Consider the following 144,179-nt stretch of genomic DNA (forward strand, 5'->3'; position numbering starts at 1 on the left):
CACTGGGCTCTAATATCAACTTTAATACATACCCACATAATTTTGTTTCATAAAATCAGTCTAAAGTCTGCACATTATTCACCAGGCCCCAGTAATGTTACATGTACAGTACAAGATACAGTGTACATGTATTGTACATCCAGTAATAAGATAAAAATTAATATGTGGGAAAATCTCCACATAGCCTTATGATCGTAATATAAATCATTATTAAGTATTTGCAAAAATCTTGAAATTGCTCCTCTGAATAGTGACAATTATCCAGGCAATGGATAAAGTTACTTTTCAGATCCACTTCTTTAAATAACTGGAAAGAGATCAACAATCATACACTTCTCTGTTGCTTTAATTATAAAGATTGACAAGTGGTCTCTTTCACTTATAGACCTTTGTCACTCGGCAGCCATGTTGACTCTCAGGAGAATAAAAAGCTTTTTTGGGCATGGCAAGCCTCGCATTGAATTCATGTCTGGGCGAGGCTCGTTGTGCAAAAACAAAGCAATTTTAAATTCCTCTAAGACTCGACATGGCCCTGTGTGGCATTAAAGGTATATTGCTATACATTTTAAAAGTACTCACAGAAAATTTCACAGATGCAACCTTATCTTCTCGTTTGGATGAAAATCCTGTAAAAATGCAAATAATAAAAATTCAAACATGTACTGTATATTGGGGCAACCATATCATTTGACAATTACATGTACCCTAACAATCTTGAAATCCCAAGAGAGAAAAGGATTTAATAAATGAAGGATTTGGCGCTTAACTGGTTACAAACAAGAAGTGATTTGGCCAAGTACATGAAGAATCCAAATTTATCCAAAAATCATCTGCTCTGTAATTTTGACCACAGCCTCAGGGAGTCGGCGTCTGACTGAAACCAACTTTCCCTTGATATTTCATTCGTGATTTCAAGGCTCAGTTTGGTGAATTACATGTAGCTTGCGACCTCCGACCTGAAAGAACTTTACTGAAGCTTAACACATGAACGACTAATTCTTCTCTTCTCTCTTCAAAGCCGAGCAAAAGAAACACTTGTCTCTTGTGCCTTTTTCCACCAAACAACTTCAGTAGAGTCCTACATATATGAAGTGATAAATGTGACAAAGACTATTAAGTGACCAAGAGTACTGTATGATAGAAAATGCCTGCTTGCCAAAAATCAGCATCTTTAATATATGCAATTTGGGGAAGGGATATCAAATAAATAAAAAGGTTATGCTCCTATTCCTCCATATCATATAAATCCTTCTATGTATAATTTTGCCCCAGTTCTAGACGTTAAGTTATCATGGACATCACACAGGACTTTATTAAATATACATGTTAAAACACCAATGAAATACCAGGTGAGCTTTCGCGCAAAAACATGATACATGTATCTTTGCACGTGAAAAAAAACATGTTATTTTCACACGTGAAATATCATCGTTGTTATGGTTACATAATAAATCGCTCCAGCCTTTTGCAATGATTTGGTATTTCATTGGTGTTTAATATATAATAAACAGAACATTACATGGCCGCTTGGACATACAAAATGTCCGTTCTCGTGTTGAAAAATATTTCACTCGTTGGCTGCACTCACTCGTGAAATATTTTTCAACACTCGAAGAGAAATTTTGTATCTCCCTGCAGTCATGTAATATCCTCTATTTGAAAACTTACATGTACATGTACTTGTAAGCTTTGAGGATTGATCAGAACTGCAGTAACCTTACCAACTGTCGGCGTTTTCAATGGTATGTTCCCTAATTCAGTCAATGGAGCTCTACAAAAACAAGTCCACAACCATTAGTCTTTTTAGAGCTTGAAACTGATTTAATTAACTAAATAATTAATCAATTAATTAATTAATATACTAGAAGAAGGACGTTTTCCCTCAGAAGACACTGTCTCTGAAATGGCACTTCCTAGTCTGTTACCGTTATGAAACAAAAAATTCTAAAAAAAAATTTCTTTGACCAAAATAAAGTTTAATTAGGCTAATAGTACATGTATATATCTGAAAAAAAAAAAGAAAAGAAAACTAAAATACCTACTGACAATATAAATCAGTACATAAAAGTTTAAATTTTCAGCTATTTTCTCGTACGTAGTGACCCTTCACACAACACAATGGGATTCTATTACTATCATGATTGCATTCAATAATACAATAATTTACTATACTGACAACAGTCATGATTATAATCATTTTGATACAGTAACTTACCACTTGCCCGGGGTTGCCTATTAATAGGGGTCTGACTTTACATGTAATTATAATAATAATTATAATTTATTATAATTTAATTAAATTTAATAATTATTAACATGACTGTGTATTAAGTACCTGGCAGCCAATTCTGATACAGGATTTAAAGCAGATCTTGTGATGTCAGTGACAAAGTCAGATGCCTAAAAAAATGTTATTAATAAATAACTGAAAATAAGTCACAGAGTATCTTAATGTAAGGTAGGTATTAATTAAACTCTGACCATGGGGTACGTGTACAGTATGTAGATGTACTCCGGGCCAACAGATGGCCACAACTTAATAAAAATTAATTAACATTCACAGCTGTAACGCCGGTATTAAATCCTTTCCTACCTCAGTAAAGGCACTGTCATTTACTTCACCACCTTGAGCTAAAACCAACACAAAATCACAGAAACGTATCATTCACATAAGATTGTACAAATTACATTGTACATGGCCTTGAGAACTGGCAAGCTTACAGTCAACCCAGGTCACGCGTGAACGATATTTTTGAAATTTGAACAGAGTTTTGAAATAATTTCAAAACTGACATGTAAATTATTTACATGTCAGTTTTGAAAATCGCTATAAATTTTGCTAGCTTATTGACGGTATAAAGCTATGAATTTTTCTTTACATTGCAAAATTGAATATTTCAAGAATAACAAATGTTTTCCAAGTATTTTGAATCTTTTTTTCAGTTAATGCGTCTTTTTCGGAACGATTTCCAGAGAAATGTCCAATATTCCATTCACACGTCGGACATTACTAAGAGAAATTCGAATGTTAATTTCATTTTTGGAAATACTGTTCACGCGTGACCTGGATTGACTGTAATTAAAGAATCAACAAAAGTACAAGTTACTAAAAAGGTATGTGTGCTGGACCCATTTTTCAGAGTTTCTGGTTTGAAAAATCTGGCGAATACTTTTCATAGAGGGAATTTCCCATTTCAAATTACTTGGTTATGAAACTCAAACATAAACGTAAACAGCTTAATACAGTGAGTGCATGCTCCCTTGAGTATTACACAAGCCACTTGGTGAAATCATGCCGAATTCATAGTTTATTGCACGTCCCTTTATATTATTAATAATTACTATTTGAGACAATCTGTACTGTAACAATACTATTATTAGTTAATAATGTTAATACAGTCAAGCGTCTTGTAAACGGACACCCTTGGGACCAGAAAAAGTGTCCACTTAGAGAGGTGTCGGCTTATAATAGGTTCAGGTTTAGGTACAGTAAATGTGTTTGTATATAGCTGAGAACATGACGAAGTGTCCACTTCAAAAGGTGTCCACCTACGGGAGGTGTCAATTAGCTCAGTGGTCTGACTGTAACAATAACAATTATACTACAGTTGTATTAAGTGTATGATACTTACTAAGCTTTAAAATGATCCACTTACCAAAATAATCACTCAGTTTTGTCTTTCTTATATGCTGTTGAGATAAAAATGTACATTGTATAATATTTAGTATCTACTTTCTTTCCCCTAGGTTCATTAAGGGGTGCTTCTAAAGAATTAAATAGGATGAAAGAAAATGCAATTCCGAAAGGCACTAAAGATTGTAACAGGGGCTTTTAGGGCAAATAAACAAATAAACAAATGAATTTAAAGGAGTGTGCTTAATAATATTAGGAAGGGACCACTAATTGGAAGGATCGAGGATACAATGTTGACAGGGTTCACGTTCTCCACAAAACCTTGAATTTGGTCATTTCACATTGTTTAGCAGAGGATGGCAAAGAAATGTAACAAAATTTCAAACACACGAGCAGGGCGATTGTTTTTACTCCTTAAGCTTTTGTTTTGTGGCATTGTCATTGCCACCTCCATTGTTTTTTTTTTTTTTAAGGTGCCCAAAAAATTATAACACTAAACAAACAATTAGCAGAATGACAGCCAGTACAGGTTACTACAAAATTACTGACCATGGGTAGTTTAAGGATTTCCAGTGCAAATGCTCCCTTAACTTTACACATCATTTCATGTCCTCTGGCCTTGATCTTTTTTATCCGCTCTTCCACTAAGTAAAAGAAGACATGGGTGGAGACAGTGACTTTGTACAGGATGCACAATATGGCACATGCATACTTGCCTATTCAGGTATTAACAATGCCAATGATTTTTGCAGCTAATTTTAGCAGTAACCAAGGTAAGTTTGCAAGTGAGCAAAGCAAGATCTAGCCTCACTAAACTTGTAAGATTTTAAGCTTACCAAACATTCTTGAATAAGTGCCAAAGGCGATTGTTTCAAATTTGCAATTCTCTTCAAGATTTGAGACAAAGATGACTTCTTGACTCTCCTTCAGTATTCCCAAGCACTAGAAATTACCGTATGGGGTTTCAAAGTACAGGGAAGATTTCCGGGACATTAATATTAATTTTTAAGGAGCATCTTATTGAGAGGCGAGGAAAGGGGGTTACTCATTCAAAAATTTATGGCCCCTGCCCAAACAATTTTCAGCAGACTACAGAAACCTATTCATTCTACAACTGTAGGACAATAATAAATAATAGTATAATCATTTTAATGACTAATGCTTGTTCAGTTAACTGCATGTAATTATCGGTTTTGTATCACTTTACATTAAATTTATTTTTGCTCTGTTCATTGTGTCTCTTTAACAACAAGCCTAACATGTACATGTAGCAATCAATACCTTGAGTAAAATCAAATCAATTTGACAAACAGAGACTTGAGCTAAATTCACAGATGTATGTTACACTACATACATGTACATCACGTGAATATCAGACTACAGCTAGTGTAGCTGCAACTTTTAAGAAGTAACAAACTTAAATTATGATTGAGTCAATAAAAGCTAAAAGCAGAGAGCTGACTACCATACCAGCAGAGGTTTCTTTCAGGCAAAGCTTTTAGCGTGTGCGAAGTAGTTCGCGTCTCTAGTATTTCACGTAGAAGTTAATACAAGCTGACTACGCGAAATACAACTGGAGTTCGTACATGCTGAAATTGAAAGACTTGCCAGAAAGAAATCTCTGCTAGCTAGCAGGGACTATTAAGCTGACAAAAATCAAAGCAATGCAAAAGTCACTTTAAGTTGCCACGACCCAAAAGTTAAAGTGCAAGCCATTTTAAGCTGAACCTTAAAGGTTGGCTGATGCATTCATGACGATTGAAAGTGGATTGACTGATAATTTTGAATTGCGATTATCGTGCATTTTCAACGTTCAAATTCTTAGCTTTTGTAAGCTTTAGTTTTAAAAGCTCACCTGCAGATGTATTCTCTAGATGCAAGTGCATCACATTATTATGTTCCAAAATACGACGAAAAACTATCTAAATAAATCAGTAGTTGAAAATAGAACGATGCGAAATCGAAGTTACGTGTATTTTAAAACAAACCTTGCGTGTTGAAATCTTTGATATAAACTTCCAATTTTGCTCTCCGTTCATCAATGTTCATTGACGTGTCAAGATCGCCTTCAGGAAGCATAGGCCGCATCCGACTTGTCTGATTCTTTCTAGTCTTTTTTCTTCGGGGCATTTTCCTTCTCTTAACGCCAAAAAAGGTATAAAAAGGATCGAAAACAACGATTTAGAAAGCCCTTTGAAGCCCGCCAATTATTCGATTTTTGAAAAACAGCGCCGACGATTTGCGAGCCCGCGGTACAGGACACATTTTGTGAGGCTACATAGTCTGCCAGGTTACAAAGCTTTCTTAGAAGAAGCATGTTTCTTTTGATGTCAAAAAGAATATCATCTTAGGCGATTTTCTCTCTTAAAATGACTTTATTTCATTTTGGAAACTGTGTAGCCTTGGCCTACTTTCCTTATCTTATTGTCTACAAATGTTCTGGACTGTAAGTATTGAGTATTTTGTGTATGATTTCGGTGGAAGCTCAGCTTGTATTTTCGTGAGGATCACGAGTCGATCAAGCTTTCTGCCTTTCTTTTTCTTTATCGCAGTTCTGAATACAGTGCGTTTTGGAGATGTGTCAAAGCAGGAGCTGCCTATTTAGTGACCCAGCTTTGTAAGGTTAGTGGAAAGTTAACACAATTTTGGTTTTAATTTGTCTCTAAGATTCCTCTTTTTACAACAGTGTATTCATTTTCAACAAACTTCATTGGGCCATTCCATTTGAGTGTTGTCCAATACGCACAAACGGAATCCAATGAAATGGATTGGCATTCCATTGGTACACCATTGGTGAATTGCATCTCATTAAGGGGACTTAGACTATTTTCACTACGGTTCGGTTTGAGTACAGCTGGATTCCGTTCGTCCATTGGTACCAATGGTACGATTGGTACCAATAGAATGACTTGGCATTCCATTGGTACACCATTGGTGAATTGCATCTCATTAAGGGGACTTACGACTATTTTCGCTACGGTTCGGTTTGAGTACAGCTGGGCTCCGTTCGTCCATTGGTACCAATGGTACGATTGGTACCAGTAGAGTGACTTGGCATTCCATTGGAACACCATTGGTGAATTGCATCTCATTAAGGGGACTTAAACTATTTTTGCTACGGTTCGGTTTGAGTACAGCTGGATTCCGTTCGTCCATTGGTACCAATGGTGCGATTGGTACCAATAGAATGAGTTGGCATTCTATTGGTACACCATTGATGAATTGCATCTCATTAAGGGGACTTAGACTATTTTCGCTACGGTTCGGTTCGAGTTCAGCTGGATTCCGTTCGTCCATTGGTACCAATGGTGCGATTGGTACCAATAGAGTGAGTTGGCATTCTATTGGTACACCATTGGTGAATTGCATCTCATTAAGGGGACTTAGACTATTTTTGCTACAGTTAGGTTTGAGTACAGCCGGATTCCGTTCGTCCATTGGTACCAATGGTACGATTGGTACCAATAGAGTGACTTGGCATTCCATTGGTACACCATTGGTGAATTGCATCTCATTAATGGGACTTGGACTATTTTCGCTACGGTTCGGTTCGAGTTCAGCTGGATTCCGTTCGTCCATTGGTACACCATTGGTGAATTGCATCTCATTAAAGGGACTTAGACTATTTTCGCTACGGTTCGGTTTGAGTACAGCTGGATTCCGTTCATCCATTGGTACCAATGGTGCGATTGGTACCATTAGAGTGACTTAGCATTCTATTGGTACACCATTGGTGAATTGCATCTCATTAAGGGGACTTAGACTATTTTCGCTACGGTTCGGTTCGAGTTCAGCTGGATTCCGTTCGTCCATTGGTACACCATTGGTGAATTGCATCTCATTAAGGGGACTTAGACTTTTTTCACTACGGTTCGGTTTGAGTACAGCAGGATTCTGTTCGTCCATTGGTACCAATGGTACGATTGGTACCAATGGAATGACTTGGATTCCATTGGAACACCATTGCTGAATTGCATCTCATTAGGGGGACTTAGACTATTTTCACTACGGTTCGGTTTGAGTACAGCTGGACTCCGTTCGTCTATTGGTACCAATGGTACGATTGGTACCAATAGAGTGACTTGGCATTCCATTGGAACACCATTGGTGAATTGCATGTCATTAAGGGCACTTAAACTATTTTTGCTACAGTTCGGTTTGAGTACAGCTGGATTCCGTTCGTCCATTGGTACCAATGGTACGATTGGTACCAATAGAATGACTTGGCATTCCATTGGAACACCATTGGTGAATTGCATCTCATTAACGGGACTTAGACTATTTTCACTAAATCGCGCTCCACATAAATATAATTCGTTCTTTAATCCATGGACCGAGACAAGCGCGTACGCATGAATATAACTCGTTCTTTAATCCATGAACCGAAACAAGTGCGTTACGCATGAATATAACTCGTTCTTTAATCCATGAACCGAAACAAGCGTGCTACGCATGAATATAACTCGTTTTTTAATCCATAAACCGAAACAAGCGCGATACGCATGAATACAACTCGTTATTTATTCCGAAACAAGCGTGCTACGCATTAATATTACCGGTAGTCGTTCTTTAATCCATGAATCGAAACAAGCGCGCTACACGTGAATATACCTCGTTCTTTAGTCCATGAACCGAAACTAGTGCGTTACCCATAAATATAACCCGTTCTTTAATCCATGAATAGAAAAAAGCGCGCTACACAGAAATCAAAATCGTTCTTTAATCCATGAACCGAAACAAGCGCGCTACACGTGAATATACCTTGTTTTTTAGTCCATGAACCGAATCAAGTGCGTTACACATAAATATAACTCGTTCTTTAATCCATGATCCGAAACAAGCACGCTACACATAAATCAAAATCGTTCTTTAATCCATGAACCGAAACAAGCGCGCTACACATCAATATACCTTGTTCTTTAATCGCAGAGCCGAAACAAACGAAGAATACATGAATATAATTCACCCTTTAATCCATGAACCCAAACAAGCGCGCTACGTATAAATTTAACTCGTTCTTTAATCTATGAACCGAAACAAGCGCGCTACACATGAATATGACTCGTATATTCATGTGTAGCATTCTTGTTTCAGTTCATGGATAAAGAACGATCGAGGTATATTCACGTATAGCGCGCTTGTTTTGGTTTATGGATTAAAGGACGAGTACCAGTAATATTCATGCGTAGCACGCTTGTTTCGGTTCATTGATTAAAGAACGAGTTGTATTCATGTGTGTCGCGCTTGTTTCGGTTTATGGATTAAAAAACGAGTTTTATTCATGCGTAGCGCGCTTCTTTCGGTTCCTGGATTAAAGAACGAGTTATATTCATGCGAAGTGCGCTCGGTTTTGGTACATGGATTAAGGAACGAGTTATATTCTGTGTGTAGCGCGTTAATGTTTTGGTTCATGGATTAAAGAACGAGTTATATTCATGCGTAGCGCGCTTTTTTCGGGTCATGGATTAAACAACAAGTTATATTTATGTGTAGCGCGCTAGTTTCGGTTCATGGATTAAAGAACGAGGTGTATTCATGTGTAGTGCGCTTGTTTCGGTTTATAGATTAATGAACGAGTACCGGTAATATTCATGCGTAGCACGCTTGTTTCGGTTCATTGATTAAAGAACAAGTTGTATTCATGCGTATCGCGCTTGTTTCGGTTCATGGATTAAAGAACGAGTTATATTCATGCGTAGCGCGCTCGGTTTTCGGTTAATGGATTAAGGAACGAGTTATATTCTGTGTAGAGCGCTTGTTTCAATTCATGGATTAAAGAATGAGATATATTCATGCGTAGCGCGCTTGTTTCGGTTAATGGATTAAAGAACGAGGTATATTCATGTGTAGCGCGCTTGTTTTGGCTTATGGATTAAAGAACGAGGTATATTCATGTGCAGCGCGCTTATTTTGGCTCATCGATTAAAGAACGAGGAATCTTCTTGTGTAACGCGCTTGTTTTGGCCCATCGGGCATGAAAGAAGGAGATATATTGATGTGTAGCATGCTAATGTTTCAGCTCGTGGATTTAGGAACGAGATAGATTCATGTGTAGTGCGCTTGTTTCGGTTAATGGATTAAAGAACAAGGTATATTCATGTGTAGCGCGCTTGTTTTGGCTTATGGATTAAAGAACGAGGTATATTCATGTGCAGCGCGCTTGTTTTGGCTCATCGATCAAAGAACGAGGAATCTTCTTGTGTAGCGCGCTTGTTTTGGCCCATCGTGCATTAAAGAAGGAGATATATTGATGTGTAGCATGCTTGTTTCGGCTCGTGGATTTAGGAACGAGATAGATTCATGTGTAGTGCGCTCGTTTCATGTTGTTTCGGCTCATGCATTAAAGAACAAGGTATTTCGCTTAATATCAAGGAAGAATCAAGTCATGACGTTTGTCTTGAGATCCAGATTCCAATGGTGAACCAATCGACTGACTACTTTTCCATTTGTACCAATGGTACCAATGGTACCAATCGACCATTCGTTCTCGCATGGCTTACAAGTCAGTTAATGAGATGCAGTTTACAAATGGTATACCGATCGACTGAGGAGCTTACCATTTGTTCCAATGGTACGAATCAAAACCAATCGACTGACTACTTTTCCGTTTGTACCAATGGTACCAATGGTACCAATCGACCATTCGTTTTCGCATGGCTCACAAGCCAGTTAATGTGATGCAGTTTACAAATGGTATACCGATCGACTGAGGAGCTTTCCATTCGTTCCAATGGTACGAATCGTAACCAATCGACTGACTACTTTTCCATTTGTACCAATGGTACCAATGGTACCAATCGACCATTCGTTTTTGCACGGCTTACAAGTGTTAATGAGATGCATTTCACCAATGGAATTCCGATCGAATGAGGAGCTTACCATTCGTTCCAATGGTACGAATCGTAAGGCGTCTTTGACAAATCGTAATCTTTTACCAATGGTACGATTGGTGAGGGCGTTTTGACGATTCGTATCCGTTTGTGTATACTGGACATGAGTGTTCCATTTAATATCCGCACCCCCCCCCCTCCCCTATTGAGGTATTACTTGAAACCCCCCTCGGATATGGACCAATATATGGGTGCCCAGGGACCAATGTTGGCCAATATGGATACTCAAGGACCAATATTGGCCAATATTGGTGCCTGGGTACCCATATTGGAAAATATTGGTCCATATCCGAGGGGGGGGGGGGGTTTCAAGTAATACCTCAATATGGGGGTGCGGATATTAAATGGAATGGCCCATTTCACATCCCCTTGACATATCAGCCTGCTGGATATCGCACTAGAATGTAAGCTGTTTCTCTTGCGATAGAAATGAAACTTTGTTAGTTTTATTTTCAATGTTTTAAATTTTCCTCCATCTTGATATTATTATAGATGCTGGTACTTGCAACATTCTTTCCTACGTCAGATGTTTCTCCAGGGTACATGGACTTCATGGGGGTAGGTTGCTTGAAATTACATGTATGGAAGACAGTATGCAGTATTCTTTTATTTGAAGATGACTTTTCAGCAAAAGGAAAACAAATGCTTTACATTAACATTTTGAAGTTTATTTTTGTCAATTACACTGTACTGGGAGCATTGCTTGTCACCAGAAATTTCCTTGACATTAAAATTTTGGGGCTTTCACTTGAAGTGCATTTTTCAGGCAGTCTGTGAACATTAAAATGAAAATGTTCCTTTTATTGTGCAGTTCCAGAAAAAATCCAAACTCTCTCCACAGAAGGTTTTATCTTCATAGTTTGCTTCTTGAATTTTGACTTTTATAGTATAAGACCCCCCTCCCCCTAGGAATTTCCAATGACCTCTCATGGGGCAGGTATGGATTCTTTCTGGAACCACACATTTCAAAGCACGAGTTTTCACCAAAGGATTCTATTAAAACTGAAGTCTTGGTCTTTGGGACTTTGGTACAGAAGCACTGCAAGAATAATGTGGTACTGCAATGTACATATGCAGTTAGTGCAATCCATTGGGCTACAGTGTACTAGAAGTAAATCAATGCCCTAGGAATATGTTAATCAAATCAATTTGATAACAATGGTACAGTAAGTTTAAGCACACCTCTACATAGAGTTGAGATATAAGGCCTACTGCATTCATTTGATGACAGAACATGTGCATTTCATGTTAATAAACGTATACATGTACATGTACATTGTAAGTTGTAAACGAAAAGATGTCCAGTTCTTTGCTCATTTTTTTATCATTAATTTTTAGGAGTTCCTCAGATCCACGGTAGATGTAGCAGATCTTGTTGGCCTTCATCTTGTGATGACCAAAATTGCTGGAAAGGGAGAACTGAAAGTGTTGGTGGCTGGAGTGGGTATGTTATATGAATGTTTTGCCAAGTTACTGTCTTACATGTAGCTTTAGAGACCAGTTAGAGGCATGGGTAATGGGGCAGGTCTTACAGTACCGCCTAGAACTATAGACCCATTTGCCGCGTCGTTGCCGCGGGACCTACTCGCGGGTTTCCCTCGATATTCCCGCAGTAGGACGTTTTTTTTCCTCGGTTCAGTTGCGGTATGGCTCTAAAGTTGCCGCGGGAAAGTTCACCTAGGTAAAACCTCGGTAAAGAAAAGACGCGGTAGAGTTTGAATACGCTTTTGTCTCCTTTGCTTTGTGTTTTGGTTCGTCAACTTCTAATGGCAAAATCGCACCAAAGAACATTAACTAGGGATGACGATCATGTGCGATACACATACAATTCTCGGCCCTTGAAGGCTTGAACCATTTGAAGAAAATGAGAATCCGTTTTCGAGTATCTGACCACATTTGAAAAATCCTTTGAGGAAGATTCTGATTTAATATCTCAAAACTCGGTATACCCAAAATATTTGAAGACTTCTTGTGGACAATGCGCAATATTCAATATCGAAGCTTCGAAGCGTGCAGATTTGCTCAAGAAAAAACAAGGAAACTTGAATTTTCGACACAGTCTGTGGAGTTCCGTTTGCCGGACCTTTTAAAATCATTTATAAATTGAAAAAAACAAATAATATTTCGGCATGTTTTGCGCCGCTCAGCGCCCGATTAATTGCAATTCCAACACATTGTCGGTCATTGTCACTCGGACCCCTGACGTGACAAGCTGTTTGATGCAACACGGCAGTGTTCCAGAAGGTTAGTCCGCTGTTTTAACTTTGTATTTTTTGCCAAGTTATTTCAATTTTAAGTTAGGAGAAGCAAAAGAAAAAAAAACTGATCCACGAAATTTACGGATTATAAAACATATGTTCGCGCGTGACGATGTTATTGTAACTTGAAACCCTTGTGTCGACTTCGCAAATTTTGTCGCTGGTGTCTACAGTCTATTTTAAACCTCTTTCTTTTAAAATGAACTTGGCACTGCAACAAGATAATATTCCCTCTCAATATCCGATTTTTTAGAACACAAGCTTGCTCTAAAATTCAGGAGATATTTTTAGCAGCTGTTTGGTCGGACACGTACAACAAAAAGCTGACGAATCAGAAGCAGCCGTTCCCACGAGTGCAAAATTGCTCCTATGCAAATTACGGTTAATTTAAAAGACGTTTGCCCCGTCGCTTGTATCGAAATGAACGAATTAAGAAAACTAACTTTTAAAAAAGGGATTTTTTATGACAGTTCAGCGAACTCTCTTTCGTAAACTTACACTGAGTGTTTTGAAAAGTAGGTAAATCAACGTACACGTATTTCACTGCGTATTTAACATACCCTCGGAGATACATGTAACAAGCTTCTTTCAAGTGTTGGATTGTTAGTTACTTTTATTATCTCTGAAAAGACGGAATACAAACATTTGCCGAGGCAAAGATTCAGGATTTCAATATTTGAATTATTACGCGAACTACCCAACGCCATTTTGACTTCAAATTACTCCTTCGATTAAGCACCGATTCTTCGCACCTCGAACACTTGCAGTATAAATGTCTTCGCTCACGCTAACGCTTATTTTAGAAATGCAACCAGTCCCCATTGTTCTTTCCCGCGGCACGCCTCGTCTTTTCGCCCGCGGCAAATTTACCGCGGCACACTGTACCTCGTCTTCACCGCGGAACGACCGTGTTTTCACCTAGGTGGACGCGCGGCCACTACCCGCGGTAAAGACGAGGTATGCCCTAGTCCCGATGGGTCAATAGTTCCAGGCGGTACTGTAGATTGGAGGGCAGAAACTCCATTAAAGTAGGCATCTGATGGGATATTGTCTATGAGCTTTGCATGCAATTTTTTGGTCTCTTCTAGAAGAGAATGAACAGATTAGAAATGATAACTTAAAATTGTTGCTTAAACCATAGTCGTGCATCAGTATGCCAAGAGAATTGGAAACCCATGCCAAACTGATTGTTTGCATAAACTACATAAAATGCAGTGTTGTTGGAGTATAACCCAATGATAATTATTAAAAAAAACAATCCTTTTTGTTAAATAAGAATGAAAGCTTGTTGGCTCTGTTCAGTCAGTGCCAAATGGCAAGAAAAACTGGATCCTGGACTGAGAATGTCATGATTGTAAGTGTTCACAGTTCAGAGCGGTTCTCAAAAAGGTTGGCCTTTGTCTTTGACCATTTTTTCCTGTTCAGGATGGGCCACTGCCGAGCTGGTCATGACCCGCCTTGTACCTCTGTGGGTTGGAGCTAGAGGAGTGGAGTTTGACTGGAAATACATACAAATGAGTTTTGATGCTAATGTCAGCCTTGTGAGTAGACCAGATTAATCTTTATTTCCTTTGTTTCTTAGAGTTGCTTTTCATGTTTTCACTCAAATGTTATTTCTTTGAACATTTTTGAACATTGTATTTTGGATAAAACTGTATTAATGTAATACATAACATTACACTTTTAAATAGATTTTCAAACCTCACAGTTAAAGGTCGTTCATTGGTAATTTGCTTTCCCTCTCTCCTTAATCAATGTCAATCTGCCACCTGATAGAAACCTCCACTTATTTCCAAAAATTCACCTAACTCTGAATTTGGTTACTTCATACATGTATAAGACAGAGCTTTTTATCATTTTCATATGACTTCATGTTTAATAGAATTGTTTGGGATTTAGCAAGAATTACGGTTAGAGGACATTTTGTGATGCCTATTATATAGTTTGTGCATCTCATTGGTGTGCATTTCTGGGCATATCCCAAAACCTCCATCACCAGACCTTGGAATCAACATTGCATGAAGGAGAGGGAGCAATCAAACTCAGAGTTTTTAATTTTTTTTTTTTTTATATTATACTGTATTTACCTATGACTTTCTAAAAAGGCAAGCAACTAAAAACATAAAATTTTATGTATTTGGTAAGTAGATCTGATGCTTGGTCCCAAGGCTTCTTTTTTTTTCAGTTCAAAAGATAGCTAAACAAATAATTATGTACATGTACAGTGTACATGTAATCTTCAGTCTCCTTGCAGCAGTCTTGCCTTGACACTATCCATACTATCTTGGGACTACTGGCCATCTAGCTTTTATGTGATAACAAGTTTGTGTACCAAATTACAGTACATGTACATGCACATGACTTGTAAATGAAGCTTGCCTCAGCAATTCAAATTTCATGGCCTATTCTCAAATTTGTGAGATTTTTACCAAGCCTGTCAATTTTGACAACTGAATGAGAGTTACCAAAATTTGCTTTGAATGTCTCTGTCAGTGACTGATGTTTGTTGTTATCTAGAAATGTTTTTTGTACACTTTATCTCAGGTTCAGCACATTTCTACGGCAGCCTTAGTTTGGTTGTGGAGCAGAACTGACCTTCAGAAATCCTTCCTACCGATAGTAATGGTCTTCATGGCAGTAACATGTTACAGGCCTCTGCTTATTGAGTAAGTACACTACTATACATTTCAGGCCTGAATTTTTTTCAGGATTTTTTGCAATAGTCTTGTTGCATAGATAACTGCAAGAACTTTTCTTTTCGTTTTTTTTTTTTATTGAAGCTAAAGTATTATGGCATGGTTACCCCAAAATTTCTTTTTGGATTTTAATAGCCCTTGCTAAGATCGTCTTTTCCCTCACAGTCATACATGTAAATCTCGCATTCAAAACTACCTTTTGATTAGTAGGAAATTAGAGGTTTTCAGACTATCTGGAGGTATGCAGAACATACAGAGTGTAATAACATCATAATGATTAGCAAAAAAGTGGCAAAGGATTTTTAAAACCATTTTACAGATGGAAATCTTGTAGTTGAAGCTGACTGTATATTAAATAAATCAATTTTAAAATCAATCAGTCAATCAATCAATCAATGTAAATCTAAGTATCAATATATTTAGTATGGCAGCGCTAACTCAGGACACAATAAAAGAGAGGAAGGAACACTGATTAAAATTAAAAATGTTGTCAAAATCCCAACTGGTTGGAAGAAGATCAGCTCAGTAGAATTCAATGCAGTTCAAATTCTTTCATTTAAATTAAATATAGACTGCAATGCATGAAGCTATTACAGTAGTATAGTTTTGTAATCATTAATTTTAATTTTCTCTCTTTCAATTGCAGAGTCTTGAGCCATGTGTTTGGAATTCAGTCCTGGAGCTTGCTGTTGTTGAAGACAATGTTCACAGCCAGTATTGGTCTTGTAGCTCTTCAGCTTTACCTGACACTAACTGCTGGCAAGCAAACCAGGACTTGAAGATCAGACAAGCCCTGTTAGCCTTGCTTATTTATTGAACCTGGATTTCTCAGCTTTGTTGTTAAAACAGACTTCACCCTCAGTGTTTTCTGATTAATTTGATTGCTGCGTGCAGATGCCATAACTAATGGAAATGATTCAACTAAAAGCAGCAATCAAATTCACTGCACGTTTGCTGCTATATATTATCATACTGAACCTTTATGGAAATAAGTTAGTAAGGTTGCTTCTTTTGAAGTGATGACAATCTGTGGCCGGAGGAACTATAACAACAAAACCACAAACATGGTCATTAATTAAATGGGTCGGGGTATAGCTAGATCGCTTTTTGTTGCATTAGGTCAGATTCAGAGGATCTTTTTTTCTGTGGCCTTCAAATCCTTCGAGAAACATTGCCTTGATGTTTTACACCTTCTCCTTTACACATCGTTTTATGATAAAACAGGAATCTTGCAGATAGACATGGGTTTTTCTCCAAACAAACTGAAAAAAAAAAGAAAAGTTGGAAACATTCCCTTAATTGAGGGCATACATGTGCAAAAAAAAATCCAGCAAATCTCAGCTTTTAAGCAACAATAATCATTTTAAAGCAATATAAAATGCACTATAGGTCGATTATGGCCTGAACCCTTTGATTGAAAGGGGTTCATTAAACCTGAGTGTTAAATTCTAGGTGAATAGATCAATGGCTGAAAGAAAAAGCAACTTGAGAGAACACTGTAAATGAAGGTTTTACAACAACAACGTTTAGCCCATGAACTAGTAACATTTTGTAAATTTGAACTCTTTGAGCCCCACACGCAACTACCATCTTCTGCTTAAAAATATTAATGATATTAAATGAAATTAAAATCCAGTTTGTTTGTTGATTTGTTTTTGTTGTTCATGTGGAGTGCATCACAGAAACTGATTTTTCAAGTTCAGTTCTCTTCAGCTAGATGGTGCATTTCAAGGATGACATCATTGATGGTAATAGTCAATGATATTAATTTATTTTGTTACCATTTTGCCCTGACAACTAGTCAAATTTTTGGTCCCAAAATTATCCACAACACTCCGACAGTATTGAAATGCAATGTAATTCATGAAATGCAGTAAGTATATGCACTCTATTGCAAAAACGTTGACACCTAAAAAGCATAGACTATGAACAATGAGACCCAACGGATTTGTGGGTAGTGTTTAAAAATTGGCCCTTGTTGGCCAACTTGGATACTTTAAGGAAAGCTTGGACTAATTTTGGTTATCAACTGTCGCACATGAATAGAATATTATGCAAATAAATTTAGCAACTTATACCCATAAAGCCATTGCATCTCATCGTTCAAGGTTTATGCTTCTTAGGTATCACTGTTTTTGCAATCGAGTGTATTTTACAATAACTGCCAATACTCTAGCCTCCCACGCAGATGTTCTTAGGGGTTCATCACGCGTTCCTGCCCCACGAACGTCTGCTGAAACGAACAGCCACTTCCGTTCGTCGACTGCGGACCAATCAGGAGCCGTTTCCCAACTTTGGGTAAACTCGTGTTTGATATTAAAAATATTACCCGAGACAGGATGGCGGACTTAAATGTGGTTTTTGGCCCAGGTTTTTCGGTCATGTGTGCCAAACGTTTGGTATAAGGGAGTTGAATGCGTATGAAAGAGAAGTCATAGTGCAATTTGCGCAGAAGAAAACTGATGTGTTCATAAACCTTCCAACTGGTTATGGAAAGTCACTTATTTATCAAGCTCTATCGTTTGTTTACAATTCAATATTCTTGAAGCTGCTGGTCACTGATTGTTGTTGTGGTTTTGCCGCTTGTAAATCTTATGAAAGACCAGGTAGACAAACTGGCAAATCTTGGAATTCATGCCGCTTCTCTCAGTGAAATCACTGTAGAAAATGCAGGGTGTTGTGGAAGGAAAAATTTCATTCGTATATGCATGTCCGGAAGCAAAAATATCTCCACGGGTGATGATTTCCGTTGTTTAGCAGTATGTGATTGGCTTTACTTGTCATAATGAGTCAATGCTGATTGGTCTGTTCAGACAAATGCAATTTGCCGACGAACGGAAGTGGCTGTTCGTTTCAGCAGACGTTTGTGGGGCAGGAACGCGTGACGAACCCCTAAGAACCTCTGCGTGGGAGGCTACCAATACTCCTGCTTGCTGGTTGACTCGTAGCTATAGTCCATAAGAGTACAGACAATAAAAATGACATCAGATGTACCACGCATGCTTTCTCAGTGGCAAACTTAAACTCTGCTCATAATTTTTCCATTTTATTGTAAAAGTAGATCAATGGCAGTTCTCTATGGTCTATACTCTAAAAATGACATCATAAAATGTTCAAACTTGGCAGTGAAACCACTCACCTGCGACTTGAGTTTTGAACATTTAATGACACCATTTTATGGTCCATTAGAGTATAGACCACAGAAAACTGCTCTTGATTAGTAAGTCTACCTCACTCACGACCAGTTTTTCCGAGAATTAAAATTAATGAAAATTCGAATTCCTTTTTACAATGTCCGGCATTTGAATAGAATTTTGAAAAATCTTTCCGAAAAGGTGCATGAAATCTCTGAAATCTCTCCCATGATGTTCAAAACTGACATGTAAATTTCATAACTCTGTTCAAATTTCAATACTGGTCACACATGATATGGATTGACTGTATAAAAATGACAATGCAAGCAATGATACATGTATTGAATGGCAAAGGAATATTCCAGATGCCCACCCCCAAAACAGGGAACAAGATCGCCATAGCCCATGTTCATCTTCTGGGCCGGGTTGTTCAAAAGCCAATAAACGCTAATCCAGGATTAAAAGTTAACCGAGGTTTTTTATCTCACACATAAATGATTAAAAGCTAATGTTAAAGAAAAGTTTGAGGCACAACTACGGGACTAAAATCTTTTGGACGAATCCTTATGGATTAGTAAATATACCCGAATCAAACTTCACGTTAACCCAGGATTAGCTTAATGGGCCCTGGGCATAAAATATATACTTGGCTGTTTATTCCTGGGTCACAAGCTTTCCAGTGGAACATACAGTCAAAAGAAGTTCTCTACCAAAGTTGTTTGAAAGGTAGATTTATTGCAGGAAAATAACAGAGAGATAAAAAGTCTCACAATTTTAAACAAACACACCAAGAGTGACAATCGTAATCTTCTTAAAGTTTTTAACACTGACATCCAGGGCCCCATAAATTCACCACATCCGTGAGAAGTCCATAGGTAAAATCCTGACTGGTCATCTCTAATTTCAAAGTCTTGGTTCTGTTATTATAAGATCATTAAATATTGGGCGCTTGACACGTGACTGGTCTTCATTTGCCTTGAAAGTCAAACTTGGGAAATTCCTCCAGATTCCCTTCACCGAATCGCTTCCGTATCTGCTGCATCTCTACTTCGATCTTGGCCTTCGTCTCTGGCGTAACATCAACTAAACCTCCACCAGCGGCACTGCTTTTCTTCTTGTATTCTCCCAACTTCTCCATAAACAATTTCTGTATGGGATCAGCGTTCTTCTCTGCCTTTGCCAGTAAAACCGCTGTCATTCCAATGTTCCGTCTACAAATGGCCTGAAATGATCCGAGAGACCGAGAAAGCAACTGCGAGAAGCGAAAAACTGCTGCCATCGTGTTTCAACACTTGTCGCAATATTCAAGATGGCGGACCTTGAACTTCACTGTGGTCTCATATTGAGGTCGAGGCCATTAGTGTCCAATCCACTTGCACGTGAAGTACTTCTCGGTCAACATGGCGGACGCAGGGAAAGTTGTGAAAGTCGGTTCACGAAAGAGTCAGGTATGTAACAAATTAAAACTGACATGGACAATGTCAGTCGAGTAGGTTAAAACCTTTTTTCGCTAAAGCTTTCGAGGGTTAGTAAGGAAATCGTGCCGAAATTTCGTGGTTTCCCTTGCCCTCGATTTGGAGACTAAGTGATCATGAGTAAGCTTATATTGGGCTAAGCGTAAGCGCGGAAATTATATACAGTATTGATTGCATTGTTTCAATTGAATTGTTCTTTGATCTAAATATTTTCGCTTCTTTTAATGGTTTCACTATCCTTTTAAATTGCCTTGGTGACGATAATGGTGGTATGCATGTCAATTACTGGTTAGGAGGTAAGGGGAGGTGGGGTGGGGGTTGGGACGGTGTTATGAGTAGGCAAAGGGAGGAGAAGGAGCAGATCTAGAGTGGTGATGGTGAGGACATTTTAGGGGAGAGAATGATTTGCTTTTCAATCCAAACACTTCATTTAAGAATGAAGCAGAAAATTACTGGCAAAGTACACTAGTTACATAATTAATGTTGGCTCAAAAACATATTCTTCCTCCCTTGTTTTCATTTATACCAGCTTTGAGCAGGGCCAGCATTTCGCAAAATCAACAAATAGCTATTTTGAAAAGACCACTTGCTGCTCAGAATCATGCAAAACACATCTAAGAGGGTCCAGTTTTCTCAAAAATTTTGTGGAAGAGTTTACCCCATGTTATTAGTTATTTATAAAGTTAACTGATTACTGCTTACTGATTATTGTCTTATTATTTATTCATTCAGTTAGCACTCATTCAAACTAATGTAATAATTGATGAACTAAAGAAGTTGTATCCAGACAGATCCTTTGAAATTGGTAAGACATTTTAGCTCCATTTTATAATCTTTCATTAAAAAAAACTTTCACATTCAACTCTCATTTTGATTGGTGTAGCGAAGATTGTGATTAGAGTTTGATTAGAGTACTGGGCCCAGTTGCTTGAAGCATCGTTAGCACTAACCTGGGTTAAATGCCATCACAAGCTATAGGTTTTAATACCTCTTAACCAATGGTTAGCGCTAACCATGCTTTGAGCAACTCAGCCCAGATGTACAAATGATGCCATCATCGTGGTGTGACTGGTGCACAGATGATTAGAGACTAGCGTCCAGCCAGAGTGACTGGTTTTAAAACAAAGTTTTGCAAACTGTTTTGGCAAGTAGCAGACAGACATTAAGACACAATTTTTCCAGGAAAGTAAAATTGCCTGATGATTAAAAAGCCGACAATGACCGAGGTGCAAGTGACCTACCCTTAGCCCGGCTAAAAAAGCTAAAACTCTGTTGTGTTGTCAAAAGGAAGGAATAGAAATCTGATAGTGGAGGGTAATCAATCACAAATTGAAGTGTAGGGACTGACATGCTGTAATATGTTGGGATCAGAAATTCCATCTGGGATTAATAAAGGTTAGTTTTGAAAATAATTTTAGTGAATTTCTTCCTTATTTAAAATACTCAAAGTTAGAGGATCACAATGATTGTATCTGTGGAGTCGTATAAAAGTTGCTGGAAAGTTTTTGATGCTAATGATGCTCGTTCACAAAATGTCTTGGTTATGGTAAAAACAAATAGATTTCATTTTGCTGTGGGTCTGCACTCTGATAACGCACAGAGGACATCAAAACACGGTAAGAACATTAGACATGCTACTCAGCTGCAGCTTGTGGTGTACTTTGTTGTTCTCACCATATTATTATTTTGACGTTGTCTGTGTGTTAGCAGAGTACAGTGCATGGCAAAATGGAATCTATTATTTGAAGGGGTGTGTGGAAAGAAGCCCTAAGTGACTTTTTTTCCATGCACCCCTTCATTTTGTTAACTGTATGTCATAATCTTTTGCTACTGACTTTATGATGAAATTTTCTTTGTTTTTCAGTTTCCATGTCAACTATAGGTGATGATATTTTGAACAGACCACTTCCTAAAGTAAGTAATTTTTTGTTTTCTTTCAAGATAAAAGTGAAAAAAAATCATAAGTAATGAAAAGAAATAAGTAAGTCAGAATATTTCAAGAGTTACAGTCAACCCAGGTCACGCGTGAACGATATTTTTGAAACTTGAACGGAGTTTTGAAATTTACATGTCAGTTTTGAAAATCGCCAACGAGATTTCAGAGTTCCCGTATAAATATCCCTAGCTTATTGACGGTATAAAGCTATGAATTTTTCTTTACATTGCAAAATTGAATATTTCAAGAATGACAAATGTTTCCCAAGTATTTTGAATCTTTTTTTCAGTTAATGCGTCTTTTTCGGAACGATTTCCAGAGAAATGTCTAACATTCCATTTACACGTCGGACATTACAAAGAGAAATTCGAATGCTCATTTCATTCTTGGAAATACTGTTCACACGTGACCTGGGTTGACTGTAAAAATACAAAAAACATCAAATATTCGTCAAATGAAAACACAACCTTTTGACCTCATTGAACATACATGTAACTAGTGCAAGTGAAACATTCAAATGGTTGTTTTCTGAGTCAATGGAGCTTTAATTTGTGGTGTTGTAAAAGGTACACAGTCAAGTAAAATATATTTTTTTTTATACCACAGATTGGTGAGAAAAGCGTCTTCACAAAAGAACTGGAAGTTGCTCTTGCTAACAGAAGGTAATATTCAGTTGTTACTGTTATGGATCTGAGGCCGCACTGTCATTTTGTGCACAAAGATGTAACAGTTGCTTTTACAGAATAATCAGATTATAAAAAAAGTCCTGCTAAGAATTGTTCCTCCATACAAATGTATTTCTGCACAAGAATTTTATTGAAACAAGAAATATGAGTGATAGGAACCGACGTTTCGGTGCATCCTGGCGCCATTATCAAGGTTACATAATTAATGATAAAAAGCGGTTTATAAAAAGGCTAAGTTGAAGTGAATTTGCATAACATAGCGGCAAGCTAATTACTTAAATACTTTAGCACGAAGAGAATCGGACTGCACATTCAATGTTGGTTTAAGCTCTTGAATATACAGCATTTCATTTACAAGGCAGGAATTTTATTTGTACTCTTAGAAACAACAGGAATTAATTTTCCCATGTTATGTACAACACTGTTTCTGTGAGCTTACATGTACCTTGATATTTTACCATGAAAGAAGTTAAACACTAGATTTTCATCTGCAGGGGTATTTTGCACAATGCTGAATGTCGAATGTCACATTTAACCCCCTCCCCACCCCCCTCCCCCATCCCCATCCTTCTCCTGTGTGGAAAGTGCATTCCAAATGGGGTAAATTTTTTAAGGGAAGGTATGAAGATACACTGGTGTTTGAGAGAGGAGGGAGGATACATTATCAAAATGTAGATATCTTTTTGAACTTACAGCACATTTAAGAAATCTCCTATAAAGTGCTCTCTCTTGCTATGAGGACTACTAAATAAAAAGATTCAACTGTAAAATGTGTCCTTTGATTTTCAGTGTGCAACTTGTTGTTCATTCCCTGAAGGACCTTCCCTCCACCCTGCCACCAGGAATGCTGATTGGAGCTGTCTTTAAGTAATCAACAAGAACTATTGTCATATATGTAACCTATATAGCAAATCTGACAGATTTAGAGAATATTACATCAGGGGCACCCAACGGATCGTTTCGGTAAATTATCTGTTCGGAAGGCCCTCAATCCCCTACAATTTTCTGAAGGGAATTTTCACCTCGAGCTTTCGTGATATGGGAAATTTAAGGCCTAGTGTTTTCGGATTGATCAAAATGTCTTTTCGGGTGCCGAAAAAAGGTCAGCTAAGATTTTCGGAAAGGAAATACGACCTAAGGTTTTCGGGAAATGGACAAAAATGCCCTAGTAATTTTGAAAAGACTCAGGTTGCCCTAGACTGACCGAACAGATAAAAATATTATAGCGCAGCCTAAAATGAACTTACAGAGCTTTAAAGGTACTCCAGACAGCCTAAAATAGCGTTTCAAAGGATCTGAGAGGAAACTGTCGTTGGGTGCCCCTGTTACATGGTGGCGCAGAGATATGAATTTTATTTTTGAGTGGTAAAGACAAATTTTTTGAACAAGTGCAGGGAGTGAGTAAAATTTTGTTTTTATATGAGTAAATATACTTCATATCTTCAAGCCACAGTGTAATTTTCTTTTTATTATATAGACAAATCTATCGCTCGCCATTTTTCACCAACTCAGTGTTTGCACAAACAACCATGAAAAAGTGAAAAATGATGTCATCAATATCCTTACTAGTGAGGATATGGAAAATACGCCACTGGGTCCCGGATGTAGTTTCGTATGAATTTTAAGGGTGATGCATTATCCAGTAAAACACTCTATTAGACTGCAATTTAAAAACAGTTCTATTTTTGTTTTTTTGTTTTTTGCACTGTAAGTTCACTGTGCCAATGGACAGTCTTTGAAGGCAAATTTGAGTCTGGATTGGGTGATGAAATGGAAAGAGAGTTTGAGGAGGGTCTCTAAAAAAATACCAACTGTCTCCTAATCTCCTAATTTGTCTGTTCTTGATTTTGTTTTGTTTTTTTCTCAATCAGGCGTGATGACCCTCATGATGTGGTTGTTTTTCATCCCAAACATAAAGGTTCTACCCTTGCTACATTGCCGAAAGGAAGGTAAGTCTCACTCATACCATTTGTGATTATCTTGACATATTCCAGGGCCCGCACAGCAAGTTTTCGAGTGGGGAGGGGGGCTTGTAAGGCAAACGAGTAAGATGGGCCAACTACGAGGGGGAGGGGGTGATCCGGGGACATGCCTCCCCGGAATAATTTCGATTTTAACTCGTCTCAAATGCCGAGAAATGCAAAATCAAAAAATTGCCCGTTTTCTTGAGAGGTCCACACGCCGAAAAAAGCCAGGTAAAAGACGTAAACCTAGCTTGAGGCTAGAACTAAAAAGTTATTTAATAATTATCGCTGGTTATATTACTTGTCAAAATGCGCGTCGACTTTGCTAATGATAATTGTAACTTTTGTCCGTTATGAACTAATGAGATTTCTTCTGAAGTTTTTTGCTACTTTAGTTTATTTTTATATTTTACAGCACAAACGTGGGGCAGCCCCTCCCCATGCGCGGTCCCTGTATTCTTTGGCATAATTTTTTTTTCATTATCTTTGTGTAAAATTCGTCATAATGTCATCGGTACAAGATTGTTCAAAAGCTGAATAGAGTCGCTGTTTCATCTGTATAGTTTTCGTTTATGCTGCCTGCTGATAAGATACCCAACAAGAGCATTTCTACAAAATACTTTAATTGTTCTTCCAAAGGCGAGCCCCTGTTAGCTTTTCGCAAAACCTAGCTGACATTAGTTTCACTCTATAAAGACTATTCAAAGACGGCATTTAATAAAAGTTTAAAAACACATTTTTGTTCCTCCATACAAAATGTTTTTGCAGTTCTGCAAACGTTTTAGGTGACGTTTTAGCAAAGAAAGTTCCAGATTTTCGTCGCAATGTTATCCTAATCTCCGAGGCGGCGAAGGCTTTCCGAACATATCTTTACACGGAAGCGGGCCGTTGAGTGCTTTTTTTATTAGATGAACAACATTGCTTCACTAGTAAGAAATTTTTTGCTCACATGAATTTAGTGTCCCTGATAACTTTCAAAGTATGGGGGTCAATGAAGATTTTTGAGAAGTAAATCGGTGTGGTTCTGTCCAAAACTTCTTAAGTCTATTATTAATTTTGTCGTTTTTTTGATCCGAGAACCCTCTTTTATCTAGGCTGTGAATTCCGCTTGGGTCTGTCGCGAAATCAGAATCCCCAAACATTTTGTTGTTGATGTTGATTTAATCTTTCTTTTTTCAGTGTTGTTGGAACAAGTTCTTTGAGGCGCAGTGCGCAACTCAAGAAAGCTTTCCCACATTTGGTTATTGAAGATGTGGTATCCTTTAGAACATAATAAATACCCCCCCCCCCCCCGCCCCTTTTCCAATATGTAATAAGCTTCTCCAAACCTTAAGATTTAAAACCCCCCTTCACCTTTTCTCAAAGAAGCCCACATATCTTGAGGCCTGCATTTTGATCAACCCCCTTCTCCTCGCTGAGGAAGAGGAATCGCGAAAATCGAGGTAAGCTGTGTCAGTTCTGTTCCTCCGTTTTCATAAAAGTTGTCCTTAACAGACTCGTTCTTTCTGGTGATCAGCGCGGTAACCTGAATACAAGACTGAAAAAACTTGATGCCGGTGATAAGTATGATGCTCTTATCCTTGCTGCCGCTGGAATGGAGCGTATGGGATGGACAGAGCGGATTGAACAGGTGAAGGCATGCAGTGATTATTCCTGGTTATTAGAGCGGCTTTTAATCGTGTTTGCTTTGGTTTTAGCTTTGCTACGTTCTGTGATTGATTCGCAAAATTCGCGCTACTTTCTCAACCAATGAGAAGCAAAACCAAAACCAGTCGTTACTTGCTGGTACGCGTTTTCCCGCGCTTGGCGCCGGTTTCAAGTATTTGTTACGAATTCTGATTGGTTCATTACGCAACAACAGATGTAAACAATGCAATGAACCAATCACAACTCGGAACAAATACGTGAAACCGGCGCCAAGCGCGGGAAAACGATTGGTTTGGTTGGCTTCTTATTGGTCGCGAAAGTGGCGCGAATTTTACTAACTAATCATAGAGCATTGTTATGCAACGTGCAATTACTTTCGATACTCAATTGGAAACCACTGTATTCGCGGAAATTTAGTAAAATATGTTTTTTTTTTTTTTTTTTTTTTTTTTTTTGCTTTTACAAATTCGGCTCACTAGGGTAAAGTTGGGTCGTTTTCCCTCTTTAAACAGAGGCGTGTTTTACCTTGGCAAAAAAAATTGCTCTTAGTATTGAAGAAAGCTGAGAATTCTAACAGACTCTGGTTTTTCAACCAAGAAGACGCATGGACGCGCGTAAACCTCTACCTTTAGCACCGTATTCGTGAAAGGATTTTTTTTATTCGAAAAAGCGGTTGTAACTGGATGTGAAACTTCGATAACTACAGTGTATCAGCCAAACTAAAACAAGGAGAAGAAAACTGGAAAAACAAAGAGAGATTACGTTTCCACTTGAGGACCGTGCTTCATACTGCTACTGCGCATACCTTCTGCGCATCTCGAGATGGTACGAGAAAGACGGGTTTCGTTGTCTGCTAAAAAGAGATGTTTAGAACCACGCGGAAAAGCAGGTCTTAGAGTCCAAAAACAAAATTTTTCAGAGACAATTTTTGAAAAAGCTTCAATTTGGGGAAAAATTCCATACATTGTTTTGTATTTTAGCCCTTCTAGAAGTATCGTTGCTTAATTATCCCTGAAAATGCGTGGTTACTCCTTACCCCCTAATCTTCTTTTTGGATTCAAATATTCCTTGCTAAGATCATCTTTTCTCGCATAGTCATAAACTGCGCAAAAATAATTCGGTATTATGAGGCACCGTCGTTAAGTATCAAACTAGAGCCAAGCATCTGTTGCTTAACAAAGTTTTTCCGTCGAAAATCATTCAGTTGCTAATAGATGTTACTTTGCCGTTTGCTTTAGATTCTTGGTCCTGATGAATGTTTGTATGCAGTTGGGCAGGTCAGTAAAATTTATTTTTTGTTCATGGTTTTCATTGTGTCATGTTGTACCTTTAAGATTACAGTCGAGTTCCTGTAAAATTGTCCCTCAAAGTTGTCTACCCTTTTCCTTTCAGACCTCAAACTCATGACTTTTGGGTATTTTTTCAACACATTTAGGACATCTTACGCCAGTTTTCGTCACGAAAAAACAAGATTTTGCTTTTTCTGAGTTTGCTTGTATCGCTGACTGAAAAAAAAAACGTCTTTTATTTATTCATTACGCTTAAAACACAACGTCACATTTCTTTCGCAAACATCAAACTAGTCATCATGCATCCGCAGTTTATATACAGTCGAGCCTGTATTAAGCGGTCACTCTTGGGGAATAGCTAAGCGACTTCTTATTATACAGGTTGACCACAGCTTGCACAAAATGCATGTGCAACGCAATAAGAACGCCATTTCATTTCACAATTTGATAAGTTAATGAATTGTTTATGCACAAAAGCGCTCACAAAATCACTTAAGCGGTCAACTGCAACTGCAACGATAAAATGTTATGGTATAGGGGAACATAGTATAAAAATGGACTAATAAACATTAACGTCAAGATCGTACTGTCAGCATTGCAAGTCGTTAGAAATTATTTTGACTGGCAAGCTATTTGTTATTAGTATAAATCTACTAGTGTTCTATCACGAATGCCTTTCCCTGATTGGCTACGCTACTCACTATCTATTCTGTGATAGATAGTAAGTAGCGGTTTTCAACAAAATGGCGGCCGCTTCGTCGAGTTTTCGAAGTGTCTGCGATGAGGAAATAGATAATTTACTTCTTCAGTTTTGAACGACTAGTAGATTTATACTAAAACAATTCGATTATTCGCTCTCGATTTCTATGCGTGATAGCTGATTCGGGCTTCGCCCTTATCAACTATCACGCATAAAAATCTCGAGCTCATAATCTAATTGTTAACTATATTTTAGTGGTTTCCTTTTACAAAGTGACTCTTTAAAACAGATCAAGACAGTAGAAAAAGCGCGTTGGGACCTAGTAAAGGGTGACCGCGACCGCTTAATAGTTGTGACCCCCCCCCCCCCCCCCCCCTCAGAAGTCCAAATTACAGTAATTAAGGGAAACAGATTTAAGGACTTTGACAACCGACTCCTTAATAGGGGTGACCACTGGATAAGGTGCCGCTTAATACAGGTTCAACTGTATATATATTTCACTTATTACTTCACCTCTACGGTCCTATTACGAACTCACAATATGACCAGCTCCCAGCTGGCTTGATGGCTCAGTTGGTAGAACGCTTCACTGGTAACGCAGAGGTCATGGGTTCGAAAACTGTTCAAGACTAAATATTTTCCAGGCTTTCTTTTGGCAACTGCCTAAGCTGCATACTTACCTGCGAGGGTCTGTCGTTTATTCATACGTTTAGAACACAAGCAACTGAGCCACGGCTCCTACGTCAACAAAACCGACGCATTCAACGCATTACAAAAATTTAGTCTTGAAGATTAGTCTCAAATAGTGTTATGAGTGACAAAGCAATACCGTGGAAGATGCGGTGTTGGAGTATTTAATTAAGTTACCTTATTATAGGAAATTAACGCAAATTTTAAAAATTCTCGTTAATTTAAGTCGCGTTAATTTTTGTTTACGTTAATTTTCGCGTCATTAATTAAGTGGCGCGTTAATTTCTGCGACCTTAATTTCCATAACTTTCGCCCCAAATTCTCGATACACTCCAGAAAGGAAAAAGCATTGTTTTATCAGGGTGGAATCTGCTGATATCATAGACACTGCATGTGAAGAACGCTCAAAGTGGCTAGATTCCTTTGCTTAACCCCTATGTTTAGTGACTGAATTCCACGGACATTGTCCGCATTTCTTATTTTTACACTTAGTGTTAAAATTTTTTTTTTTCCTCTTGTCTCAACAAAGTTCTTTTTCTTTGTGTAAGTCGCGTTAATTTCCCTCATTTTGAAATTTTAGCACCTCTTTCGCGTTAATTACCTTTATTGGGAAGTAATTTTTCCTTCAATTCGCGTTAATTTAAGTGGCGTTAATTTCAAATACCTTAATTAACACGAGCGTTAATTTCCTATAACAATGTACTAGTTTTCTCATGTAACACTCGATGTTTTACAAATTGTCAACTTGGTTATAATTCTGCTGTTCCTAAGGGCGCGCTTGCCGTGGAAGTTAACCTTGATGACAATCAGACCATTGAGCTGGTGTCCAAACTGATTGACAACGATACAAGTATTTGCTGTGCAGCTGAGAGAAACTTCTTGAAAACATTGGTGAGTACCAATAAGCTGGGAAATCATTTACAGTCCACGTTGGTGAATTGTGTCGATAGCGAGAGTCGCTAATTGCGAGATGCGCGATTTGAAAGATGAACTTGTTCATACAGATGTGAAGGCCATTTTGAGGTCTATATATGCGTTATTGACCAAGCGTGAGGTCAAGATGGCTGGATATTGGCCAAGTTCTTTTTTTGCGTTTTTATGGATCGAGACGAAGTCGAGGTCCATAAAAACGCAAAAAAAGAACGAGGCCAATATCCAGCCATCTTGACCGAGCAAGCTTGGTCAATAAAGGATTTATTGTATGGCTTTGCCTTCAAGTTAAAACTACAACAACAAAACAAAACAGGACATGAAACTGCTCTACTCGGAAAGAAATTCTTCATAGCCGGCCGGTGCAAGATTTATTTTCAGTGCATTTTTGGATTAGCATGTAATCGTGGGAAACAAGGAATCCTAAATTATCTTAGGGCTCTAACTTTATAATGGCTTAAAGGGAGTATACAATTATTGAGAACGAAAAAATTTAGATTTTCGCAAGAGCGGGAAGATTTGAATGGAATTCGGCAAACTTGCCATTTTCAGCCGATCGCGCGGTGGGTAAAATAAACATTTTTACACAGTTTTCGGCTTCCAATCATTAATTCTTGAATGAAACAATAGATTTTGAGATTAAACGCAAACGTAAGCCAAAAAAAAGAGCGGGTAAATCAGAAAACTGGGCGAAACTTTGATAAGATTTTGTTGTTTACAACAAGCAAGACGCGGCTAAATTAAAAAGGTGAGCTTCTTCGGCGAACTTGCAAAAAATACTTTTCTGAACTGCTCTAAACACTTAACGCAACTTCCACTACGCTATGATGTAAATACAGTCATTACAAACTCAGAGAACTTATCAATTTGGCACTCGACTTGAGACAATAAGTTTTACAAAATCAACTCTATCTAAAAAAAATACACGCAGAGCAACTCACCGATTCAACTCACATTCATTGTAGCTGAAACAAAATTTTCACTACACCAGGACGATTCCATTCTCTTTCCTTTCCTTTCCTTTAGGTAAATGTTGAGAGTTTACCGAACTTTTTAGTGAGCGTTTTCCCCCAAAACAACGAGAAAATCGAAGAAAAGACTGCATTGTTGTTGGGATTAAACTTTCGATGCCAAGCGGACGGGCAACGGGTAATCCCGAGCGGGCAAGATAGCTCCATCTTGCCCGCTCGGGTAGCCAATCACAGCGCAGGATTTGACTCATCTTGCCCGCTCGCGGAGCCAGCCATATAATAACATGTAATATAGACTGCCGGGTTGAGTTACGAATCTAGTGCTACAGATAAATCATTGTCTCATGTTAAGATTAGTAAATGTAATTTTTGCCAGGTTTCGTAATATGTATGTAGTTGAACAGTGTCAAAGTGAATGATGAGCTTTCAAAGTGTTGTCCAATACATCCCCCTAACACCCGCAGTTCAAATATATGTTTCATATATTCATATTCATCCAGCATTCACATATTCATCCTCCACGGGTATACTGTATTTCGAATTCACGATATGACCAGCTCCCAGTTGGCTTAATAGTTCAGTTAGTAGAGCACTGCACCGGCATCGCAGGCTTTCTTTTCGACCGGCTGCGGAGGGGCCTGGTTTCGATTCCCGTCGGAGACTTATATTTTTCTCTGTTTCTTAATATTTGTTGTTGTTGATCTTATATAGGAAGGAGGCTGCAGTGTTCCAATTGGAGTGACATCCAGTCTGGATGGGAATCAGGTATGATTAAGAGATTGACTTACATTGTGTTCTCTCTGTTTGATAAATGCCTTATCTTTGCCTAAGGAGCGCTCTTTCATACCAGATTGAACTTAGTTGTCGCTTCTTCATGATTGCACTTATTCCATAATAACTGACCGTCGTTGGTATGAGCCATGCTCTTTGCTAGCGTATTCTTTATCTAGGGAACAATCGTTTTTATGACGTGGGGTGGGCTGGTGCGATCCGTTGGTACAGAAACTGGCGTTAATGTTAACACACTGTAATTATGCGGACACAAAGGCAAAATGAGTGCGCATGCTCTGCAGATTTTTTTTCTAGCTATTCGAGCGAGAATCGATTACGAATGCTCCACTTCAATCGCCAAATTCACAACTGTTACCGCAATTTTTTGTTTGAATAAGATATGTGATGGAGGAAGTTCGAAGGAACCTTTCCTGAAAGCGTTAACCTTATCTATTTTGATTTGGGCTTATCCCCGCGAAACGAAAATAAACAATGGGAGTCTTAAAAATGCCGCCATTTCGCCGCGTAAGATTGCTCACGCGTGACGAGCAAGCGCACTCATTTTACCTCTGTGTCAATTATGTGCTAAGTGGAGGAGATAAATAAAATACCCAAAAATGCTCAAACTGGCGTCTCGTCCGTTAAATTCATTATTTTTAAACTGCAAAACAGTTCTGGTCTTCTGTGCTAATCCGCCTTGCAAACACGCGCGATATTTTAGCGATAATTCTGGAGTGGGCGACGCATTGGAAATGAGACGCTAGAGAGGCGCCAAAAAAATACGGCTGTTGTCTGTTTTCTCGCGCACAAGAATCCTTGCTTTAAGCACCTCGCAACACGTGTGTTCGCGCTTCCGGCGACTCACGTCTCCTTCCGCGAATTGCAAGAGAGGAAAACAACTGTTTTGCAGTGTAAATGTCATGGACGAGTCGATCTCATGCGATCCTTGGTTTTTCAGTTACGAATCACAGGTGCAGTGTTCAGCCTAGATGGAAGTGAATGTATCATGGAGTCAGTAGCCGGGTCTCTCCCAGACCCCACTGCTCAACCGGGTGCCTGCCCTCATGCCTTGCTTACTCAGTCGTGTATCTATGTTCCAGAGGAGACTCGCGACTGCCTTGTGGCAGCGGAGAAGCTGGGAGAACAATTAGCGCGAGCTCTGATCGCTCGAGGGGCTGAGCGAGTACTGCGTGAAGCTAGGGAAGAAAAAGACCATCTTGCTCATTAGGCTAAAGTAATGAAAATAATATGATTCCGTTTGCCCGACTAAGGTTAGGTTTTTGACCCAGCATTTTAATGAGTGTGAGAGAGTGATGTACTATATCAAACACTGAGAAGTAGGTTGAAAAAACGAGGCGCAGTCGAGTTTTTTAAACGACTTCGAGGTGTTTGGATATCTGATGAAACACACTTTCGAGTGTTTGATGTGGCTTCTTAAATGATCAATAATTCTTGGAGAAATTCAACGCTAAAATTGGAAAATTTTATGGTAATTAGGAACACATATCCAAACCACAGTCACAGTAATGATTTTCTTTGTTTTCTCTTTATGAATTCTATTAATGAGTTTGAGAAGGATGAAGATGAAATAGTTGACGTATCTTGTTCGTCTACCTTCGGTAGGCGAGCAAGATTTGATGAACCCTACTTTTAGCCTTTGTTGCGCCGGGATAAATTTCTGCAATGGTGACCAATGAAAAGGGTCGAGTCTTCAACAGAAGGGTTGAATTTTGATGAAACAATTAAAGCCGGTTTTTAATGAATAAGGTCCGCTTTTAATGAATAAGTATGTGTGACAATTTAGTGGACGGAGTGCTTTCATAATATATGGATGGATGAAATGGATTGAACCGACGAATCGTTAAATGGCAGGCCCAGCAATTATTGAGCTGGTAATAAAATGTATTTTTTCATCAACCTGTTTTGTTTTTTCTTGACCTTTGTCGTCTTGGATTGATAGACGGAACAGCACTGTAGTTGAGGACTGACCTGTTTAATGTGCGAGGTGGTCTGAGCAGTGTTGTATACTATGACAAGTGACGCAACATCCTTTGAAGCTCTTCTGAATCTTTATGCCTCGAAAACCAGCACAAAAACTGAATATCTCTGGGTTCGTTTGCTTGACAGAATCGCGGGAAGATTTTTCTCAAAGATCAGCGTCCACACGAGGGTTTTCACACCTCTTTCGGTGTCTAGACTAAGGAATGAAACACATTTCGAAAGATCCAATCTCGCACCCAGAGTCTTCAGGCTCTTTGGCCAGAGGTTGGTCGCCAGGAGAGACTCTGGGGTACTGGAATTTTATCACCGCCTGCCCAATCTCGTACCCAGAGACTTCAGGCTTTTTGGTCAGTGGGGCAACGCCGGGAAGACTCTGGGACATCGAATTTTATTACCGCAGGATTTCTGCGGTAAAACAATGGAAACCGTTACGGAACAGCCAATAAACAAAATTGAATTTTTTCGATGTCCCAAGAGTCTTCCCGGCGTTGCCCCACTGACCAAAAAGCCTGAAGTCTCTGGGTACGAGATTGCCGCCTGCCTGCAAATTACTTCCTACTGTGTTTCCTTTCTTGTTTTAGTGGGTGGCGGTTTTTTCCCCCACTTTTTGCTGAAGAGATATTTAGTTTATCATATATTGGCAGATCTTGAAAATAAAGTTCGTCACCTTTGGTAGCCAAATCTTCTCCAACCAAATCCGACTCTGTGTTTATCTCCTCAGCAAACAAGTGCGCCGCCACGCAGAGCTCTTGGTCACGCAATGCAAGATTTCAGCGTCCTTCTTACCGAAAAAATGGCTTGATATAAAAAGTATAAAACGGTTTTGTAAAATTTGCTTGTTGGAAGCGTGCAAGTAAAGAAAATTTTAAAATTTGCTTTAGGCTTCAATACAGAACAAATCATTATTTAAAAAAAAAAGACTCTGCTTAGTTGAGAAATTAATATTGTTTTTAGCAACGCAGATGTTGACGTTGGTGGCCAATCACTTGGTCCAGTATACAGAACCTTTTAGAATGGTCCATTTTAGTCATTGTTAAACTTGAGCCGTTTATGGTGAATATGCGGATGTAATTATCGCTTAAAGACAACCGTATTGTGAAACTCGTTTTTGATAAACGGAAAGGAGTGAGTAAGGCGTTGTGTTATTGCATTTGACATGAAAAGAACGAGTCGAGATTGTATGGGACAACGAATGCATGGATCTTGGGACGCGTATCTGGCATCCCCCGCACCAAAAAGCAAAGAGATCGAGATCAGCGAACGCACTTCCTAATTTTCGATTACAACTAATGACATATTTGCGTCCAAGTAATTCTCCTGCTAGGCTTACACTTTTGCGGTCTTTAGTTGCCGATCTTGTTAGCTGAACCATTATTATAACTCTTTCAAGAAAGAACTTTTCTTTGATATGAATACACTCAACCCTTTTTTTTTTTCTTTTTGCTGTAAACTGCGCGCTTGAATATTCCTCTGCCAGGCTCCGTGCAAGTTCAAGTAAATTCATAAATTGGTCACTTTTGGTAATTTTGAAAGGAAAAGAAACATTTAGCTTATCGTTGAATTTAGGCCAGAGATTGAGATCTGCGATTTATAGATGTATTATATTGCAGAAAATCTCTGGTCATCTCTGGTAAAAAAATACCGCAGAACACATGTTCATGCAATATGTACATTGTACTGATTTTGAAAATTTACATTTAAAAATGCATTGTGATTTTATTTATTTTTATTTGGGTTTTTGGAAAAAATCTAATTTGTTTTACTGATTGGAATTATTGGATGGATGGAACTTAAATTGGTGGCTTACGGGAAAAAAAAAGACACCGTATTCTACGAATTGCCGTTAAGGAAGGAAAATTTATTCTCTTTTCACTTATTACATTTTTGTCACATATACGACCATTTGTGGCCATCCCACATCAGTCTCACGCGCCACTTAAGTCTAAAGTGTGAATTTTGCCTCTCTTTTTCTCTCACCTAAAGATTATTTTTGTGCAATAAAAGAAGTCTGAGCATTTCCATGAAGATGTTTATCTTGATCGATCACCATCAGACTGATTTCGTTAACTAAGTTTAGAATAAAGTACTACTATTAACCACGCCGCAAAATTGTGCATTTGATTTTTAAATTTGTTCCCTTATTTTAATTGTGTAGTTGCTGCCAACTAAAAAAATGTATGGAATTGTTCTGTTAACAAGTCGCTTCTGTCGCTCATGACCTCATATATATACAACAGCCAAGCAGCATGGCAGATCAATGTTGCATCCGAACAGGTCTCAATGATCTGTGCATACGCAGTTACCTATAAAAATTCTGATAAATATAAACATTCAAATTTGTTCGCACGTCACTGGTGTAGTTTTGATCCGTCCAAGTTTAAATGCAAGCACCATTTGGATCCAAGCAAGTTCTCTACCACTTTAGTTGCGTTGATGTTTTATCAGAATTGTTGAAGTAAAAACAAGGAATTAAAATACGTTTTTTGGTGCGGACAAATGCTATCCGTCCAGATATTTTCATCCGATGGACATTATTCAAACAACGGAGAGTTTCAGTGCGTGTGGGATTATCGAGTGATATAAGTTACCCCGCAGACATTTTATTGATCACCACTAGCGGTTTATTCCGCAGGAAAGTCATTGAGACTGGCATTTTGAATGTACAACATCAATTTCACCTTTAAGGCGAAAAGTTGAACTAAGAAACCCGGATAAAGACAAAGATGAAAAGCAACTTCTTTGTTAATGAATTGGAAGACTAAATGGAAGCTAGAAATTTTTCGAGCGCGCACAAGTACTATTCATCTCGGCATTTTCGCCGGATGAAAACTAGCACCTTCACTTGATCAATCAACCAATCAAACTCGGAGAAAATTTAGAAGTGAACGGTAATACCTCATAGCTTCCCTTCATGGATAAACATTACCACTTCATGTTTCTACTGCAATTTAAAGAAATTTACCCATATACCTTACAACCATCCAATTTAAGTGACATGTTGCATATCTACAGATCGGCTCCATCCGCTCATTTTTCGACGATTAAAAATCGTTCTTAACTAAGTTATTTCGGCGGCAATGTTTGCCCTGGTTTAAGGACCGGTTGTTCAGTTTTGAAAACTATGTCTTCTGGTGTTTGTATGCCGTCGTAAATTAAGCAGCTCAGGCAAGGATGCTCTTCGTCCAGTCAAGTGTGAGTTTGTTTCTTTAACGTGCGTTCCCCTCACTTGCTTGACGGGGATTTGTTCGGGAGAGTTCTGAATTGCGCCTTGCGTGCTTTGGCCGCACAAGACAGCTTTCAATTCCTTAGCTTTTTCTTTGAAATCGCTGTTTCGCCATAAAAACAGTAACGGATCGGCCACGCTGGGGATCGCCATAAACATCACCACGGCAAAAGCGATCAACTGTGGAGGTTTTTCCAGTTGGTCAACAGTTATGACCTTTTGTGCCACTAGTATAATAATAGTCGGTAGATTACGAACGATATTTAGCCCTGTCACAATAATTAGGGTGTAAATGGCTTTACGCCGAAGTCTTGCAGTTGGCGAGTTTGGATTCTGGCCCAAGCCGACCATTTCACGTGAGCGTTGTTTCAATTTTCTCAAAGCCAAGAATGCCAGGACGATTATCAACACGAAGCAGCAAACAATACATAATCTGATAACATGTAAAACTTTCTCTCGAGTGTAAAGTACTCTGTATTGGGAAACTGGCTGATTACCGATGTCTATCATGTAGAGGGGAATATGAACGATTCCAGTAATAAGAATACTTAGAATCCACTTGACAAGGATAGCTACATACATCTTTGTTTTCGACTTTTTTGCCTTGTAGAAGTTAGGCCAACAAATCGCCAAATATCTATCAGTCATTTGCAGTGCCACGGTAGAGAGGCAAAGAACGGTAAACAAAGTGTTTATAAAAGACATAATCCAGGCAAACGCTTTCCCTTGCAAACTTTGCAGGTCGAGCACTGATGAGCAAACGAAAAGAGGAATTTTCGTGGTGCTGCTAAGCAAATGGATGATCGACAAATCGACGATAAGAATTGAATACAGCTGTTGTCGGAGAGATTTGTGACGGCAAAACAAGAAGATCAGGAAACCGTTGCTCGTGATAGCTGTTAGTACAACAAGGACAGCGATAGTTGCTTGGACTGCTACCGTGTAATCACCTGAATCAGCGCTACCTTCAGTGACGTCAGTGGAATTACCTCTTAGGACCTCCATACAATGACTGCTTGAATTCATGGTTTGACGCCGACTATATTGCTTCAGTTATCGTTTTGGATTTCTCAGAGCCATTGCCAAACGGGCGATTGTCTTTACACTATTCGAAATAAACAAGGATAGCAGATGTTTAAAGCAAAAATGTAGTCGTGGTAGGGGAGGGGAGAGCGGGTGTACGGGGCTCAAGAATACATATATTTCTTTTTGATCATGGGGCCGCGTCCAGAGTTTCTTACCCTTTTACATACCAATCGTAGAAAAACAACATCTGTTTTTGTTTGGTCTGTTCAAGATAGTTTGGCCTTAATTAAGGACCCCATGTCGTGCGGAGCTTACCCGTATCAGGTCCATGATAAAGACTCCCCACGGGAATATAGCACCTTTCGTAATAGGAAGGTTTACGGTCATTGTTAAAATGTTAGTCGATTACAACGTGTCAGTTGATTTCCTGTCAAGAAAAGAATAGAATCTGAACAGGTGGCTTCGTATAGACAGCTTACTACATCAATATGTATAATACTTGGGCGTAATGAACAGAACGTTTTATGTGACTTGATTTTTGATGTGAGAGCGAAGGTAGTTAAAGTTTATAGCTTATTTTTTTAATGTTGAAATTCTTTTACTGAATATCAAATTAAAATTGAAAGTAAAACGGTGTTGTAAAAATTTGCTTCGTGGTAAAAAAAAATTAAAATTCGCTTTCGACTTGAATACAGGAGGAATCATTGTTTTAAGAAAAAACCGCTTAGCAGATGAATTGTTTTTTAGCAACACAGATGATGACATAGGTAGCCAATCACTTAGTCCAGTACGCAGAACCTTTTACAATAGTCCACTTTAGTCATTGTTAAACTTGAGCCGTTTATGGTGAATATGCGGATGTCATTATCTACTAAAGGCAACCGTATTGTGAAATTATTTTTTCAGAAACAGAAAGGAGTGAGTAAAGCGAATGCAAACATAATTAAATCAACAGAAAATCAAATATTGTTATCGCGTTCGACCCAGAAAGAACGATTCGAGATTGTATGAGACAGCGAATGAATGGATCTTAGGACGCGTATCTGGCACTCCACGCAGATTTTGCAGAGGCGGATGATATCATCACCAACTTGGCAAAGAGATCGAGATCAGCGAACGCACAAGCCTGATTCTCAGACGGTCCAGGTCGTTTGCGGTGATTGTCACTGGCTACGAACGCACTTTCTAATCTTCGATTACAACTAAATATATATATTTGCCGCCAAGTAATTTTCCTGCTAGGCTTACACTTTTGCGGTCTAAAGTTGCCGATCTTGTTAGCTGCGGCCAGTATTATAACTCTTTCAAGAAAGAACTTTTCTTTGACATCAATACACTCAACCATTTTTTACTGTAAACCGGCGCACTGAACATTTCTATGCCAGCATCCTTGCAATTTTAAGTAAATTTACAAATTGGTCCCTCTTGGTATTTTAGAAAGGAAAGGAAACATTCAGGTTATCTTTAAATTTAAGTAGATTGTGATCTGCGATTTATAGATGTATTATTTGCAGAAAATCTCTGGTAAAAAAATACAGCAAAACACATGTCCTTGCAATACGTACATTGTACAGATTTTGAAAATTTACATTTGAAAATGCATTAATTGTGATTCCATTTATTTTGATTAGAGTTTTTGACCAGTGGATATATCTAATTTGTTTTTTATTAGAATTATTGGTTGGTTAGAAGTTTGATCAATGTATTGCAGAGAAAAAAAAAGCATACCGTATTCTACGAATTGCCGTTAAGGAAGGAAAATTTATTCTCTCTTCACTTATTACATTTTCGTCACATATACGACCATGTGTGGCCATGCCACATCACTTTGACGGCTACTTAAGTGTGAATTTTATCTCGGCTTTTTTTCCTACCGCCTAAAGATTATTTTTGGTGCAATAAACTTGATCACAAGAAGTCCGAGCATTTCCATAAAGATGTTTATCTCGATCGATCACCCTCAGACTGATTTCGTGAGCTACGTTTAGAATAAAGTACTACTATTAACCACGCCGCAAAATTGTGCATTTAGTTTATAAATTTGTTCCCTTATTTTAATTGTGTAGTTGCTGCCAACCAAAAAAATGTATTGCATTTTTCGGTTAACAAGTCTCTTCTGTCGCTCATGACCTCATATATTGCTAACAACAGTCAAGCAACATGGCAGATCCATGTTGCATCCGAACAGGTCTCGAATCTGTGCATACGCAGTTACCTATAAAAATTCTGATAAATATAAACATTCAAATTTGTTCGCACGTCACTGGCGTAGTTTTGATCCGTCCAAATTTAAATGCAAGCACTATTCGGATCCAAGCAAGTTCTCTACCACTTTAGTTGCTTTGATGTTTTATCAGAATTGTTGAAGTAAAAGCGAGGAATTAAAATACGTTTTTTGGTGCGGACAAATGCTATCCGTCCGGATATTTTCGTCAAAAGGACATTAAACAAACAACGGAGAGTTTGAGTGAAGGATTATCGAGTGATATGAGTTACCCCGTAGACACTTCATTGCTGACTACTAGCAGTGTCTTCCACAGGAAGGTCATTGAGATTGGCATTTCGAATGTACAACATCAATTTCACCTTTAATTTAAGGGGAAAGGTTGAACTAAAAAAACCGGATAAAGATAAAGATAACGATAAAAGCAACTTCTTTGTTTATGAATTGGAAGACTAAATGGCAGTAGAATTTTTCGAGCGCGCAAGAGTACTATTCATCTCGGCATTTTCGCCAGATGAAAACTAGCACCGTCACTTGATCAATCAACCAATCAAATTCGGAAAAAATTTAGTAGTGAACAGTAATACCTGATAGCTTCCCTTCATGGATAAACATTATCACTTCATGTTTCCACTGCAATTTAAAGAAATTTACTCATACACCCTACAACTATCCAATTTAAGTGACATATTGCAAATCTACAGATCGGCTCCATCCGCTCATTTTTCGACGATTAAAGATCGTTCTTAACTAAGTTATTTCGGCGGCAATGTTTGCCCTGGTTCAAGGACCGGTTGTTCAGTTTAGAAAACTGTGTCTTCTGGTGTTAACAGGCCGTCGTAAATTAAGCACCTCAGGCAAGGATGCCCTTCGTCCAGTCAAGTGTGAGTTTGTTTCTTTAACGTGCGTTTCCCTCGCTTGCTTGACGGGAATTTGTTCGGGAGGGTTCTGAATTGCGCCTTGCGTGCTTTGGCCGCACAAGACAGCTTTCAATTCCTTAGCTTTTTCTTTGAAATCACTGTTTCGCCATAAAAACAGCAACGGATCGGCCGCGCTGGGGATCGCCATAAACATCATCACGGCAAAACCAATCAACTGTGGTGGTTTTTCCAGTCGGTCAACAGTTATGACATTTCGTGCCACTAGTATAATTATAGTCGGTAGATTACAAAGGATATGTAGCCCTGTCACAATAATTAGGGTGTAAATGGCTTTTCGCCGAAGTCTTGCAGTTGGCGAGTTTGGATTCTGGCCCAAGCCGACCATTTCACGTGAGCGTTGTTTAAGTTTTCTCAAAGCCAAGAATGCCAGGACGATGATCAACACGAAGCAGCAAACAATATATAACCTGATAACATCAAAAGCTTTCTCTCGAGTGTAAAATACCCTGTATTGAAAAACTGGCTGATTACCGATGTCTATCATGTAGAGGGGAATATGAACGATTCCAGTAGTAAGAACACTCAGAATCCACTTGACAAGGATAGCTACATACATCTTTGTTTTCGACTTTTTTGCCTTGTAGAAGTTAGGCCAACAAACCGCCAAATATCTATCAGTCAATTGCAGTGCCACGGTAGAGAGGCAAAGAACAGTGAACAAACTGTTTATAAAAGATACACTCCCGGCAAACGTTTTGCCTCGCAAACTTTGCAGGTCAAGCGATGAATAGCAAACGAAAAGAGGAATTTTCGTGGTGCTGCTAAGCAAATAGATGATCGACAAATCGACGATAAGAATTGAATACAGCTGTTGTCGGAGAGATTTGTGACGGCAAAACAAGAAGATCAGGAAACCGTTGCTCGTGATAGCTGTTAGTACGACAAGGACAGCGATAGTTGTTTGGACTGCTACCGTGTAATCACCGCTACCTTCAGTGATATCAGTGAAATTACCTATAAGGACCCTCATGCTTTGAACTCTTCAGTTCTTGCTTTCACACGGAGTATAGTACTTCAGTGACTTTTTAGGTTTACTTTGGGATCGCCTAACGTGCGAATAACTTTATCACTCTTCGAATTTTTAAATGTGAAAGTAGATGTTTGAATTGAAGCCAAAATATTGTCCGGCGGTGGGGAGGGGTGGGGAGGATCGTACTCAAGAAATTCTTTTATCAAGAAGCTCCGCCACGAGAGCCGAACTAATGCCATCTTTGAAAAAAAAAGTTAGTCCTTTCATATAACATTCATAGAAAATGGTACCATGCATATGTCAGAAAAACTACCTCTCTTTCCGTTGCGTTTGTGCGAGACATTTTGACAAGCCCTTTTAAATATCTAAATGAACGTTTTCGCCACCTCTTTGTATACTTATCGCGTGAAATCCGTATATTTTTATATTTCTCCAGTCTGAAAAGTCATCCTTTTCGCGAAATCTCCCCGTATAATCTATTGTGGGGAGTACCCTCAGGAATATGGTAACTTTCATAATGCTATGGTTTAAGGTCATTGATAAATGTTAGTCCATTGTGACGTGTAGATGGATAAAATGACTTTGATGTCGAGTTTAATTCCTGAAAATGAAAGAAAAGAAACTGGACATATGGTTTCGTATAGACAGCACATTTGCATCAGCAGAAAGTTCGTTGGCGTAATGGACAGAACGTTATTAACTTCTCTTTTTATGTGAGCACGAATCTAGTTAGCATTTACAGCTAATTTTTTTTATATTAAAGTTGTTTTATCAAAATGGTAAGAAATTAAAACGGTACGTTAAAATTTACAGATGAATCATTATTTAAAGAAAAGGCGGATTAGTAGAGAAATTGCTTACAGCAATGCAGATGTTGAAATTCGTAGAGAACCGCTTGGTCCAGTACACGTTGACTTTTAAAGTGAACCATTTTAGTCATTGTTAAACTTGAGCCGTTTCTGGTGAATATGCGGAAGTAATTATCGTTTTCGAACAACCTTATTGTGAAACTCTTTTTTGAGAAACGGAAGGGGGTGAGAATAGCGCGGAATGTGAACATAATTCGCGAGTTACCATTGGCTGTCAACTGAAAATTACATTGATTTATTTTTATTTATTTATTTTTTTGTTATTATTTTTTCTCTCTGGCAACTTTGTTGTTAGAACTCTCGTTTATTTATTCCGCGGTCTTTACTTGCCGAACCACTTACCTGCGACCAGAATTACAACTCTTTCGGGGAAGAACTCTTCTTGTACATGAATACAAGCAACCATTTTTTATGTAAACCGAGCTTTTACAAAGTTCCATGCCATGTAGCTTCCTGGGCTTTTCGCAAGTACAAGTAAACATATACATTCGTCACTTTTACTAATTTTCAATGGAAAGAAAACATTCAGCTAAATTATTAAATTCCAATAGTTTATAATGTGCGGTTTATAAATGTATTATTTACAGAAAATCTCTGGCAAAAAAATGCAGTAAAACCCATTTTCATGCAATACGTGTATATGATTGATTTTGAAAATCAGATTTGAAAATGCAATGTGATTCCATTTATTTTAATTGGAGTTTGTGACCAGTGGATACACGAAGTTTTTTGTTAAATTATAATTACTGGTTGGATGCATATTAAATTAATGGCTTGTAGAAAAAACGTACCGTGTTCTACGACTTCCTTATTGCAAAGAAGAATTTATTCTCTTTTCGCTTGTTATATTTTAGTCGCTTGTTCCACCATTTGTTCCCAAACCACATCGCATTCACGCGCAACCCAAGTGCGAATTTTATCTCTCTCTTTTTTCCCACCTAAAGATTATTTTTTGCAATAAACCTGAACGGAAGAAGTTCAAGCCTTTTAAAGAAAGTGTTTAACTCACCCAACCTCTTGAATTTCGTCAGTCCTATTTTAGACTAAAGTACTAATGTTAACCACGCCGCAAAATTGTGCCGCACTTTGAGGTTTTGTTTCTTTCCATCGAATTAATTTTGAATATTTTACCCAAAGCAATTGGGGCTAAGCTCAAGGTAGGAGACGAGAGCGTGAACCCGTGCAGGCCTACAGAAGCGAAGAAGCGAAGAGTGGTTCCTTGCAATAATTACTTGTTGACGTCAAGGAAAGTCGGATAAGTAGAGAAATTGTTAACAGTAACGCAGATGTTGAAACTCGCAGAAAACCGCTTGGTCCAGTACACGTTGACTTTTAAAGTGAACAATTTTGGTCATTGTTAAACTTGAGCCGTTTCTGGTGAATATGCGGATGTAATTATCGTTTTCGGACAACCTTACTGTGAAACTCTTTTTTGAGAAACGGAAAGGGGTCAGAAAAGCGCGGAATGTGAACATAATTCGCGAGTTACCATTGGCTGTCAACTGAAAATTACATTGATTTATTTTTATTTATTTATTTTTTTGTTATTATTTTTTCTCTCTGGCAACTTTGTTGTTAGAACTCTCGTTTATTTATTCCGCGGTCTTTACTTGCCGTCGAACCACTTACCTGCGACCAGAATTACAACTCTTTCAGGGAAGAACTCTTCTTGTACATGAATACAAGCAACCATTTTTTATGTAAACCGAGCTTTTACAAAGTTCCATGCCATGTAGCTTCCTGGGCTTTTCGCAAGTACAAATAAACATATTCATTGTCACTCTTATATACTAATTTTCAAAGGAAAGAAAACATTCAGCTAAATTATTAAATTCAAGTAGTTTATAATGTGCGGTTTATGAATGTATTATTTACAGAAAATCTCTGGCAAAAAAAAATTACAGTAAAACCTATGTTCATGCAGCACGTATATTGCACTGATTTTGAAAATCAGATTTGAAAATGCATTGTGATTCCATTTATTTTTATTGGAGTTTGTGACCAGTGGATACACGATGTTTTTTTTAAAATTATAATCATTAGTTGGATGCAAGTTAAATTAATGGATTGCAGAATAAACGTACTGTGTTCTACGACTTATATTACTTATTGCAACTTAGGATTTATTCTCTTCTCGCTTGTTATATTTTCGTCGCTTGTTTGACCAGTTGTTGCCAAACCACATCACATTCACGCGCCACCTAAGTGCGAATTTTACCTCTCTTTTTTCCCACCTTAAGATTATTTTTTGCGATAAACCTGAACGGGAGAAGTTCAAGCCTTTTCATGAAAGTGTTCAAAATTGTGCCGCACTTTGAGGTTTTGTTTCTTTCGATCGAATTGATTTTTACCAAAGCAATAATTTATTGGGGCTAAGCTCAAGGTAGGAGACGAGAGCGTGAACCCGTGCAGGCCTACAGGAGTGAAGAAGGGAAGAAGCGAGGCGAAGAAGCGAAGCGAAGCGAAGAGTGGTTCATTGCGATAATTACTCGGTGACGTCGCCGCGGGATATCCCTAGACGAGCCAGAAACACACGGGTAATAAACAGGAAAGGACGACAGACAGATGGTCAAATTGTGATACGATTAACTATTCGACCTACAAGGCGGAGTGAATGCCAAAATGATTCACTACTAGCCTTTGCAGAACCTTATCCTGGGATAAAAATTCTGAGATAGTCGCACAAAACATAACGTTGTGGTGAGTTTGTTTGGACGAGCGCAGCGAGTTTGTAGAAAATTCTGGCTACGCCAGCGAGCGGGGAAAATCTCCAAGATCACTCTCTAACAACGGCCACACGGCAGCTGAAACAATTGCAGAAAAAAGCAAGGGTTACAGTAGTTGAATTGAGAAGAGGATTTGGAAGGACATTCGCTGCAAACAAATTTGTCCAACGTCGCACCGAGTATTCTGCATCTTCTTTCTTTCCGAGTTCCCTTTTCAGTTATTTTTCAAGAATGACTAAAAACGTTTCATTTACTGCTTGCTGTCAAACATTTTCATACAAGCTCTCGTGTATTTTGAAAGCAATAAATCAATTTTAAAACATATCGTAACTGTATTGTGCCAGATAAGCATGTTTCCCTCGAAATGTCCGCATTTAGTAAGTTTTATATTCTCCTGTGTAAGTCAGAGTTTGTCAAGCTTTTCCTTGGCATGTGTCTGGCCTTTCAGGTTTTGAACCTTTGAAAACTTGATGACATACAGATCAACAATTCAAAATTGACATAAGAATCGAATTATGAAAGAAAACTTGGTAGTAAGGCAATCCGCCAAAGTTACTATACACGCGAGTGTCAGGGTTGAACATGAAAATCAGGGGCGGATCCAGAAATCCAGAAACAGGGCCCGAGAAAATTGTGGTCAGAGCGCAACCCCCCCCCCCCCCCTTCCCTCGTCCCCCACTTGCACCTCAGTGAAAAATTCGCATTCGTGGAGATTCTGCTTTACTGCATCCTCGATTTTTTACGGCAATTCTGGGAACATTTTTGAGCAAAAGCAAAGGCTCTGAAAACAGACTTTAAGAGGATTTTTTAAAATGAGTGCATAATACCACTTGAAAGACGGTAACAAAAACTTTTTAAAATAAAGAAAGAAAGGGGGGGGGGGGGGCTTCAGCCCCCTTGAACCCCTACCCCCTAAATCCGCCCCTGAAAATCAATTAAGAACCAAGCAACATTACGTGCTCATCTTTGAATCTCATATATACATGATACAGTGCTCCATATTCAATCTAAAATACATTGGAGAGACTGAACGACATCTAAGCGACAGATTCGGCAAACATAGAGGCGCAATCGAAAAAAGCCCTTATTTTAAACAACGTCACATTGATCAACCTACCGCTGTTTCAGATCACTTCACTCTTCCTGGCCATTCAACAACAACAAGAAGCTTTATTTGCATGACTATAACAAATACAGTACTGCAAAAGCTATTCATAGCTAATTATTGATTCGATAACTTAAAATAGAATAAAATAAAATAAAAATACAAATAATCAACCAAAAAAAAAAAAAAAACAATCAACAATATTGAACTCACTAACCTAGAACTCATTAACTCCAACAGAGACGGCATTCGGAAAACTAGGGAAGCATTTCTAATTTCCAAGGGCAAGACTCTTTAACCCCATGGAATTAACAGACGCGATGAAACTTAATCTGTCTACTGTACACGTTTCAGCTTTCTTTGTTTATTAACCAATCACATCTCAACTTTTCATTTTTATCGTCTTTAAATATTGTAACCGTTTATTTCCAATTTTTACTTATCTTTTTGCAACCCCTGAAGAAGGTTAGTATTATCAAACCGAAATATTGGGCAATAAAATTATTTCAGCTGTCCGATCAGCCTTGCATTTAATTCTACAACTTGCTCAATACAGTTTCTCCACCCCATGGTAACATTGAAAAGAAATGACATCCGTCAACGTGCTGTTCACAAACTCCTTCTGAAAATAACGGACATAGGACATAGGAGAGACTAAACGACGCTTAAAAGACCACTTTATTGAACACCGCCGCACCATAGATAACCCTAACACTAAATCTAAACCCACCACAGCTGCAGACTCACCGCTCCTAACCACACCGCTAACGACATGCAATTAATCCCCTTAGAAAAAGTCTACTCCAACCGAAACTCAATCCGTTAGGCCAGGGGAGCCTTCCTAATCTCAAAAGGCAGAACACTTCTTCTACATGGCCTCAATATTCGCGAATAAATTTACTAGCTTTTTTACTAATTATTATTATTATTATTATTATTATTATTATTATTATTATTATTACTATTACTATTATTATTATTATTATTATTATTATTATTATTATTATTATTGTTATTTTATTTGCATTATCTTTTAGACAGTCAATCACTTTAGTTTTACGTAGTTCCGTTATTGCGCAAATACTTGTAATGTAAGCACATGTCCCAATGCGAATTCTCATTGTACCTGAAGAAGGCTGGTTTGGCCAGCCGAAATCAAGAGAGGATGACACTTTAAAACGTAATTCTACGTTGTATCGGTCTCTGCTTCTCTTATCATTTGTATTTGCCAAGTCGATCAGATCAACAATTGATCCAACGTATACCAGCAGGATTATCGTCTACGGTTGTTGCTTAGACATTACTCAAAACAAAAACACTTCAACAATTAGTATAATGCATACGGTTGCTAGAACGATTTAAATAATGTGCGTCGAAAAAACAACAATGACAACAACAACAACAACAACAAAAATAAACAAAAAAGATAAAACAGCCGAGAAAGAAAATATAGCTCTTCGTGGCGTCTACATGGATGCTCGTTACCAGGGTAGCCGAGTGCCTCGTGTTTTAATGGTCGCCATATTGGATGTTTGTTTTGCTGAGTGGTGAAGACTTGTTTCCATACCTCAAACTGCACTTAGACGAAAACTTGAAGAGAGGGAGGGCAATTGAAGATATGGAAACGAGTGCTTACCTCGCTGAGTTGACATGTTGCTGTTACCGATTTACATGGATGATCGGGAAATTCATTCATCGTTTGTAAGTGACTGTTATTTTGCCTGAGCTTGAAAGCTTTAATATTTCGCTCCGATGTGTAACTACTAAGCTTTAGACTAAATATCAGTGTAAACATATATGAACATTCGCTTTCATAGACTCTACATGCAAAAGTGGCTGACATTTGAAATATTCTTTTGTTTGCATTGAAATTATCCCTTCTAACTTCGTTCTTGAATCAATGAAGAATTTTGAGGAGTCAATAGCTCTGGTTCTCTCTAAATCTTCTTAAGTTTACCATTCAGCATTTTGTCGGGTCATGAAGCCAGGCTGCGCGGGTTTTTGACCTGAGACCCTTCTCTTATCTGGAACCCTGGGCTATTAGGGCTAATCTGAAAGCAGACAAGAGAATATGTCTGCCATTTTGCATAAGGCCTATTGACTTTTAGTCCTTTCAGGAAAAATCCACTCGGCCGGAAAGGCATTGGAGTCCTGCTAACCAATTGGTACCTGCCAAAAACCGGATACTTTGGAATGGTAAACGTACTAGTTATATCTCTGAGTAGGAGAGACGAAATCCTGCCCTTGAAAAACTCCTCAACTCGCAAAAACCAGGAACAACCAACAGGGAAATTCTGCTTGACCAAATGATTCAAATTCCCCGCCACCTCGATTTTCTGTGCCGTATCCCCGAGGTTTACTACCGCTTTGGGGGCACGGCGTCAGCATATTCTTCTGGTTTTTCCTTGTGTTTTCGTTTTTCTTTGACATTCCGAATAGAGGAAAGTCGGTGTAATTTCGAGCTAACTCGGATAGTTTATTGCTAATCCCTCAGGGGATCATGGAGACGGGAGAAGTAGTACTTTTGAGATCTTTTACTGACCGCATGCAACCCGACAGCGACTTGTTTATTGTAACCGCGGTTGGAGCGTGGGGTGGGGCATTTCTCGAGTTGGAAGTCGAAGGGCCAACTCCTCACACTAAAACGTTTCTTCAATAGAAAACGTTGAAAATCAAGGCCAATCTTTTTAGAATTTCTTTCCTCCTAGTTAGTAGTTTTTCTGTGGCTGGATCCGGGAATCGTAGCGGTTCACCCTGGTTTGATATTTTGCATATTAGTTAACTGCAGTTACAGCCAGCGAATGTATTTGGCAGGGTTGTATTTTTACTTGTCTCTGTCGACTCAATGCAAAAATGAATGTCGAATCTTTGACATAAATCTGTAAGAGCATATACTTGCGTTCTGTCATTGTCATATAAGAAAAGAAATGTCATTTGACATTTAAATACAGGCATTAGGATATTTTTCTCGTCAAAAAGTGATTCCAGTAGTGGCTCTTCATTTTATTGAGATAATTTTCTTCCTTGTCTTTTAAATCGTTTGTCTACCTAGTGATATCTTACCTGAGTGGATATCTGGTCTTATGTTTTTCCTGTGTTACAAAAGTGCCTGAATCATGCTGTCGGCATTTATGATTATGTCGTTTTGGCCAAAATTAATAGCCAGTTTTTCGCCTTAACCTTGGTTTCCTTCACTGTCGAAAAACCGAAAACCATAATGATAACTTTCTGTCTATGGAAAAAAACACCAAAATTTAGTGTTCTCGTTCAAACAACACTTAGAGTAGTCGGCTTGACATGTGTAATAATTATCATAAGTGCTATGTGGTTTTGTATGTGAACGCGCCGACTGCATGAGTGCTTCGCTTCTCATCGAAAGAAGAACACAATTTTGCGGATTGCTTTGTCTCACCACGTGACTTAGCTCCCTTTAATTTCGATAGGTTGTGACACTTTAGGCTTGGTGGGATGGGAGATGGGGGGAGGGGGTTGGAAGGTTAGATCTATATATAAAAAAAGTCCTGTAGAGCCAGGGATCGAGCGGGCTACTCGGGTATATTGTTGACGTGAAGGTAAGAATGAGGTCAAGTCAGCAAACACCCAAAGAGTGCAGTTGGGTGTTGGGTTGCTGGACTAATATGGTCCAACATCCCAGAAATTAACTCACAAAATGCTAGGAGCGACTTAGCTCGTGGTGTCACTAATTTCAGTGGTTCAGAAAATGAAGTCTTCATCTTACTTCCTGCCAAAACTAAGTGAGCGTACAATTCTGAATTCCAGGAGAATTGGACTATACACTTGTTGTTTTTCTGTTTTTTTATTCAATTTTTTTATTACCTTTATTTAGTACATTAATTTATCGATCAATTATTATAATAATATTAAAAATGTATAAAGCGCGACTTTCCATAAAATGATCAAGTGCGCTTTACATCATAGGAAATAAGACTAATCCTAAAAGACATAACAACAACAACAACAACAACAACAACAACAACAACAACAACAACAACAACAACAACAGCAAAATCCAGCATAGTTTTTCCAACAACTGCAAACGTTAACAAACTTTTTCATGTGTTATTTCTATTTGGACCCTGCAAGGAGATAAGATCATTTTTTCTGGGTTGGCTTTCTGGGTAAATGTGTCCTCTACTATGCCATCATTTTTGTGAGAGGTGAAAGTTGGTCAGCGTAGTATCGTTGCCGATATGCAAACCATTCAACCAAAACTTACAGAAATTCTGCGTATAGAAAATCAATGGCACCAAAGTATCCGGGGGAAAAAAATCTTGGACTACTGGGTAGGGAGGTGTTGTCCTTCCGAGGATAACAGTGAGTGATTACAAAAGCTTCTGTTTTATTGGCCACCAGCTTTGGTTAGAAAAACTATGTGTGAAAAACCAAGAAACAGTTGGACAACAAATCAATCAAATCCAGCTTTAGAATCATTTTCTATGAAAATGTTCAATTTCTCTCTGCTTCATTGTGACGTTGCATGGGTACTTGAGCTGTAAGAAATAACCTCTTCATCAGCATCTTGCAAACCCTGCAAATAATGGAGAGACAGAAACATTAAATACTTAATGGTCTTGAGGGAATCAGTTAATTTTGTTTCTTAAAAAGCTCAATATTCGTCTCGGGAAACATTGACATTCGAGGTAAACGAAATTAACTGGTTTCCCGAGGGACCAGTCAATTTCTTATATAGCACAACAAAGGCATTAAATAACAAATACGAACACAACTTTGAAAAACGCTCTGAATCTTATGACAACATGCCAAGCTCACTTACGCTCTGTTCAACAGTTCACGGTTACCTTCTAACGTCATAGTTTTCGCAACGTTACACGCTCATGATTAAATGTGGCTATGAACAAGCCAATGTCTTTGAATGAGTTCGCTTTGGCTGGAGAAACTTCAGCTATATAACCAAGCGTGTTTTTTCAGAAAATTTTAGTATATACTGAACTTGGTAGTGTTGGTGGTTCAAACTACTAACTAAAGTATGCATTACGGAACAAGCAATGACTTTTTTGTATGACACTGTCTTTTCCATAGTAAATTAGGAAATTTTCTAGCATTCTTGGAGGGCAATTTTATGTTTGTGAATCGTCACTTCTAAACAGCCACTGAGAGTTCCAACAATGCCGCCAGTTCTTAGAAATGTTAAGTGATTTTAGGGATTCGTATTTGAAACAATTTAGGTCAAGATAAAATAGTCTAGTATCGAAAAATTAAGGTGCGTGTCGGCATGTACCCGAGATAAGAGCTTGTAACATGCCGCAACGAATTCTTTATTACAACGGATTGACCTCTGACGTAAATAAATTTAATTCTGCAAAGTCCCTGAACCCATATCAAAGGTTAATGCATGAATTAAAAGCGCAGTGAATTCCGATTTTTTTTAACGATTTTAGTTCAAACTTATGTTTAACATACCACTAAAAAGTTATACTTGTTGTTGTTGTTGTTGTTGTTGTTGCTGCTGTTTGAGGGGAGGAGGTGGGAGTAGGGCTCCTAAACGAGGAAAAGCTCCTCCTTTTATTTGTTTAGCTAAATATATTCATAGAGCCCGATTAGAATTGACTATACCCTTCAATTCTTCATAGTGATTCCCTGTGGAACTTTCTCCCTGTGGACCTTTCAGTAGATGAAGCTCGAGGAACGAGTGCTCTTCCGTTGTCTCGACATAAACGTTGTCTATAGCGCTGGTTAAATCATTTATCAATCCAGCGTCTTGCTGTTGTTCTGCCCTCGTTTCGGTTTTATTGGCTTGTAAATATCGCCACTGCCTATAAACCAGGAAGCTGATCATGCCGGCAATTGAGAGGGAAAGAACAACGCTTAAAGCAATTATCGCAGAAACAAGCGGCTGTGAGGTTGTGTCGCCTGTACAGAGAAAAAACAGAAGTGAGACAAAGCAATTTTGAGAATAACGCTATTATTTTAACTATTCATAACCCTTAAACGCTTTACTAATTTACTCGAAAACAATCCTTTCTTTTCCCCTGTACATTAACAGCCAGCAGCCGCTGCTCATGTGGCAGTGAGTCCACTGCAACTAACAATAATCAATTAACAGCCAGCAGCCGCTGCTCATGTGGCAGTGAGTCCACTGCAACTAACAATAATCAATCAATCAAACAATCAATCAATCAATCAATCAATCAATCAATCAATCAACTTTTGGATGTTAAAGTGGAATATATTACTGATGTCTATTTTTGTCGCTGGGAAACTAGTGAAGTGCGATAAATGTTTCGCATCAGATGACAAACAACGAAACGTTCTGACGAAGAACTGTCGCTCAAAACGTCAACGCTCGAATCTCTCAGTTTACGGTGGCTAAATTACTTCCGTTACCTCATCAACTCTGTTGTTAAAACCAAACATTCGTTTTCTGCACCCTGATATTTCTAAAGTCGTTAACATATGTCCCGTTTACACGGACAATGCGAATGGCTTGAGCTTTCGTTAAAACCAACCTCTAGCACGTTCTCTGCTCTTTACTTCCGTCGGGGGAGAATTTGTGAATACCGGTAATTGTTCCTGATTATCTAAAACAAAAGACAACAAAAAATCGGAATGTGCAACCATTCCTTGAATAGCCATGTTTATGCTTCAACTATCATTATTTAAAGTGCCCCTAATATAATCCCTAATTTTTTCTTCAGTCACAACAAAACTCCCTTTGTTTCTGAAACTTTTCGCGAAAACATTTCGGCCATAGCACTTTTTCTGAGAATTCTGACGACGACGCAAGCATAAGATTTTCTGAGAATTCTAAAAGTTTGTAGAATTGCCGCCATTTTGGTTCACGGCCACGAACTTAAGAGAATGTTTCAAGTTGTGGTCTTTGACGTCAACCGCGGAAGCATTGCTTGACACTCGAAGCGGAAATTTAGTGTGAAAGCGGTGTTATTTGAAAGGTCTAAAATGCCAGATAGATGTGTTGTAGCTAATTGCAGCAACACTGTGGATACAGAGGATGTTTTTTTCCGTTTATACGATTCCTTTCTTTGGCGATTTGAGGCCTAACGCGAAGAAACGAAGCAAAAAAATGGTTGGACTTCGCGATAACTTAAGTATCAGGCCTTCCTAAGGGGAGGGGCTAACTTCGCGAAGACAAAACGCGCTCAATGGGAACGTACGAAGCACTCAGCAGTTTGTTCGCAGTACTTAGAAGGGCGGATAATTGTCTCTTATTCAACGGATAAATCGCTATTAAGTGGATAAAGCTTTTTGAATCAAGTCATTTCGGTTGTTTGAAGCTTGGACCCATAGTGTCATCCATCCGCTATCCAACGGATAAAGTTATCCACATCAAGGTAGGTAGTATAACCTTTTATCCACTGGATAAAACTGTTTAAAAGAGTCATGGCTGTTTGAAGAATCAATAATTTAGTTGAACAACTAAAACAACGTACCTGGAAAAAAACTTTGAAGTGCAAGAACTAAAACATGAAGAAAATCTTTAAAAACAATTGATCGATTTTATTGCTGGCATTTTGTTTTCTAGGAAAAGCACCCTTTGATTGCCATTGTTTCAACATATGCACGGTCTGATCAAGTCTAGGAAAAACTTTCTTCTTGGAGAACAGCACTGATCAGAGCCTGATTCTTTCCTTCGGAGATGAAACTAAGCATTATTTATCGATCGCTTGACAAACCTCATCGATCATCGTACATCTATTCTGGTCACTCAGCTCAAAACATTAGCTAGCGCTGCCTAAAAATTTGAGGTAATTATATAGATACCGGCTGGGGCCGAAAGAAGTAAAATAAAGCAATACGCGTTCTTAGAACTAGAGGTTAAACTTCTGTCACCGAATTTTAAATGCCCCCAGTCAAACACCACTGAGATTAATTTGTTTTTCGCCGCGACAACATGCGGACCACCGAGTAAACAGATCTTTGTATTACTTGATCATTTTCTAATTGACTTTCAATGAAAATTGGTTTGGAAGTAAGCGAAGTGAAATCGTAATTCTTACGGCAAGTCGTTGCGTGCGTTTTTTAAACAAATATCTCAATTTGCAGACAAAACGATCAAACATTTACCCCTCGGCATTCTTGGTTATGAATCCGTCACTAGCCAAGTTTACTCGTGAAACGGAAAGGAAAGCGCAGGTACATTACGAAAACGCAAATACAAAAGGCTCGCGGGTTTGTTATAAGGTACCTTTTACACGTTCGGTGTTGTTTCGTTCCGTCGTTGGAAAATTGGTGAATACCGTTGAAGGTTCCTCAGTAACTAGAAGTGAAGAGGTACACAAAAATTAGAACACTCGACCGATGTATGTAGTCTTCCTACGTTTATATTTGATTGAGAAACGTGCATTGTTAAGCCTGGTTAACACGTACGACGCAAGCATAAGAATAAGCACAAGCACAAGCACAAGGATGTTTACACGTACGATAAGCATAAGCATAACGTGACATACGTAAGCGCAGAAGCAAACAAATTTGGCGCAATCGCGCAGCCGGGCTGCTTTTTGGCGCGAGATTTGATTCCAACATGGCGGAAAATGGCAACGCATGAGTACCTAGATTGTACGCTGACAACTTGTCATTGTTTTTCAGTTTCCTTTCCTTGCGCTTATGCTTATGCTTGCGTCGTACGTGTAAACCAGGCTTAAATGCCGCTCAAGATTGATTGTCGTCCTAGTCAACAGGGATTTCACACAAAATGAAAACTGAAAGTTCCATGGGGACACGTTTGAGGGTGTTCCGTTCTCTTTTGCGTATTCGTCTTTGGCAGTGCGAAGTCATCACGCTGTTAAAATCGTTACGCCACAGGTGCTAGATAGTTAGACAGCCTAAACAACTAATAAATAAAAAAATTAAACACTACATTAGAGGTTGAGCACGTGTGGCGCCTTGACGTTGTGCGTGGACTTTGAAGCTGTACATAGGGTCCCGGCTCGAAACTCGTACATGTCAAACACAAAATCTGTTCACGAATTTACATCTGTTGTAGTGAAGAGGTAAACAAAAAAACTAATGTAGAAGAATAAATCGGACAGCCATTTTTGTTTTGCGACCCCCACTGTGGTTCAGCAATTTCATTTACCTCTGTTGCATCTTTAAAAGAACAAATATATTCGTTCCTCGGAAGTACTTGTTTCAAAGCCAAATGAGTAAGAAGCCGTTGTCTCTTTAACTACCTGGGAGGAAGTTTCTTCCTGGGTTGAAAGTAAAACAGCAACAACAACAAAAACGAAGCAAAACATACATTTATCCTGTGACATCCTTAGACTAATGTCGTAAACTCTTGGGGTTTGGAGAAAATGAAGCCATGGGAGCGAATTTTTTTATTCACTTAAGATTTAATTCAGCTTAAATGTTTTTACTTTTACCATATTGCACGAAGTTCTGAATCATCCACTGGCCTGGTTCACGGGTGCGACCCAAACGCAATTGCAGACACACATGATGAAAACTCAAGTGCAAACGCTTTACGCTTATGTTAAAGCGTACCTTTAACTCGTTCTGCGATCTTTACGTCCGTCTTTGGGGAATTAGTGAATATCGATGAATGTTCCTCATTATCTAAAACAAAACAGAAAACCAAAGTTCAGATGCGGAACCATTCACGGAAGAGGCCATTTTTTCCTCGACCAACTATTACTAGCTTTCAGCAGTTCTATGGATTAAGCAAACGCCTGTTGCATTTTGAAATAACAATTTGTATGATTCCACGAAAAGAGTTTGTTTACTTAAGAATTGGTTCATGCTTAGCGTGCGTATATCGAGTTATGGATGCACGCGGGAAGTTTGGAGAGCACGAGAGAAGCGCGCCGAGAGCAACTCTAGCTTCTTGAGTGCTCTTCAAACTTTCCAAGTACATCCATAACTCGATCTACGCACAGCTAAAAGCATGAACCAATTCTTTTATAACATAGTGAAAATAAAGTAAATGATTCCTGGAAAACAGGTTTTGTTCCCGATTAATTACAAAATTCTCTGTACAAAAAGAAAAAGGCGAAAATGGTTTCTCATATTGGTTTAATCTTAACCTTTCATTAAGCTTTAAGCTCTTATAAATATACATTTTTTATGGTGTTGTCTCTCTATAAATTTTTTTTTAATAACACAGCGCGCGCATGCTTCCCCCATCTGACTTGCACACGTCATCGGATGGACGCACGGCCGTGCGTATGTTGAGAAATGTACCATGATGGCGCCAATAGGAATTAGATTAGGATGCAAGCGCGCTATGTTATAAAAACATTTTCCCCTTGAATATTTCTTGAAGTCAGAACGTAAGCCCTCGATGATGTATCCAGCTGAGCCCCAACCTATGTTCTGAAAAAATTGGCCAAGAGGCATATATCTTTTTTATATTCAATTTTTATTATTATTATTTTTAATTTAACTCAAACGGTTTCCACTCTTAGCCCTCTGCCCTACACATTATAGTTCTGAATCCGTCACTAGCCCGGTTTACACGTGCAACGGAAAGTAAAGCATAGATATATATTACGAAAGCGTAAAAACAAATGACTTGCGGTTTTGTTATAAGGTACCTTTCACACGTTTGCTAGTGTTTAATTCCTTCGTTGGAGAATTGGTGAATACCGTCAAATGTTCCTCATTAACTAGAAGTGAAGAGGTAAACAAAAAAACTAATGTAAAAGAATACATCGGACAGCCATTTTTGTTTTACGACCCCCATTAAGGTTCAGCAATTTCATTTACATCTGTTGCATCTTTAAAGAAGAAATATATTCGTTCCTCGGAAGTACTTGTCTCAAAGCCAAATGGATAAGAAGCCGTTCTCTCTTTAACTAGTTGCGAGTAAGTTTCTTCCTGGATTAAAAACAAAACAGCAACAACAACAAAACACAAAGCAAAACATACATTTATCCTGTGACATCATTAAGCTGATGTCGTAAACTCTTGGGGTTTTGCAGAAAATGAAGCCAGAACGAATTTTTTTTATTCATTTATGATTTATTTCAACTTAAATGTTTACACTTTGAGCCCGTTGGCTGCCACCTTACACGAAGTTCTGAATCGGCCGCTGGCCCGCTTTACGGGTAGGACCCAAACGCAACTGCAGGCAAATGAAAACTCAAATGCATCTGTTTTCTGTTTTCAAGATCTCTTTTCAATTTGTCTCTCTTTGGATTAAAACATGGCAAAACAAACATTTGTCCTGTGACATCCTTAGGCTCATGTCGTAAACTTTGGGGATGGAGAAAATGAAGCCATGAAAGCGATTTTTTTATCCACTTACGATTTAATTGAGCTTAAATGTTTTCACTTTGAGCCCACTGGCCGTCATCTTACACGAAGATCTGAATCGGCCTTTGGTCCGGTTAAAAGTTGCGACCCAACCGCAACTGCAGGTACATAATGAAACTAAACTGCAAACTTTTAACAATTATGTTAAAGCCTACCTTTAATACGTTCTGTGTTCTTTACTTCCTCCGTTGGAGAATTAGTTAATTCCGGTAAACGTTCTTCATCGTCTAAAACAAAACAGACAAATAAAATTCAGACCTGAAAAAACTAATTGAACTTAACTGATTCCACTCTGAGCCGACCGCCCTACACCTTTCAGTTCTGAATCCGTCGCGTGCCCGATTTACACGTGCTACGGAAGGCAAGGCATGGAAACATTACAAAAGCGAAAATACAAAAGGCTTGCGGTTTTCTTATAAGGCAACTTCCACACGTCCGCTGGTGTTTATTTCTTTCGTTGGAGAATTGGTGAATACCGTTAAATGCTACTCATTAACTAGAAGTGAAGAGATAAACATAATAATTAATGTAGAAGAATACATCGAATAGCCAGTTTTGTTTTACGACCTCCATTAAGGTTCAGCAATTTTATTTACATCTGTTGCATCTTTAAAGAATAAATATATTCATTCCTCGGAAGTACTTGTTTTAAAGTCAAATGGATAAAAAAACTGTTCTCCCTTTGACTACTTGGGAGGAAGTTTCTTCCTGGATTAAAAGCAAAACAGCAACAACAACAACAAACAAAGCAAAACATACATTTATCCTGTGACATCCTTAGACTCATGTCGTAGACTGTTGGGGTTTGGAGAAAAGGAAACCCTGAGAGCGAATTTTTTTATATTCATTTACGCCTTAATTCAGCTTAAATGTTTTCACTCTGAGTCCGCAGGCCGCCACCTTACACGAAGTTCTGAATCGGCCTTTGGCCCGGTTTCCGGGTGCGACCCAAATGCAACTGAAGGGGCACATGATGGAAACTCAACTGCAAACGGTTTACGCTTATACTAAAGCCTACCTCTAGCTCCTTCTTTGGTCTTTACGCCCGTCGAAGGAGAGTTAGTGAATTCCGGTGAACGTTCCTCATCATCTAAAACAAAACAGACAACTAAAATTGAGACCTGAAACCATTCACTGAAGAGGGTATTTTTTTCCTCGACAACCATAAGCGTTCAGCAGTTCCATGGATTGAGCAAACTGCTGTTCCATGTTGAAATAACGATGCTTATGATTCCACGAAAAGAGCTTGTTTTGAAGGATGCATGTATAAGGAGCTGTTTTCACTGTCTTTCTTTGGATCAAAACAAAGCAAAACAAACAGTTACCCTGTGACATCCTTAGACTCATGTCGCATACTGTGCCGGTTTGGAGAAAATGAAGCCATGAGAGCGAATTTTTTGTTCACTTACGATTTAATTAAGCTTAAACGGTTTGACTCTAAGTCAGCTGGCTTGCGCTTCACATAAAGTTCTGAAGAGGCCGCTGGCCCGGTTTACGGGTGCGACCCAAACGCAGTTACAGACACGCATGATGAAAACTCAAGTGCAAACGCTTTACGCTTATGTTAAAGCGTACCTTCAACTCGTTCTGCGGTCTTAACGTCCGTCGTTGGAGAATTAGTGAATACCGTTGAATGTTCCTCATTATCTAAAACAAAACAGAAAACCAAAATTCAGATGCGGAACCATTCATGGAAGAGGCCATTTTTTCCTCGACCTTTTATTACTAGCTTTCAGCAGTTCTATGGATTGAGCAAACTCCTGTTACATTTTGAAATAACTCTTTTCATGATTCCACGAAAAATCTTTGTTTTAAAGGATTTATAAGTAGCCGTTTTCACTCTGTCTCTTTTTGGATTACAAAAAAAAAACACACACGTAAACAAACATTTCCCCTTTGAATATTTCTTGAAGTCAGAACGTAAGCCCCCAATGACGTAGCTAGCTCAGCCCCAACCTTCGTTCTGAAAAAATAGGGCCCAGGAGCATATATGTATTTTTAAATTCAATTATTATTATTTTTGATTTAACTTAGATGTTTCCACTCTGAGCGCACTGACCTTCACCTTTCAATTCTCAAGCCGTCACTTTCCCGGTTTACACGTGTAACGGAAGGGAAAGCAAGAAAGCGCAAATACAAAAGGCTTGCGGTTTTGTTAGAAGTTACCTTTCACACGTTCGCTGGTGTTTAATTCCGTCGTTGGAGAATTGGTGAATACCGTCAAATGTTCCTCATTAACTAGAAGTGAAGAGGTAAACAAAAAAAAAAAAAAACTAATGTAGAAGAATACATCGGACAGCCATTTATATTTTACGACCCCCATTAAGGTTCAGCAATTTCGTTTACATCTGTTGATCTTTTAAAAGAACAAATATATTCATTCCTCTGAAGTACTTGTTTCAAAGCCAAATAGATAAGAAGCCGCTGCCTCTTTAACTACTTGGGAGGAAGTTTTTTTTACTGCTTTAAAAGCAAAACAGGAACAACTGAACAAAAAACAACCCAAATCATACATTTATCCTGTGACATCCTTAGACTCATGTTGAAAACTGCTGGGATTTGGAGAAAATGAAACCCTGAGAGCGAATCTTTTATATTCATTTACGATTTAATTCAGCTTAAATGTTTTCACTCTGAGCCCGCTGGCTGCCACCTTACACGAAGTTCTGAATCGGCCGTTGGCCCGGTTTCCGGGTGCGACCCAAACGCAACTGAAGGGGCCCATGATGAAAATTCAACTACAAACGCTTGACGCCTATTTTAAAGCCTACCTTTAACTCGTTCTGTGGTCTTTACACCCGTGGTTGGAGAATTAGTGAATTCCGGTGAACGTTTCTCATCATCTAATACAAAAGAGACAACTAAAATTTAGATGCGGAACCATTCACTGAAGAGGCCATGTTTTCTCCTCGATAACCATAAGCTTTCATCGGTTCCATGCAGTCGAATGTTCAAATGACAATTTGTATGGTGCCAAGAATTGAGTTTGTTTTAAAGGATTTACAAGAAGTCGTTTTCATTTCGTCTTTCTTTGCATTAGACAAAACAAGCAAATAGACAAATATTTACCCCTTGAAATTCTTGGAGTGGTAACGTAATTAGCCCCCAATGACGGATCTAGCTGAGTCCCAACTTATGCTCTGAAAACGTAGGGCCCAGGGGCATAATTTTTTGAATTCAATAATAATAATAATTATTTTTTTTAATTTAACTAAAATGTTTCCACACTGAGCCCACTGCCCTTCTCCTTTCAATTCTCAAGCCGTCACTTGCCCGGTATACGCGTGGAATGGAAAGCAAAGCGCAAATAAAATAGGCTTGCGGTTTTGTTATAAAGTACCTTTCACACGTTCGCTGGTTTTTAATTCCGTCGTTGGAGAATTGGTGAATACCGTCAAATGTTCCTCATTAACTAGAATTAAAAAGGTAAACAAAAAAACTAATTTAGAAGAATACATTGGACAGCCATTTTTGTTTTCCGACCCCCCATTAAGGTTCAGCAATTTTATTTACATCTGTTGGATATTTAAAGGACAAATATATTCATTCCCCGGAAGTACTTGTTTCAAAGCCAAATGGATAAGAAGCTGCTTTCTCTTTGACTACTTGAGAGGAAGTTTCTTCCTGGGTTAAAAGCAAAACAGCAACAACAACAAAAAGCAAAGCAAAACATACATTTATCCTGTGACATCCTTAGTCGCATTTCGTAAACTCTGGTGGTTTGGAGAAAATGAAGCCCTGGGAGCTAATTTTTTATATTCATTTATGATTTTAATTCGGCTTTAATGTTTATACCCTGAGCCCGCTGGCCGCCACCTTTCACGAAGTTCTGAATCGGCCTTTGGCCCGGTTTACAGGTGCGACCCAAACGCAACTGCAGGTACATGATGAAAACTCAACTGCAAACGCTTTACGCTTTTGTTAAAGCTTACCTTTAACTCGTTCTGTGGTCTTTCCTTCCGTGGTTGGAGAATTAGTGAATTTCGGTAAACGTTCCTCATCATCTAAAACAAATCAGGCAACGAAAATTAATGCGTGGAACCATTCACTGAAGAACCATGTTTTTCCACCTCAACAACCATAAGCTTTCAGCGGTTCCATGGATTGAGCAAACTGCTGTTGCATGTTGAAATAATGATTTTTATGATTCCACGAAAAGAGTTTGTTTTAAAGGATTAATAAGGAAATGTTTTTACTTTGTCTCTCTTTGGATTAAAACAAAGCAAAACAAACATTTATCCTCTGACATCCTTAGACTCATATCGCAAACTCCGCCGGTTTGGAGAGAATGAATCCATGAGAGCGAATTTGTAATTCACTTACGATTTAATTCAGCTTAAATGTTTTCACTCTGAGCCCGCTGTCCGCCACCTTACACGAAGTTCTGAATCGGCGGCTGGCCCGGTTTCCAGGTGCGACCCAAACGCAAATGAAGGGGCCCATGATGATGAAAACTCAACTACAAACGCTTTACGCTTGTTTTTAAAAGCCTACCTTTGACTCGTTCTGTGGTCTTTTTTTCCGTGGTTGGAGAATTAGTGAATTCCGGTGAACGTTCGTCATCATCTAAAACAAAACAGACAACTTAAATTGAGACCTGGAACCCACACACTGAAGAGGGCATTTTCCCCTCGACAACCATAAGCTTTCAGCGGTTTCATGGATTGAGCAAACTGCTAATGTATGTTGAAATAACGATTTTTATGATTCCACGAAAAGAGTTTTTTGTAAAGGATTAATAAGGAACTGTTTTTATTTTGTCTCTCTTTGGATTAAAACAAAGCAAGACAAACATTTATCCCCTGACATCCTTAGACTCATGTTGCAAACTCCGCGGGTTTGGAGAGAATGAATCCATGAGAGCGAATTTGTTATTCGCTTACGATTTAATTCAGCTTAAATGTTTTCACTTTGAGCCCGTTGGCCGCCACTTTACACGAAGTTCTGAATCGGCCTTTGGCCCGATTTTCGGGTGTGACCCAAACTCGACTGCAGGCCCACAGTCAAAACTCAACTGCAAACACTTTACGGCTATGTTAAAGCCTACCTTTGAAACGTTCTGTGGTCTTTACTTCCGTCGTTGGAGAATTAGTGAACGTTGAACGTTCCTCATCATCTAAAACAAGACAGACAACTAAAATTCAGATGCGGAACCATTCACTGAAGAGGCCATGTTTTTTCTCGACAACCACTTGCTTTCAGCGGCTCCATAGATTGAGCAAACTGCTGTTGCATTTTGAAATAGCAATTTTTATGATTCCACTAATTGAGTTTGTTAAGAAAATTTACAAGAAGTCGATTTCATTTTGTCTTTCTTCGGATTTGACAAAACAAGCAAATTAACAGACAAATATTTACCCCTTGAAATTTCTTGGAGTCATAACGTAATTAGCCCCTAATGACGGATCTAGCTGAGTCCCAACTAATGCTCTGAAAACGTAGGGCCCAGTAGCATAATTTTTTAAATTCAATAATAATAATAATTATTATTTTTTTAATTTAACTAAAATGTTTCCACACTAAGCTCACTGCCCTTCTCCTTTCAATTCTCAAGCCGTGACTGGCCGGTATACACGTGGAACGGAAAGCAAAGGTTAGGAACATTACTAAAGCGTAAATACAAAAGGCTTGCGGTTTTGTTATAAGGTACATTTCACACGTTCGCTGGTCATTAATTCCGTCGTTGGAGAATTGGTGAATACCGTCAAATGTTCCTCATTAACTAGTAAACAAAAAACTAATGTAGAAGAATACATTGGACAGCCATTTTTCTTTTACGACCCCCATTAAGGTTTAGCAATTTCATCTACATCTGTTGCATATTTAAAGAACAAATATATTCATTCCTCGGAAGTACTTGTTTCAAAGCCAAATGGATAAGAAGCCACTGTCTCTTTAGCTACTTGGGTGGAAGTTTACTACTGCTTTAAAAGCAAAACAGCAACAACAACAAAAAACAAGCCAAAACATACATTTATCCTTTGGCATCCTTAGGCTCATATCTTAAACCCTGGGGGTTTGAAGAAAATGAAACCCTGAGGGCAAATTTTTTATATTCATTTACGATTTAATTCAGCTCAAATGTTCTCACTTTGAGGCCGACGGCCGCCACCTTACACGAAGTTCTGAATCGGCCTTTGGCCCTTTTTACGGGTGCGACCCAAACGCAACTGCAGGTACATGATGAAAACTCAACTGTAAACGTTTTACGCTTATGTTAAAGCCTACCTTTAACATGCTCTGTGGTCTTTATGTCCGTCGTTGGAGAATTAGTGAATTCCGGTGAATGTTCCTCATCTTCTAAAACAAAACAGACAACCAAAATTCAGATGCGGAACCATACACTGGTGAAGCCAAGTTTTTCCCTCGACAACCTTTAGCTTGCATCGGTTCCATAGATTGAGCAAACTGCTGTTGCATGTTCAAATAACAATTTTTATGATTCCACGAAAATAGTTTGTTTTTAAGGATTTACAAAAAGCCGTTTTCATTTGTCTTTTGTTTGTTTATAGAAAACAAGCAAACAAACAAACATTTACTCTTTGAAATTCTTGAAGGCATAACGTAATTAGCCCCCAATGCCGGATCTAGCAGAGTCCCAACTTTTGCTCTGGAAGCATAGGGCCCAGGGGCATATTTTTTTTTAAATTCAATTATTATTATTATTATTATTATTATTATTATTATTATTATTATTATTATTATTATTATTATTATTATTATTATTAATTTAACTTGAATGATTCCACTCTGAGCGCACTGGCCTTTACCTTTCAATTCTTAAGGCGTCACATGCCCGGTTTAAACGTGTAACGAATAGCAAAGCATAGGTACATTACGAAAGCACAGATAAAAAAGGTTTGCGGTTTTGTTATAAGGTACCTAATTCACGCGTTCGCTGGTGTTTAATTCCGCCGTCGGAGAATTGGTGTATATCGTTGAATGCTCCTTATTAACTAGAAGTGAAGAAGTAAACAAAAAAACTAATGTAGAAGAATACATCGGACAGCCATTTTTGTTTTGCGACCCCCATTAAAGTTCAGCAATTTCATTTACATCTGTGGCAAAGAAGAAATATATTCATTCCTCGGAAGTACTTCTTTCCAAGCCAAATGGATAAGAAACCGCTTTCTCTTGCACTACTCAGTTGGGAGGGACTTTCTTCCTGGGTTAACAGCAAAACAGTAGCAACGACAAAAACAAAGGAAAACATACATTTATCCTTTGACATCCTTAGGCTCATGTCGTAAACTGTTGGGGTTTGGAGAAAAGGAAACCCTGAGAGCGAATTTTTTATATTCATATACGATTTAGTTCAGCTTAAATGTTTTCACTCTGATCCTGTTTGCCGCTACCTTACACGAAAGTTTTAAATCGGCCTTTGGCCCGGTTTATGGGTGCGACCCAAACGCAAATGGAGGCACCAACGGTTTGTGCTCTCTTTAAAGCCTACCTTTTACACGTTCTGTGGTCTTTACTTCCGTCGTTGGAGAATTAGTGAATATCGGTGAATGTTCTTGATCATCTAAAACAAAGATATAACGTTACCACAATTCAGATGTCGAACTATTCAATGAAGCGCCATTTTGGTATTCCATGGACTTAGCAAGCTGGCTTATTGCACTTTGAATTATTAGGTGGAGCTTATTTCACTTTAACTGCTGAGAGGATACAGACCCCTCTTTAAAATAAAAAAAAAAAAAATCAAGGAACGGACGTTTATTAAATACGACAATACAGTTGAAAAAGAAACCACAAAATCACGATCATGTCGTCTGAAATACAAAGTTTAAAAAAACTACAGAAAATCGATAACATTAAGTATGAATCAATACAGAGTTTCATCGTTGTTCTACTTATTGAAGTTTTCACGAAAACATACAAAGCTAAAGAAAACAGTTTTTTGTTTTTTTCTTTTTTACTTTTAAAGTTTTTTATCGTTATTTCTCTTCTATATTTACAGCGCTTTGTATGTTATCACAACTGAAGCGTAACAAGGCCGATATATATATATATTTTTCAATGGAGCACGACATTCTAACTTTTTGTAAAACGAAACGTCATCTTAACGGTTTCCGCTTTTTTGAAGAAAATTGTGTGCGTAGTTTATAACCAGTCCTTGACGTTTGAAATTTTTAACATATAACATATGTTTAATAGACGGAAGCGCGTGTTCTAACATAGCTACAATACAAGGAGGCGTATAGAGTGAAAAAAGTCGGCATGTACATGCAAACGAACGTATCTTGACCGGCCTTTGTGTGACTTTGAAAAACGTGTCCGCTGGATCCGGACCATCACATTGTGCTGGTCTAAACATGAGTGGCCTTTCCGTCAAGCATCGGTCTGTGAGCTTGCCCAGGGTGAGGGCTAACTGCTGGTGGGTAGCTCTCAGATGTGTTTCAAACCACCGGGGTTGTGAGAGGAGGGTTCTTGACCCTTTAGCTTAGCTTAATTTGCTCTCTTTCCTAGACTAGAGTGACATTTTTGCCGACATCCCTCATTCAGCGGCAGGGTCTTAATGGTAAATTGGTTGGAGCTGTCACATAGCTTAGGGTCAAGCCCTAATTGCAGAAGGGTGACTCGCAGTTTTGTGTGCAAAGAACATGCTTGGCAAGGGGAGTGTTTAGAGATTCAGTACAGTTGAAGTTTTGGGCCCTGTACATGTGTAGTTTGAGTGCGTGCACGTTTTCGGAAATCCGGACAGATATATAAGGTGCTTGTTGTCCAAATTAAGAATTAAAAGAAATAACCTACTAAATACTCAGATATTATATATTGCCGTACCCAAATTCGTAATTAGCCAATCAGAAGTCTAGCCTACTGTCCTGATATCCTACGATATCAAGTCACTGACCTGATATTGCACGATATCGTGATTAGTTTCAAGTAAGGTAATGTTACTGTACGATAAACTGAAAAGAGGGTTTAAACATAAACGTCGTAATTTGAGATTTAGCTGGCGTTTTCCGATCGTAAGAAGAGTACAAACTTTTCCGCCAAAGTGAAACTGGTGAGAACTCGCCAACTGTGCGATATCACGCCTGAGAGATTTCATTACCGCAACTCCTAAAAATATCACCGGATTTACATTAAATTCCTGAGCGTACCTTTTTTGCTACGCTTCGGCGGCATATCAGGCTCGTTTGGTCTCGCCATGGGAATTTTTGCGAGACCCACTCGAGCCAAAATACGAACCATGGCTCGGTTACAATAGCCATGAGCCAAAGAACCTTACTTCCTACGTAAGCATACAATAAATTGCCATATCCTGATTAGCATATATTCGTGCTCCGTAAAACCAAGTTATAACCCATGGCTCGACAAAACTCGCCTCGTATGCCGCCATAGCGTAACAAAAAGGTACGATCAGGTATGAAAACCAAAACATTTCGTTTCCTATTCATTTCATTTGCCGTACTTGTAGAATCCTGAGACAGACAAGACAGGGTGATTTAAGTAGTTTTAAACCAACTTACTATATTACAGAAATATTTTCAGTAAATTTTAAGATATATTTTGAAAACATTGTAACTGTAATTTTAACTCTTATTAATTATGAAAAACTTCCACTCGGCCTTTGGATGCCAAATAATCATGACTCCTTGTACCCATCAATTGAACTGTCGCATAAAAGAGGTATATTACCTTCTTTCACTACCTAAACAAGATGTTTTCTTGGTTTATGTAACCCTTTATAGCAGAATAAATTGAAAACCGCTTATTTAATGGATAAAATTTAATCAGTCTTACCACCTGTAGTACACATTACACCGGCATCTTCACTGTGATCGCAGTTCTCTATTCCCCATCCATTGTGGCTACATTCTCTTAAGGAAGTCTCATCTCCTGTACACCGTACGTCATCCATCCATATCTGTCCTTTACCTGCCCCGAAAGCTGCAGACGTGTTTGCTGCCACAGCTCCTGCAAACCCAAGCTGACGGCAAACTACGTTGGCGTCTTTTAAGTCCCAGTAATCATCACATACTGTTCCCCAGATTCCATTGTGGAACACTTCCACGCGGCCTTTGGATACGACGTCACCATCACTTGTACCTACCAATCGCACTGTCGGATAAAATAGCTTTATAATTTTCTTTGTTTATCTAAACATTGGTAGCAGTCCATTGTAAAAGATTGAACGAAATTGATAGCTCTATTTATATATCTTGATATTGTCTCTTAACTGCGCCGCTGTATTTGGTGATCTTTGCAAAAAATATTATTGGCATTCGTGTTAAAAGGAAACAACCCAATAAATAACTATATTTCACAACAAAAGATAACATTTCATATTTTACTCTAGTCGTCGGTATTTTGTACTGAAAACCTAGGTCAGACAACACAGTCACCCCTTGTAGGTATACCATGATATTTGACCAATATGGCGTCACAATGTCCTGGAAACAGCGGGACCAGCCTTGTATTGTTGTTGTTGTTGTTGTTTTGTATTTTTTTTTTTGCTTATTTCGGTGCCAAGTTAGTTGCCTTTCGCAGACGTCTTGGCATTCAAACCTAAAGGAAAGAAAAGTTGAGAGAGGACATTTCCTTCATTTCAATTTGTTATCATCTATTTCTCTTAGCTTTCATAATAACCGAGCATTCCAATGTCATAACTGTCTTTTTTTTTTAATTGAAACGCGCTGTTCCAAATACTTGAAAGGCAAATCATGATAATAGTGCGTCTTACCGTTGCGTCTCACATCAGTTACAAACAGATTTCAGAGACATAACCGTACTACTTCGAAAAAAATGTTGTTATCACCTTTAATACACATTACACCAGCATCTTCACCGTGACCGCAGTCCTCTATTCCCCATCCTCTGTGCCCACATTCTGTTAAAGAACTCTCATCTCCTGTACACCGTACGTTATCCATCCATATCTGTCCTTTTCCTTCCCCGAACGCCGCAGACCTGTTTGCTGCCACAGCTCCTACAAACCCAAGCTGACGGCAAACTACGTTGGCGTCTTTTAAGTCCCAGTTGTCATCACATACTGTTCCCCAGATTCTATTGTGGAATACTTCCACTCTGCCTTTGGAGCCAACATCACCATCATCAATCGTACCTATCAATCGCACTGTCAAATAAAAGAGCGTTATTTTCTCTCATTACCTAAACACTGGTAGCATTTCATGATGAGAGATGGAATGAAAACGATTGTTCCATTTATATATCTTCACATCGGCGCCTCACTACCCCTCTGTATGAGGTGATCTTTGCAGACGATATTCTTTGCATTTGTGTTGGAAGGAAATAACCTAATAAATAACTAGATTTCGTAACAAAACGATAACATTTCATTTGTTACCCTAAGGCCCGGTTCATACGTCGAACTTTACATGAGCCGAACCTAATACCTATTAAGGTCGACCCAAATAATTAAGTTCGGCAGCTGATTCAGATGTCGAACCTAACTGAAGTCGAACTTAAAGCTAAAGTGAAAAAATAGATTTTCGTTGTCAGCGGCTGTTGTTTTTACTCAACAAGATTTAAAATGACTCGAAAGATGAATTCTTACATGGACGAGCTTGTTTGGTAAAATAATGAAGACAGGCCAAACACGGCTCCTATTGGTCGAGATCAAAGCTAATTTGCTCTAACGAATACGTCTTTCAAAGATCTCCCTAGCTTTCCTGTACGAAAGTAGGGAAGGGTCTTTGTAGATCTCTCTTAGCAGAGGCTGATTTTCTATCAAGTGCCATTTACTAATCTCAATGGTTTTAGGTTAGGCACAGAAGGGCGATATTCCGTAACAAACGGCAAAATGTTTTTGCGCGGTTTTTGTTTGTTTTGTAGTGAGTGCCGACATTCTTTCGCTGAAATTGACTTCTGAAAGAGTTTTATCTATAAGGTTATCGAGGTAACCTCTGTAGCGTAATGTCTGTTTGAATAGAGTAATGTTTTCTTCAAATGTTGTTTTTGAAGATTTTGTTCTGAGGATTTTTGAGGCTTCGCCTTTGATATAGCCTGTATTGGAAAGTTTCTGTCGGTTTGAAGGGCGTATGCACATCAAAAATAGGTTCTTTTCTTTTTTTTTTTTTTTTTTCAATCTTTCGCCTATCAGACAAGTATATTTAGTTGTTTCGAAACAAGAAGAACAAGCACATTCCTCTTTTCCCGCCATCTTGTTCAGAATGAAGTGCTTTGTGCATGCCAAGTCAATGGAACGCGCAGACCTCTGGGATAGATATAATTTATATAATTTATACGTAATGTATGCATTTGGTTCGGCACATGTAAAAGTTCGACGTCTGAATCGAAGTCGAACTTTTGCCGTTCTATTCGTCTGGCGCAGTCGAATAGAACAGCGGGTCGACCCAAATACAAATCTGTCGATCCTGACTGATTTATACTTCGATCTTTACATGCGCCGAACCAAATGATTAGGTTCGGCTCATGTAAAGCTTGACGTATGAACCGGGCCTAAGTACGTTTGTATTTTATAAAACCGAGGTCAGATAAGACGGTGACCCCTTTGAGAAATTATGATATCATTGACTAATATGGCGTCAAATCTCCTGCAAACAGTTAAACTGGCTTTTTTTTTTTTTTGCTTAATTGGGTGCCAAGTTAGCCTGCTTATTACAGACGTCTTGGAATTCAAAACTAAAGAAACGAAAAACGAGTTGAGAGTGGACATTTCCTTCATTTCAATTTGTTATCATCTATTTCTCTTAGCTTTCATAATAACCGAGCATTTCAATATCATACCTGTCTTACAAGACCGTCCAGTCTTTTTACTCGGGCCGTAAGGTGGCACGAGTTAAGGTTTCGGTAGCATTATCAAATTCTTTTTTATTTTTGGGGTCGCGATGGGTCGAGAGATAATACTTCGGACCACGAGTTATTGTTCTTGGTCTCGTTTTTTGTACTCGGCTGGCACGAGTTAAGTTTTCGTCGCGTTATAAAATTCTTTAAATTCTCGGTCGCGTTCTTTGCACTCGGGCCGTGAGGAGTGTATACAATTTGCGAGCCAGCGAAGCATGCGAGGCAGACGTGCGAGGCATGAACAAAAGATGCGAGGCATGCGAGGCATGAACAACCCCAACATAAACTGCTAACCGTAAAGCTAACCGGGGAGCTATTTAAGCTAACCTGAGTGCCCGGAGTGTTTTTTAGGATAGCTTTGCTTAACCAAAAATTTGGCAACTAAATCAGTCTATGACCCCGCGGGCCAAGATAGATAAAGATGTCTCACGTTTACTATAGAAAAACAATCATGTAGAAACGGTTCCTGTCTTCAAATTAAAGGTAAATAACAAATGCTTTCCCCTGAATTTCATTTAAAAACATTGAAAAACGTACAAGGATAACGTACGCGTGGTACGTAACGTTACTCTAGATAATACCGGAATTAAGATCCGTCATTGACCCGGCGTCACATACATATCAGGACCGTACAAGTGGTTTTTGTCTCTAAACGAAAGGTGAAAACGTAAGGATTAAAGCCCGGGGATTATAAAAAGCATTCGTATGACAAATGTCGTTTTCCCCTGTATTTCATTCTAACTGCAAGAAATGCGATTCTATCTGGTGGTTACTTATTGCCTCATTATATCTCTGTATCTATCGTTTTGGGGGAATTAGCGATGCTGGAGGTTATCACTGCTAAAAGATTGTAGGCTTACGCACCACGCAGTCAAATATGGCCCGAGTTTAAGCTGAAAACAGCTTCTTGTTTTTTATATGAAACGCGCTTTTCCAAATATTTGAAAAACAAATCATGATACTAGTGCGTCTTACAGTTGCGTCTTACATCAGTTACATACAAGTTACTGGCGCATAACCGTACTATTTCAAAGAAAATGTTGTTATCACCTTTAATACACATTACACCAGCATCTTCACCGTGACCACAGTTCTGGTTTCCCCATCCATTGTGCCCACATTCTGTTAAATAACTCTCATCTCCTGTACACCGTACGTTATCCATCCATATCTGTCCTTCTCCTTCCCCGAAAGCCGCAGACCTGTTTGCTGCCACAGCTCCTACAAACCCAAGCTGACGGCAAACTACGTTGGCGTCCTTTAAGTCCCAGTCGTCATCACAAACTGTTCCCCAGATTCTATTGTGGAATACTTCCACTCTGCCTTTGGAGCCCACATCACCATCATCAATCGTACCTATCAATTGCACTGTCAAATAAAAGAGCGTTATTTTTTCTCATTACCTAAACACTGGTAGCATTCCATGATGGGAGATTGAATGAAAACAATGGCTCTATTTATATATCTTCACATTGGCGCCTCACTACCCCTCTGTATGAGGTGACCTTTGCAGAAAATATTCTTTGCATTTGTGTTGAAAGGAAATAACCTAATAAATAACTAGATTTCATAACAAAACGATAACATTTCATTTGTTACTCTAATGCATCTGTATTTTTTAAAACCGAGGTCAGATAAGACAGTGACCCCGTGCAGGTACCATGATAGCATTGACCAAAACTAAAGAAACGAAAAACGAGTTGAGAGTGGACATTTCCTTCATTTCAATTTTTTATCATCTATTTCTCTTAGCTTTCATAATAACCGAGCATTCCAATATCATAACTGTCTTACAAGACCAGTCTTTTTTATATGAAACGCGCTTTTCCAAATATTTGAAAAACAAATCATGATACTAGTGCGTCTTACATCAGTTACATACAAGTTACAGACGCATAACCGTACTATTTCGAACAAAATGTTGTTATCACCTTTAATACACATTACACCGGCATCTTCACCGTGACCACAGTTCTGTATTCCCCATCCATTGTGCCCACAATCTGTTAAGGAACTCTCATCTCCTGTACACCGTACGTCATCCACCCATATCCGTCCTTCTCCTTCCCCAAAAGCCGCGGACGTGTTTGCTGCCACAGCTCCTGCAAACCCAAGCTGACGGCAAACTACGTTGGCGTCCTTTAAGTCCCAGTTGTCATCACATACTGTTCCCCAGGTGCCATTGTAGAACACTTCCACTCGGCCTTCGGATGCCAAATAACCATCATTCTTTGTTCCCATCAATCGAACTGTCGCATAAAAGAGGTATATTACCTACTTTTCCTACCTAAACAAGATCTTTTCTTGGTTTATGTAACACTTCATAGAAGACTCAATTGAAAATCGCTCTTTTAATGGTTAAAATTTAATCAGTCTTACCACCAGTAGTACACATTACACCGGCATCTTCACTGTGACCGCAGTTTTCTATTCCCCATCCCCTGTGCCCACATTCTGTTAAGGAAGTCTCTCCTCCTTTACACCGTACGTCATCCATCCATATCTGTCCTTCTCCTCTCCCGAAAGCTGCAGACGTGTTTGCTGCCACAGCTCCTGCAAATCCAAGCTGACGGCAAACTACGCTGGCGTCTTTTAAGTCCCAGTAGTCATCACATACTGTTCCCCAGATTCCATTGTAGAACACTTCCACACGGCCTTTTTTTACCGCGTCACCATCATCACTTGTACCTACCAATCGCACTGTCGGATAAAAGAGCTTTATTTTTATTTTTATATATTATTATTATTATTATCATTATCATTATCATTATCATTATCATTATCATTATCATTATCATTATCATTATCATTATCATTATCATTATCATTATCATTATCATTATCATTATCATTATCATTATCATTATCATTATCATTATTATTATTATTATTATTATTATTATTATTATTACTATTATTATTTTAACCTGAAACATTGGTAGCAGTCCATGGTGAGAGATTGAATAAAAACGTTGACTCTATTTATATATCTTGATATTGGCGCCCCATTGTATCATGTATCAGGTGATCTTTGCAGAAAATATTATTGGCATTAGAGTAGAAAGGAAATAATCCAATCAATAACTAGACTTTGTAACAACAGATAACATTTCATGCGTCACTCTATTTGTCGGTATTTTGTACTGAAAACCTACGTCAGACAACACAGTCGCCCCTTCTAGGTATACCATGATATTTGACCAATATGGCGTCACAATCTCCTAAAACAGCTTGACCGGCTTTTTTTAATGGCTTATTTGGGCGCTAAGTTAGCCTGCTACAGTTGCGTCTTACATCAGTTACATAGAACTACAGGCACATAACCGTACTAATTCCAAAAAATTGTTGTTCTCACCTTTAATACACATTGCACCGGCATCTTCACTGTGAACACAGTTCTCTTTTCCCCATCCTCTGTGCCCACAATCTGTCAAGGAACTCTCATCTCCTGTACACCGTACGTTATCCATCCATATCTGTCCTTCTCCTTCCCCGAAAGCCGCGGACGTGTTTGCTGCCACAGCTCCTGCAAACCCAAGCTGACGGCAAACTACTTTGGCGTCTTTTAAGTCCCAGTCGTCATCACATACTGTTCCCCAGATTCCATGGTATAACACTTCCACCCGGCCCTCGGATGCCAAATAACCATCATTCTTTGTTCCCATCAATCGAACTGTCGCATAAAAGAGGTATATTACCTACTTTTCCTATCTAACAAGATGTTTTCTTGGTTTATGTAACACTTCATAGAAGACTCAATTGAAAATCGCTCTTTTAATGGTTAAAAGTTAATCAGTCTTACCACCAGTAGTACACATTACACCGGCATCTTCACTGTGACCGCAGTTTTCTATTCCCCATCCCCTGTGCGCACATTCTGTTAAGGAAGTCTCTCCTCCTTTACACCGTACGTCATCCATCCATATCTGTCCTTCTCCTCTCCCGAAAGCTGCAGACGTGTTTGCTGCCACAGCTCCTACAAACCCAAGCTGACGGCAAACTACGTTGGCGTCTTTTAAGTCCCAGTAGTCATCACATACCGTTCCCCAGATTCCATTGTAGAACACTTCCACACGGCCTCTTTTTACCGCGTCACCATCATCACTTGTACCTACCAATCGCACTGTCGGATAAAAGAGCTTTATTTTTATTTTCATTTTTTCATTATTATTATTATTATTATTATTATTTTTTTTTTTTTAAACCTGAAACATTGGTAGCAGTCCATGGTGAGAGATTGAATGAAAACATTGATTCTATTTATATATATGCGTTATTGACCAAGCGTGAGGTCAAGATGGCTGGATACTGGCCAAGTTCTTTTTTTGCGTTTTTATGGACCGAGACGAAGTCGAGGTCCATAAAAACGCAAAAAAAGAACGAGGCCAATATCCAGCCATCTTGACCGAACAAGCTTGGTCAATAAAGGATTTATTATATGGCTTTACCATCAAGTTAAAACTAGAACAACAAAACAAAACACGACATGAAACTGCTCTACTCGGAAAGAAATTCTTCATAGCCGGCCGGTGCAAGATTTATTTTTAGTGCATTTTTGGATTAGCATGTAATCGTGGAAAACAAGGAATTATCTTAGGGCTCTAACTTTATAATGGCTTAAAGGGAGTATACAGTTATTGAGAACGAAAAATTTAGATTTTCGCAAGAGCGGGAAGATTTGAATAGAATGCGGCAAATTCGCCATTTTCAGCCGATCGCGCGGTAGCGTAAATAATAAAACATTTTAAACAGTTTTCGGCTTCAAATCATTAATTCTTGAATGAAACAATAGATTTTGAGATTATATGTAAACATAAGCCGAAAAAAAGAGCAGGTAAATCAGAAAACTGGGCGAAACTTTGACAAGATTTTGTTGTTTACAACACTTCAAGACGCGGCTAAATTAAAAACGTGAGCTTCTTCGGCGAACTTAAAAAAATACTTTTCTGAACTGCTCTAAAAACTAACCGCAACTTCCACTACGCTATGATTTAAATACAGTCATTGCAAACCAAGAGAACTTATCAATTCGGCACTCGAATTGAGACAATAAGTTTTTCAAAATCAATTCTATCTAAAATACTATACGCAGAGCAACTCACCGATTCAACTCACATTCATTATAGCTGAAACAAAGTTTTCACTACACCAGAACGATTCCATTCTCTTTCCTTTCCTTTAGGTAAATGTTGAGAGTTTACCGAACTTTTTAGTGAGCGTTTTCCCCCAAAACAACGAGAAAATCGAAGAAAACCCGCATTGTTGTTGGGATTAAACTTTCGATGCCAAGCGGACGGGCAACGGGTAATCCCGAGCGGGCAAGATAGCTCCATCTTGCCCGCTCGGGTAGCCAATCACAGCGCAGGATTTGACTCATCTTGCCCGCTCGCGGAGCCAGCCATATAATAAATCTTAATATTGGCGCCCCTCTGTATCATGTACCAGGTGATCTTTGCAGAAAATATTATTGGCATTACAGTAGAAACGAAATGACCCAATCAATAACTAGACTTCATAACAAAAGATAACATTTCATGCGTCACTCTATTTGTTTGTATTTTGTACTGAAAACCTACGTCAGACAACACAGTCACCCCTTATAGGTATACCATGATATTTGACCAATATGGCGTCACAATCTCTTAAAAACAGCTTGACCGGCTTTCATTTTTTTTATGGCTTATTTGGGTATCAAGTTAGCCTGCTACAGTTGCGTCTTACATCAGTTACATAGAAGTTACAGGCATATAACCGTACTAATTCCAAAAAATTGTTGTTCTCACCTTTAATACACACTACACCGGCATCTTCACTGTGAGCACAGTTCTGTATTCCCCATCCATTGTGGCTACATTCTGTTAAGGAACTCTCATCTCCTGCACACCGTACGTTATCTATCCATATCTGTCCTTTTCCTTCCCCGAAAGCTGCAGACGTGTTTGCTGCCACAGCTCCTGCAAACCCAAGCTGACGGCAAACAACGTTGGCGTCTTTTAAGTCCCAGTCGTCATCACATACTGTTCCCCAGATTCCATTGTGGAGTACTTCCACGCGGCCTTTGGAGCCCACGTCACCATCATCAATCGTACCTATCAATCGCACTGTCAAATAAAAGAACTTTATTATTTTCTTTCCTTGCCTAAACTTTTGTAGCAGTCCATGTTGAGAGATTGAATAAAAACGATAGCTCTATTTACATAATTATTTTGATATTGGCTCCTAAGTGCGCCGCTGTATAAGGTGATCTTTGAAGAAAACATTCTTGGCATTAATGTTTAAAGAAAATAACGTACTAAATACCGTGTAGCTTGAAAATCTTACGGGAGTTTCTTTTTGCCGATTGGCGGTTTTTGTGGTTTGCAGGAACAAGTATTTGCGGTTGGAGATGACTAAAATTTCTGCTAGGAACTAATTTTAGTGATACGCTGTTCAAGCAACAGAACATTTAAGTGGAAGAAACCTTTATATTTTAAACTTTTATTGTATGGTGGGTTAAGTTATAGTTCACTCTACATATTACACTGTAATACCTTACTGCGCAAAAAGACTGAACAACAACAAAACAAAACAAAAAGCCTACCCCTACCTTGCACAACAAAACACTTTTTATTTTGATACGTTTTATTAATACAGACTAGATACAGGGTACCGAATGTGTTTAAGAGGCGTGGTTGCTTTTTCTAATGAAAACTCATCTTAATGTTTTTTATTTGAGTGAAGGGAGTTAATTTTTGCAGCGTGTTAATTTACGTTCTTTTTTTTCCGCGGGAAACTAACTTTAACGGATCGAGGTCAATCCGCAAAATCCGCAAAAATTAAAACCCGCAATATTTTCATGCTACATGGTAACTAGAAATCATAACAAAAGATAACATTTTATTCGTTACTCTATAAATTGTATTTCTTAAAACCTAGGTCAGATAAGACAGTAATCCCCTAGATGACCATCATATCTTTCACCAATATGGCGTCACAATCTCCTAGAAACAGCTGGACCGACTGTTTTACTTATTTGACTGCAAAGTAAGTCGCCTATTTCAGGCGTCTTGGCATTCAAAACTAAAGAAACGAAAAGTCGAGAGTGGACGTTTCCTTCATTTCAATTTGTTATCGTCTATTTCTTTTGGCTTTCATAATAACCGAGCATTCCAATATCATGTCTGTCTAACAAGACCAGTCTTTTTTTTTTTTACATGAAACGCGCTTTTCCAAATATTTGAAAGGCAAATTACAATAATAGTGTGGCTACAGTTGCGTCTTACATCAGTTACATACAAATAACATGCACAAGCTTGCTATTTCCAAAAATTGTTGTTATCACCTGTAACACACATTACACCAGCATCTTCACTGTGAACACAGTTCTCTATTCCCCATCCATTGTGGTCACATTCTGTTAAGGAACTTTCATCTCCTGTACACCGTACGTTATCCATCCATATCTGTCCTTCTCCTTCCCCAAAAGCCGCAGACATGTTTGCTGCCACAGCTCCTGCAAACCCAAGCTGACGGCAAACTACGTTGGCGTCTTTTATGTCCCAGTCGTCATCACAAATTGTTCCCCAGATTCCATTGTAGAACACTTCCACTCGGCCTTGGGATGTAAAATCAGCAACGTAACGCGTACCTACCAATCGAACTGTCGAATAACAGAGATTAGTTATTTCCTATCTTTACCTACAGAAGGTGTTTTTTTTTTTTTTGGTTTATGCAACACTCCAGAGCAGACTAAATTGAAATCCGCTCTTTTAATGGATAAAATTGAATTATTTCTTACCTGTAGTACACATTACACCGGCATCTTCAAAATGATTGCAGTTTTCTATTCCCCATCCCCTGTGCCCACATTCCCTTAAAGAATTCTCATCTCCTGTACACCGTACGTTATCCATCCATATCTGTCCTTCTCCTTCCCCAAAAGCCGCAGACATGTTTGCTGCCACAGCTCCTGCAAACCCAAGCTGACGGCAAACTACGTTGGCGTCTTTTATGTCCCAGTCGTCATCACAAATTGTTCCCCAGATTCCATTGTAGAACACTTCCACTCGGCCTTGGGATGTAAAATCAGCAACGTAACGCGTACCTACCAATCGAACTGTCGAATAACAGAGATTAGTTATTTCCTATCTTTACCTACAGAAGGTGTTTTTTTTTTTTTTTGGTTTATGCAACACTCCAGAGCAGACTAAATTGAAATCCGCTCTTTTAATGGATAAAATTGAATTATTTCTTACCTGTAGTACACATTACACCGGCATCTTCAAAATGATTGCAGTTTTCTATTCCCCATCCCCTGTGCCCACATTCCCTTAAAGAATTCTCATCTCCTGTACACCGTACGTCATCCATCCATATCTGTCCTTTTCCTTCCCCGAAAGCCGCGGACGTGTTTGCTGCCACAGCTCCTGCAAACCCAAGCTGACGGCAAACTACGTTGGCGTCTTTTAAGTCCCAGTCGTCATCACATACTGTTCCCCAAATCCCATTATAGAAAACTTCCACTCGGCCTTCGGATGGGAAAGAACCATGATTCCTTGCACCAATCAATCGAACTAAAGCAAAAAGGATTTTTATTACCTTATCTCATTACCTAAAGAATGTGTTTTCTTTTATTTATTTTTATGAAATACATTTTACGAGCGTTTCTATCCAAGCTTTTACCAATTGTATTTTTTCATGTTGACGCCAGACTGACCTGCTGTATTAGGTGATTCTTCGTTTAATCGAGTAGGAAAATAAATAACTGACTAAAAAGCCAGATACCACGTAAAAGAATGATAGCATTTCGTTTTTTACCTTTCTTTTTTTTTGGGGGGTGGGGGGGGGGGGGGGGAGGGGGAAGGTGAATTTGGTTGAAACCTCCTTTTTTTTCCTCCTGCCTGAGTTTTACCCGTTTTTATGCACGACCGAACGACCGAGTGCAAGGTGACTGGGTCGCGCGTGGCTGATGTCATTTACCCAGGAAGCGACAGCTATAGCGTTTCGGCGGCGGGCATAAAGTACTTACTTATTTAAATACAAGACAAATGGAAGGAAGCACGATCGCCCACAAGAGTTCCAATCGATAAACAGTGATAAGGGGGAAAGGACATCGTGTTTAATATTTTAAGATTGTTTGTTTGTTTTTTTTTTTTGACGGAGCACCGCGCGTTGAAGGCTTGCGCGCGGTTTACCACGGGTAACTTATTTTGGTAAGCCGTCGATGCCATACATTTTGGTTACGGTTTTGACGTCGCTGTGCCCTCGGCCGGTAAAAAGAAAATTATTATATTTACGTTTGCCGTGACGCCACAAATTCATGCCTTGTTTACAATTCCAGTGGCATCAGCGGAGCACTTGTACCCTTCTTTAGCGAGTTTTGTTGGCTGTGAAACGAGTTCGTTCGTGTTTCTTCTCAGTGTATTGATCGTGCAGCGGTTGATCAGTTGGAATCCAGAGAACAAAACTCTATGCTAATATAATATTGAGCGTGAAGAAAATTAACGTAACTAAATAAATAGCCGATCCCGTCCTGGATGCTTACGTGTACACAATGTTTTGAGGTCTTTTTGGACGCCCAGCTCCACATAATCATGTAGCTTAGAATGTCAAATTTATTGAAATGGTTGTTTTGGATTGAAGCCGATACCTTGCTTTCCTGTATAACAGTTAACATTGTAATTGTTAATGTTGCTAAATAGTTTGCTGTATATGCATTAAAAATAAAAGTCCAGAAAAGATGAGGAATTTGTAAGGTTATTGCGTTCATGCGGAAACCTTCAGCAGAAATGCTATTAAAAAGTAATTTTGGAGCTCCGCTTTTAGGCTTGCCTAAATTTATATATTACCATATTTGGTAATGAAAAACATACGTTGATTGTATAGAAAAGCGAAAGCCAAATTGTGGAACACCAAGTTGTAAGAATATGGAAAGTTAAGTAATAAAGCAATCGAATATTACAGTCCTAGATAATACCTTAGAGATGAGTACAAGCGATGGATCTAATAATCACTTCCTTTTTGCTCCGTTATAGCTACAAATAAGCTTTTTAAAGTTAACAAAACTCAATAATGCTCGAACTAAATTTTATGTTTAAATCACTTTGGGAGGAAAAAAACTCACCACGATCGGTTGCTGTTAAATTCTGCTCCATCAAACCTGAAATGTACATATATTGCTTTACCTTTTCACACAGAAAAATACTGCAAATTATCCACACAATAAAATTAAAGTTTGTTTGAGAAGTTAATTAAAACTGAAATTTCTGATTGTGTGAGTTCATTCTAGAGAACAATAAAACAAGAGCAGGTTTGAGATTCTAAATAATTTATACTTTTGTAGCCTATTACTTGAATATCTTGTAGCAGGTTTATTGAAACAAAACCTAACTGCTGCTGCTGCTACGGTTGCATTGAACGAGGTGAAATGAATGACACATACCTGCTAAGACAAGAAAAATAAAAGTGAACATGTCACCGAGCAATATTAAGTCCTCACTGGTAATCGCACTAAAGCCAATCAAGGTGGAACTCAAATAACAGCGGATTTTGCTCGCACATTTATTTACGCTACTAAAATTGTGTTTTTCTCTGATTCGGTTTTTGCCTCAGCAGCAAGCTTTTTCGATTCCTTGGAGTGCCGAATATATTTCGTTTTAACGAAAAGAAAAAACAAAGTTCCTTTTCAGCATGAAAACAAGACCTTTCAGTTTTTCTCGACATTTGTTTGTGTTTCAAAAGTGGAATAAAAAAAATGCGGGTGAAATCTTCTCTAAATAACCACCACGTGTGCAAAAAAAAATCCGTTACTGTATTTCTGAACGAACTGAATTATGTTTCCTGTTAAATGTTATTGACGTGTAAACTCCTGATTAGCGTAGTACTCTCCTGTTTGAAGTGCACCTTACCCCCATTTTTTTTTTTCTTTTAGCACAAGTAAATCGATTTGTTGTTCGAAGTATAATTTGTTTTTGAAAACAAAAAAAAAAATGGGTTTGGTCGAATCCCCTTTTTTCGATTCTCTGCCAAAATTTCAAGGAGGCTGGATCAAGCGGGGTTGATGACGTACGTCTACCCAGGAACCGAGAACGATAGCGTCTCAGTCGGTCTCTTTATTTTTTTGGTTAATTTGACTATTGGAGAGTGTAAGTGTTAAGTGTAACTATTGTCAACATTCTTAGTTAAAATCATGTCTTGTACATCTTCGGGGTCAGAGTTTAGTTTATAAATTCGTACAACAACAAAGAATTTCGAAATCTGAGCATTCATTTCTGAAGTAGAATTTCAGCGTGGTCGGAAATGTGCAAAACTAACTGAAGTAGCACTTCAAGGAATTGACATTAAGATATGATAAGATGAATGCAAATGAAGAGGCCGCCTAGAGAAATCAGTCAGTGAATGGTGAAACACTGTTAGGGTCGAACTCGAAATTCAAAATTCTCGCAGTATTAGGCTATAAAAAGTACGTTACCTGAAGTGAATTTTTCTGTTTGTTTTCCTGGACTAACCTTGGCGTGAATCCTTACTACGTGTAGGTGTTGAAGCTATGGGCTGTGGAGTCCACCTGTTTCAAAACATAGCCGGGGAAATGTTATTGCTGCCAGGAACTTGAAGGCTGGAAAGGAATATCCGATTTCGCGAAGGATAAATTGATATAGAAAACTAAACACAAATATCTTGCTTGGGCAAAGAAATAACCCTAAAAAGGCGGTAACTAAGACAGACTTTAATTAGCCTTACGTATCTCCAAAAAGACGTTACAGAATAAATAAAGAATCAATACAAAAAGCCATGACAAGAAACAAGACCTCTTGAAAAAAGAATAAATCGACTGCGCGGCTGTCCACAGATAAAGCAAAAAAAGTTATGTGAACCTTCTTACAACCAATTTCTAAATTCTGCCAAATATAAAAGTATCAAAAAGTTCAGGTTGCGCCGTAAGGGCAAAAGTATCTTTAAGCTTCAAAAGAAGGGATCAAAAAAACAATTCACAGATGAAACTATTTCCATAGTCAATAGAAATCCTTTATTTCAGAACCGAGTAGTGTACAGGGCATAACAGTATACTGGTGAAAACTTAACAAAACGGAATGCGTTGTCATTCTTGGAAGAAACGTGACGTTCTCTTAAGCGGAACTCAGAAATCAAACCACTCCCGGAAACACTCGGTGGATCAAATTCAAAACACTGTGCCAATACACTGAATACACTGAAAAGGCTTGACTACAGAAAGAAAATATTTAGCGCCCGCAACACAAATCTTCGCCGGGATACAGAAAATGGTAGATTCAAGCAAATCCATTTTTTTTTGCATAGTTGCTTGTAATTTTAAGTAGAATTATTTAATCGAAAAACACTTGGGAGTTTAGGTGCACTTTAAGACATATTCGTGATTTCTTCATCGCCGGCTTGCTTGGACAGATAAGGACTACTGGAGCAGGAGGTTAAACGTTATCAAACACAGCGGATTTTTTAACATCGCAACTTCTTAAAATTTATAGCTACCGGTAGTGGGACAGGGTTTGATTGATTTCTACTGTGGCGAAAAAGAGCCGCGTGTAAATAATAATAATAATAACATCACTAGAAAAATGCAAACGGCGATGAAAAAGGAACAACCCCAAAATACGAAAACTTAGCGACGCAAATATATATCAAAATGACAGTAAACCGTATTGAAATGATTTTAATACAGAAATAAGTGATATAAATGAACATTTCGATATCTTCAGCCTCAAAAGTATCAAGGTCAGTTCATGCTCAAAAAGATCATAATTTTAAGCATCTTGAGGGGAGCAGGGATGGCACAGTGCTGAGAGCACTCACCTCCCACCAATGTGGGCGGGGTTCGATTCCTGGACTCGGCGATATATGTGGGTTGAGTTTGTTGTTGGTTCTCGTCCTTGCCCTGAGAGGTTTTTCTTCGAGTCTTCGGTTTTCCCCTCTCCCCATAAACCAACACTTCTAAATTCCAATTCAATTTGGAAAGAGTCCCAATTAGTGCTCTGCGCTAAATACGTTGACATTTAAATAAAGTGAATTATTTATTTATCTATTTATTTTATTGTTTATCTTAAAAGCTGTGGATGAATGAAATGAATGAACTGACGTATTGAGAAATCAATCAATACGTCAGTCGAACTCAAAACCGCCCATTTGATAGCGCTCAGGTTCAGCCATCAGTTACATCTTATTATTTCAAGTTATCTGAAAAGAAAAAAAAAGGCTTTACTACAGAAGCGCAGAAAAGATTACGTAAACTCGTTAACGTTATTTTACTAATATTGAAATTAAAGTTGAAGTTGAAGAAGTTATTTTTTTTTTATTCGTACAAAGTCAGTAGCATGTTTCGTGTGAAGGATCCTGTCCCTCTCGATCTCCGTTCGCCTGTTGTCTACCAATTTTCTTGTGCAGGATGTCATGCCTGTTACTTCGGCGAAACCAGCCAGCATCTTTCAACACACATGTGCGAGCATCTGAGTAGGGACAGGAACTCACACATTTTCCAACATCTACAAGAATCGGAGACATGCCACAAACTTTGTTCAAACAGATGCTTTTCTATTTTAGATTCTGCACCCAATAGACTAAAGCTTATTTTAAAAGAAGCTGCTCATCTCTGCTGGGAAAATCCCACGTTAAATAAGCAGCCAAAACATGCCGACCTTTAACTCTTTCGTTCTGATGTAATTTCTCTTATATGTTAATGTCTCGTTGGTTAATTTTTTTTATTCATACAATATTTCGTGATAGCTGTAATTATTTTAGTTGTTTATACAGTGAAACCCCGCTTTACGGACACCCGCTTAATACGGCCACCGGTTATTAAGGACAGTTTTCTTGGCCCCGCTCCATAATTTTCCTTAAAATTAACCCGCTTACTAAGGACACTGTAATACGGACACTATTTTGGTCCAAACAGAGTCCGCAATAACGGCGTTTGGCTGTATACTCTGTTTCTCTTTGTTTTTTCAGTTTTGTGAAATGTATTGTTTCATGTCTCGCGCGTTTAAATTTTGTCCGCTTTTTTCAAAATATGTAACGCCATTGCTAGCATAAATTCGAAGCACAACTGTACACGAACTCACAACTGATGATGATCGTTGAACGATCGAAACATGTCTTGTTACAAACTCAAAGTGCTTGTCCATTTTTTTTCAAAAATAATATCGTCTGCTTTTATCAAAACAAAGAACGATTTTATTGCGTGCGTGCAAGCACGAAAAAGCGCTGTTACACTAGACAATTTTTCTTGCAACTTGTCTCGCAATTTTTTTGCGACACAAGTTTCACGAATCGTTGCCGAGTGTAACATGCGAACTATTTTTAGTAGCAGTTCACGGCTGGTTTGCTATACAGACAAATGTATGAAAAGTTCAAAACACGAATGGACGCCTTCTGGCACAGCTACATCCCTCCATTTCTTTTTTCTTAAAATCCTTTTCCTAGTACCAAAAGTTTCCAATTCATGAATTTTTCAGAAACGATGTTTTATAAAAATTATTTCACACCGGATTTCCATACAAACACTGTTATTTCAAGACTGTTTGCCTACTCGTCAAAATGGCGTCGAAGACGAAGGCCTATCTGCAAGCCTATCAGCTCACTTACACTGTTAGAAAGCATATCAACATTTGAAACAAAACAAAAAATACCGTACTATAGCGTTCTGGCAAGTCTTGTATTAGAAATCCGTCTGACCTCCATGTCCTGACTATCTTGGCCTTTGATCAATCTTCAGGGATAGATATTTCCCTTCTGAGTCCCACAGAGAAGTATGTTAGTTTTAAAACGAAAATATATGTCTTGTTGCTGTTTTGACTTATGGGCTTGTCTCCATGACATATATTTTCGTTTTACAATTAAAATACATCTCTGTGCATGGGTCTCAGAGTGGAAAGACCTATCCCTGAAGATTGATCAATCGCCGAAATAGTCAGGACATGGAACTTCGAAAGCCTCTGGATTGCGTCGCTGTGTTTAATGTAAGAAATCATTGCTCTTGGAAAGAAAATCTTATATTTCAAAAATGCTAGCGGGCATATGTCGCATTTTTGAAACCCGGAAAACAGCCGAGAAAGAAAATACAGCTTTTCGTGACGTCTACATAGACGCTTGTTACCAGGGCAGCCGAGTGCCTTATGTTTTAAAGGACCGCCATCTTGGATGTTTATTTTGCTGAGTGCACATTTTATCAAATGTTTGTTGTTGTTTAATATCGATTTACATGGATTATCGAGAAATCAATTCATCGTTTGTAAGTGACTATTATTTTTCCTGAGATTTAAAGCTTCAATATTTCGCTTCGATGCGTAAATACTAAGCTTTAGACTAAATATGAACATTTGCTTTCATAGACACAGCAAGACACTACTTACGAAAGTGGCTGACCCTAATTCTGTTGTTTGCATTCAAATTAGCCTTTCTAACTTCGTTCTTGAACAAGGCTAGTAGGGCTAATCTGAATGTAAAAAAGAGAATATTATGTCAGCCATTTTCCGTAAGGCCTGTTGACTTTTCTGAATCCTTTCAGGAAAAAGCCACTCTGCCGGAAATGCATTGGAATCCTGCTAACCAATTGGTATCTGACAAAAACCTGATACTTTGGAATGGTAAGCAAACTAGTCATATTTCTAAGGTGCCAATAAACAGGAGAGGCGTTGCATCAAAATTGTGTTACAGAACTGAACTCTGGAGAATATAGAAAGAGGTAGGGAGAAATCAGGTATACCGTAGAATTACGAAAGTAACGGCCCACCGTTACTTTCGGATTTGGCAGGCTAAACGGGCCGCTACTTTCGGGTAGCCGTTACTTTCGGATGTTTAAAAAACATTTGTAATTTATTAAAGGGTTATTCCGTTTATGCATGTTATGAAATCCCCACATGAACGAAAAAAAAATACCCCAAATGATCGTACTGTATAGTGAGAATAATGTTCGTATTGTACCGTAACTAACTACTGTATCATTTGACTCTGTTGACACATACAGCTAGTTTTCAGCAGGATGCAGTAAGGCTTAAAATAAAATCACAAATGATTCTGCTCGTGGTTTAGTCCTACACTTAGGCTTTTCCATCCGCATTACGTTTGAGAGCAGAGAGTTTCTGTTCGAATTCAGTGACTTCTTTAAATCTGGAAGGTGGTTCTACATTAACTAATGCAATGCTGATACAAATTGAACGGTAATTACGATCGAGGGCACGAGCCTATTGGCGATTTTCATTGTAAATAAGAAAGAGAAGACATTTTTCGTGTTCCAGTCAATACCTTAATCGCATTGCAAGTCAATCGAAATAGAGACAACATATTTGTAGAATGGTATTATAAAGTCAAAAAGTACTACTTGAAACGTTACATCAACTACAATACGGTATTTTATTGTTGTTGAGTTGTCATTTTCGGAGGGCCGCTACTTTGAAGGGTAGGGGGGGGGGGGGGGGAAGAGCGTTACTTTCGCAGTTCAATAGGAAGATAAAAAAATCAACGTTACATTCGGAATTCTACGGTATGATCATCAAAACAGACGTTGCTCAGTTTGCGAAAACCAAGTTTTAAAGGGATAAGAGTATGTACATTGTCATCTATAATCCGCCGTCCACTGTCCTTATCCACGCTTTCGTAACCTTTCAGTGTCTTGTGAAGTTTCTCCATACGTTACAGTAAGGTAGAACGATATTAGATTTGTTTTCCAGTCTCTCCCAACATTGGTACTTTCTTGTCTTTTCCTTTAATTTCCATCTAGGTTAGGTAAATACATCGATCAATTCGAAACTTAACCCCCTCCGCCGCCCCCCCCCCCCCCCCCACCCCTCCTCCTCCTCCCCACACACACACACACCCTCCCTGGGTAATTCTCTGGACTATTGAGCTCTTGAAGGTTGAAATGCCCAAATTCCACCCTCCGGGTCGAAAAAAGCTCAGTGTTCAAAGTTTCTTAAGGGTGGTGCCTACTTTTGCTACTACGCATCTGTTCTGCGAATATTCAGATAGTCCGAGACCGTCGAATTTCTTAACGGCGATGTCTGCTAAAACAGAGATATTTTTGTGTGGTTTATAAGTAGGCGGGAAAAGCAGATCTTGGCAAGGGTTATTGGAATACGAAAAGAAAATTAGGGGTAACCATGCATTTTTTCAGAAATAAATAAGCTTCAATTTGAGAAACTGAATGCCATACATTGCTTTGTATTTTAGCGCTTTTTACAATTCTGACGACGATGATGTCTCCGACGATAATTGTCTGTTATAAGCGGGCCGAGCAAGTTGACAGCACTGTTCGACTGGACAGCCAGGTTGTTTAGGTCTGTGCTGTGTGTATTACAACATTACACAATGTTATGTAATGTTTAAACACGAGCAGCAGTGTTTTATCGGGATTTAAAACCACGAGGCCCAGCCTAGTGGTTTTAGACCCGATAAAACACGCGCTGCGAGTTTTTTGAACGGCTTCAAAAACATTCCTGGAAAAGCGTGTGTCAACAGAGTTCATAACAATGATGTTGGAAATTAGCATACGAGAAAAACATTAAACACCGCATACTAATAAGGAGGAGGTTTTATCGGGTTTTAAAACCACTGCACGTGATGTTTCATTGACCATTTGATAGGTCCATGAGCTTATGAATTATTTATGAGTTTTTGAAATGGTACTGAGTACAATTCAACGACGTTTCCAAACAATTTTATTGGTATGTCCCTTAGGCTTACACAAATCTTATGACAATCTGCCATCACGTAGTCTAACTAGACTTATATACTTGTGATGATACTATTGAGCAACCTCTGATAACCTCCAAATATGCCAAAAAATATCATAGTGAATGTAATTTGTATTGTTTTTTAGATTCATTAACAACAATTTATTATTGCGGAACAAATCATATTCTCTTATTAACTGACCTAAATCATTTTGCACATGGCCATCACATCTCCTTTGTGCTACAGGTTCATGGATTCATAGAGTAAACACAGTACTTGTATCAATAGTTATATATTTTGACATGCAAATCTAAATTCAATTTTGAAATAGCTTGAAGAACATGCATGGAAAGTAAAATGCTCAATAGCATTGTTCATGGCCTTTTTGGCAATCCGTGTTTTGTATACCAAAATATACCTGAGGTTAAAAGTCACGGATCATTCAAAGTGTGTATATTTTCCAGCATTGAAAATCATGAAAATCAGACACAGAACAGTTGTAATACAAACTTAAACATGAAACTGTTTATCCCCATCTAAAAATGTAAATTAATTTAACCATGGACAGCACCCTTACCGTTAATAAAGAGAACTATCCCCGCTATTGCCCCGTTTATGCAACTGACAATTCTGGTGCAGGCCACTTTTACCGACAAAACACGTCGGATTCAAGACTCCAAAAATGCAGTAAAGCGTTGGGAGCGTTTGGAAAGTTCAAACTTTGGCCTTAGACAAACTTTCTAGAAACACTGTAAAGCGTTTTCATTGATCAATTGGCAATGCTTTTGATATTATAACTCACAAGAAAACCGGTTCAAATTGCATGCTCTGCGAGGATAGATCTCGTGTCCCTTGTTTCAGCTGTTTTGTTAACGATTTTAACATAAATACCATGCAAGTAAGTAATAAATCTTGTAACTGAAGAAAGCAAGAGAATAACACCAATCTTTTCATCCTTGAAAGAACACGTAACTTACGAACTTTCTGTCGCTTCGCCGCCATCTTGACAATTTAATCCACAAGGCAACGCGATCGCTGTGCGCTCACCGCTTTACTGTTCACATACTTGAGCCCTGCTGATCAGCAGTACATGTGTCACATTTAAACCTAGTTATATGGCGTCACTCACTGTAAGTCCCCTATGGCTCAGTGGTAGGACATTTAGCCAGCTGTGAGCTGATGGGTTCGACTCCCGGTAAGACGCCTTAGAATAGTTTTCTTAATTTGATTCTAGAACTCTTGTGAACGGAGTTTGTAAAAAGAGTCAAATATCCTAAGCCATTGCGCGGAACACTGAAGCAAAAAAAAAAAAAAATGTAACGTATTACACCATCACATGTAATCCACCGTAGAATAAGAGATGGCCACTGGCACAATTACCATTCTTAGCCACGAAAACCCCCCCAAAATACAGAAAAGTTCTAAAAACTTCAAGCCTAGCACAGCGTTGTTGCTAGTACAGAGACGAATTTCGCCAAAAAATAATACGGCTTCCTATTGGCTGTGTTAGGTTCGCAAAGTTTTGTGGTAAAATGTACAGCTGCGATCTTTTCCCGTACGGTGGATAAAATCTATTTTAATGCGTAGTTAAAATCTTACAGTCATCCCATGTGATGGTCAACCTATGTGATGGTACTCATTCAGAAATCGAAAACTATTTACTAATCTGCGATTACCTACGATGATATGTCTTGGACCACAGCTAAGATCTAGTTATTACCATTTTTAAGACACAACACACCGGCATCTTCATCGTGATCACAGTTCTCTATTCCCCATCCGTTGTGCCTACATTCAGTTAAGGAACTCTCATCTCCTGTACACCGTACGTTATCCATCCATATCTGACCTTCTCCTTCCCCAAAATATGCGGACGTCTTTGCTCCCACAGCTTCTGCAAACCCAAGCTGACGGCAAACTACGTTGGCGTCTTTCATGTCCCACTCGTCATCACATACTGTTCCCCAGATTCCATTGTAGAACACTTCCACTCTGCCTTTGGACGCCACATCACCATCAACAATCGTACCTACCAATCGAACTGAAGGACAAAAGAGGTTTATTACTTTCTTCCTTTATCCCAAGGTGTTCTATTGGTTTGTGTAACACTCGATAGCAGACTAAATTTAAAGTCGCTATATTACTGGATCAAAATAACATGCGTGGAAGTACTACTGAAATGTAATTATTATCACCTGTAGTACACACTACACCGGCATCTTCACTATGACCGCAGTTTTCTATTCCCCATCCCCTGTGCCCACATTCTGTTAAGGAAGTCTCATCTCCTGTACACCGTACGTCATCCATCCAAATCTGTCCTTCTCCTTCCCCGAAAGCTGCATACGTGTGTGCTGTCACAGCTCCTGGAAACCCCAGCTGACGGCAAACCACGTTGGCGTCGTTTATATCCCAGTAGTCATCACATACTGTTCCCCAGATTCCATTGTAGAACACTTCCACTCGGCCTTTGGATGCAACATCACCATCATCACTCGAACCTACCAATCGTACTACAAGATAAAAGAGGATTATCATTTTCTTCCTTTAACTAAACAAGTTGTTTTCGTGGGCTATGCAACACTCCATCCATACCTGTCTAAATGAAAATTACTCTATTACTAGATAAAAATAACATGCGCAGAAGTTCCGCTGATATGTAATCATGATGACCTCTTGAGCACATTACACCGGCATCCTCATGGTGAGCACAACTCTATATTCCCCATCCGCTTATATAGATAAAGTGAGCCGGATTCCATAGAAGAGATTTACCATTTTCTTTCTTTACCTCAAGGAGGTGTTTTATTGGCTTATGAAGCTGTTCTTGGTCAGAGATTAAACGAAAGTGATGGTTCTATTTTATCGCTTCATACTGGCAACAAACTAACTCGCTTTACAGGGTGATCTTTGCTGACATTATTCTTCGGATTAGGGATGAAAAGAAATTACCCAATAAAAAACAAGATATCATAACAAAAACATAACAATTCATTTTTTACTCTCTTCTTTCGTATTTGTTAAACCTAGGACAGACAAGTGAGGTAACCCCTGCAGGGTTGACCAATATGGCGTCACATTCTCCTGGAAACAGCTCAAACCGGCTTTTTTTCTGATTTGGGTGCCAAATTAGTCTGCTTGCGGCTGACGTGTCTTCCCGTTAAAACGAAAAGAAAAGAACAGTTGAGAATTGACGTTTCCTTATTTTTAATTTGTTATCATCTAGTCCTCTTTTATATTTATTTCGCTTTCTAAATGTTATCACTGTGTCGCGAGACCTTTCCATTTTAACTAAATCTAACGTGCTATTCCAAATGTTGTTAGAATGGTAATCTATCACAACAGTGTTCTCGATTGCGTCTGGCATCAGTTAAAGACAAGCTAATACAAATAACATCCATATCTAGTCGTACTATGTCTAAAAAATTGTTGTCATTACCAGTAGTACAAACTGCACCGGCATCTTCACCGTGATTACAGTTCTCTATTCCCCATCCTCTGTGCCCACATTGTGTTAAGGAACTCTCATCTCCTGTACACCTTACGTCATCCATCCATATCTGTCCTTCTCCTTCCCCGAAAGCTGCAGACGTGTTTGCTGCCACAGCTCCTGCCAACCCAAGCTGACGGCAAACTACGTTGGCGTCTTTTAAGTCCCAGTAGTCATCACATACTGTTCCCCAGGTGCCATTGTAGAACACTTCCACTCGACCTTTGGATGCCACATCACCATCATTTCTGTCCACCAGTCGCACTGTCGGTTTTAAAGAGGTTTCTTATTTTCTTTCTTTACCAAAACATGGCCTTTTCTAGGTTGATGAAACCCTTCATAACAGACTAAATTGAAAACCGCAGTACTACTGAATAGATTAATATATTTCCGATCTAGCCCCCCTCGCAGTCGTTTTCAGGGGACTCGTATTATCTCCTCCCCAAAAAACGTCTTCGTGCGAGGCTACTCCGACCAGCATTAATTATAAGATATATTTCTAATCACCTGTAGTACACATAACACTGGCATCTTCACTGTGATCACAGTTCTCTATTCCCCATCCATTGTGCCCACATTCCGTTAAGGAACTCTCATCTCCTGTACACCGTACGTCATCCATCCATATCTGTCCTTGTCCTCTCCCGAAAGCTGCAGACGTGTTTGCTGCCACTGCTCCTACAAACCCAAGCTGACGACAAACTACGTTGGCGTCTTTTAAGTCCCAGTCGTCATCACATACTGTTCCCCAGATTCCATTGTACAACACTTCCACTCGGCCTTTGGATGCCACATCACTATGACTAGTCGTACCCACCAATCGCACTGCCGGATAAAAATGGTTTCTTATTTTCTTTCTTTACCTAATCAAATTCTTTTCAAGGTTGATGTAACATTTCATAAGAGACTAAATTGAAAACCGCTGTACTACTGTAAATGCCTCCGACTAGCACTAAGATATATTTCTAATCACCTGAAGTACACATTACACCGGCATCTTCATTGTGATCACAGTTCTCTTTTCCCCATCCATTGTGGTCACATTCTGTTAATGAACTCTCATCTCCTGTACACCGTACGTCATCCATCCATATCTGTCCTTGTCCTCTCCCGAAAGCTGTAGACGTGTTTGCTGCCACAGCTCCTGCAAACCCAAGCTGACGGCAAACTACGTTGGCGTCTTTTAAGTCCCAGTAGTCATCACATACTGTTCCCCAGGTGCCATTGTAGAACACTTCCACTCGGCCTTTGGATTCCACATCACCATCATCATTATTGCCCACCAGTCGCACTGTCGGATAAAAGAGGTTTCTTATTTTGTTTCTTTACCTTAATAAGGTCACTTCTTAGTACAAGCAACACTCCTTTTCTTGGTTGATGAAACCCTTCATAACAGACTTAATTGAAAACCGCAGTACTACTGAATAGATTAATATATTTCCGATCTAGCCCCCCCTCGCAGTCGTTTCCAGGGGACTCGTATTATCTCCTCCCCAAAAAACGTCTGCGTGCGAGGCTACTCCGACCAGCATTAATTATAAGATATATTTCTAGTTACCTGTAGTACACATAACACCGGCGTCTTCACCGTGATTACAGTTCTCTTTTCCCCATCCATTGTGGTCACATTCTGTTAATGAACTCTCATCTCCTGTACACCTTACGTCATCCATCCATATCTGTCCTTCTCCTGCCCCGAAAGCTGCAGACGTGTTTGCTGCCACAGCTCTTGCAAACCCAAGCTGACGGCAAACTACGTTGGCGTCTTTTAAGTCCCAGTCGTCATCACATACTGTTCCCCAGATTCCATTGTAGAACACTTCCACTCGCCCTTTGGATGCCACGTGATCATCATAATTTTTTTCTACCAATCGCACTGTACTTAGTGATCGCCCTGTCGGATAAAAGAGGTTTATTAGCTTCTTTCTTTACCCAAACATGGTCTTTTCTAGGTTGAAGAAACTTTTCATAACAGACTAAATTGAAAACCGCTGTATTACTGAATAACCCAATATATCTCCGACCATAACCTCCCACGCTGTCGATTTTAGGGGACTCGTGTTACCTCCTTCCCTAAAAACGACTGCGTAGAAGGCTACTCCGACCAGCATTAATTATAAGATATATTTCTAATCACCTGTAGTACACATTACACCGGCATCTTCACCGTGATCACAGTTCTCTATTCCCCATCCATTGTGGTCACATTTTGTTAAGGAACTCTCATCTCCTGTACACCGTACGTTATCCATCCATATCTGTCCTTGTCCTCTCCCGAAAGCTGCAGATGTGTTTGCTGCCACAGCTCCCACAAACCCAAGCTGACGGCAAACTACGTTGGCGTCTTTTAAGTCCCAGTAGTCATCACATACTGTTCCCCAGGTGCCATTGTAGAACACTTCCACTCGGCCTTTTGATGCCACGTGACCATTATTATTTTTGCCCACCAATCGCACTATAGGATAAAAAAGGTTTTTTTTTTCTTTCTTTACCCAAACAGTCTTTTCTAGGTTTATGGAACATTTCATAAGAGACTAAACTGAAAACGCCGTACTACTATAAATGTCTCCCACAAGCACTAAGAGATATTTCTAATCACCTGTATTACACATTACACCGGCATCTTCATTGTGACCACAATTCTCAATTCCCCATCCATTGTGCCCACATTCTGTTAGGGAACTCTCATCTCCTGTACACAGTACGTCATCCATCCATATCTGTCCTTTTCCTTCCCCAAAAGCCGCGGACGTGTTTGCTGCCACAGCTCCTGCAAACCCAAGCTGACGGCAGACTACGTTGGCGTCTTTTAAGTCCCAGTCGTCATCACATACTGTTCCCCAGGTGCCATTGTGGAACAATTCCACTCGGCCTTTGGATGACAAATGACCATCATCACTCGTACTCACCAATCGCACTGTACTTACCGATCGCCCTGTCGGATAAAAGAGGTTTATTAGCTTCTTTCTTTACCAAAATGAGGTGTTCTCTTGGGGCCCATTGTTTTTATCTAAACGTTTCCCAATTTTATAATAAGATGATTAAAGGGCATGTAAACCTCCAAAACGCGAATTTTTCTGGTCACATAGTCATAAAGTACACATTTTCAGCATGCGGAATCTGTAACTCCTTATTTAAAACGAGCGCGTTTTCAGTTGGAAAAGGCCGGTGCAAATTCGAAGCGCCCGCCATTTTGATTACGCCATCTTTCCGTGACGTCACGAGTGGATCTCTCCTGACAGGAAGTAAACATTCTCCCTTCCCGACCTTTTGTAATACGCACGATGTCTACATAAATTCCAGCAAATATTCATTTATTCTCTTATTCCAACATGGTAAAGCGCTGTGTCGTCCAGTTTTGTGGCATTCAAACAAAACAGGATATTCCACGTGTAAGTTTCCAAGAGACTTCAGTCAAGGCGACAGTGGATTAAATTTGTTCAAGTCTTGAAGCGGGATGATTTTATAGAGCCGACAAAACATTCAGTAATTTGTGGCGCACGTTTCCCATCGGACTGCTTCGAGGGTGTATATATATGAGAAATGGGTTTTAAAAAGTAGACGGATTTAATTCCCAGTGCTGTACCGACAATTCAACAAACGCCACAGCAGAAAGCCTTGTCAGAAATGCGTAAGCGAACAATGGAAAGCGAGGAAACAGAGCAGACGGCTGGGAAATCTAGTAAGAGGTCACGAGAGAGTAGAGCTATATCAAAATTCGCAATCGCTTCGGAAATAACGCCAAGAGAGTAAGAGACGCTTGTAAATTGTTCTTGTATTTATGAATAGACACTTTCACATTTATCATTTTTTTGACATGCACCTCTCTAATGTGTCGACATACCGAAGAAACCTGAAAGTTGGAATCGAACTCAAAAACGGCATAAAATGAGGGCAATCTGTAATAAATAAATAAATAAATAAATAAATGAATAAGGTTTTTTCCGTCTTTTTCGTATGTTTGGTGGCGTTAACTTCGTGTACGAAGAACCAAAATCCGCTAGAAATGTACTCCGTATTTTGTTGACCTCACAGGACAGGAGCGCAACCATCACATTTCTGCCGAGATAGTCCCCGACACCAACGAAAGAGTTGTCTGTAGGCAATGTAACGAAATTTCCTACAAGAGACAAAAGGAATAACTGATAACTGTGCGATTCCCTATTAACTTTGTGATTTTACAGTGTGCTGTTCACAGAGAAAGGTAATGTGATGAGTGTACAAAGTAAACAAATTCATGTCCTGTACGATTGTCTGCGCCATGCTGTTGCCGGAATGCGTAATACGCAGTTTTAAGAACCCACACATTAAGGCAATTGCATCGAAATCCTGGATGCTTGGTTATACAGTGCATTTGCACTGCTGGTTTCTGGTCCTCTACCTTTCGCCAAATTTGGCCGATTTCTACACAGCGAAAGCTCTCGTGAGTCGTTGGTTCGCACCTTATTACAACAAGAGAGAAGGTGGACAAGACAGCTTTCTTTGAGGAATGTGGCGTCACATTCTGAAAAAAAAATTTCGGTCGACGTTGAATTGGTTGAAATTTTAATATTTAGAGACATTGATTGTAAAGCGCTATTGACTTGTTATTGTAAATAGCTCTCTAGAAGTAATAAATTATTATTATTATTATTATTATTATTATATTATTATTAAAGATATATACATTTGTAAATAGTCTGTAATTTTTTTTTCTCTACGCAATTCAGTTTATACTGCCATGTAGTGTCTTAATAAACGTATCTATCTATCTACGTATCTATCTATCTATTATTATTATTATTATTATTATTATTATTATTATTATTATTATTATTAATGTTATCATTATTATTTTCGCTCATTTGGGTGCCTTAAAACTTTACCCGCCAACGTGCAGTATTTTCTTAGCATGCAAAGCTAAACAGAAAAAAATTACAGGGGACGTTTCTTCTATTATTTTAATTTTTTATGGTATTCTCTGTTCGATAAAGCGAATGCGCTATCCATATTTCGCAACTTGCTGACTGCCAAGACCGATTATCTTATTTCAACTCTCAATTTTCAAAGTGCGCTATTCCAAACTTTTTTAATATTTAGAGAAAATTTTAATATTTAGAGACATTGATTGTAAAGCGCTATTGACTTGTCAATATAAATAGCTCTCTAGAAGTAATAAATTCTTCTTCCTCTTCTTCTTCTTCTTCTTCTTATTATTATTATTGATGTTATCATTATTATTTTCGCTCATTTGGGTGCCTTAAAACTTTACCCGCCAACGTGCAGTATTTTCTTAGCATGCAAAGCTAAACAGAAAAAAATTACAGGGGACGGTCCTTCTATTATTTTAATTTCTTTATGGTATTCTATGTTGGATGAAGCGAATGCGCTATCTATATTTCGCAACTTGCTGCCGGGCAAGACCGATTGTCTTATTTCAACTCTCAATTTTCAAAGTGCGCAATTCCAAACTTTTTGAAATCAAAAATTATGCAAATGATTATTGTAAATTGCTTCCACTTCTCGTTTTTTTTTTTTTTTTTTTTTTTTTTGGGGGGGGGGGGGGGGGGGTTTCAAGATCGAAACTCTCGCGTGCAAGCTATGGCCTGTGGGCTATGGGCTTGTTAACACTGAAGTATAGCCGGGTAAATGTTAAGGCTGCCAGCAGTTTGAAGGCTGAAACAGAGCCTCCGATTACGCGGCCGATAAATGAAGAAATGAAGTGCCTAATACTCGCAAAGTTTTAAAACTACGGGCAACCTCCAAGATGCATAAAAAGTGGTGCCATTTTTGCTGGAAAGTTTGCATGAATGTTGCGGCCGAAACAGGTCATGTGACCTAATTTACATATATCGTGCATGTCAATGTGATGACTTTTAGAAAAATATAACGCTCCTGAAGTCTCACGATGTTCTGGTTAAATCTTCATAAGATAGACCACCCCCTCATTTTTTCCAGTAAATAACTAGAGACCGGCATGTCTTAATTTTCTTGAGAACGAATTAAGGACTTGGAAAATGTCTACCTAGAGAATAGGCCTGCAAATTTAAACGGGGTACGTAAAACTGAGCTTACATTAGATAATTTGCAGAAAAATGGCTGAGATGCCCACAAGATAGAGTTTGCAGGCCTATCAATCGGCCACGTGTACAATTCATGGCTATTTACGATATCCCAATTGTATATAAGAATAGGCACTAGGCCCAGATGTAGTCCTGCAAGAAAAGGTCTGTATGGCAATTTCTCATGATTAGAAGTCACGTAGACCCGACACTAGAGACTGTACATCAGCGAAGTTTCATTCAAGCAAATTACCTACAGTCCCCAGAAAATGCCATTGACATCCACGTTGTGTTTCTTAAGGTTACCTTATACCTTCAGAGGTGTCTTCAGAGGTGTCTCGCGTCCAAGCGATGTAGCGCGTACGGTTTAAAATGTAGATAACTGCATGAACCCTTATATCAAATTAAAGCTTATAGAGCTGACTATCAAACTAAACCAAGAATTTTGAAATAAAATGAATTGCCAAAACTTTTAGCGCTGTTTTCTTGAATCAATTTTTTCACTTGGAGGAGGAATTTGTTCGTTTGCCTTCAAATTTGGACAGTAGCTAGTTTAACATATAAACAACAAAAACTGTGTCTGCGAATTTTTGCTTTCGAAATATTTTTTCTCCGAGAGCGATTTTTGTACGATCACTCCACATTTTTTTCATCCTTTTTCGAAAATGCGCTATAACTTTTCATTGCGATTGAATATGGCAAAACGCAGACACGTTTTTTTAGCGCTTTGGGTCCGGAAACTGAGGAACAAATTAAGTAAGCGAAAAACAAAATTCGCTTTGACTTGTAGCTTTAAAAAGGTGATTCGGACGCTCGCATTTAGAGGTCGTGAAAAATTCGACAATTCATTTTTATTTCAAAATTCTTGGTATAGTTTGATAGCCAGCTCTATAAGTTTTAATTTGATATAGGGGTTTAGGTATCTACTTTTTAAACTGGACGCACTACATCGCCTAAACGCGAGACACCTCTGAAGGTATAGGGTAACCTTGAGGCTCTGACGAAGAAGGGAATTCGCTGTACCTACCCGCAGAGAACACTACAAAATACCCATTTAAATACAGGGCAATGGAGGGACGAAGATTACCCACATTCAAGAATTCCAACGGATAAACAGTGAAAAAGGACTAGGATGCCGTGGTTAGTATTTTAAGATTGTGTATTTGTTTACCATATTTATTAATGGCAAACATGTGGTGACTGTAACTGAGAAGAAGCGAACGATTGTGGAAAGCCAAGTTGTAAGAATATGGAAAGTTAAGTAACAATTGAATACTACAATCCTAGACAACACTAAAGGGATGAGTACAAACGGTAGATGTAATAATCACTTCCTTTTTGCTTCCTTTTACCTTCAAAATGTAAACGTAAGCTTCGGTTATCAAAACTGATTAACTCGTTTTCTTGCAAGTATCAGAGTTTTGCGATGGTCTGATAACATAGCTCAATAATGGTAAAATAAAAGGTACATTCAATAAACAAGGAGTATCAGTCGAAGAACGCCTTCACCGTCCGATCTGATCCGAAGAAGTTACGTAAAGGCAAATGATGGATTTATAGTACAGTATTGTACATAAAATCTACATAGACTGCTTCATGTTCACCAAACACTTGGTCCTTAGCGGAGGAAAATATAAGAGAACATTTTCTCCAGACTAACATTTCTAGATTAGGGATAACAAAGTTAAGTGACAACTTTACTGTACTTACCGGGAGAAACAAATGAAAAATGCAAGTCGTATCCTTTATACTGCAAACTCCCGTCTGAATGGAAAGATATCCCAGCATAGCTCCCATTTACAACAACACTTTTTCCAGATTTCTGACCGCAATATTTGCCAATGTTCTGGTTTCTGTCATTGGTAATCCTCAAATAGTCGTATCTACAAAAAGAAAAGAAAAACAAAAACAGAAAGCTAGAATGTATAGTTGTGATGAATGAGCTTTGCGAAGGGACTAAACCTAATAAACAGGATGTCTTATCCAACAAAAAGAGAGAACCAGATTTCTTACATCATTCATTCTCATGGCTGGCCCTTAATCGTCTCAGATTAGCATTTCCAAAGCGTAAACTATCATATACGCCAAGGAATGTATGCAACTTTACCACGGGGTAATATTAAACTTTTTGCGTTTCGCAGTCTCTTGTTCATTTTGGCCTATTGCGCATCTTAGTGGAACATGGGGATGGAGAAATATGTAACAAAATTATTATCTGCCAAACAAAACAGGGAAAACTTTGCCAAAGAAAGTTGTATCAACCACCGACAAGGCAATTAAATAATGGTAAACGTTAAAACTAACTGCCCACCAAGGTTCAGAGTGGGAAAATTTCGTTGTTTGATGCAGTAACTCTCAAATCTTATGAAGTACATTTCAAACATTCAAACCCTTTGACACAATGATTACATTAATTGGATTAAATTGAAAGGTAAAATTATCTTGGTTAACCAACAATTATGCAGAGTTTCGTTCCTACCTACAAGTTGAAGAGCTCTCCAAAGAGAAATAGTTAAAGTAAATGCTCAACTCTTTCCCGTTAGGAATATTTATCCGGTAAACGCAGTCCATTCCGTTTGGATAAGAGTTTGGATATCCAGGACTTCTCAGCGTGTTGTTTACAACAGAACCGCAACCTTTAAAAGTAATCAAAAGAAATAAAATAAGCTGTGGTTGTCTGGGCACAAAATTGTTCGAGAACGTGAACTTGCAGGTCTCGAGGAAGCGTGCGTTTCTTATCTCATTGCGTTCCCGCATGAATCACATTTTTACACGATTGGTTTCTCGGGGATATGAAAAGTAATCACTGCTTCTGTTGAAGCGTAGATTGCTACCTTTGGTAGGTTGAATTAAATAAATTTTCCGCGTTTCCTCAGTTGCTAACCTCTAGCTTGCTTTCTCACATGTATCGAAGTTATGCAACGGTCAGGTAATAAAACTTAGTACTGCTAAAGCAAAAGGTAAAGTTAACTTGCATTTTTGAGGTTTTGGTAACAGTTCAAAAATCAGGGACTATCAGTCTAGGAATGCCTTCAACAACATCAAAGAAAAAGAGTAAAAATGTTGTTGCCTGCGTTCCTACAAAATATTGTGGCCTTTTAAAAGGAAAATTTGTGTACCCTTACACATTTTTACTCTTTGGATTCTTCAGCTGAAAATTTAAACTAATTCCCCAAATTTACGAGCTGCTGTTGACTACTTTTTTTCTCCATTTAACGACGTACTTCCACCCACCGACCGAAAGCAAGCGTTTAAGGTGACCTTTCACTAACGAAAACGCTTGTTTTTCAGTTCTTCACATTTTAATCCGAATTTCCGAGGCTGGTAATTAACGTCTCTCCAAACAATTGTTCCACGAGATACTTACTTTGATTTATATTCTCCGAAACCCATGATATAAAGTTTCTAACATAGCTATAGACTCCGTACTTTCCAGGACTTGCACATTTATAACCCCAGCTTGTGATTCCCTCAAGAAACCACGTGTTGTTGAACTCACACACCAAAGGCCCACCACTGTCACCTTGACAAGAATCGACTCCACCCTGATCTCTACCAGCACAAAGCATCGTGTTATCTATCTGATGAGGATACGCACGGACACAACGTCCTCTCGATACCAATGGCACAGGAGCCTCCATGAGTACATTTGGCGAACTACCTTGGTAAGTTAGCGTTCCCCAGCCTGTTATCCAGCATTTCTTCAAATTGTTATCAAAAGGAAGAGGATGACTGACATTTGGCATACAAACAAGTCCAATACCTCTCCCAAGAGCTGCGGGTTTTGCGAGTTTCATAAGGGCGATATCGTTGCTTTCGGACAGTGGTCTACTGTAGTTTTCGTGTTTAATGATTCTGGCAACGGCGACTTCCTGCTCAGTTCCAACACTTCCGTTTGTTCTGTAGTGAGCTCCCAACCTAAAATGTAGACAGCAAAAATTGAGCGAACGGGTAAAGTATGAAGTCAACCACACAAAAAGTAAATGTTAAATTGCATGTAAATGGTTGTTGTGAAATAAAGTTGAAAAAAATATGAAGCCAACCATCCTTGTTTCACTTTATAAAATTAAGGTTTCCTCCGTTATGATATTTTGGAATAACAAATTGAGGCCTTTGACCTCACGTCTACAATCGTCATGAAAAGTGCAGTAATATTTATTCCCTGTCTTGCTTTTGTTGCAAATAGAACGCTTTGAATAGTTGCTTATGTAACTTTCACCAAATGAGTTTTCTGGTCACCGTGTTGATTTATATTAGGGAGCTTTAGCACTGACTTTTTTCAAAGACGACGGCGACGTCTGTGACTGATGACACTGAGACTGGGGTGGAGTCTGGGTTTTTCCCGCCGAAAACCTTTTAGCTTTCCCCGACCGAAACGTCGTCACTTGTCGCTTGTGCCTTGCAAAACAAAACTCAAAGGCTTGAAGATAAATTCATTTAAGAGCATTCGGGAATTGCTCTTACTTGGCTATGTTGTTTCTGATGAAGAGTTTGTCCTTCTTTATCACATACGCTGATACATCCAAAAATCCTAATTTTTGATATCAGCAATATGACACGATCAATCTCGATGACATCGATTCAGCCAAATGAAAAACAAAGTCCTCGATTTGCTGAAGCACTGCAAATGCCTCCAACTTTCCACTGCCAACAAAGGAGTGTGTGCGACAGCATTGAAGGACTGTGTATGCTTTTGAGAAGAGTGTCCAACCCATCCAGGTAAGTGACATGATTCCTCGATTTGGGAGATCAGCATCTGTATGCCTTATAACAAATCACACCTTAAACTAGAAATAACCAATGGTTAGGAAGTGCGGGCTAGAACACTTTTGAGTCGAGGGATTTTCAATAAAACTTTTGTTGAGCATTGAAATTGGCTGGCCATCGCGTTGGGTAGTTAGATTAAAAAACCTGCATGGCTCTGTTGAAGCCCGTCCGTATAGCGTACTGCGCAATCTTAGGGTTTGTTGTCATTTAGAGGGGGTTGAATAGGGGTATGTAAATCCGCCGATCCGCTAAAATTAATGGCTGAATCCGTCGATCCGCTCAAAAAATCAACTAAATCCGAATCTGCAAATTGTTTGCCGCGTTAGATGATACGTGAGATATAAAGCGACTTCAGTTGTTGGAGTTGCCTTGCGTGATATTGTGTTTTAGCGTTGAGGATGACTATCAACGAAATATTTATGTAACCAACGTCTTCATCGAAACAAAATGTTGCAGATACGAGAAAAAAGAGCAAACTTGAACTTCCTAACAACCAAAATCCAAAATCCGGGCCCCAAAACTGGATAAAACCGCGATCCGCTGTGATCATAGGATCCGCAGATCCGTTAAAATTTAGCTCTGAATCCAGAATCCGAGCTAAAATATTAACCAAATCCGCCGATCCGTAGACCTATTCACCCCCCCTCCATTTACATCCGAGATTCGATGGGTTGAAACGTCCGATTACACCCGAAACTATTGTACGTTTTTTAATCAAGGAAACGCTCTTTTCGAAGTTTTGATTAGAAAGATTAAAGTACAATCAAGCATAATTATGTGCAGCGTACTGGTAGCAATCGCGCGTTTCCATTCTCAGCTTCTGAAACAGCGGCCGAAAAAGTCGCAATCTTTTAGTTTCGCTTCCTTCACTGTTTATTACTGGGTTTAGTGGACAGGTATTTCAGTCATCTGTCAGAGGAAGACACGGTTACAATTTAAAATTAGTTGATAGAAAATGAAGAAAACGTGACATTGCCTTTTTAGATGATCTCGATAATATTTATGCAAATTTGTAACGCTATGCCGAAGAGTGTAAACATTCGCGGCGGCTTTCAAAGTCTGCTCAAAGGCAAGCGAACGGGCACGTTGAAGTTTCCCCGGTTCCTTGCCGAATTCTACCGTAAATGTTGTACGTTTTTAAATAAGGAAATGCTTTTTCCGAAGTTTTCATTCGAAAGATTCAAGTACAATCAAGTATAATCTTGCGCAGCGAAGATTATTCAGAAGCGATCGTGTTACATTCCGCGAAAAAGCCGCAATCTTGGGTCAATCTTGTCCACGTGCTCCGGTGTAAGAGTCGATCGATTGGAAGGCTGCTCTGAATCGAATTTATAAAGCCAAACATACCAGCACTGCTTAAATAGAGCCTCCAAAATGCAAAAGAATGTCTTATATCTTATTCTGTGGCAAAATAAATAATTGTAGGTACAAGTATGTAAACACTTGCGCTTTGGAATCCAGTGATATTACTGGCCATTACTGTCGCACATGTCGAGTCCCATTGCGAAATCTGTCGAGTGTTCATGTGAAGAAATTGTGAAGCAAACGCCCAACCAAAGTCCTATATTTGCCATATTTGTAGAGTATTCAGGTGAAAAGAACATGGCAGATGTTTATATCATCTACGATTCCACCGTCGGTTCGCATCGAATCTCAAATGAAGTTCGTCGAAACAAGTCTTCAGCGCTTGCTGCTCTTCTTTTGACATCATAGCGACAATTGAGTTGAAAGAAAACTGTTTTTTTCCATTTTCAATCTCTTAAACGTACGTTAACACTCCAATGATGCGAATCTTTGGCTTTGAAAATCGAGTACACTGGCCGACGCGGCGGCCATCTTTTAAAATATGCTTGTTCGTGTGGAAATAGATTCTGATTGGTTTACGAGGATTTATCGATCGATTTTGGCAGAACAATTTTGATCCAAGCGTCCAAAATAGGGTTGCGGTCTCTCCTTGAGCCCGCAACTACATCTACAAAACCCACGGACACCTAAAAACAGAATAGAATAGAAATATCTTAAATCCCCGTGCCCTCCAGTGCTATACTGATTCTATCTCGAAGAAAGTAGATTGCCTCCAATTCGTCGATGGAACCGTCAGGCCGATCTCCAGAAAAGGACTTGCTCAGGGAGTTGCTTACAATGGACGTAAAAAGGTTCATCCCCTGAAATTCCAATCACTGGTATTTCCTAATGTATTAATTGGAAATTAATACATGGGCCAGTAGGCAAGTAGTAAAAACAAATTCTAACTGGATGTTGCCTAGTTCGTGTTGAGGCCTTCGGAAGTGAAATAAGAAAGAAATGGTAGATATTGACTACCTGGAAGAAAGTATTGTACTCACGTTTTGTGGAGAACGCGCAACTTGCTGTTCTCGCGTCCGCGCGCAGGGAGGACGGCTGCCTACCAAAATGTAAGACGTCTACCAAAAAAAAGTCCGACTTCCGGTCACCGTCGCCGTCGCAGACTGAAAATCTAAGTTGCTAAAGGTGCCTTTTATATGTTGTCACGATCAAATGTCGTTTATGGGTTTTGACATTCGCTATCTTCACAAAAGTGGTTTATTCATTCATGCAGTGGAAGATAAATCGTCACGAGCTTCTAAACTTATGCTACATTTTTCCTGCAGCTTAATGTAAATACTGTTTAGGCTGTCTGTCAGTCGGCCGAGATGTCTTTCCGGCTTAAGGTTTTGATAAACGTTAGTTTTAGTCAGAGTCGTACACATGTTAGATTGTATTATGCGGTGAGTAAGTTTTCATGGACATCCTATCGTTATCTTTCACTTACTTCACTTTGAATCTAGACGATGATCTTCCATGTATACAATGAGCAGCTGTCACAACCCAGTAACGATCCACTAAAGATCCACCGCACAAGTGTCCTCCATCGTAGTGCAGCGCTGCCTGCCACGGCCAGCTATTGACTCTTGAAACTGACCCACCAACAATTCGACTATGGCTTGGTCGAGATCCACAGAATGCTGGAATAAAAAAATTCCGATGTTAAGCGTTGAATAAAAGGAAAACTAGAGTAAAACGTACGCAGTCAACAGCGTTTACTGGTTTTGGTAATTAATTTGTTCGTTGGTCGAACATTTTAAAATCAATTGTATGAAGGCAACTTAAAGTTGCACTGCGAAATAGAAACTCGTTTCTGTGATTACATTTCACCACCGCTAAACGCAGTCCTAAAGTTTGAAATGTGTGAGTTTCAGTCGGAACTTTTAAAGTCACCCAATGTTTTGTATTATTTAATCTTTTTTTTATAGCGGATTTAATAGCAACAGTATCACATTTTGAGATAATTTAACTTTTACCTTTTTTTTTAATTGTAACTTTCTACCTTAAGTTTTGCTGCATATTAATTTGCTAACCAATTCCTTAACGAATTCCGTCATTAGCTCTATTTTTGAAGGTTTCCTACTAGTTTTGTAGCCTTGCTAATTGAGTACATAGATGATGATAAGTTTTATTTAAAGAAGGTATCAATAGAGTGTTATTTTAATCTGAATTATTGCTTTATTATTGTGTAATGCTGCAACCCGCAAGTAGCTTAGGCTAATTGTGGTGGAGGGTTAGAGAGGATTTTAAATTTAATTAATTACTTCTAAAATAATGTAAAAATAACAAAAAATTATTTTTCATTTGATTATCATTAAATAGGAGCTAAGTGTGGGCTGTTCCAGAGGACAGAACCGCCAACTTTGTTTGACAGCTTCGTTTGCCTACCTTAGTATTCAAAGTTTACTTTGTTCTGTTTTCTTTGTTTGTATTTTTTGTTTGTTTGCTGTTAATTTGTTTCTCGTGGCGGTTAATTTCCAGACCCTGCCTGGTTTGCAATAGTGGCATATGCAGGCAAGAGACTTGATACAGGTCGATCTAAACTGGAGCTTTTAAAAGACGTTGCAAAGTCATTCGAATTCGTTGACCAGATAGATTGGGCGAATTGTATTTTTCTTAGACAAACGTTGTGCAATTAAATCTGCTCTACACAACACTAATCAGATTAATTCTGAATTCTCACCATTTCCAGCCTTGGTCAGCATGACAACAACTAACACTAGAAAGGATAAGAAAGAAATGCAATCAAAATGAGGAATTTGGCCATCTTTGCGGGCATATAGTCGTTTACAATTGCTTTACTTCAGCGTATTCGTGTTCAAACCGTAGCAGTACTATTCGAGGAAGTTTTTTGTTCTGATAATAGCACAGGCCGCCTCGTATGATTATATGATATGATATAGTTCAAGCCCTCTTTGTCGAGGAAACCATGTACTAGACTGTTTCTTTGACTCTTTAGAGAGGCAGTTACGCAATGGTACTTATTTGTGAAATTTGTGTAGTTTCATGGCCTTGAAAGGATTCACCGACTTAACACCAAGTTCGTGCCTCAATGTGTCGTTGTGTTTGAAGAACTTATTCTAACTGTTTAATTACGTTGATGAAATTACTGGATAAAAATAAAGAAATAAGACTTTGGTCACGCACTATGAAGGACAGCAATGTAGTTTTTAATACATAATACATGTCAGTTGCGGTGTAATTTGGCTAGTAAACGTACTAAGACAACATAATAATGTCCAGAGCATTTTCGGTACACGGCCATGAGACTGAATCACGAGACCATATTATGTTTCATGTAATCGTATCAAACACGAGAAGGCTTGTTTCATCAAATATCCAAACACTGAGAAGTAGGTTGAAAAAGCGAGGCGCAGCCGACTTCGAGGTGTTTGGATATCTGGTAAAACACTTTCGAATGTTCGATATGGCTTCTCAAACGATCAATGATTCTTGGAGAAATTCAGGAATAAAGTTGGCAAAATTTTGTGGTAATTGGGAACGCATTTCCAAACCACGGTCACAGTAGTGATTTTCTTTGTTTTCTCTTGATAAATTATTAATGAGTTTGAGAAGTAGTGTATCAAACACGAGGAAGAGTATTTCATCCAGTATGGAAATAGGATGAAACACTCTTTCGACTGTTTGATATAGCTTCTCAAACCATTAATACTTCATGAAGAAAATTAAAGCACCAAGCTTAACCCTATCTAGGACAGGGAAGACGGATCCTGTCCGCTCAGAATTTGAAAATTTATAACTTTTGTGATGTTTGAGCATACACTATCAAGCTAGGCTGCGAGCAAGTCGCTTTTCCCCCAGAGCTTGCTCGCAGGCTACTATCCAACTTATCAGAGTTCATTGATTTTTTGTTACCATGGGAACCAATTCTTGGTAAGCGTATTTTTCAGAAAACGTAATACAGTCGAACCTCCCTTTGCGACCACCTCTCGTAAGCGACCACCTCTCATAAGCGACCACTTTTCCAAAATACCAAAAGTTTTCAAGTCAAATCACTATAGATGGAACCTCTCGTAGGCGACCACCTCTCGTAAGCGACCACCTCCCGTAAGCGACCACTTTTAGAGATGATTGTTTAAAATTTTCAATTGTTTTTAACCTCCCGTAGGCGACCATTTGACACCGAATTTGCTGTTTCTCTCACGGGCGGAGATTGACTGTAACATATTGGCCCACATCATTACAGCGGATGCCGTATAAAAATCTCACAGCCGGATCGGAGCTACCGGAAGTGTCTCCCGACATTGAAACAAATGATAACATATAGATGCACTATAGTGTACACTGAAATAAACTTTAATCAGGTTGAATCCCTTATAGGAAAGAAACTCTCTTATCTTGTAAATAGCATGCATGTACAGGCACGACCGGCGATGACTCTCTCAACCTTGTATTATCCAACAGAAAAATTGTGGCGATAAATTATGTAACAAACAAACAAACACCAAAGTTGTTGATGTCTTACGCTTGAAATGTAACACTGCAAACATGCCGTTTACTGTTTGCTCCTAAATCAGGCAGTCTAAAGAAAAGTTTTTACTTTGGGTTTCGATAAGCACTGGCAAAAGGGTTAGGTGTCCGCAATTACCATATGTAAATTACCCTAAATTTAGACCCCCCTCCTCCCCCTCCCTGTGGTTTGACCTCTGGTAAGCGACCACCTCCCGTAAGCGACCACATATCCTTGACATTGTGGGTGGTCGCTTACGGGAGGTTCGACTGTATTCCTGTTTTGCCTTACTTACCGTAGAATCATGGAAGTGGCGTAGCGCCCGCTACCCCCCCCCCCCCCCTTAACCCCCCCGATCGACACACACATACCACCACCACCACCACCACCATCTTGTACGCCGGGCTGCAGAGGACAAACGAAATAGGCTAAAAAAGGGGGGTGTCGAAGAAAAATCGTGAAAAGTGAAATGTACACAGCGGTATAAGTGACATTTATTTAAGTTAACTTTGTTGTTCCTTACCTTTTAAGAAGAGTAGTACAGCGGTATAGCGATTCATACTTCAGATGCAAAGTCCTCGGCAAGAAGAGTTCATGAAATGGTGAACCTAATAGTTGGGACGCACAGAAAAAACTTTCAGCACCTCTGACGTAATGAATGGTTGAAGGACGTATCTGTTGATAAAAGACATATATTAGCCTTCGTAATCGTTGTCTCAAACCAATTAAAACCACATTGTACACGAGAGAGATGTACCGAAGATGGAGGATCTACATTCAGAGGAAAGAATTACTGTGATGTGCACAGTAATGTCATGGGTGACAAATTACTCCCTTGTTTTGGGCGAAATTTCAGCATCAATTTATTGGCCACCTTGGGGTTGAGAAGGGGACTACAATAGGTCGAGTTGCAAATTGTATCCAGTTTATAAATTGACACCACCATATGAAAGACCACTGTACGATTAGTCATTTGGTTAAGTTTGGTACTGCTTAGTTGAGTAACAATCAAGTTATGTACCTTGAAACATGGTTCCAAATCCATACATACGTCTCTACTTCCCCCAAAATCAAACATTGGTTTCACCTAATTACAACCAGACTTGTTTACTCAAATGTTATGACGTTTCGTTCTGTTATGTTATCATTTGAGTATCCTTTTCCATCAAATAGACAACCTTTCAAAATCAACAAAGTTCTTTCGCAAATAGATACTTAATTTTTATAACAAAGCCTCTTTTTCTTCAGCCGGAATATACATTGTTACACAACAGTTCAAGTTCACCAGGTTATCAAATCGCTACGCGCAGAGAGGCTATTTTCATGGCCACATTTAATACTTAGAATTCATCATCCCACACTCAAAATGGCACATTAAAGTGTAAATACATAAATGTGTCATGATCGAAAAAGCTCATAAAGGTATGTGGAAATGCAGGAAAAAGTTTACAATTGATTACACTTTAAGGATCTCGTTGGATGAGCCTGGCTATAATGGAAAAGTAGTGAATAGTTGCTGAACTAAGATACGAAGTCAACTAGAAGCCACTTGACTGGCTATTAGAAATCTTGCGACTCTCACCTGCATATTTTAGTTGCTAAAGTCTTGGGCAGAATAGAAAAAAGAAATTAAACCCCCACTCTCCCTAAAATCAATGATGAATTCGCGCAAGAAGCAAAACACGCCATTTTTCCACCATTGAAATGGCGGGGGGTGGGGGTCGGGGTGCGCTATATTTTTTATTTTTACTGCCCAAGATTGCAATTTTGGACAGAATAAAAACAAAAATAAAATAACCACCCTTCACCCTCCCCAGAAAACCATTTATAAATTCGCGCCCAAAGCAAAACGCGCCATTTTCCCATCATTAAAATGCCAGGTCAGACGGGGGTCTTGTTTTTTCATTTCAACTGTCCAAGATTGTAGATCATGAAACGGAAAATCATTATGCAATACTTGGAACAATACTAATGTAATTCAAGACGACTGCCTATTTTTAACTTTCACCCAAGACCTGATATGCGCTTGTCGCGAGGCAGTGGTTTATTTCCAGTGAAATTTTATCAGAAACGGCTAACCGTGTCGATTCTCCCTGCGTCCATTTAGACTAATTCCGATGACTTTTCTTTATGCTATGGTCTACTATATTTACCACATATTTCAAGAGTACGTTATATTGATTTTAGTTTTTTAGCAGTGGGAACTCACAGCTACCTCAAGCCCACCCCAAGCTCTATGAGCCAGCTATAGATGGTGACCTTTGCGGGAGTGTTGTAAATTGAGCGTCACGGCGACCATTGCGTAACGGCGATATTATTAGGATTTGTATTGGGGAAAACGATTCCTACTTCAATTTATCCTAAATAAAGCTTACAACCTGGTTTATAACCTTCTAGAATGGGTATGTCACGTAATTTGAGCAGCACTATCTTTGTACATGTTATGATGTTTTGTTCTGTTACGCTATCATTTGGCCAGTTTCCTTTCCAATAAAATAAATAACCTTCCAAAAGCAAATAATATACACACATAGCTGTCTTGCATACAAATGGTTTAACTTTTAATAACAAAGCCTATTTAATACAATCCCCTCTTTCATCAGCCAGAAAATACATTATTACATGACAGTTAAAGTTCATCCTCTTTAGTTATCAAAAGGATATGGGCTGAATGGCTGATAGCTGTTGTTTTGACCACGTTTAATACTTACGGAATTCATTTCATAATCAAAATGGAACCTTAATCTATATCCATAAATATGTCACGAGCAAGTCCTCAAATAAAATATCTTGCCTCCGTCCCCAACGAAAAAAAAAAACAAACTATTTTTAAACCAAGCGGAAACTATTGGCTCTGATCCACCATTCTACTAAATGGAATGTTCCGCATGTAAATAAACAGAATTCTTTAAAATATCGCAATCGAGCTTCTGGTTTAGGTTTGACATAGACCTTGATGAAAACAGGCACCCTGGTCTAATTCAAAATAAAATTGCACATCTACGCATTGTTCTTGTTCTTTCATCTACTCGATACATTTCAATGAAAGCCAAACTTTGCTATGATATTGATAAATGTCACCGTAAATGAGTCGAGGTCAAAGCAGAAAACTACGTAAATATCTGCATCGCCTTGGCACACATTAGACCATCACAATATTCTCCCCACTGATATCTAAATGTTCAAAAGTCTTCCTATTCCGTAGCCTCCCATGCACGGAGACGTCCTAAGGGGTTCGTGGAAACGGGTGACGAAGGTCCTAAGGACGTCTGCGTGGGAGGCTACCTATTCCGGTGTTGTCTGTGGTCGAAATAATCGACGATAAATTGACCATGGACACTCAAACAAATACTTGAAGTGTTGTTTCTTGTGTAAGCTAATTCAGATTGACCTGTTTGGAGGCTTAGCTGAAAATTTAAGTCAGAGAAACTTTTATGAAACAGAATTCTATTCCCAGAATTTACGAGCTCTTGTTGACTTTACGGCAATGCTAGCTGACCTTATTCGCGTTTTTAGCGTCATATATATTTGTCCCGGCATCCAAAAACCAAAGCAAATTCTGAGGCGATAACCGCTTTTCCTAGCAGATATCCACCGAAATGAACCGTTGCATGCTCCTCCCAGATCTCGAATGACTATTTAGACAAGTTAATTTGTGAACACTTTAAAGCTTTAAAATTCCTTGTAATCTGTAGGCGGAATAGACAAATTCAGAAAGCGGAATTTCCTTACCTTATTCGAAGTTCTCCGGATAAAGGCTTTGTGAAAACTTTGAAATCAGTGTTGTGTTTTACTTGCAAACTGTAGGTTGAATAGGAAAATCATTACCCATATTTCCCTTACCTTTATCGAAGTTCTCCGGATTAAGCACACTTTTTCCTAGAACCGATCGTTATCTTGATGTTCGTTGACACGCCTTATCCCAGCCGTTACCTTCGGAAACCCTGAAACAATCAGTCCGGAGTTCCGGTTTGTGCTCGCAGCACTTCCGCCTGTCGTATTGCATACGGGGATTTGTTTCCGAACTACTATCGATCCCGAAGCATTCCCTTGAGGAAACTAAAAGCCTTTCTGTCATCTTTGAGACATTGTCTATTTTCCGGGAATAGGTCAACCCTCTTATATTTCAAGCAGGCTGCCAGCATCCTTTAAAAAAAATGTGCATCAAAATCTCATAATATCGCCCCAGAAATATAAAACATCGATTTAGGTTTATCCGGAAAACTAAGCTTATTTTATCACTAAAAATCGTACAAAACGACGGAAGTTGTTTGTCGGTTGTTTCCTTTTATATATACCGCAATTTCTTGTTTATCATTTACTGAATGGGACTTCCTTTCGGTTTGATTGTCCTGGTAGCGCCGTAAAAAAAAAAAAAGGAATGTGAACTGGGGAAAAATTAGTGAGTAAACACCAGTGTTGTCCCTTTTTGTGCGGATTATTTCTCCTATTCAATTTCTTTTTTCTTTCTTGATTTGTTAATTTGGACTTTTGCATGCCAATTCAGCGCATTCATGTGGATCTTCCGCTATGCTTTCGTTGTTCACTTAACACACATGCGCAGACAAATTTGGTGTTTTCTTGGAAATTAACTTTTCTACACCACCGACGTATTGTCCAAAACCTGTTGCACAACACTTTTTCTTGTCTTGTTTCAACTATCAGTTATCAGCGTGGAAACCCTACACGAGAAGATCAAACCGGGTAGGTAACACATCCCTCTGACCTTTTTTTATTTATTTATTTATTTATTTTGTTTTCTTTTTCTTTTTGTTTTTTTTTTTTTAGGTGCATGGTGTGATTGAAATTTGTTTATTTTGTTTATACCGCAGGAATATGGTAACTTTCATAATGCTACCGCTTAAGGTCATTGTTAAATGTTATGGGGCTGGGGGGTGGGGGGGGGGGAGGTGGTCTAAAGCTTTCATTTGAACTGTCCAAGTTTGCGACATTGGACAAAATACCCCTCCCCCTCCTTAGAACAACAATTATGAATTCACGCGCAAAGCAAACCGCGCCATTTTTCCATCATTGAAATTGCGGGGGGGGGGGGGGGGGAAGGAAGGTCACAATTTTTCATTTCAACTGTCCAAGATTGTAGATCATGACTCGGATAATCATTATGCAATACTTGGAACAATACTAATGTAATTCAAGACGGCTGCTTATTTTTAACTTTCACACAAGACCTCATATGGCGCTTGTCGCAAAGAGGTGTTTATCTCCAATGTAATTTTATATATATCAGCAACAACCAAAAAAAATAGCTCATTTTTCTCAGAAACATTTATCTCTGGCTTAAAGTGTCGATTCTCCGTCCTACTGAATTTACTTCGACGAATTTAATTTATGCTATGGTCTACTTTATTTGCCACATAGTTCAAAGAGTACGATATATTGATTATAGTAGGGAGGCTACCTATTCCGGTGTTGTCTGTGGTCGAAAAATCGACGATAAATTGACCATGGACACTCAAACAAATACTTGAAGTGTCGTCTCCGGTGGCATCTGTGTAAGCTAATACAGATTGACCTGTTTGGATGCTTTAGCTGAAAATTTAAGTCACAGAAACTTTTAAGAAACGGAATTCTATTCCCAGAATTTACGAGCTTTTGTTGACTTTATGAAAATGCTAGCTGACCTTATTTCGCGTTTTTAGCGACATATATATTTGTCTCGGCCCTCCCAAAAGAAAATGAACTAGTTTTCTAGTGTTGCTAAATTTTGCGCTGACATTATGACAGAAAACAAGATCCAAATTTCTGAGGCGATTACCGCTTAATTCCGAACAGATATCCACCGAAATGAACCGTTACATGCCTCCTGCCAGATCTCAAACGACTATATAGACAGGTTAATTTGTAAACACTTTAAAGCTGTGTTGTGTTTAATTCCTTGCAAACTGTAGGCGGAATAGAAAAACCAGAAAGCGGAATTCCCTTACCTTAATCGAAGTTCTCCAAATAAAGGCTTTGTGAAAAATTTGAAATCAGTGCTGTGTTTAACTTGCAAACTGTAGGTTGAATAAGAAAATCAATAAACAGATTACCCTCACCTTTACCGAAGTTCTTCGGATTAAGCACACTTTTTTCCCAGAACCGATCGTTATCATGCTGTTCGTTGACACGCCTTGTCCCAGACGTAACCTTCGGAAACCCTGGAACAATCATTCCGGAGTTCCGGTTTGTGCTCGCAGCACTTTCGCCTGTTGTATTGCATACGGGGATTTGTTTCCGAATGACTATCGATCCCGAAGCATTCCCTTGAGAAAACTAAGAAGCCTTTCTGTCATCTTTGAGACATTGTCTATTTTCCGGGAATAGGTCAACCCTCTTATATTTCAAGCAGGCTGCCAACATCCTTTGAAAAAAATGTGCATCAAAATCTCATAATATCACCACAGAAATATAAAACATCGATTTAGGTTTATCCGGAAAACTAAGCTTATTTTATCACTGAAAATCGTACAAAACGACGGAAGTTGTTTGTCGGTTGTTCCCTTTTTTATATACCGCAATTTCCTGTTTATCGTTTACCGAATAGGACTTCCTTTCGTTTTGATTTTCCTGGTAGCGCCGTAAAAAAAAAAACCAATGTGATCTGGGCAAAAATTAGTGAGTAAACACCAGTGTTGTCCCTTTTTGTGCGGATTATTTCTCCTATTCAATTTCTTTTTCTTAAGAGATTTGTTATTTTGGACTTTTGCATGCCAATTCAGCGCATTCATGTGGATCTTCCGCTATGCTTTCGTTGTACACTTAACACACATGCGCAGACAAATTTGGTGTTTTCTTGGAAATCCTCACCGAAATTTAACCACCGACGTATTTACTCTGGTTTTTGTCCAAAACCTGTTGCACAACACTTTTTCTTGTCTTGTTTCAAATATCAGTTTTCAGCGTGGAAACCCTATACGAGAAATGGGGGGGGGGGGGGTAACAGGGGGGTCGGAACCTCCCGCATCCCGTACCTTTGCATCCCGCCTCCCGCCCTTTTTCGCGTTTCTCCCGTCCCCGAGTAAATTAGAAGGCTTCAAAACCCGCATTAGTTTTACTATATATATTTTGATTAACGTTAACATTATTGATAGGTTTTGTACTCTGAGTTAATGAAGTTTTGACCAACATAAAGACTTTTGTTCTTGAGCCATCGTAGCTTGATCAGAAATAAAATACAAGCAGCGGTGATAAACATAATAAACTTGCGTATTTTATGTAACTTGACGTTTCATATGCTACGTCAAGCTAAAATGCGCAAGTTTATTATGTTTATCACCGCTGTTTGTATTTAATTTTTGACTACCATGTTCGTCTTGTTTGACGGTTTAACCATTCTTTCAGTGACAACAGTCTTGTCCATCGTGCAGTGTAATAGTTGTTGCATTTCTTAATTATTCATTTGTTGGGATCACGTAATTCAAATGGGGAAGTAGGAAATGGCGAGCTGGCAGCCAAACGGCCCAGTTTAGAGTTCGGTATGTCTGCCTAATTCTCGGCGCCTTATTGCGGATCCATCGCGTTTACTTGATACACTAATCATAATCTTGATATCTTTCTCGATATCCTTACTCCCTAAAACTGCGTGAAAAAATTGCTTTTAGTTCGGGAAAAGGTAAAATGAAACTTTAGGACCTACTTTCAATTCAAGGTATAAATCTCTGGGTTACTGGTGGTGAATTCTAAGCTCGCTGCAACTGCTCTGAGGAAAGAATTACTGCATTAAATGCAAAAAGCGTCCGAAATTGGGCCACCGTATGACAAACTGTTCATCAAAAAGAAGTCTTCATCAATGTGCAGAGGAGGCGGCTCCTCTTTTCTATAAAGTCGTTCCTGATTGCTTCCCATGCTGTTTGGCTACCTATTGTAATAGGAATCGATTTTGCATTGTCCAAAACGAAAAACGGTGTCCTGTCAAAACGAACCACTCCGCACTCTCCACGTGCTCATTGAAACAGCATTCCGTTCGCAAATTCCCATACACCATGCAGCAAAATCTTTAGTACAGTCCCGATTGACGGTCATTGGGAGCTAACTCCCAAGAAGGCCGTCCATGACCCAGATTTCTCACTACCGCACTGAAAAATACTAAGAACTACTAAAATGGTCTTTGACGACATTGGAACTCTGATACTAAATTTACAAGACGCGTACTTTCTTGCCTTGTGACTTGAGACCTCTAAAAACTTGCGCGGCACTCACACATGTGTACACATGCCACGCTTGACATTTCATGCGCTATGACGTAACACCATGAAAGGGTTTACAATTTCACCGGAAGCAACCCTGAGCACGAGTTTTCGCCTGAGCACGAATTTTCGTGTGCCTTCGGCTATAAAATATTGTGTAAAGCCTCGGAGGACGCTAAATGGAAGACAAATAACATTGAACAACATTGTTGAGTTCTTTTTTTGATAGTATTCTAGCGCATTAATAAGTAAAGAAATTCACCGTTTTGTATTGCTCTCCCGCTTCCCGTCCTCTTAGAACTCCCGCCTCCCGCCCTTTCCTCTCCCGTCTCCCGTACCCCTCCCGCCCCCTATTCTCCCGGGCTCCCGCCCCCCTGACACAGGAGACTCGTGGGAGCTAAGGCCATTAAACTAGGTTCATGGGACAAACATCCTGCATACTGCTAGGATTTGAATGTCGAACGTGTGGTATATGAAAGAAATGTGATGGTATATTTCCAGCCTGGTGAACGAATGAGAATGATGATTATTCAAGAAAGTGACGCAGGCATGCCCATGAACCTAGTTTAATAGGCCTTGTCACGGTTTTCGACGCCATTTTGACGGGTAGGCAAACAGGCTTGAAATAACAGTGTTTGTATCTGAATCCGATGTCAAATAATTTTCATAAAACATCGCTTCTGAAAAATTCATGAATTGGAAACTTTTTGTACTAGGAAAAGGATTTTAAGAACAAAATTGGAGGGATGTAGCTGTGACAAAAAGCGTCCAGTCGAGTTTTGAACTTTCCATACATTTCCCTGTATTTTTTCCCGCGAACCATTTTTAGCAGCAGCTCACGGCTGGTTCGCTATACAGACAAATGTATGGAAAGTTCAAAACACGGCTGGACGCTTTCTGTCATAGCTTCAGCCCTCCAATTTTGTTCTTGAAATAGTTTTTCTGGTGCCAAAAGTTTCCAATTCATGAATTTTTTAGAAGCGATGTTTTATGAAAATTATTTGACATCGGATTTCCATACAAACACTGTTATTTCAAGCCTGTTTGCCTACCCGTCAAAATGGCGTCGAAAACCGTGATAAGGCCTATGGCCTTAGCTCCCACGAGTCTCCTGTAGCTCAGTGGTAGAGCATCCGAACTAGTAATCGGAAGGTCTTAGATTCGACTCCTGATAGGAGCACTCGGATTTCTTTTTTCCGAGTATGCCTGCGTCACTTTCTTGAATAATCATCATTCTCATTCATTCACCAGGCTGGAAATATACCATCACATTTCTTTCATAAGCTTATTTTATCACTAAAAATCGTACAAAACGACGGAAGTTGTTTGTCGGTTATATCCTTTTTTGTACCACAATTTCCTGTTTAATCGTTTACCGAATGGGACTTCCTTTCGTTTTGATATCCCTGGTAGCGCCGTAATTTCAATTGTCCAAGATTGTAGATCATGACAGATAATCATTATGCAATACTTGGAACAATACTACAATGTAATGTAGTTCAAGACGACTGCTTATTTTTAACTTCCACAAAAGACCTCACATGCGCTTGTCGCAGAAAGGTGTTCATTTCCAATCTAATTTTATCAGCAACAGACCCAATACAACAAGCTGTTCCCAGCTTTAACTCGGGCCATGAATGTATTCGCGCAAAGCAAAACTGACCTTATTTCGCGTTTTTAGCGACACATATATTTGTCTCGGCATCCAAAAACAAAAGGAACCAGTTTTCTCGTGTTGCGAAATTTTGCCCTGACATTTTGCCACAGAAAACAAGATCCAAATTTCTGAGGCGATTACCGCTTTTCCGAACAGATATCCACCGAAATGAACCGTTACATACTTCTGCCAGATCCTGAACGACTTTTTAGACAAGTTAATTTGTGAACACCTTAAAGCTGTGTTGTGTTTAATCCCTTGCAAACTGTAGGCGGAATATAAAAATCAGAAAGCGGAATTCCCTTACCTTAATCGTAGGAAAATCATTAAAGGGTTTACCCTTACCTTTATCGAAGTTCTCCGGATCAAGCGCGAACCGATCTTTATCGTGATTTTCGTTGACACACCTTATCCCAGACGTAACCTTCGGAACCCTGGAACAATCTGTCCGGACTTCCGGGTTATGCTCGGAGCCCTTTCGCCTATTGTATTGCATACGGGGATTTGTTTCCGATCGACTATCGATCCCGAAACATCCCCTTTAGGAAAACTGAGCATCCTTTCTTTCATCTTTGGGGCAGTTTCCTTTTATGCCTGGAATTTGGTCAAATCGTTTTATTATTCAAGCGAGCTGCATATTATATTGAAACCCATTGTTGTAAACTAGCCCAAAACATTACGTCAACTTCATTTGACAACTTCAGATGCCTTTCAGTCAGGACAAGTTGTTGACTCAAGGGTCCTTTGAAAAGAAAAGTGCATTAAAATCTTGTAACATGATAAAACATCGGTTTCTCATTCGTTTAACAGTGTTTATCAGATTACCACGAAAGGTCGTGAAGAAACGACACTCAAGCTGTTTCTCGGTTGCTCCCCTTTTATACAGAAATAACGTGTCGAATTTCCTTTCGTTTTGATTTTCCTGATGGCGCCGTACAAAAGGAATGTAGTCTGGATAAAATAAGTGAAAAGACGTCAGCGTTGTGCCTTTTTTGCAGATTATTTCTCCAATTCCATTTCTTTTTCTTAAGAGATTTATTATTTTGGACTTCTGGTAATCTTTTCCGGTAACCTTTCGTTGCACACTTAACACACGTGCAGCAGACAAGTTTTGTGTTTTCTTGGAAACCTTGACAAAATTTAACTTTTCTACACCACCGACGTATTTACTCTGGTTTTTGGCCAAAATCTATTGCACAACACTTTTTCTTCTCTTGTTTCAACTATCAGTTATCAGCGTGGAAACCCTATACGACAAGGTCAAATCCGGCTGGTAACAAATTCCTCTGACCTTTTTTTGTGTGTTTGTTTGTTTCAGGTGGTGTGATTATTGCTGATGAGTGGCGCTGTTCTGAAATTAGGGACTGAGGCTGCATGGCCTAATCAGCCACTAAGGAAAAAAAAAAGGTTATGCGCAAGGAGAGTAATTTAAAATGCCCAGAAATCTACAATGTGCTGTGCTGTGAGGTTCTCTTCTCTTTTTTGCCCAGTAAACGTTTAATGTCGTGCTAAATTTTCGCCACCTGCGCCAGATTTGACCATACATCACACATTGTGAGTGTTAAGATGGGGAATACTGAAATAATCTTGCAGCATTGAGAAATTGGACTCACATATAAAAGTGACGGCGGTGGTCGTTGGAAATTTTGAAATGAACCCTTAGAAAGTACCAGAATATCAGAATTCTGTTTTGTGTGCGCGGTCCGAAATTATTTTTTACCCTAAGAGGTATCAAATCAGTTGACTGGCATTTACTTCCTCTCACATTTTTTGCCTCAATACCCTTAAAGGTACCACCATATCACTGATGGAAGTCATTTTAGATTTTAGTACCCTAAGGGGTACCAAACCACAAATTTTAACTTCTAAATTTACCCAAACTCCCCCCCACCCGCACACACCAAGGGAGCACGCTGTGGATTTCTGTTGCGAGTTCAACCGGAGATGACTTTCTCAGGTTTGAGATAACTGATAGTTGAAACAAGAGAAGAAAAAGTGTTGTGCAATAGGTTTTGGACAACAACCAGGGTGAATACGTCCGTGGGGTAGAAAATTTAGAGAATTTGAATTTAAAGGAGATATCCAAAATTTAAAGGAGATATCCAAGAAAACGTGAAATTTGCCTGCTGTACATGTGTTACGGTGCAAATTAAACGAAAGTTTAAGGGAAGAACCACAGCAATGCGCTAACGCACGTGCCATAGTGTACAACGAAAGTTCGTCCAAAGAATCACAGCAATGCGCTGAAAATAATAAATCCAAAATAACAAATCTCTAAAGAAAAAGAAATTGAATTAAGGAAATAACCTCCATAAAAAAGGCACAACATTGGTTTTACCCACTAATTTTTTTCCCAGATCACATTAAGTTTGTTTCAGCGCTAACGGAAATATTAAAGCCAAAGGAAGTCTGACACAAAAGGATGAAAACAATGCAACAATGTCAAACAACTTGCGTCGTTTTTTTTACAAGCGTTACTGATATAATAAGCTCAGTTTTCGCTATAAACCCTTTTCACCGAATGAGAAACCGATGTTCTATTTTACTGTCGTGATATCATAAGATTTTAAGACATTTTTTTCAAAGGACGGTTGATTTAACATTCGCAACGACTGAACGGCATTTCAAGTTGTCAAATGAAGGAGATGCTTCCCCTTTTTTAATATATGGGAACGTGTTGTTTTCGCTAGTTCACGACCATGTCTTTCAATAAAATATGAAGCGTACTTGAATTGTAAGAGGTTTTGACCTATTCTGCACGCAAAAGACACTGTTTAAAAGATGACAGAAAGGCTACTTAGTTTTCCCAAGGGAATGCTTCGGGATTGATACTCATGCGGAAATAAATTCCCGTATTTAATACAACAGGCGGAAGTGCTGCAAACTTAAAAGTGGAGTCCGTAAGTGATTGTTCCAGAACTTCTAAAGATTCCGCCTGAGAAGAGCCATATCTACGAATATCACGATAACAATTGATTGTAGGAGAGTGTTTTTTATCGGAAGAATTTCGATTAAGGTAAGTGTAATCCAGGGGGGGCTAGCAGCGAGGCCTGGAACCGAGTTTGTATGATCGCCCCAGTTAAGAAATTTGGCCGAGCGAGACTAAGTACCGATTTTTTGATAAACAAACATGGCGGCGATTTTATGTGAAGGCGCGTCTGTACGGATTCGCAAACAATTTGGCTATTCGACGTCCAAACATCACAGGAAAGTTTCGGTCTCTCTTTTACCTGAAGTTTAGTCATCAAGAGGGATCACCGATGCAAATTCTGCAGCGAAAAACGAAAATACTGTAACCAACGACTAGCTGACCCACATAGTTCACAGGGCTAGACCAGTAAGACTTCTTCCATTCCACTTTATCGTTACCTTCCCTATAGATTCTTTCATTTAAGTACACTGTAGAATCTCCTCCCTTTACAGCAACTACCCACTGGGAGTCAACAAACTGTGGATGTTCTGGTGATCTAATTCTCTGTTTTGCTTAAGTTAAAGTGTTACTGCCGTGATACTCTCAACAACAGATTTTTCTTCTCTATTCTCTTTTAAATGGTGAGCAGTTGAGAGATGATGTTAACAGCATTTTGCTCTTCAACTTTGCCAAGTGAGCCACAAATATTGACTTTTGAATTCATTATGTATGCTTGGTAATAAATCTCATCATTTTAAAGAGGTGAAGTTATCTTTCATTAATTTAGATTTTGTCTGTCATACCTCTGGGGTGAGAACTGGAACATAAAAGAGGCAGGGCGCAGCAATACTCCAGCCAGTCATTACATTGTGCAAGTGTGTGAAAACGTGCAGTAATTGCATAATTTACAATATGCTAATTACACTTGACTATGTTACACAATATGTACCAATTAAACAGTATTGCAATATGTTACAGTTCTGATGTATATTGTCATGTTTTGATGACATAATTATACTGCAGAGTAATGTGGTCAGCTGGGTTAATCCTCGAGTTGCTAGAAACACTTCAGTAATCAAGGGGTGATAATTTAGATTGTCTTCTTTGAAATGGCTGTTCAATACATAGAGAAACCATGGTTGATTTACCATCCCGGGATCTATTTGGTACTGTATCTCCCTTGCAGTTGGGTTTTAGGGTGTATTCCCAGTAGCCCCATTTTGGCATCCACCAATGGGGGAAAACCACCATACCGATACAGGTGTTCATGGACATCTGTATTGTAAGGGTGACAGGTAATACAATAATATTTACATGTACCTTCCAAGGTTTCTGCACATGCATGTGGTTTCTGCAAGATCTCAGTGTACCAGTACATTGTTCACCCGGTGCTACTGAACTCGACTTCCCAATTTTTTGCACGAGAGAATAAGGACCTGAATGTCTTTTCACGTAAGTTAATCTCCCCACACAGACAAGAGACAAACACCCTTGCAACCGCTCATACAAACCTGGTAGCTCTATTCACAATAATGTTGAGCAATCTTCTTCTGATATCTTCATCAGCTATCCTTTCCAGTTGCAAAATTTTCTTATCTAAAAATTTCTTAAGGACTCAAGCCGTTTTCCTTGTGTATGCATTTAAACAATTTGTGCATTAAAATTAAACTTACAGGAATAACTGTCGTCACGCAACATTTAAACAGAGGGAGAATTCCATAAAATAAACATGCTGTTTCATTCGTAACGACGCTTTCAACAGTTGATACGCATAAAATGTAGGACAAATACTTTTAATACGCTTACATTAAAGTTCCAAGCCGATCTTGCGAAATAAGCTTACATTCTGGGCTTTCGCGATGACAGTCGTGAAACACTGCGTGGCTTCTAGTTTCTTCAGAACTGAACAACAATCGAAATTGAACTCTACTATTTTGTCGACGTGCAATATCTTCCTGAGACGACGAAAACCATAATCGTTCGCTACACTACAAATCATATTCTTCACCACATACACTCGCTGAAAACATGTCGCTCGCAATTCATTGCTGATGACTCTACTAACCTAACACAAAGCTGGCACCTCATTCTAGCGGTCTTGATTAATCGCAGTGTTCAAACTTCGTACTACCGCAAAATAACATGCTAACAGTAAAGTAACAAGGACTTAACACGAATGCGTTTTCCACCGTCGAGTTGCCACAGACAAAATAGCATGAATCCTTCGCTTTTCGCGCATGCTCGTTACGGTTTTCGAATGATTGACAGATTTCTTTACTGGGGCGATCATCACTTTCCGAAAAGCGGCAAGATCAAAGGCAGCTGCCAGCCCCCCCTGGTGTAATCCATTTACTAATCTTCCTATTTAGCCTACAGTTTGCAAATATAACTCAACACAGCTTGCAAAGTGTAGACAAAGCCTGTCGGAAAACTGGGTCCTTCAAGATCTTGCAGGAGCATGCAACAGTTCATTTCACTGGATATCTTTTCGAAAAGCCGTAATCGCGTCATAAATTTGGATCTTGTTTTCTTCGGTAAATTGTCGGCCCAAACTTTCGCAACACTGGAAAACGAGTTCCTCTTGTTTTCGGAGGGGTAAATATATGTTGTTGAAAAGGCGAAAAAAGGTCAGCCAACGTTATCTTAAAGCCAACAACAGCTCGTAAATTCGAGGAAATAGAATTCCGTTTCCTAAAACTTTCTTTGACTTAAATTTTCAACCAAAGCATCCGAACAGTTCCGCATTAGCGTACACAAATGTGCGTTTAAAAGGCCAAAAAACATCTGGGTGCAAAAGAGACAACACTTCAACAATTTTGCTGAAGCGTCCGCGTTTGGTGTCACTGATTTTATCAGCGATTTTGTCGACCATAGACAACACTGGGATAGATTTAGATATCAGTGGAGAACTATTGTGCTGGTCTAATGTGGTCTAAGGCATGCGCAGTGCAAATATTTGCTTAGATTTATTTTATACAAATATTTACAAACCTCCAAGGAAAAAGAATTTTAATTGGGGAAAAAACTTGCAAAAAATGCGCAACGCTGGTTCGTACTCATTAATTTTTTTCCCAGATCACATTCAGTTTGTTTCAGCGCTAACGGAAATATTAAAACAAAAGGAAGTCTGGCACGGTAACTGTGCCTAACCAGGAAATACCGGTATAAAAGGGGAACAATCGACAAACAACTTGCGTCGTTTTTAAAAGCATTACTAATACAATAAGCTTTGTTTTCGGGATAAACCCTGTTGACCTAAAGAGAAACCAAAGGTTCATTTTGCTGTCGTGATATCATGAGATTTTGAGACATATTTTTTTAAAAGACGGTTGAGTCAACATTTGCCACGATTGAAAGGCGTTTCAAGTTGTCAAATGCCCTTTTATAGCGGAACGTGATGATTTCGCAAGTTAACGACGATGTATTTCATGTAAAATGTCAAAAACGAGGGCGAGTGCTTTATCACGGGTTCCAAATACCGAGAAACAGATGAAAGCACGAGGCCGCAGGCCGAGTGCTTTCATCTGTTTCGAGGTATTTGGAACCCGTGATAAAGCACGAAGCCCGAGTTTTTGACATGTCTTCTCAAATGAAACAATAAGAAATTAATCTCATTAAAATGCAAATGTTTGATCTCAGATGAAAAACATGTTTCATCTCAGATAAAAACCTGGTGGTGTTTCATCTGGTGTTTCATTGGGGTATCAAGATTCATCCACCTGACCGAAATGGAGGTCATTTATTGGCTTTTGACTGCATGAATTATTAATGAGTTTGAGAATAAAATATGAAGCATGCATGCTTGTATTATAAGCGGGTTTGACCTATTCCGCACGCAAAAGACACCGTTTGAAAGATGACAGAAAGGCTGCTTAGTTTTCCCAAGGGAACGTTCCGGGATCGACAGTCATGCGGAAATAAATTTCCGTATCAGTTAATACAACAGGCGGAAGTGCTGCAAACTCGAAAGAGGAATCCTCGAGTGATTGTTCCAGAGCTTCTAAAGATTACGCTTGAAAAAAGCCGTATTTACAAATAACACGATAACAATTGGTTCCAGGAAAGTGTGCTTTATCCTAAGAATTTCGATTAAGGTAAGTGTAATCCATTTACTGATCGTCCTATTTAGCCTACAGTTTGCAAATACAACTCAACACAACTTTCAAAGTGTAGACAAAGCCTCATAGTCTGAAATCAGGGTCCTTCAGGGTCTTGCAGGAGCATGCAACAATTCATTTCACTGGATATCTGTTCGGAAAGCCATTATCGCTTCAGAAATTCGGATTTTGTCATTCGGCAAAATGTCGGCCCAAACTTTCGCAACACCAGAAAACTAGTTATTCTTGTTTTCGGAGAGGTACATATATATGCTGTTGAAAAAGCAAAAAAAGGTCAGCAAGCATTATCTTAAAGCCAGCAAAAGCTCGTAAATTCGGGGAATAGACCATTTCCTAAAACTTTCTGTCACTCAAATCTCAGCTAAAGCATCGGTACAGGTCAATCTATATTACCTTACACAAATGGCCTTTAATAGGCAAAAAGACAAAAAAAAAACAAAAAAAAACGGGTACACAGGAAACAACTCCTTAAGAATTTTGCCTAAACGTTTGCGTTTGGTGTCACTGATTTTATCGGCGATTAGTTTGTCGACCATGGACAACATTGGGATAGATTTAGATATCAGTGGAGAAACTATTATGCTGGTCTGATTTGGGCTAAGGCAGTGCAATAAATCTATTTACAAATATTTACAAATCTCCAAAGAAATATAAATTTATTTGGGGAACTAACCTGCAAAAAATGCGCAACGCTTGGTTGTACTCATTTATTTTTTCCCCGATCACATTCAGTTCCTTTCAGCGCTAACGGAAATATTAAAACAAAAGGAAGTCTGGCACGGTAAATGCTTAACCAGGAAAAACCGGTATAAAACGGAAACAATCGACAAACAACTTGCGTCGTTTTTTACAAGCGTTACTGATACAATAAGCTTAGTTCTCGGGATGAACCCTGTTGACCTAAAGACAAACCAAAGGTTCATTTTGCTGTCGTGATATCATGAGATTTTGAGACATATTTTTTCAAGGGACGGTTGAGCCAACATTTGCCACGATTGAAAGGCTTTTCAAGTTGTCAAATGCCCTTTTATAGCGGAACGTGTTTTTTTCGCTAGTTTACGACGATGTATTTTATTAAAATATGAAGCATGCACGCTTGTATTATAAGCGGGTTTGACCTATTCCGCACGCAAAAGACACTGTTTGAAAGATGACAGAGGCTGCTTAGTTCTCCCAAGGGAGCGTTCCGGGATCGACAGTCGTGCGGAAATAAATTCCCGTATCAGTTAATACAACAGGCGAAAGTGCTGCAAACTTAAAAGCGGAATCCTCGGGTGATTGTTCCAGAACTTCTAAAGATTGCGCTTGAAACAAGCCGTATTTACGAATAACACGATAACAATTGGTTCCAGGAAAGTGTGTTTTATCCTAAGAATTTCGATTAAGGTAAGTGTAATCCATTTACTGATCTTCCTATTCAGCCTACAGTTTGCAAATACAACTCAACACAGCTTTCAAAGTGTAGACAAAGCCTCATAGTCTGAAAACTGGGTCCTTCAAGATCTTGCAGGAACATGCAACAGTTCATTTCACTAGATATCTGTTTAAAAAGCCGTAATCGCGTCATAAATTTGGATCTTGTTTTCTTCGGCAAATTGTCAGCCCAAACTTTCGCAACACTGGAAAACGAGTTCCTCTTGTTTTCGGAGGGGTAAATATATGTTGTTAAAAAGGCGAAAAAAGGTCAGCCAACGTTGTCTTAAACCCAACAACAGCTCGTAAATTTGAGGGAATAGAATTCCGTTTCCTAAAACTTTCTTTGACTTAAATTTTCAACCAAAGCATCCGAACAGTTCCGCATTAGCGTACACAAATGTGCGTTTAAAAGGCCAAAAAACATCTGGGTGCAAAAGAGACAACACTTCAACAATTTTGCTGAAGCGTCCGCGTTTGGTGTCACTGATTTTATCAGCGATTTTGTCGACCATAGACAACACTGGGATAGATTTAGATATCAGTGGAGAACTATTGTGCTGGTCTAACGTGGTCTAAGGCAGTGCGCAGTGCAAATATTTGCTTAGATTTATTTTATACAAATATTTACAAATCTCCAAAGAAAAAGAATTTTAATTGGGGAAATAACTTGCAAAAAATGGGCAACGCTGGTTTGTACTCATTAATTTTTTTTTCCCAGATCACATTCAGTTTGTTTCAGCGCTAACGGAAATATTAAAACAAAAGGAAGTCTGGCACGGTAACTGTGCCTAGCCAGGAAATACCGGTATAAAAGGGGAACAATCGACAAACAACTTGTGTCGTTTTTACAAGCATTACTAATACAATAAGCTTTGTTTTCGGGATGAACCCTGTTGACCTAAACAAAAACCAAAGGTTCATTTTGCTGTCGTGATATCATGAGATTTTGAGACATATTTTTTTAAAAGACGGTTGAGTCAACATTTGCCACGATTGAAAGGCGTTTCAAGTTGTCAAATGCCCTTTTATAGCGGAACGTGTTGTTTTCGCTAGTTAACGACGATGTATTTCATTAAAATATGAAGGATGCATGCTTGTATTATAAGCGGGTTTGACCTATTCCGCACGCAAAAGACACTGTTTGAAAGATGACAGAAAGGCTGCTTAGTTTTCCCAAGGGAGCGTTCCGGGATCGACAGTCGTGCGGAAATAAATTCCCCTATCAGTTAATACAACAGGCGGAAGTGCTGCAAACTTAAAAGCGGAATCCTCGGGTGATTGTTCCAGAACTAAAGATTACGCTTGAAACAAGTCGTATTTACGAATAACACGATAACAATTGGTTCGAGAAAGTGTGTTTTATCCTAAGAATTTCGATTAAGGTAAGTGTAATCCATTTACTGATCTTCCTATTCAGCCTACAGTTTGCAAATACAACTCAACACAGCTTTCAAAGTGTTCACAAAGCCTGTCTGAAAACTGGATCCTTCAGGGTCTTGCAGGAGCATGCAACAGTTCATTTCAGTGGATATCTGTTCGGAAAGCCATTATCGCTTCAGAAATTCGGATTTTGTTATTCGGCAAAATGTCGGCCCAAACTTTCGCAACACCAGAAAACTAGTTATTCTTGTTTACGGAGGGGTAAAAGTATATGTTGTTGAAAATGCAAAAAAAGGTCAGCAAGCATTATCTTAAAGCCAGCAAAAGCTTGTAAATTCGGGGAATAGACCATTCCCTAAAACTTTCTGTCACTCAAATCTCAGCTAAAGCATTGGAACAGTTCAATCTATATTACCTTACACAAATGGCCTTTAATAAGCAAAAAAAAAAAAACGGGTACACAGGAAACAACTCCTCAAGAATTTTGCCCAAACGTTTGCGTTTTGTGTCACTGATTTTATCGGCGATTAGTTTGTCGACCATGGACAACACTGGGATAGATTTAGATATCAGTGGAGAAACTATTGTGCTGGTCTAATGTGGGCTAAGGCAGTGCAAATATTTACTTAAATCTATTTACAAATATTTACAAATCTCCAAAGAAAAATAATTTTAATTGGGGAAATAACCTGCAAAAAATGCGCAACGCTGGTTTGTGCTCGCTGATTTTTGCCCAGATAACATGCAGTTTGTCTCAGCGCTAACGGAAATATTAAAACAAAAGGAACTCTGGCACGGTTAATGCTTAACCAGGAAATACCGGTATTAAAGGGAAACAATCTACAAACAACTTGCGTCGTTTTTTACAAGCGTTACTGATACAATAAGCTTAGTTCTCGGGATGAACCCTGTTGACCTAAAGAGAAACCAATGGTTCATTTTGCTGTCGTGATATCATGAGATTCTGAGACATATTTTTTCAAGGGACGGTTGAGTCAACGTTTGCCACGATTGAAAGGCGTTTCAAGTTGTCAAATGCCCTTTTAAAGCGGAACGTGTTGTTTTTGCTAGTTTACGACGATGTATTTCAATAAAATATAAAGCGTACATACTTGAATTATAAGCGGGTTTGACCTATTCCGCACGCAAAAGACGCTCTCTGAAAGATGACAGAAAGGCTGCTTAGTTTTCCCAAGGGAACGTTCCGGGATCGACAGTCGTGCGGAAATAAATTCCCGTATCAGTTAATACAACAGGCGAAAGTGCTGCAAACTTAAAAGCGGAATCCTCGGGTGATTGTTCCAGAACTTCTAAAGATTCCGCTTGAAAAAAGCCGTATTTACGAATAACACGATAACAATTGGTTCCAGGAAAGTGTGCTTTATCCTAAGAATTTCGATTAAGGTTAGTGTAATCCATTTACTGATCTTTCTATTCAGCCTACAGTTTGCGAATACCGCTGACTCAACACAGCTTTCAAAGTGTTCACAAAGCCTGTCTCAAAACTGGGTCCTTCAGGGTCTTGCAGGAGCATGCAACAGTTCATTTCACTGGATATCTGTTCGGAAAGCCATTATCGCTTCAGAAATTCGGATTTTGTTATTCGGCAAAATGTCGGCCCAAGCTTTCGCAACACCAGAAAACTAGTTATTCTTGTTTTCGGAGGGGTAACTATATATGTTGTTGAAAATGCAAAAAAAGGTCAGCAAGCATTATCTTAAAGCCAGCAAAAGCTTGTAAATTAGGGGAATAGAATTTCCTAAAACTTTCTGTCACTCAAATCTCAGCTAAAGCATTGGAACAGTTCAATCTATATTACCTTACACAAATGGCCTTTAATAAGCAAAAAAAAAAAAAAAAAAGGTACACAGGAAACAACTCCTCAAGAATTCTGCCTAAGCGTTCGCGTTTGGTGTCACTGATTTTATCGGCGATTAGTTTGTCGACCATGGACAACACTGGGATAGATTTAGATATCAGTGGAGAAACTATTGTGCTGGTCTAATGTGGGCTAAGGCAATGCAAATATTTACTTAAATCTATTTACAAATATTTACAAATCTCCAAAGAAAAATAATTTTAATTGGGGAAATAACCTGCAAAAAATGTGCAACGCTGGTTTGTGCTCGCTAATTTTTGCCCAGATCACATTCAGTTTGTTTCAGCGCTAACGGAAATATTAAAACAAAAGGAAGTCTGGCACGGTAAATGCTTAACCAGGAAAAACCGGTATAAAACGGAAACAATCGACAAACAACTTGCGTCGTTTTTTACAAGCGTTACTGATACAATAAGCTTAGTTCTCGGGATGAACCCTGTTGACCTTAAGACAAACCAAAGGTTCATTTTGCTGTCGTGATATCATGAGATTCTGAGACATATTTTTTCAAGGGACGGTTAAGTCAACGTTTGCCACGATTGAAAGGCGTTTCAAGTTGTCAAATGCCCTTTTATAGCGGAACCTGTTGTTTTTGCTAGTTTACGACGATGTATTTCAATAAAATATAAAGCGTGCATACTTGAATTATGAGCGGGTTTGACCTATTCCGCACGTAAAAGACGCTCTCTGAAAGATGACAGAAAGGCTGCTTAGTTTTCCCAAGGGAACGTTCCGGGATCGACAGTCGTGCGGAAATAAATTCCCGTATCAGTTAATACAACAGGCGAAAGGGCTGCAAACTTAAAAGCGCAATCCTTGGGTGATTGTTCCAGAACTCCTAAAGATTCGCTTGAAAAAAGCCGTATTTACGAATAACACGATAACAATTGGTTCCAGGAAATTGTGCTTTATCCTAAGAATTTCGATTAAGGTTAGTGTAATCCATTTACTGATCTTTCTATTCAGCCTACACTTTGCGAATACCGCTGACTCAACAAAGCTTTCAAAGTGTTCACAAAGCCTCATAGTCTGAAAACTGGGTCCTTCAGGGTCTTGCAGGAGCATGCAACAATTCATTTCACTGGATATCTGTTCGGAAAGCCATTATCGCTTCAGAAATTCGGATTTTGTTATTCGGCAAAATGTCGGCCCAAACTTTCGCAACACCAGAAAACTAGTTATTCTTGTTTTCGGAGGGGTACATATATATGTTGTTGAAAATGCAAAAAAAGGTCAGCAAGCATTATTTTAAAGCCAGCAAAAGCTTGTAAATTAGGGGAATAGAATTTCCTAAAACTTTCTGTCACTCAAATCTCAGCTAAAGCATTGGAACAGTTCAATCTATATTACCTTACACAAATGGCCTTTAAAAAGCAAAAAAAAAAAAAAAAGGTACACAGGAAACAACTCCTCAAGAATTCTGCCTAAGCGTTCGCGTTTGGTGTCACTGATTTTATCGGCGATTAGTTTGTCGACCATGGACAACACTGGGATAGATTTAGATATCAGTGGAGAAGCTATTGTGCTGGTCTAATGTGGGCTAAGGCAATGCAAATATTTACTTAAATCTATTTACAAATATTTACAAATCTCCAAAGAAAAATAATTTTAATTGGGGAAATAACCTGCAAAAAATGCGCAACGCTGGTTTGTGCTCGCTAATTTTTGCCCACATCACATTCAGTTTGTTTCAGTGCTAACGGAAATATTAAAACAAAAGGAAGTCTGGCACGGTAAATGCTTAACCAGGAAATACCGGTATAAAAGGGAAACAATCGACAAACAACTTGCGTCGTTTTTTACATGCGTTACTGATACAATAAGCTTAGTTCTCGGGATGAACCCTGTTGACCTAAAGAGAAACCAATGGTTCATTTTGCTGTCGTGATATTATGAGATTCTGAGACATATTGTTTCAAGGGACGGTTGAGCTAACGTTTGCCACGATTGAAAGGCGTTTCAAGTTGTCAAATGCCCTTTTTTAGCGGAACGTGTTGTTTTCGCTAGTTTACGACGATGTATTTCATTAAAATATGAAGCATGCACGCTTGTATTATAAGCGGTTTTGACCTATTCCGCACGCAAAAGACACTGTTGGAAAGATGACAGAAAGGCTGCTTAGTTTTCCCAAGGGAGCGTTCCGGGATCGACAGTCGTGCGGAAATAAATTCTCGTATCAGTTGATACAACAGGCGGAAGTGCTGCAAACTCGAAAGAGGAATTGTTCCAGAGCTTCTAAAGATTACGCTTGAAAAAAGCCGTATTTACGAATAACACGATAACAATTGGTTCCAGGAAAGTGTGTTTTATCCTAAGAATTTCGATTAAGGTTAGTGTAATCCATTTACTGATCTTCCTATTTAGCCTACAGTTTGCAAATACAACTCAACACAACTTTCAAAGTATTGACAAAGCCTCATAGTCTGAAATCGGGGTCCTTCAGGGTCTTGCAGGAGCATGCAACAATTCATTTCACTGGATATCTGTTCGGAAAGCCGTTATCGCTTCAGAAATTCGGATTTTGTTATTCGGCAGAATTTCGGCCCAAACTTTCGCAACACCAGAAAACTAGTTATTCTTGTTTTCGGAGGGGTACATATATATGTTGTTGAAAATGCAAAAAAAGGTCAGCAAGCATTATTTTAAAGCCAGCAAAAGCTTGTAAATTCGAGGAATAGAATTTCCTACAACTTTCTGTCACTCAACTCTCAGCTAAAGCATTGGAATAGTTCAATCTATATTACCTTACACAAATGGCCTTTAATAAGCAAAAAAAAAAAAAAGGGTACACAGGAAACATATCCTCAAGAATTTTGCCTAAGCATTCGCGTTTGGTGTCACTGATTTTATCGGCGATTAGTTTGTCGACCATGGACAACACTGGGATATATTTAGATATCAGTGGAGAAGCTATTGTGCTGGTCTAATGTGGGCTAAGGCAGTGCAAATATTTACTTAAATCTATTTACAAATATTTACAAATCTCCAAAGAAAAATAATTTTAATTGGGGAAAAACCTGCAAAAAATGCGCAACGCTGGTTTGTACTCACTAATTTTTGCCCAGATCACATTCAGTTTGTTTCAGCGCTAACGGAAATATTAAAACAAAAGGAAGTCTGGCACGGTAAATGCTTAACCAGGAAATACCGGTATAAAAGGGAAACAATCGACAAACCGAACTTGCGTCGTTTTTTACAAGCGTTACTGATACAATAAGCTTAGTTCTCGGGATGAACCCTGTTGACCTAAAGAGAAACCAATGGTTCATTTTGCTGTCGTGATATCATGAGATTCTGAGACATATTGTTTCAAGGGACGGTTGAGCCAACGTTTGCCACGATTGAAAGGCGTTTCAAGTTGTCAAATGCCCTTTTTTAGCGGAACGTGTTGTTTTCGCTAGTTTACGACGATGTATTTCATTAAAATATGAAGCATGCACGCTTGTATTATAAGCGAGTTTGACCTATTCCGCACGCAAAAGACACTGTTGGAAAGATGACAGAAAGGCTGCTTAGTTTTCCCAAGGGAGCGTTCCGGGATCGACAGTCGTGCGGAAATAAATTCTCGTATCAGTTGATACAACAGGCGGAAGTGCTGCAAACTCGAAAGAGGAATCCTCGAGTGATTGTTCCAGAGCTTCTAAAGATTACGCTTGAAAAAAGCCGTATTTACGAATAACACGATAACAATTGGTTCCAGGAAAGTGTGTTTTATCCTAAGAATTTCGATTAAGGTAAGTGTAATCCATTTACTGATCTTCCTATTTAGCCTACAGTTTGCAAATACAACTCAACACAACTTTCAAAGTATTGACAAAGCCTCATAGTCTGAAATCGGGGTCCTTCAGGGTCTTGCAGGAGCATGCAACAATTCATTTCACTGGATATCTGTTCGGAAAGCCGTTATCGCTTCAGAAATTCGGATTTTGTTATTCGGCAGAATTTCGGCCCAAACTTTCGCAACACCAGAAAACTAGTTATTCTTGTTTTCGGAGGGGTACATATATATGTTGTTGAAAATGCAAAAAAAGGTCAGCAAGCATTATTTTAAAGCAAGCAAAAGCTTGTAAATTCGAGGAATAGAATTTCCTACAACTTTCTGTCACTCAAATCTCAGCTAAAGCATTGGAATAGTTCAATCTATATTACCTTACACAAACGGCCTTTAATAAGCAAAAAAAAAAAAGGGTACACAGGAAACAACTCCTCAAGAATTTTGCCTAAGCATTCGCGTTTGGTGTCACTGATTTTATCGGCGATTAGTTTGTCGACCATGGACAACACTGGGATAGATTTAGATATCAGTGGAGAAGCTATTGTGCTGGTCTAATGTGGGCTAAGGCAGTGCAAATATTTACTTAAATCTATTTACAAATATTTACAAATCTCCAAAGAAAAATAATTTTAATTGGGGAAAAACCTGCAAAAAATGCGCAACGCTGGTTTGTGCTCGCTAATTTTTGCCCAGATCACATTCAGTTCGTTTCAGCGCTAACGGAAATATTAAAACAAAAGGAAGTCTGGCACGGTAAATGCTTAACCAGGAAATACCGGTATAAAAGGGAAACAATCGACAAACAACTTGCGTCGTTTTTTTACAAGCGTTACTGATATAATAAGCTTAGTTCTCAGGATGAACCCTGTTGACCTAAAAAGAAACCAATGATTCATTTTGCTGTCGTGATATCATGAGATTCTGAGGCATATTTTTTCAAGGGACGGTTGTGTCAACATTTGCGACGATTGAAAGGCGTTTCAAGTTGTCAAATGCCCTTTTATAGCGGAACGTGTTGTTTTCGCTAGTTTACGACGATGTATTTCAATAAAATATAAAGCGTGTATACTTGAATTATAAGCGGGTTTGACCTATTCCGCACGTAAAAGACGCTTTCTGAAAGATGACAGAAAGGCTGCTTAGTTTTCCAAAGGGAACGTTCCGGGATCGACAGTCGTGCGGAAATAAATTTCCGTATCAGTTAATACAACAGGCGGAAGTCCTGCAAACTCGAAAGAGGAATCCTCGAGTTATTGTTATAGAACTTCTAAAGATTACGCTTGAAACAAGTCGGATTTACGAATATCACGATAACAATTGGTTCGAGAAAGTGTGTTTTATCTGAAGAATTTCGATTAAGGTAAGTGTAATCCATTTACTGATCTTCCCATTCAGCCTACAGTTTGCAAATACAACTCAACACAGCTTTCAAAGTGTAGACAAAGCCTCATAGTCTGAAATCGGGGTCCTTCAGGGTCTTGCAGGAGCATGCAACAATTCATTTCACTGGATATCTGTTCGGAAAGCCATTATCGCTTCAGAAATTCGATTTTGTTATTCGGCAAAATGTCGGCCCAAACTTTCGCAACACCAGAAAACTAGTTATTCTTGTTTCGGGAGGGGTACATATATATGTTGTTGAAAATGCAAAAAAAGGTCAGCAAGGAATATTTTACAGCCAACAAAAGCTTGTAAATTCGGGGAATAGAATTTCCTAAAACCTTCTGTCACTCAAATTTCAGCTAAAGCATTGGAACAGTTCAATCTTTATTACCTTACACAAATGGCCTTTAAAAAGCAAAAAAAAAAAAAAAAAAAAAAAGGGTACACAGGAAACAACTCCTCAAGAATTCTGCCTAAGCGTTCGCGTTTGGTGTCACTGATTTTATCGGCGATTAGTTTGTCGACCATGGACAACACTGGGATGGATTTAGATATCAGTGGAGAAGCTATTGTGCTGGTCTAATGTGGGCTAAGGCAATGCAAATATTTACTTAAATCTATTTACAAATATTTACAAATCTCCAAAGAAAAATAATTTTAATTGGGGAAAAAACCTGCAAAAAATGTGCAACGCTGGGTTGTACTCATTAATTTTTGCCCAGATCACATTCAGTTCGTTTCAGCGCTAACGGAAATATTAAAACAAAAGGAAGTCTGGCACGGTAAATGCTTAACCAGGAAATACCGGTATAAAAGGGGAACAATCGACAAACAACTTGCGTCGTTTTTTACAAGCGTTACTGATATAATAAGCTTAGTTCTCAGGATGAACCCTGTTGACCTAAAGAGAAACCAATGATTCAATTTGCTGTCGTGATATCATGAGATTTTGAGACATATTTTTTCAAGGGACGGTTGAGTGAACATTTGCCACGATTGAAAGGCGTTTCAAGTTGTCAAATGCCCTTTTATAGCGGAAGGTGATAATTTCGCTAGTTTACGACGATGTATTTCAATAAAATATAAAGCGTGCATACATGAATTATAAGCGGGTTTGACCTATTCCGCACGTAAAAGACACTGTTTGAAAGATGACAGAAAGGCATCTTAGTTCTCCCAAGGGAACGTTCCGGGATCGACAGTCGTGCGGAAATAAATTTCCGTATCAGTTAATACAACAGGCGGAAGTGCTGCAAACTCGAAAGAGGAATCCTCGAGTGATTGTTCCAGAGTTTCTAAGACTACGCTTGAAAAAAGCCGTATTTACGAATATCACGAAGAAAATTGGTTCTAGGAAAGTGTGCTTTATTCTAAGAATTTCGATTAAGGTAAGTGTAATCCATTTACTGATCTTCTTATTTAGCCTACAGTTTGCAAATACAAGTCAACACAGCTTTCAAAGTGTTCACAAAGCCTGTTTGAAAACAGGGTCCTTCAAGATCTTGCAGGAACATGGAATAGTTTATTTCACTGGATATCTGTTCGGAAAGCCATTATCGCTTCAGAAATTCGGATTTTGTTATTCGGCAAAATTTCGGCCCAAACTTTTGCAACACCAGAAAACAAGTTATTCTTGTTTTCGGAGGGGTAAATATATATGTTGTTGAAAATGCAAAAAAAGGTCACCAAGCATTATCTTAAAGCCAGCAAAAGCTCGTAAATTCGGGAAATAGACCATTTCCTAAAACTTTCTGTCACTCAAATCTCAGCTAAAGCATCGGAACAGGTCAATCTATATTACCTTACACAAATGGCCTTTAATAGGCAAAAAAAAAAAAAAAAAAAAAAGGGAACACAGGAAACAACTCCTCAAGAATTTTGCCTAAACGTTTGCGTTTTGTGTCACTGATTTTATCGGCGATTAGTTTGTCGACCATAGACAACACTGGGATAGATTTAGATATCAGTGGAGAAACTATTATGCTGGTCTAATTTGGGCTAAGGCAGTGCAAATATTTACCTAAATCTATTTACAAATATTTACAAATCTCCAAAGAAATATAAATTTATTTGGGGAACTAACCTGCAAAAAATGCGCAACGCTGGGTTGTACTCATTAATTTTTTCCCAGATCACATTCAGTTCGTTTCAGCGCTAACGGAAATATTAAAACAAAAGGAAGTCTGGCACGGTAAATGCTTAACCAGGAAAAACCGGTATAAAACGGAAACAATCGACAAACAACTTGCGTCGTTTTTTAGAAGCGTTACTGATACAATAAGCTTAGTTCTCGGGATGAACCCTGTTGACCTTAAGACAAACCAAAGGTTCATTTTGCTGTCGTGATATCATGAGATTTTAAGACATATTTTTTCAAAGGACGGTTGAGCCAACATTTGCCACGATTGAAAGGCTTTTCAAGTTGTCAAATGCCCTTTTATAGCGGAACGTGTTTTTTTCGCTAGTTTACGACGATGTATTTCATTAAAATATGAAACATGCAGGCTTGTATTATAAGCGGGTTTGACCTATTCCGCACGCAAAAGACACTGTTTGAAAGATGACAGAGGCTGCTTAGTTTTCCCAAGGGAGCGTTCCGGGATCGACAGTCGTGCGGAAATAAATTTCCGTGTCAGTTAATACAACAGGCGGAAGTGCTGCAAAATCCTCGAGGGATTGTTCCAGAACTTCTAAAGATTACACTTGAAAAAAGCCGTATTTACGAATAACACGATAACAATTGGTTCCAGGAAAGTGTGTTTTATCCGAAGAATTTCGATTAAGGTAAGTGTAATCGATTTACTGATCTTCCTATTTAGCCTACAGTTTGCAAATACAACTCAACACAACTTTCAAAGTGTAGACAAAGCCTCATAATCTGAAATCAGGGTCCTTCAGGGTCTTGCAGGAGCATGCAACAATTCATTTCACTGGATATCTGTTCGGAAAGCCATTATCGCTTCAGAAATTCGGATTTTGTTATTCGGCAAAATGTCAGCCCAAACTTTCGCAACACCAGAAAACTAGTTATTCTTGTTTTCGGAGGGGTAAAAGTATATGTTGTTGAAAATGCAAAAAAAGGTCAGCAAGCATTATCTTAAAGCCAGCAAAAGCTTGTAAATTCGGGGAATAGACCATTCCCTAAAACTTTCTGTCACTCAAATCTCAGCTAAAGCATTGGAACAGTTCAATCTATATTACCTTACACAAATGGCCTTTAATAAGCAAAAAAAAAAAAAAAAGGGTACACAGGAAACAACTCCTCAAGAATTTTGCCTAAGCGTTCGCGTTTGGTGTCACTGATTTTATCGGCGATTAGTTTGTCGACCATGGACAACACTGGGATAGATTTAGATATCAGTGGAGAAACTATTGTGCTGGTCTAATGTGGGCTAAGGCAATGCAAATATTTACTTAAATCTATTTACAAATATTTACAAATCTCCAAAGAAAAATAATTTTAATTGGGGAAAAAACCTGCAAAAAATGCGCAACGCTGGTTTGTGCTCGCTAATTTTTTCCCAGATCACATTCAGTTTGTTTCAGCGCTAACGGAAATATTAAAACAAAAGGAAGTCTGGCACGGTAAATGCTTAACCAGGAAAAACCGGTATAAAACGGAAACAATCGACAAACAACTTGCGTCGTTTTTTACAAGCGTTACTGATATAATAAGCTTAGTTCTCAGGATGAACCCTGTTGACCTAAAGAGAAACCAATGATTCATTTTGCTGTCGTGATATCATGAGATTTTGAGACATTTTTTCAAAGGACGGTTGAGCCAACATTTGCCACGATTGAAAGCCTTTTCAAGTTGTCAAATGCCCTTTTTTAGCGGAACGTGTTTTTTTCGCTAGTTTACGACAATGTATTTCATTAAAATATGAAGCATGCACGCTTGTATTATAAGCGAGTTTGACCTATTTCGCACGCAAAAGACACTGTTTGAAAGATGACAGAAAGGCTGCTTAGTTTTCCCAAGGGAGCGTTCCGGGATCGACAGTCGTGCGGAAATAAATTTCCGTATCAGTTAATACAACAGGCGGAAGTGCTGCAAACTCGAAAGAGGAATCCTCGAGTGATTGTTCCAGAACTTCTAAAGACTACGCTTGAAAAAAGCCGTGTTTACGAATATCACGATAACAATCTGTTCCAGGAAAGTGTGTTTTATCCTAAGAATTTCGATTAAGGTAAGTGTAATCGATTTACTGATCTTCCTATTTAGCCTACAGTTTGCAAATACAACTCAACACAACTTTCAAAGTGTAGACAAAGCCTCATAGTCTGAAATCGGGGTCCTTCAGGGTCTTGCAGGAGCATGCAACAATTCATTTCACTGGATATCTGTTCGGAAAGCCATTATCGCTTCAGAAATTCGGATTTTGTTATTCGGCAAAATGTCGGTCCAAACTTTCGCAACACCAGAAAACTAGTTATTCTTGTTTTTGGAGGGGTATATATATATGTTGTTGAAAATGCAAAAAAAGGTCAGCAAGCATTATCCTAAAGCCAGCAAAAGCTCGTAAATTCGGGGAATAGAATTTCTTAAAACTTTCTGTCACTCAAATCTCAGCTAAAGCATTGGAACAGTTCAATCTATATTACCTTACACAAATGGCCTTTAATAAGCAAAAAAAAAAAAAAAGGTACACAGGAAACAACTCCAGAATTTTGCCTAAGCGTTCGCGTTTGGTGTCACTAATTTTATCGGCGATTGGTTTGTCGACCATGGACAACACTGGGATAGATTTAGATATCAGTGGAGAAACTATTGTGCTGGTCTAATGTGGGCTAAGGCAATGCAAATATTTACTTAAATCTATTTACAAATATTTACAAATCTCCAAAGAAAAATAATTTTAATTGGGGAAAAAACCTGCAAAAAATGGTCAACGCTGGTTTGTGCTCGCTAATTTTTGCCCAGATCACATTCAGTTCGTTTCAGCGCTAACGGAAATATTAAAACAAAAGGAAGTCTGGCACGGTAAATGCTTAACCAGGAAATACCGGTATGAAAGGGGAACAATCGACAAACAACTTGCGTCGTTTTTTACAAGCGTTACTGATATAATAAGCTTAGTTCTCAGGATGAACCCTGTTGACCTAAAGAGAAACCAATGATTCATTTTGCTGTCGTGATATCATGAGATTTTGAGACATATTTTCTCAAGGGACGGTTGAGTCAACATTTGCCACGATTGAAAGGCGTTTCAAGTTGTCAAATGCCCTTTTATAGCGGAACGTGTTGTTTTCGCTAGTTTACGACGATGTATTTCAATAAAATATAAAGCGTGCATACTTGAATTATAAGCGGGTTTGACCTATTCTGCACGTAAAAGACACTGTTTGAAAGATGAGAGAAAGGCTGCTTAGTTTTCCCAAGGGAACGTTCCGGGATCGACAGTCATGCGGAAATAAATTTCCGTATCAGTTAATACAACAGGCGGAAGTGCTGCAAACTCGAAAGAGGAATCCTCGAGTGATTATTCCAGAGCTTCTAAAGACTACGCTTGAAAAAAGCCGTGTTTTCGAATATCACGAAGAAAATTGGTTCCAGGAAAGTGTGCTTTATTCTAAGAATTTCGATTAAGGTAAGAGTGTAATCCATTTACTGATCTTCCTATTTAGCCTACAGTTTGCAAATACAACTCAACACAGCTTTCAAAGTGTTCACAAAGCCTGTTGGAAAACAGGGTCCTTCACGATCTTGCAGGAGCATGCAATAGTTCATTTCACTGGATATCTGTTCGGAAAGCCATTATCGCTTCAGAAATTCGGATTTTGTTATTCGGCAAACTGTGGACCCAAACTTTCGCAAAACTGGAAAACTAGTTCTTCCTGTTTTCGGAGGGGTAAAAATATATGTTGTTGAAAATGCGAATAAAGGTCAGCTAGCATTATCTTAAAGTCAACAACAGCTCGTAAATTCGGGGAATAGAATTTCCTAGAACTTTCTGTGACTCAAATCTCAGCTAAGGCATTCGAACAGTTCAATCTACATTAGCTTACGCAAATGGCCTTAAATTAGGCAAAAACAAAACAAAACAAGACAAAACAAAACAAAACAAAAACAAAAAGCAAACATAAAAAGATACACAGGAAACAACTCCTCAAGAATTTTGCCTAAGTTTTCCCGTTTGGTTTCACTGATTTTTTCGGCGATTTTATCGAACATTTTTTTTTTTTGCATAGACAACACTGGGGTAAGGAGAGTTTTGAAAAGCTATCTGTGGAGAAAATATTGTGATGGTCTAATGCGGTTAGATTTGAACTTTGACCTCGACTAAGTTACTGAGATATGTTTATCATGGGAAAGCCTGTGGCTTTCAGTCAAATGTGTTACGCAGATGAAAGAACAGGAACTATACGTAGATATGCAATTCTTTTTTTTTTTTAGTTAGACACGGGTTCCTGTTTTCATCGAGATCTATGTTAACCTAAACCAGAATAATAGTTTAATAGTAACAATTTAAAAATTTATAACGCGCAACCTATAGAGTAGCCTCCCACGCAGACCTTCTTAGGGGTTCGTCACGCGTTCCTGTCATTGATAACATAAAGAAAAGTATGTATGTAAAGTCCTAGACCCTTATTCAGCTCTAACCCTTATTATAAGTAAAATTGAAACAATAATGCACTTATCATTGGCTTTCCCGGGGTTTGACCCCCGGGACACCCCAGGGGATTTGTTTTTAATGATCAAACAAAAACCTTCTAAATCCCCGGGGAATAGGGCATAAAAGTCACGCCAAATCCCTCTCCCCAGGGGCTTAGGAGCCAGAATACCTTCATTTTTCGCCAGTATCCTAGAGACTCACAAGACAGTTGCCTGTCTTATCTTTAAATATCTGCTGCGGATGCAAGCTAAGCCACAAAATAATGGAGGTATATGTCAGCTCTAAGAGCACAATAGCTGTTTTTCAGATAAGAAGCAACTCATGGAGCTAAAAGACAGCGTAACAAGCTATAGCACTATAGCTCTCGAAAGCGAGCTTTGTAAAGACGAGGATCTGTTAGACACTCATGTCCGTGATTACAAACTTCCTGCAATCTTCCGGCAGCGAGATACAATAGCATAGGCATAAATTCACGAGTTAAGAAATCCACGGATCCTGTATCTTCACAAATGACATTTATTTAGTGCTACCTGAAATCTTGCAGTCAATCCAAGCCGATGAGCCTTAACAAATTCCACAGAGCTAGCATACACAATGGCATATCAAAAACTAATCCTTACGGCTCAGAATGATCAGTAAGAAACCCTCCATTAAGTATATTTGAGAATTCCCCCTCACGATCAAGACAAACACCATGAAGCAGAGCGGTCGCATCACATTTTGATCTGGGAAAGAATCTCTTATACAAACGGAAAATTGCTGAAAGACATGCTTGTAAAAGCAAAACTGAAAAGGCTTTTCTTGATGATCAACACAACGGACACACAGTGGGAGTCGCGCAGCTCTGTCAACCCCATTTTAACATGCCATGTACCGCTGACCAATGACGACCAAATCCCGGGGGTCTAAAGCATTCGTTTCCAAAACTAAATAAGGTCCCCACCCCGCGGGCCCAAAATATTGTCAAAAATGTACAATTCCCCGCATGTTCCCGGGGGTTTCCCGGAGGGTTTCCGGGGGTCAACCCCTGGGAAAGCCAATGATAAGTGCATAAGTCTTAATTATAAGCGACGATTTAAATTTGTAAAAATTAGTCTCGTTACGCATTTTGTTCGGCAATTTGTTCCACACAGCCGGAGCCGCCATTTTAAAGAAGCGGTCAGCAAGTGCCTTTTTTGACTTAGTCGTTGGTATTTCCAGAGGAAGTCCATTGTTGGATCGTAGAAAGAAGGTGGACTGCAATATTTCAAAGCATTCTGTTGTCTTTACACGTGGAACATTTCATGATTAGTCGAATGGTGGATACAGAGGGAAAAGTTTCCCCTTAGTTTAAAATCGCCTTTTTAAGCCGTGAACGAGCTATCGCAATGTGGGAGAAATGTCACTCGGTCGATCGTTGGGCTATAACCTTTATATTGATTTAATCGGAATTTAATCAAAATCATAAATTGTTCATTAGTCTAGGTTAAGTGTTTCACCATTCGCCACCATCACGGGTCAAAATACAAGGACGAAAAATCAACTCAACGAATAACTTATTCTTTAATCTTTCCATTTACCGAAACTTAGACTGTCTTAAAGACTGTTTTCGTCGCTCGTTGGTCACCCTTTCGGCCGGCTATGGGAATATAAAGCACGCGTGCCCAATTGGATTTGATTACACGAATTTGCTGACTATGTTATAAGGTAATTTGACCACCGTAAAGATTTTCGAGTGCTGGCGTTTCGAGCGTTAGGCTAGGTCTTCTTCACAGTTAATCCGAAGAATGGTGAAGAATCTGAATGAGGAACAGTGCGCTGCACTACAGATGTAGGACTACTGACTGGGCGTTTACCTGATGTGTTACTAAAGCCAATGCCATGTGAAAATTTTAGGAAAACCTAGTATGGGTAGATGAATGGTGACAAGTGAAACTTGGAAAGAAATTTATGCGCGTTTTGCCAAAATTCTAATAATTTCCAAAGGTTCGGGAAATTATTAGAATTTTGATAAAATGGAAGTGAATTTTTCCCTTATTTCAAGAGTATACCATTTCATTATGTTGTGATATTATGGGTGACACGCTCACAATCGTGAGTTTATGGCTTGTTTATTGTATCGAGAAACGCTGCAATAGCAATTTTGTAATTTGACGTGTGAAATTATAAATTAATGCTGAAATTTCACCTCAAAATTAAGGAGTAATTTGTCACCCAGATTTTACTATGTTGTATACATGACAGTAATTTTTTTTCCTTGGTACATCTCTAATGTACAATGTTTGCGGTTTCAATCGGTTTGA

At 38.8% G+C, this 144,179-nt stretch overlaps 7 protein-coding genes across 77 annotated transcripts in view; 3 read left to right on the forward strand and 4 right to left on the reverse strand.

The window, feature by feature from the left end:
* The window catches only part of LOC146459735 (borealin-like), a 135,543-nt gene extending 129,672 nt beyond the window's left edge, over positions 1-5,871 (reverse strand). For both annotated transcript variants that reach the window (XR_014857836.1, XM_085089063.1), the window contains exons 1-7: positions 5,623-5,871; positions 4,184-4,278; positions 3,657-3,690; positions 2,594-2,631; positions 2,336-2,400; positions 1,722-1,771; positions 580-626 (exon numbers count right to left, since the gene is read on the reverse strand). Coding sequence is in view for 1 of the 2 variants with exons in the window: in XM_085089063.1 (XP_084945189.1) it covers positions 580-626; positions 1,722-1,771; positions 2,336-2,400; positions 2,594-2,631; positions 3,657-3,690; positions 4,184-4,278; positions 5,623-5,764 (471 nt within the window). In the remaining variant the exon portion in view is untranslated. The remainder of the gene's footprint in view (positions 1-579; positions 627-1,721; positions 1,772-2,335; positions 2,401-2,593; positions 2,632-3,656; positions 3,691-4,183; positions 4,279-5,622) is intronic.
* A 50-nt stretch (positions 5,872-5,921) lies between these two features.
* Positions 5,922-17,113, forward strand: LOC146459739 (BOS complex subunit TMEM147-like). The gene is made up of 7 exons (XM_085089067.1): positions 5,922-6,080; positions 6,187-6,256; positions 11,017-11,082; positions 11,863-11,968; positions 14,208-14,323; positions 15,327-15,448; positions 16,125-17,113. Exons 1-7 carry the CDS (start codon positions 6,004-6,006, stop codon positions 16,255-16,257), a joined length of 690 nt encoding a protein of 229 aa, XP_084945193.1. The 5' UTR covers positions 5,922-6,003; the 3' UTR covers positions 16,258-17,113.
* Positions 17,114-19,327: 2,214 nt separating this feature from the next.
* Positions 19,328-19,950, reverse strand: LOC146459740 (ATP synthase peripheral stalk subunit F6, mitochondrial-like). Its single transcript, XM_085089023.1, has one exon. The coding sequence runs from the start codon at positions 19,889-19,891 to the stop codon at positions 19,580-19,582; it is 312 nt and encodes a 103-aa protein (XP_084945149.1). The 5' UTR covers positions 19,892-19,950; the 3' UTR covers positions 19,328-19,579.
* On the forward strand, positions 19,945-33,588 carry LOC146459741 (porphobilinogen deaminase-like). Its single transcript, XM_085089022.1, has 12 exons — positions 19,945-20,060; positions 20,820-20,892; positions 21,952-22,001; positions 22,630-22,685; positions 23,499-23,576; positions 24,581-24,658; positions 25,853-25,928; positions 26,190-26,303; positions 27,559-27,597; positions 29,771-29,890; positions 31,612-31,665; positions 32,630-33,588. The coding sequence occupies exons 1-12, from the start codon at positions 20,013-20,015 to the stop codon at positions 32,897-32,899; spliced, it is 1,056 nt and encodes a 351-aa protein (XP_084945148.1). The 5' UTR covers positions 19,945-20,012; the 3' UTR covers positions 32,900-33,588.
* Positions 33,589-50,768: 17,180 nt separating this feature from the next.
* LOC146459742 (scavenger receptor cysteine-rich domain-containing protein DMBT1-like) lies at positions 50,769-81,348 on the reverse strand. Of its 33 annotated transcripts, XM_085089111.1 has the most exons (30): positions 81,207-81,348; positions 80,889-80,924; positions 79,021-79,338; positions 78,564-78,881; positions 78,108-78,425; positions 76,570-76,887; positions 74,589-74,909; positions 74,142-74,459; positions 73,166-73,486; positions 72,718-73,035; positions 71,837-72,154; positions 68,778-69,095; positions 67,763-68,080; positions 65,463-65,534; positions 64,238-64,309; positions 63,660-63,731; positions 63,057-63,125; positions 61,942-62,013; positions 61,350-61,421; positions 60,781-60,852; positions 60,176-60,247; positions 59,585-59,656; positions 59,028-59,099; positions 58,165-58,236; positions 57,289-57,360; positions 56,240-56,311; positions 54,942-55,013; positions 53,245-53,316; positions 52,352-52,648; positions 50,769-51,305 (listed from the first exon to the last, which is right to left on the reverse strand). In XM_085089111.1, the coding sequence occupies exons 1-30, from the start codon at positions 81,235-81,237 to the stop codon at positions 51,289-51,291; spliced, it is 4,962 nt and encodes a 1,653-aa protein (XP_084945237.1). In that variant the 5' UTR covers positions 81,238-81,348; the 3' UTR covers positions 50,769-51,288. The 33 variants fall into 33 exon arrangements, with proteins under 33 accessions (XP_084945237.1, XP_084945258.1, XP_084945263.1 ...); XM_085089110.1 differs by lacking the exon at positions 50,769-51,305 and having other exon boundaries at positions 51,335-52,648; positions 64,238-64,306; positions 67,766-68,080; XM_085089107.1 differs by lacking the exon at positions 50,769-51,305 and having other exon boundaries at positions 51,336-52,648; positions 73,169-73,486.
* A 7,081-nt stretch (positions 81,349-88,429) lies between these two features.
* Positions 88,430-118,782, reverse strand: LOC146459743 (scavenger receptor cysteine-rich domain-containing protein DMBT1-like). 14 transcript variants are annotated; one of them, XM_085089149.1, is made up of 15 exons: positions 118,766-118,782; positions 109,099-109,184; positions 106,788-106,823; positions 105,552-105,744; positions 101,361-101,911; positions 100,473-100,629; positions 99,704-99,876; positions 94,552-94,887; positions 94,090-94,407; positions 93,511-93,846; positions 92,926-93,243; positions 92,460-92,777; positions 91,902-92,216; positions 90,658-90,975; positions 88,430-90,503 (listed from the first exon to the last, which is right to left on the reverse strand). In XM_085089149.1, the coding sequence occupies exons 2-15, from the start codon at positions 109,133-109,135 to the stop codon at positions 90,172-90,174; spliced, it is 3,738 nt and encodes a 1,245-aa protein (XP_084945275.1). In that variant the 5' UTR covers positions 109,136-109,184; positions 118,766-118,782; the 3' UTR covers positions 88,430-90,171. The 14 variants fall into 14 exon arrangements, with proteins under 14 accessions (XP_084945275.1, XP_084945276.1, XP_084945277.1 ...); XM_085089150.1 differs by lacking the exon at positions 118,766-118,782 and adding an exon at positions 114,632-114,650 and having other exon boundaries at positions 109,099-109,183; XM_085089151.1 differs by lacking the exon at positions 118,766-118,782 and adding an exon at positions 114,521-114,537 and having other exon boundaries at positions 109,099-109,183.
* A 10,728-nt stretch (positions 118,783-129,510) lies between these two features.
* The window catches only part of LOC146459744 (scavenger receptor cysteine-rich domain-containing protein DMBT1-like), a 62,761-nt gene continuing 48,092 nt past the window's right edge, over positions 129,511-144,179 (forward strand). For 2 of the 25 annotated variants that reach the window (XM_085089102.1, XM_085089100.1), the window contains exon 1: positions 140,085-144,179. This exon is cut by the window's right edge and continues 197 nt beyond it. The gene's annotated coding sequence lies outside the window, so the exon portion shown is untranslated. Of the gene's footprint in view, positions 129,648-131,035; positions 131,054-131,346; positions 133,857-134,788; positions 135,258-137,932; positions 138,065-138,867; positions 139,471-140,084 lie in introns of those variants that run through there. The other 23 variants (XM_085089094.1, XM_085089092.1, XM_085089091.1 and 20 more) reach the window with 19 other exon arrangements.

This window comes from Pavona decussata, unplaced genomic scaffold (assembly GCF_977016875.1).
Source record: "Pavona decussata unplaced genomic scaffold, jaPavDecu1.1 SCAFFOLD_217, whole genome shotgun sequence".
Lineage (NCBI taxonomy): Eukaryota > Metazoa > Cnidaria > Anthozoa > Scleractinia > Agariciidae > Pavona > Pavona decussata.

Coding starts and splice junctions, on each gene's coding strand:
- LOC146459739 (XM_085089067.1), top strand. CDS start 6,004: ATGACTTTATTTCATTTTGGAAACTGTGTAGCCTTGGCCTACTTTCCT. Junction 6,081..6,186: donor GTCTACAAATGTTCTGGACT/GTAAGTATTGAG, acceptor TCTTTATCGCAG/TTCTGAATACAGTGCGTTTT. Junction 14,324..15,326: donor TTGATGCTAATGTCAGCCTT/GTGAGTAGACCA, acceptor ACTTTATCTCAG/GTTCAGCACATTTCTACGGC.
- LOC146459740 (XM_085089023.1), bottom strand. CDS start 19,891: ATGGCAGCAGTTTTTCGCTTCTCGCAGTTGCTTTCTCGGTCTCTCGGA.
- LOC146459741 (XM_085089022.1), top strand. CDS start 20,013: ATGGCGGACGCAGGGAAAGTTGTGAAAGTCGGTTCACGAAAGAGTCAG. Junction 22,686..23,498: donor GTTGCTCTTGCTAACAGAAG/GTAATATTCAGT, acceptor TTTGATTTTCAG/TGTGCAACTTGTTGTTCATT. Junction 25,929..26,189: donor ATTTGGTTATTGAAGATGTG/GTATCCTTTAGA, acceptor TCTGGTGATCAG/CGCGGTAACCTGAATACAAG.
- LOC146459742 (XM_085089106.1), bottom strand. CDS start 81,237: ATGTTCACTTTTATTTTTCTTGTCTTAGCAG. Junction 69,096..71,836: donor TGGTGTAATGTGTATTAAAG/GTGATAACAACA, acceptor TTTATTTGACAG/TGCGATTGATAGGTACGATT. Junction 59,657..60,175: donor CACCAGCGAACGTGTGAAAG/GTAACTTCTAAC, acceptor GTTTTGTTTTAG/ATAATGAGGAACATTCAACG.
- LOC146459743 (XM_085089149.1), bottom strand. CDS start 109,135: ATGAATCGCTATACCGCTGTACTACTCTTCTTAAAAG. Junction 99,877..100,472: donor GAGAGCTCTTCAACTTGTAG/GTAGGAACGAAA, acceptor TTCTTTTTGTAG/ATACGACTATTTGAGGATTA. Junction 94,408..94,551: donor CGGTGTAATGTGTAATACAG/GTGATTAGAAAT, acceptor TTTATCCTATAG/TGCGATTGGTGGGCAAAAAT.